This window comes from Trematomus bernacchii, unplaced genomic scaffold (genome assembly GCF_902827165.1).
Source record: "Trematomus bernacchii unplaced genomic scaffold, fTreBer1.1, whole genome shotgun sequence".
In the NCBI taxonomy this organism is placed as follows: domain Eukaryota; kingdom Metazoa; phylum Chordata; class Actinopteri; order Perciformes; family Nototheniidae; genus Trematomus; species Trematomus bernacchii.
In genome coordinates, this window is record NW_022987714.1 from 17942015 (window position 1) to 18058668 (window position 116654).

Here is a 116654-nt window from a genome sequence, read left to right on the forward strand (position 1 = left end):
AGCTGACCAATCAGAGCACAGTGGGCTCATAGGGAGTGGAGGGGGGGCAGGAGCTCCAACAAGCCGTTTAGGACAGAGAGTGAATACACATACTATACAGAGATGCTGTATGAGAAACCAATGTGATTTTGGAACATTGAACAATGTAAATCTATTCTAGTAGACCTCAACAATGGAATTATGATCAGTAGAAATGGCCATGACATGGGACCTTTAAAGGAGTAGTTTGGGATGTATACTTTTTTGCCCAGGAAATAGATAAGACAATTGAAAAAAAACTTTACCTATGCCACCTGACATGTATAGCCTTTTAGACACATCCTTGATGAAGCAAGGAGCAGCTGGGGATCAAACATTAGCTGAGTGAACTCACTGTTTACATGCACAATCATATCCCAGCTATTATCTGTTGAGTGGCATACCGCCTAAACCGGGTGTTTGCACATGTAAGATTACATTGTACCATGTTTTCTAGGCCCTGGCTAAGCCTTTATCCTGCGACAAGAGAAACCCTAATATCTTATTTGGTGTGGATAGAAACCTGGGCACTGTTGTATTTTACCTACGCTAGCAGCGTAGCCCTAGGGATGCCAATGTATAGCCACGTTATATCTCTCACAGGCTCCGCCCTCTACTGGACTCTATGGGTACTACCCCTTGATCATATCATGCAAGCATTCATCCACTGAGACTTCTATAAACGTAGCCGGCCCCCGGGGCGGGCCTACCTGAATGTGCGTGCATCTCACCGTATAAAAGGAGGCCTCCTGACTGTCATCCTTTTCTCTTCAGCGAGCAGGAGTGAACAACCTGAGCATAGACGAGAAAAAAAGAAAGAGAAAGAGCATGGAACCACTCCTCGAGCACCGGACTTGTCCGACATGCCCTGGCCTAATCGCGGGGGCTGATCTGCACCGCCTGTGTTTCCAGTGCCTGGGGCCGGACCACGCCGAGGACGGCCTAAGCCAGTCGCCGGCCTGCAACGCCTGCCGGATGATCCCTCGGCTAAGCCGCCAAAACATCCTAAATGTAATTTGTCCATCAACTTGGTTTATGACCAAATTATTGTAAAAATAAACATTCCCATTAGAGACAGCTCTATTTCCGGTTAGCAATTGCATTATTAGCACGTTAGCATGATAACAAACTACCCTAAGATTGCAAGCACAGTAAATATCTGCTTAATGTCAGCATGCTAGAATTGTCCACACCTTCATTGTTAAAATAAGCTTGTAGAAATTAGCACTCTCTTAGCTACAGTAGCTAGCATGGCTGGAGTTGTGTTGCTGTTGATCAATTTCTGCTATGCACAGTTGCATTGTCAACTGAAGTTATGGACTGGTCAGTAGAACAAAATATATGATAATTACTCAGAATGATAATCCATATACTGATATGGAAGTGATATTCTAAACTGCTGATTTCCTGGTGATCCAATCTACAAACCAATGGACTTTCTTTGCTTTCACTGTCTATTCCCATAATGGCAAAGTGCTATCATATTAATCTTAAGGCTGATAGCAAGGTTCTGAAAAACAAAGGCAAAAGGACACACAACATTTAACATTGATACACTTATGACCGGCGAAGCAATACCGCTCTACTTTGTAACATTACCTAAGTGAAGTGCCAGCCGTTATTGGGCTGTATGGCCAAACCTTTTATCTAATGCCATATAATATAATAATATGATACTTTATTGATCCTCGCCAGGAAAAACTGTTTAATCGTGCCATGGTTCACAAAGAGATCAGAGGTCAATGCAAGCTTTAGAGCAGCACCGGAAACCCTGCTAAATGTTTGACTATTGAGAAATGTCCTCCTTATGCAAAGGCTCTGCTCAACTAAACTGCTGGATGCTTTCGTTGGCAACCTTAAAGAGAAATGTCTGGACCCGTCATTTGACTCAGCATTTTTTTTGTGGCTGCCATTAAAATCTGGTTCTGTAAATTAAAGAAATTGTGCTCGCTCTTGATGGTAGCTTGGCTATTTTTAAGTCGTGGATTTTTTTTGGAGGGACGACTAGTGATGATTCTTTGCGACCAATCAGTAGACCGCAATTGCTTTTCTCCACGTTTTAGTATCGACTGCTTCTGCAACAGCTGTCTGTTACCGTTAGAACATGGGTAATGAGAGCAGTGAAAGTAAACCCAAACACTGAATTTGCAGACGTAAAACAATCAGCTACATACTCATAGTTTCGGTGAGTTTGTCACGACAATGTTCACTTTTCACATTACACATAGTCATTTCAACTTTATTTCATATAACAAATTGATAGTTGGGGCTTTAAAGCATTTTTATACATTATGTTTTTTGAACGGATTAAACCACTCAGACATATTGATTAGTGAGCTTTAGAGGTGCTGGTAGGTATATTAACCTAACCCTAACATTTGACAAAAATCCAGCTTTTCCAGTCTATACATTGATCTAAACTCAACTGTTTGTCCCAACCTCCACTTACTGTAAAGTTGTATTTATCTTCTTGCCAAACCTTTCCTGTCAGTGAAAGGTAAAGTGAGTCTTCTAACAGATCAACTTATAAATCAAAATCCCTATCCGTGAAGCAGCAATCTATCTATACTTTACTGTGGTGTCTTCAATCAGAGGAATGCAGCGCAGTGTCCCCATGTGACCCACGCACAGAGCGACAATGTAACAATAATGCAATAACAATAATGTAACAAGGTAATAACTAGAGCAGCTGAATTGTTCCCAGGGGGAGGGAATGCAGAGGAAATGATCAGGGTTTGAGCTCCCTCAGGATCTGTTGCAACTAACATGAGAGCATCTGAGAGGGCAATCATTACCGGATACTGTTACTCATGCCAAATGTTACACTGCGCTCAAGGCATTCAGTTGATACACGAGTATGTGACTATAGGTCTTTTCTGTCTTCACATACCAACATGTAGTGGTTTTAGAAGCTATTTGGAAGAGAAATGCTATATAATACATTGAGTCCTTTCTCAAAAACTCTGGATTGAAAATGTAATTAAAGTCAATACAATGTTCTCTCCTTGAAAATATGTTACAGTTCTCACTACAATAAAGGAACTCAAATTCATATGTTTGGGAACACGCACACACACAATCAGAAATTCACGAAAAAACAACATAGAATCGAAAATCTGAATCTGAGTGTCTTTGCAACGTGCCTGGGTCCTGCAGAGAATATCTCGATACCCCAGTGTAATAATGAGTACGTCAACCCAAACACATTTCCCCCACTTTCTTTCAAAAGCCATTGTGGAATGTGCAAGAAAGAAATTACCTTTTTTATCCTTTTAGTAACTCTACTATCCGTTTCGGTCAATGTTGGGGTCTGCTTCAATTCAGAAAGCTTTTACACAGCTTTTCAAACAGTCCATCTCAATTTAGTAAAAAGAAAATTGTTACGCAGGTCCACTTGTATTTCTGGGTAAGCAAAATTGGAACCAATCTGACCCCAATATTTGTTTTGTTGAAAAAGCATTCCTCTTTGCTTCCTTTGAGCGGCTGAAAAATGCACCTGCATTCAGGGACTGAGCGCTTTATTGAATAAAATGTGTTAAAACATAAATAGATACATGATAGAGAAAGTGTGGGCAGCTATCCACAAACAGTAACTGCAATTGTTGTTTGTTAAAGTAAAATTGCCTTGAAAGTAGAACGTAACACTTAAATACAGACAATATTCACTTTACTTGCAAGAAAAGAAATCCAACTTAAAAACGTAATAAAATATTTGTTTAAATGTGATGTATATAAAGGATTCACCTTGTGCTTTGCCATGCTTTAAGGCGCTTCCGCATTGTCTTATTTTTTGTTAGTGCTAAGACTTAGCATAGCGTCACCAGCTTTATCAACCACTTGCCAAATAAACCAGTTTCAAGCTTTTGAATGAACTGTTGTTAAATTAAAAAAAAACGTTCAGAGTCCATTTAGATTACAAATATGTGATTATTTTATTCAAATATCACATATTTGGGTATAAACAGCAATGTTTGGTGCTGTGAGAAGCTAATGGCTGTATGAGAGCGTCCGGTTGGCTTCAATCAAGCACAACAATGTTTTTATTATAACTCTCACTGGCAGAACGGTAGACACAGGTTCACTCTGCAAGTTAAACCATCGAGTATAAAATAATATTCTATTTTAAATTGCGAGAGCCACCAATTTGGCAATAGCTAGCTGGCTTGTTAAGTAGATAGCTAACTTTTGCTAGCTATCTTTTTAAGTAGATTGCCAACGTTCGCTAGAACACTAGTTCAGTAGGTAGCTAACGTATGCTAGCCAGCTTGTAAAATAGATAGCCGATGATTGCTATATTAATAGCACACAGACCGATTATTTGGATTTGGTCTCCATGTTAAGTTGATTTTATAAAAGCTATTGACATTTGCTTTAGTTTGTAGTCTGACGTCATGCTAATGTGCTTCTTTCCTCACAGTAGAGCCAACTACACCAAAAACACTAGAGTTATGAAAGGTGTCCTTACATTTTAAGCCATTTTCACATGTCATCCTGGTAGCCACTAACATATTATGGATGTGGTAGTTTAAAATCATTCCGTAGCAGTAAATGATCCTCAATACAATTCATTGTTTACAGCGCTGCTAGTGCGAAACCGGGAGAACCAACACATGTCCGAATCGGAACTGGGTAAAAAGGGAAGGGCAACATGAGATGAATAAAACCACAAAAAGAAAAGTGATTATAGAATGTTGACTTTAATCATACACAAGACAGAGATTGCCTACGGAGTAAAGCCTTTGTGTTTTACAGTGAGGACAACAGAGCTTTGGTCAAATATTTGAAATGTCACTCCACACATGCAAAATAAACCTGGAACGTTAAGACAACAGTGGAGCAATGCAGTGCATGCTGTGTTCCAACCCAGTCTCACGGCATTTCGTGTTATAGTCACGAAATTAATCTATTGATTCGTGTTCACCAACACGATTTCGCCATTTTTTTCGTGTCACACAGAACGATTTTAAAAGCAATGTAAATAATAACAAATTAGAAGGAAAAAGACATTTAAAAAAAATACAGATTTAAGTATTCTGACACAGAACGATTTTAGAAGCAATGTATTTATATTGGTAGTATGTTTCGTGCCTGCACCAAATAATAACAAATTAGAAGGAAAAAAAGATGACATAAAATACAGATTTCAGTATTCTGAGGCTCTGAGCCATTTCTTTTCCTCACTGACGGCAAAAAAACTCCGACATTATACAATTTAAAATAAAAGGGATAGGGTTAGGCTTAGGGTAAGATATTGAGTAAGAACATGTTTTTATGAACCACACAGCTTCTGGTCTTCCAAGACCCGACCGGACAAAAAGACGTGGTGCAGGCACGAAACATACTACCAATAGAAATACATTGCTTTTAAAATCGTTCTGTGTGACACGAAAAAAATGTGAAAATCGTGTTGGTGAACATGAATCAATATATTAAATTAATTTCGTGACTAATAACACGAAATGCCGTGAGACTGGGTTGTGTGTTCACATGTTTAAAATAAAAGGCACTTATTAATGACATAAACAAGAGCAGAGACGCAAACATGGATAAGTAAGACTAAACAGGTGTATCAAAATGTACAATAAATACAGTTAAACCTTTTCTTTTCTGAATTAAAAGATGCTTATCTTTAATCTCCCTTTCATGATATCAATGCAGGGGGACAACAATCCGTACAGAATTATTTATGACTTCAAAAATCTAAAATCTTATGTAGATGTCTGCGACTGTAAAGCATTGTCCAATTTACAATATAAAGTCATGCATTTTGTCTTTCAAGGATATATTTAAAAAATACAGATTTGTGTGGTAAATGATCGAACAAGGAATGTGATGTATGCTTTCAGATAAATGAAGATACAACCAAAAGAAGGAGAAACATGTGGTCCATAGAATAATGTTCCCACGCTTGGCTCAGTCCACGTTCCTGTACCTGGTGAAGAGGTTATAGAGGACGCGCAGTGTGGACTTAAGGTCGCAGTTCACTATATCTGGAGAAACAAAAAAGAGAGAAAGAATAAATTAATCATAAGTTCTATATAGACATACAGGGTGCGTACGGGTGCTGGAAATCCTTGAAAATGCTTGAAATTGTACGAGGTGTTTTCAAGGTTTGAAAAATGCTTGAATTTTGGGAATGGTGCTTGAATTTGGGATAAAGTGCTTGAAATTGTAAATGCTTTACTTCGCTTTTTAGATTAAAAGAAAATAAAGAAGTCTGAGCGCGCTTAATTGCTTCGCTTTTACATAAAACAGCTCCGCTCCGGCCTTCCCGCGCAATGCGCGTGACCGGCAAGTGTTTTTGTTTCGTGTGTGAGCTGGGCATTCTGATGAGAGTGATAGATGACAGTATGCCAGGAGGTTGCCGTTTCAACGAGCGTTGGCTAGCAGAAGACAAATACAAGCCATGGCTAAGACGAGGGTCAAGCGAAGCCCAAGAGTAGCCTCCTGCAAAGTGTGCAACAATAACGATGCGAGAGTCTGCGCTGACGAGCCACACACCACACGAAAGGTACGCTGTAGTAGAGCATTTTAGATTAGGCTAACGTTGCATGTAAAATACATGACACTTTTCTCTGTGCGCGGCAAAACAAGCTCGCCAAAATGGCTTCACTAGTCTGGCAGTATTTTAAGTGTCCGAAAAGGACAATAAAATAGCGGTATGCAACGTGTGTGAAGCAGAAATCCTGCAGCTCCACCCGCTGTGACGGACCGGTGAGAGGAGCAGAACACACATTAAGAGTTAGACCTAACACACTTAGCTATTTGATCTACCTCTGGAACAAGCTAGTTATAAATATATTTATTCTTCACTGTCGGGTCGCTCATTACTGGATCAGTGAGCTGCAGGAGATACTGACGGGCTGTCAGGAGAGAGAGAGAGGGGGAGAGAGGAAAAGAGCGATATCGGTATCGGCCGATACTGATTCCGGCGATCGGCTCCAAAATTGGCGATCGGAGCATCCCTAATAATTGTATATGATATGTTTTATAATGATTGATCATTAAAGTGTTCTCAAAGCTGGTAAAGGTGCAGCTAGTTTGAATGACTTTGTATACTACAGAGTAGCTTGTGAATTTACTCCAGGTGGAACTAAAGTCTGATTTAACACTTGGTTATATTTCACATCATTCATCCACATCTGTAAAGTAACTAAAGGTATTAAATACATGTAGTGGAGGAAAAGTACACCAGTTACCTCTGACTTGTGTTTACTGCCAACCTAAAAGTACCTCAAAAATAATAATCAATAATGTATTGAAAAGTTATTTGTCTGATTGTTTTATATTGGCTCAGCCAGGTTATATGGGATGCCCAGTCTACGTACAGATGGGTCTCATTTTGAAATATTAAACTTAGTTTTCTTTTCTAACATTTTTAATTTTTCATCCTCATGTAGAATGCTATTATGAAACACATTTGGTTGTTTATAGCATAAAGAACATCAGATTTAATGTGAGGTAGGGAAATAATCATTTGAGTATAAGTATGTGTATATAAATATGTAATTTACAACAGCTGTAAGATGCTTGAAAAGCTTGAAAATGCACCTTGAAAATGCTTGAAAAGTGCTTGAATTTGACTTTGGAAAAGGTGTAAGAACCCTGGACATATCTTGGAGCCATACTTACAGCTAAGGTTAAGATGAATACTAGGTAGATAAATGTATAATAACACATTTTCTTTATAATAACCAGTACATTTAATGGTAGCTATGTGATAAATGTTATGAACTGGTAACTTTCAATACATTTTTGTATTTAAAAACAAATATTTTATGTAAAGATATCTTTTTGGGCCTCTTGTGCTTTTATTATAGCGACAGGTTTGAACTGGGGAGATAAAGGGGATGACATGTGTATATGATCCCCAGATCAGAATCGAACCCAGGTCCTCCGCCGTGGGGACCGAGCCCCGGAACATGGGACCAACTCAACAAGGTGAGCTATCCCAAGGCCCAATTTCTTGAGTTTTTGTCAGATTGAGAGTTTTCACAAGTTTACATATTTAGTTTTGACTGAAGACCTGCGGTTGCTTATTGTTTTGATTGTATGTTGTCAACCCTGCTCAATAGTGGCTTATTCAAAGAATATTGGGACATTTATATGAATGAACATACATCCAGTGAGAATATAGAGATCCTCGCTGGGCCCCTCCTGTTTAGTTGGCTGAAATGAGATCAAGGCTGAATCGTCACGTCCCTTAGCACCACGTGTGGCAACCAGTTGCAAAGGTCTATATATCCACCATATTTGATGTGTATGGGGATTTCCTTCCCAGTTAGCATAATGTGAATGATTACAATCATATAACAAGGCCATGCAAAAGTTACGGCTCATTTTATTGTGAAAAACTAATACAGATTGTTGTTTTGATGTAATATGTAGTGAAGCGGCTGTAGTTACTGATTATACCTTTGTTACATTATATCACATGTCATTTAGCTTACACTTCCCTATCGCTGAGCCACAGCCGCCTGATGCAGTTTTTGACCGAACTGCCTTAAAATGAATGCAATATGTGTAGATGTTGTCTGCAGCCTAAAGTCTACTAAGCAGGTGATGCTGCAGGCTGCTCTCTGGGTTTTTCCAATGTATCAGATACAAGTTCAATCAACAGGTAACAGGAACATATCTTCTCAAATGAGAATTACAAACAAAAGTTTATATCCCCAATTAAATGTGCTTCCTACCCTCTGGTCGGGGTTTTGGTCTCTCCAGACCTCCGTCCTGCATCAGCTCAAAGGAGAAGGACACATTGTGGACCTGCAGGGAGAGAGAGGCTGTTAGGACAAACACGAACAATCACAGCTCCTCTCTGATAACAGAACATGGACACTGGTTGCTAAATCCCAAAATACACTGTGGGTCGATTCAATCGTGCTACCACAGCTTCCTGTGTGGGCAAACACAACACTGCCCTGTGCTGTAAGACCATAAGCCTTCAGCAGATGCACAAACAGTCACCCTCTTAATGGATACATGTGAGCAGAGTCAATCAAAAACCTCAAAACTCCAAGAGACTGATACAGTCGGTACACGCCAGGTTTTTAATGCCATTACAAGTGCAAGAGCATGCATGTACGGGCTGACCATGGATGTATAAAGTGAAGGGGCGCTGTTCATTCCTATGAAAGTCACTCAGGGGCGCATGCAGCCAAAATGACCTGACTCTTGAGTACATAAATACCCGTTTCTGGGCCCATTGGTTGGTGCAGTGATTACATATCTTTGTAGGCCAACCCAGAAGTTAGCGTCACAAGGGCTCCCTCGTCAAAAAGCAATGGGATTTTTCCATTGGACTTCGGAGCATTGCAGACAATTAACTCTGTGGTAAACACGTTTATAATACTGATGCGATTTGTTCAGGAGGATAATCTCCACATATTGACACCACTTTGTGATTTTTGAAGTGTGAATGGATTTGCCAGAAGTGAAAAGCAACTTTGAGGCTATAAACTAACTTTATCCTGGCCACACGATTGTGCACCACCACCGCTAAGCTAAGGGCGGGCTCGTGTTCAGCATGATGATTGTTTAGTAGTCTTAATTAGGTGCTTGTTAGCAACCGCTGTTTCATAACACACAGAAGCTTCAGACATTGACGAGCGGGGTAATTGCTGACGTATTTTATGGTGTAGAACAAAACGTGAAAATCTCTTAGGCCTGTTTAAAACACAGACCGTATTTAAGGCATCTAACCACAAACCCTTAAAAATGTTTTTGACTGAGGCGAGGGAAAGGGAAGTGGTTAAATGCTAATTAATGTTCTTGTTTAAGGACCTATTCCTGCAGCACTCAATAAAGTATATGCACACTTCTGATTTTCCTTAAGGCCTGTCTCTAATCTACTCATTTATGGCAGCGTCACAGCTGGTGTCTGCTCAGTCAGCATGTTACAACCTTAAGGCTCTAATGGTTTTGGCCTTCAAGTGTTTGTCTTGTGAAGTTTATTTACGTAAAAAAGTAACCAAGCGCTGGTATACAGACGTCTTTTTCCCAATATAACCCAATTGTAAAAAATATTTTTTGAGCGCAACAACGTCACAAGCGAGAACGGAAGTTGAAGTAACCACCATTTGCTGAAAAGCCTGGTCAACTTCCTTGGGGCTGATGTTTAATCAAAAGATGGAACCCACGTTTGTTTCGGATGATTCTTTTAAATATCAGGTGGAGTACAGTTCTGTGTAGGAAACCAGAAAAGATATTTGAGTCAATCTGAAAAATAAAAGAGCAAGGGAGAGGAAAAGCAATCAGAGGGAAGAGATGGGAAGAGTTAAAAGATGTTTTCCATTCTCAGCTCATTGTGTCTGTCTGTCTGTCTGTCTGTCTGTCTGTCTGTGTGTGTGTGCGTGCGTGTGCGTGTGTGTGCTTGTGTGTCACCCTGCTGAGATGTACTAAAAGCTTTTATTGTGTGGAAAGCGTGACCTTAGTCTTCCCTAATACAGTCAAAAAGAACAGAAGAGAATGAGCCTTACATAGAGATCTACTGAGCAGGAGTGCTTTCTTGATGCTTGTGCTACTTTTCACAGCCCACCCCTGGTGTATCATCGATATGCATATAGGCACACACACACATGTCACATACACACACACACACCCGCAGTAATAGAGCTGAGCCCCTACACCACTCCAGTGTTTCCCTGTGCAAAAGGAGATTACAGATGCTGTGGGGCTGGTGCCTGTGCTTCCGGGCCAGCAGGAGAGTGTGTGTGTGTGTGTGTGTGTGTGTGTGTGTGTGTGTGTGTGTGTGTGTGTGTGTGTGTGTGTGTGTGTGTGTGTGTGTGTGTGTGTGTGCTGTGTGTGTGTGTGTGTGTGTGTGTGTGTGTGTGTGTGTGTGTGTGTGTGTGTGTGTGTGTGTGTGTGTGTGTGTGTGTGTGTGTGTGTGTGTGTGTGTGTGTGTGTGTGTGTGTGAGCAGTTGTGTACAATGTAGCACTGATGCCCATTCTGCTCCGCAGCTTGGCAGGGGCCGCTGGCCAAGACCCAAACAAAAGGCTACTGTGGTGTCTCCTCAGATTGCCTGTTCAGAATACCGTAGTACTACAGAGGCCAATGGAGTGGGAGATGGCTCTGCACTGAATGGGCTCTGGGGTAAACGGATGGCATTTACCCGGCTATTGAGAGGAGAGTCCTGGCTCCCAGTGTTCAGGATCCTCACAAATCAAGTATTGATTCAAGAGTTTTTCTCAAACTATAGGTCACAACCAAACATGGGTCAGGATCATACAGACTATGGTCGGGATCTTTCTCCTAGCACTTTCGGGTTTCTTCGTCTCAAAGTCAATTGTTTTTTTAATAGCTTTTTTATTAGATGAATGAAATAAGGTATGTGGTTCACACAAGCTGAAAGACTGTCTTGTCTTTATGTATGACATAACATATGTCAGTAAAGACCACACTAGTGAATGTTTGAAGTCTATGTTTCATAAAAACAGCAGTTGCTAACAAGACAACAAGTGAAACTACCAAACGTCATCATGATGAACATTAGCCACCTTTAGCTTAGCGACGGTGACGTCATATGAGGATGATGTAGTTCGATTATAGCCTAACGTAAGATTTTCACTTCTGGCAATTCCATGTATGTGTAAAGTACTGTTAATATGTGGAGGTTATTATTATTTTTGGCCATTTTCCAAAATCCAATAAAAGAAATCCCATTGCTTCTTGTCCAGTGAGCCCTTGCAATGCCAACTCCATGTCAGCCTACAAAAAACATCATCACTACACTACTCTATAGATCTCAAATATTTAAGATTTTGTTAATTAATATGGCTCAGATAACAACAAGTACACATGCCTGCTTGTCCAAGACGCAGCATCAAAAAAGTTGCATTTGTACATATTGTGGAATTCTTGCTGTCTTATTACGTGATCCAGGCCCACTCTACAAAGGTCACAGCTGCTTTCTTATTTCATGGGTAGAGCAACAGATGTAACACAAAACTAATCAGAAAAGAAGAGAAAGATATGCATTGAGAAACGTTTGTTGGCCCTGAATTAAAAGCAGTGGATAACAGAATGATGGGATGACAAACGGCCAGCTTTGACCCAATCTGAACATCACGAAACATCACATACAACAATACTTAGGAAAAAGATATGGGTGAATAAGTAAATATAAAGACATTTTCACCCAAAATCTTGAGTTTCAAAGATGAATACCCCCTTCATTCAATCAAACAAGCATGAAATACCCTAGTACCAAGTATGTCCTTCTAAGTGCTGCACTGACCATATTTGGAATCAAGTGTACACGTTTGAACATTGTACGTTTATCTCGTTCCACTCCTCCTGCTCAACTTGTCTCTTTATAATATGGTTGAGGTCATGTGACACTTTTGAACGATCTCTGAGGGACAAAGAAAAAGAAATCACACTACACCTTTTGGTCAAAATTCTCTGGTGTTAGGAAAAAGTTGTAGAGCGGTACAAAGTATCCCTCCAGCAGCCCCATCAGCAGCACCAGGTACACACCGTCTGCAAACTGAGAGAGAAGGACAGGGATGTAACCTTGATAATGGACTAACAGCAATAATGACTTAAATAGGTGGCATTTTCCCAAGTTTCCACAAGACAACAATCTCAATTACTATGAAAAACATGTTGTGATGGACATGCTTTTCAAAATAATGGACTTTTGGAAAATTGGAATATGAAGTCAAGCATTGTGTCAGGTATTTGAAAAAGGTTTCCCTGCGTTTATATGCAGGTGTGTGACGTACCTGTGTGTCCAATTCAGACACCTCCAGGTTGAGCTTGTTGAGGTGTTTGTTCACAAAAGTGATCAATGTCTGAGAAAACACAAAGGAAGGTATGTCTCAGAAGTTTGCGACATTTCAGATAACACAGGTAATGAAAATGCAAAGATATGCGTACACAAACATAAATTGTAGACATGCATACATTTAAAAAAACGACTTGGCCTTTGGCAACCATACTGGAGGTCTTAACCACTGTGACAACTTCTATTTTTAAACTACACACTTAATGTCTGGACAGAAGTGAAAACGCAGACAGTGTTCAATTTGATTGTGATGAGTGTCAATTTGGACAGAAAATCATTTAATCACTGATATATTTATTCAACTGCATTTGGCTTGTAAGAAACTAAACAAACTGCATTTGGTCGAGAATCACAGTTATTACACGCAATTATATGACTCATCAATAAGAATCTGAATCTTAGGTCGCATTCACACCTAATAGTCCGTTTTCAGGTGCGCACCAGACCACAGTTTGTTACATTGTTTCATTTTTCAGAAGGTTCTGTTTGCGTTCACACGGGCAAAATTCAAACGGACTATAAACTTTAAACACAAGTCATGTGCACGGAAATGCTGTTCAACGCAAATCCCGGCAATTTCTACCGGAGCCTCCGCCGTGGAGCATCGGCAGGCCAGGTTATTTTCATGCTGTTGTTAATCTGGAGAGCATATCAACAGCAACGGCGCATAGGATTATATAATCAGACAACGTGCGATACAAAACATTATAATTTATAACACATATAATGAGAGACGTTCTGCAGTAAGGAGGGGGTTTCACCGACGACAGGTGGCTTTTATGTATAGTTTTTAGTTTGATAGTTGTTTTTACTTTACACGACACTGTTCAACACATCATTCTGCTTCACTCTTTCACTAAAGAAATGAAGACACCCGCGTTCTTGTGACACGTAAATACTACGCTTCCTATGTTTTGGTGCGGACTGCGTTCACACCAGCAATGAACCGCTCCAGAGTTCACTAGCAAGCCGTCCGAGACCACCTATTTTAGCGGACCAGAGTCCGGTTGTTTAGTTCACTTAAGAGGTCTCGGACTGTGTTCACACCGACCCAAACGAACCGCACCAAGCAGCTAAACGCACCAGGGTTCGATTCAACCGGACTATACAAGGCTGGTGTGAACGCACCTAAGACTTTCTTTGTGGATTCTAAAAGATTATCCACTGTTTTTACAGATATCTCTTTCCTAATGTAAATCAATGGGAAAAAGTATTTTTGGGCCGAATAAAGTCAATGCCATGGCAACTGACTTGGAACTTGTAGTATTATCATTTGGCCAGTAGAAAAGTTTCGTCAACAGCGGATGCTCTTCCTAGGAGACTAGCATAAAACCTGATTTTTATATTGATGTATTTGCCATTCCTCCATCAGACCGCCATAATGGCGACAAACATGGAAGCTCAACTCCAGATTGCCACTGCAAAGCCTCCGTACCTTTTTGACAACATTCAGCTTATCCGGAGCATGGTCAAACAGGGTGTCGAAAGCATCACGCTCTGTAAGAAAACAAACTAAATTAATTATTATCCCAGAAATGTGGATACTCCTGGAATAAACATTGTTCTATACACTGTTCTACATACCGTGCCTGCCAGAGAAAGCCCTGCGAGAAAGAGGAGAACATCAGAAAAAAGATTTAAAAAATAAATAAATCACAACACAATTCCGAGGCAGTATTTGCTCAATACTGGAATATCCATACAAGACAAAGGGAAATGAGGACTGTGCTTCCAGTTCAATCACAGAGGAATGTAGAGAATGAAGGGATTATGTCTCAGAAATGACAATACAATAATGTAACTAGGGTATCATAATTTGATTAACAATAAACACAGGTACACCTTGGGTATTCGTATAACCTGGGTATCATCACTGGGAGCTTAACAATGACACATACTGTAGCACAATGCAATAATCTCAACAATACAGTGTGGTATTGATACAATGAATGAAGACATGCAGGTTTTCTATGGGAATGGAGGGGCCTCTGTTATTACAATGTGAACACTGTGGAGGATGTTGTTTTTGGAAAGGGTCAGGTGGTTTTTGGAGAGGAGAGAACACCGCAGTGTGAGTGTCCCCGGGGAAGGGATATCGCGGTGGGCAGGCCAGCAAGAAAGAAATGACACGCACACGCACACACACACACACACACACACACACACACACACACACACACACACACACACACACACACACACACACACACACACACACACACACACACACACACACACACACACACACACACACACACACACACACACACACACACACACACACAACACACACACACACACACACACACACACACACACACACACACACACACACACACACACACACACACACACACACACACACACACACACACACACACACACACACACACACACACACACACACACACACACACACACACACACAGGGTGTAATCTGTGATGGCTAAGGCAGGCAGGTCTGGGCAATGGTCCTGGTGGTGTGGTAATAACCGTATTTCCTCTGTCACCAGTGTGTGTGTGATCATGCTTGTATCCATCTACCATGACAAATGTGTGTGTGTGTTGGTCTCCTGTTATCTCCCTCGTTGCTGCTGTCAGGCTGCAGGACATCCTCAAAGGGAGACAATGAGTGTGTGTGTGTGTGAGAGATGGTGTGTGTGTTTTAAATAGTCTAATTCTTCAGCTAAAGGTGCCATCACATATGTTGTTGAAATGTTGGTTGTATATTCATCATTGCACAGAATTTCTTGCCATATTCCATCTAAAGCAAAGTGTGCTCCAAAGTTTAGTTTGCAGAAAATAAGATGATCAAGGTCACAGTTTGGAATTCTATTCAGTATGTTCTCCATAGAAAAATACTCAAGTCTTTTTAAATGAGTCTCTAATGAGACTTTAAGTTACACAAGTTACACCCTGTGAGGTGTGAAATAAGTCAGCATCAGAGCGTACTCACTCTGTGTTGCCAGTGATCTCCTCTTGAATTTGTCTGGACTGAAGGATGCCCTCTCTTTTCTGGGAGACACGAAAGGAGGAGTGGTTATCAGAAATGTACTGGCACCTGAACTAAGAAAAATGCTGTATTGTCACACTCAAACAAGGTCCCACCCACCTGGACAACCACTACTTGAATGGAAACGTGGTCAGGCAGTCTGATTGGAGCTCTGAAGTGCTGAGACAGCGCCACCAGGAGGTGCAGGATGGCAACGATACTCTTAGCATGAACCGCTAACACCGGGCAAAGAAGAGCAACAGAATGACAGAGAAATATAAGTAATGGAGCAAATAACATGAATACATGGTGGTTCCATGCCGGTATGTATATTAAAGGTGGGGTAGGTAATTTTGGGGAAACCAGCTTGAGTGCGCGAGAATTTGAAAATACACAGCCGGAGCAAATCTGCCACTTCCTTACTGAGCCCCTCCTCCAACACACACGAACGCGCACATGACCAATGAGGGCACGAGATAAGTTTGTGCACAGATGGAAGGCTGACAGGCAGGTAGGCCATCCAGTTATTTTAGCCGGGCCGGCTAAAATGATTGGTCGTGCTTTTTACAGTATTACGGCTTCCACAGATGACATTTTTTAATGGATTTTCAAAGCACTTAAGATATTCATTGCTATCAGGATGTTAAGAGCATTCCATGGAATATAACAAAAAGTGTATCTCGAGCCGGTTTCTCAAACTTACCTACCCCACCTTTAAGTGTTATATAACTGGAAATGCTGTCTTGACTGCAATTAGTGCAATGGTGGGGGAATGAGTCCTAGGAATGAGTTAGATGGCAGGTGGGAGCTGGTCTGATGTGAACAATCGCTCACAAGATGTTAACGCTTTGTTCGAAGACATAATATACCCCACTGATGGATGTCTGAAGCTTCTATGTGTTTAAAATATGGCGGTTGCTAACGAATGGCTTAACTGGACTACTCAAATTAGCCGCCTTTAGCTTAGCAGGGGTTTTACTTCTGATGAATGCATTTATTCTTTAACCATTATAAAAGTGGTTATCATAGTATCATAAAAGTATCTTTGACACATTTCTTATTTTCTGCAATATCCCTAAATCCAATGGAAAAATCCCATTGCTTTTTACCAAGGGAGCGCTAGGGAGGATAACTCCTGTATCCTCATAAAAAAATAAAAACAGCACCAATCTACTGAGATGAGAACAACAGCAAATGTAGCCATGCATGTCAATTGAGCCTTCCAATTCTCCATTGATAACCCTTTTTTATCTGACACATAATAATAACTTCTATCACATCACCTTTTGATTCTGTCTTTAGCTTTAACATAAATATGATATGCGTATATAAGAGAAGGAAGGGGAAATGAATGTGGGCTAAAGAGTCATAAATACCTCAAATTGTTAAATAAGACAACAAATAGCCTATTAATAGCCCACCGTTAGGTTTTTACCTCTGGCATTTGTAATTATCATATACCTTTGTTTGCCACAGATATTACTTTATGCCAGGGGTGTCAAACTCAAGGCCCGGGGGCCAAATCCGGCCCGCGACTTCATTTAATGTGGCCCCACAAGAGCTCTGAAAGAATATAATACGTTTATTATACGGTTACATGCCGATTTACAGAAGCACGTTGCCCATTAACTACATGCCCCACAATGCATCTCAAATATGACTTCAAAATTTCACTTTTTTTTACATTTTCAATTTTTTCTCCAGAATTTGGCTTTTAAAAAATAATAATTTTGTGACATTCTCACTGAAGAGACTTCCAATGATTTACCCTAGACTTCTGCTTTCAGACGTAGTTAATTATGAAGTTATTACCCTATCCGATAATGATCCAATGCAGAGGCAATAATGTCATATAATACATACGTTTATATTAAATATTTACATATGTATTTTCATAGAGTCTTAAAGTTACAACCGGCCCTCTGAGTGCAACCAAAATGCTGATGTGGCCTGTGATGAAATTGAGTTTGACACCCCTGCTTTAGCCAATGGAAAATCCCATTGCTTTTTGTCGAGAGAATACTTCCAATGGCAATTCGCGGGTCGGCATATAACAATACATCATCACTGAACCACTCTATAGGGAGCCATGTTACCCACTTACTAATGCATTAAAAAATGTTCATAATCTGTTTCTTTTGTATTTCTTTGCAATAAAAGAGTCAATACCTTTCTGTATGAAATGGGTCGCCAAACAGCAACATATTTTCATTCTTCCAAATATTCTGAAAAGTTTTACGTGGCAAGGTCACATTCCTTCAACGGTAAATACAGACACAAGATGCCAAAAGCTGCCTTGAAGGGATATTAAAGAAAGTAAAATAAATACAGAAAAAAAGAAATTCTGCCTAAAGTCATCCATAAAGAGTACTCCAGCGAGAGACACTGAGCCACATGTCTTTAGTCAAGCGAACAAATAGGATTTACCTTTGGGTACACAATCAGGATCAATTAAGTGTCCAAATCACAGAAAGCAAGCTAAAAGCCTTCAAAAAGAAAACCTATTAGATCCTCTCTACATAAGAGGATCCAAATAAGACACATCAGGAGAGATGTTTTTCTACAGCTCCTGAATGAGGAACGAAAGAAAGGACAAACAAAAGTGAATTGATTAAAAAGAGAGCTCCTCAAATAAAAGGACTGCAAAATCAATGACATCGCGTGTTATTCACCGTGCTCTTTAGCATTCTTTTTAAGGTATCTCACACAAATAGCTTTCAAGGACAAAGTTGTACCAGAGGTGCCTTTAAAGAATGTCATATTATTTGGTTTGAAATAAAATTCATTTGATACGGCCTCTCTCTAGTGCAGTGCTCTCACAAAATCAATTCTGTAATCTCAAAGCTTTCTGTGTCTCCATCATGTCATCCATATTTCTACCTCGCTCATACAGTAATGCGCTCTTTAGCCACGTGGCCCACATCCATCCCCCCCCCCCTCTTATATATCTAATATACATTATTATTTACTAATCTGTGACAGATAAAAAGGGCCATTAAAAAGAACTATCTTAATATATTCTGCAGGCTTTTATAAAAAAAGACTCAGGTCACATGGAGAACACATCAGTATCTGTTATAAATAATCACAGATGCTACCATGATAAGAAAACAACATTTGGAAACATATGTTTTGCTTAATATTCCTCAATTTGCACGAGTACCTATATTTTATAAAAAAAATGATTGTACTTTTACCTCAGTACTTTTCTTTAAAGTACAGATGAATATTTTTACTTGATTTGTTCGGTACTCTACATGTCTTATGGCGCTTTTCTTACAGTTTAGTAACTGGGGTAGTTACTATAGTAACGCAGTGTAGGCGGGGTGATCGGCTGTTCGGCGGGCGGAGCAACACTGCGAAAAACTGCCGTGACGTCATCTTCAATGCGAACCACAAAACCAAAACATTAGCCGTTAGCTGTTAGCACTCAGAGCTCACAGCTCCTCATATCTGTTCAGAAACTAGACAAAAGTTAAACAAGTACAAACCACATCGTGTGTGGCATCGCGTGTGTCATCGCGAATACAGTCGCTGGTTTATTTATGTCTGTAGGCCGTTGTTGTGAGTGTGGACGATCGGAGCATATACTGCGTTAGCTTAGCCGATCTCCATTCAGAAAACACGCATTTTAAAAGGTTTTTCCCCTGCCGTCTGTCTGCAGACTTGTCAAAGCATTAATTCATGGTTTTTACTAACCGGTATCAGTATGTTGTTACTTCGGCATCATTTTGAAACGTGTATTACAATTAAATCACGGTCAAATATGTTCATGTTGTTGTAGTTGTAGCCCCCTTGCCAGCGATTCTCTCTGACCATTCAGCAGTCGAGGGTGTTTACGTCACTAGTTTAGCATATTCAGCCCGGTTGTTGGCCCGGTAAGAACCTCGATTTTGGAGGGCCAGAAAAAAGGTGAAAAAGTAGCCCGGAACTACCCCTAGTGGAAAAGCAAAGAAAAACGGGCCGGGTTTGGCCCGGCACGCTTAAACCGTGCTACGTGCTGCAGTGGAAAAGCGCCATTAGAGTCTGTTGGTTTTAGATGCAGTTATGTTTCACAACAGTCTTAAAGAAATCAAATGTGAGTAAGGGACAGATTTCAGCAGCTGCAATAATACAGGAGAAAAACGAAATGTTATTGAGAGACTCACTGCAGCAGAAACAGGAGTAGTGTAAAAGGTATTTAAACTGGATTAAGGTTGTGCAGTGCTACCCTTTTAAAACGGCACAGATTTTTCACTTAAAATTCAGGTTATTGCACATATTTTTAATAAGTTGTAATTTGTCCTATTCTTGTATTTTAAATATATATATTTATGTCTGTTGGAAAGATTTATTTGTATGTTTTTAAATTGTACATTTAAAAAGAAAATTGGCTTTATAATAGTTTTATATTTGATGTTTGCACCATTACACCAAAGCAAACTCCTTGCATGCGTAAGCCTACTTGACAATGAACCTAATTCGGATTCAGAATTGATGGGAAATATGTTAGGGCATGACTTTAAATTACAAAAAACTATTATAGATTTCAGCAATACAGTTGTATAGAAAGTAAAAAGGTCATATCCTTACAGTCCACATTCCAGCGGATGCTCCTGGTGGAGAGTTTGAGGGAGTCGTTGATGCGCTCCAACACCGTCTGCAGCTTCTGTTTCTGAGCGATCTCCGACTGGGTCACCTCGGCCACGTTCAGTTTCTCTCCTTCCAGCTTCTCTGAACAACGAGACAGACACAGAGAATTAAATACTAATCTGGTAATACTTAGAGATGTGATGTAAAGACAGTTCATTCAAAGGTACTTTTTAATGATTGCCACTTGCTACTGGGACATGTCTCCATGCTTTAATGTTCAAAAAGCTCTTTATTTCTCTCATACTGCCTGAGCTACAGCACCTCTTTTCACCCTCTGTCTGAAACCAGAGCCCAGTCTGCTCTGATTGGTTAGCTGACCGGCTCTGTTGTGATTGGTCAACCCTCAGAGATATTCCGGCCCTTAGCATATCACGTACAATGTGTTAGAGCGCTAGTCAATAGAAGCGCGAGTGTTATGTAGTGATGTCACTATCCTACTGAAGTAAACAAAGGAGTCCAATCGAAGCGTTTCAGACAAATGTAAACTAATACCTATATAACACCCTACACCTACAGGAATGGGAAATCCCCAAAGCATTATGGGTGAACTGCTCACCGAATAGTTTCTGCAGGACCTGCCCATCGTACAGATCTTCAGCCAGATCCTTCACAATGATCCTCTCCCCCACCAGAACATCGTTGATCCAGTCGATCAACACCTACAGGGGAGAATCAAATACTATTTACTCATAATTAGAACTTGTTAAATCTTTGAATGTCATTTTGCGAAATAAGGATTCATCACCAAGTAATTAATTCAGAATAAATACTTATAACCTTGTAAACTTAATTAAATGACATAACATTTCATTTAGCTAATGCTTTTAACCAAAGAGATTTCCAATGAATGTATTCAACCATGAAGAAACTAATTTAAAAAAGCATGAATCCTTTGAGTACATTAGGGTTCAATAAGCCAAACCACTCTAAATGCTTTGTACATTTGTATAATATTTGTTTTAATTATTATTATTGGCCAAGGTGCAGTGTAAACAGGTGGGATGTCTTTTCTTAAGTACGTTCAGATGAAACATGTTTTGCCCCTCATCTCAAACTGGCTGATTAAACACTGAATATCTGCAGAAGCCAAAACTCAAACCTCTTATTTCCTAGATAATAACTCAAGTCAATTCAAGTTGTTAAAATCAATGAAACAGAAGGTGAATCTTCGCCAATTGAATAGCTCTGCATTGCATTCGGAGAAAACTATTTCCAAGATGTTATTTAACAAAAATAACAAGCCGTAGAATTTCTCTGTGTTTTTGCAGCCATTGAGAGTAACCTTTATGAACTTGTAGTTGTCAGTACATCTTCAAGAGTCATTTTGATGATGTCATCTGCGTAGAGAATGCAAAAGAGAATCTCACACTGAGCTTTAATAATAACTAAATAAGGGAAATAACGAAAAACAGTCTTATACTGCGTGTTGCTGTTGTTTATAGTGTGTGGTTGTTTGCTGTGGGCTCTACACACTCACGTAGGAGCCCAGCAGATAGTTGATGGCGGCTGGACTCGTTGTGTTGTTGTGCAAAGCTTGGCGAGTAAAAACACATTATTTCTGATGTAGTGCTGTTAGTCCAGCTGCATGTCTATGAATTGCTGGTTTCAAGCCATTTCACAGATTTTTACTGGAATTTAAGTAGCAAATAGTGAGGATGTCTGTCCTACTGGGACTGTAGTATTGGCCCAATCCGAGGCCTTTGGTAGCCTAACAAAGGTTCCCCATAAGAATTTGCCAATTTGAATCTTGTGACTGTTCACTCAACCTCATGTCACGTACGATTGTTCCTCCAGCTGATGCCTGTTCCCCTGCACCAGCAGCCACCTCAGTTTGAATGTGGGGATTACATTCTAAATGACAATGTATCCAGGATAAATGGTGGTGTACTTCATGAGCTCCTGCAGTTTTGCGGTCATTCTTGGAGTTGGGGTCCACCATGGTGCGCACTTCATTCTCCTCTAATGGATTAAGACAGATTCAATGCAAGAAGAACATTATTATATTATAATATATTCCTTAGTGTGTTAGGGAGAAGAGCAACAGAACCTATAAGAAAAACAACATTTACCAGCTTAATACATTTTGCTTTCCCAAAAACACTGCAAATTGGTCTGCACTTGAGATGTTTCTTTCTTTTTACACCAGTGTATTTCATGGCATATAGAAGCTGAAGAAAGCAATTGCTGTGTACAAAATAGGACGTTGTCTCAAGCCGTGATGTACGGATACTACGGTTACTGTGGTGATGTATGAAAACAAGTACTACCACATTTTCAGTATTTTGTCTTAATTATCAATTCTTGGGACAGCGCTTGTACAAATATTGATGTAGTTAATAAGATCCTTTAACCAAAATCATTGGCCACCGTATTTGACTGATTTAGCAAAAGATTGTGAAATGTTATTCAGGTAGCAGCTCGGCTGAATGTAACAGGTAGTCTCGGTGTAGTTTACCCAGCATGGTGTCCTCGGGGTCCAGCTCATAGTGGGAGGGGCTGAGAGGAAGGTTGATGGCGTTTATCCCCTCCTCCTGAAGCTCGGACACTACGAGGGAAAGGTACGAATGTTATCATCACATCGGTCAAACACTGTAGTGTAGATACAATACTTTCCTATATTGTTTAGAAATGTCAATAAATAGCCAACAATTAAAAGGTAAAGACGACATTTTTCTACATTTTTCTTAACGTCAAAAGTTCCTGCAAAAATATAAAAAACTAACATAGGTAAACCGTGCCATAGCTCTGGATTATTACATATTATGTTAAATGTTATAATGGGTGCTGTTGTGAGTATTTTCTGCACAAGTACAGTACTTCAGGGATCAAAATAACATATTTTGTTTTATTCAATAGTTGATTCATAATTTTTGTATTTTAGAAGCAAAAAACGTTGAATGCGGCTTAGTGTTTTTGCTTGATGAATGACCCACAAGGATGATTTAAAATTAAAAAAGCGTGACATTCAAACAAAACAAGTAAATGAAGCAGGGTTACAAATGTATCCACCATCCATGAGCTACATGTTTAGCACAACTTAGCCTGAATCAGATAAGCAGAGACAAAGAGAGATAAGTTAACCTTGCTTGCAATGAGATATTTCTATAAAATGTTCCTTTGATTCCACTAACAACCATCAGCAGCCCCTCCGTGAAGAGCCTCTTGACGTGAGGCAGACAGACACTAGTGTTGCTTCCTGCTTCTCAGCGGGCTTTACAGAAGCCCAGCATGCCATTGTTCGCTGTGTGTCAGATACCTGAGGAGGCTCCATCGCTGCTGTTCTGAGTGTGTGTGTGTGTGTGTGTGTGTGTGTGTGTGTGAGAGAGACTGAAAGCATGGAGTGAACATCCTGTGAATTTCTGTGTTCACTGGAACAACATCCTCTCAATCAACACTATCCACAAGTGCCTACATGTGCAGTATGTCTGCATGAATACACTCACATATAACAGCGCCCGGGGTGTATGAGAATATTCCTATAGAGTGACACATGCCTCACTGTTCATTCTGTGGTGAGAGGGTCTTACATCATGCAACGTGTAAAACCACAATACTGAAGAGCTAAGAAATAAGTATGTTATGTCGACTGAAGTGCATGTAGATGTAACAGTTGATATTTCTTATAAACTTTGCTTCATTTTACTTTTGTATTGTTGTCTTTCTGTCTCTTTTTATCTTTTTTGATGGAGCATGTATGGCGTAGAACAGAGATACACTCATCAACAACAGTGGAAAGTGTGGGAATTGGTGGAAGCCAAACCAAGGGCTATTGCATTGGCTTCAACTTGGCCAAACCTTTCTTGGTGCAACATGGAGAAGTGAAAATGCTTTGTTTATTTTGTATTGTCCAAAGTGCTGTGTCTCACTTTGGTTAAATGGATTCCTTGCGTCCCTCACTTGCATCGTTTCCAAGACGCAAGGAAACCACGAGAAGCAGGGAAATGAGTTTTAAGAGCAATGGGACATTGTTTCCTCCGGAGCGTCACGTGAAGCGACGTCCGTTTGTGATGACGCTGCACAGCTGATCGTCTGACAGCAGCCAGATCAGTGCACGCGCTGCATCGTCCAATCAGTGAGCGATACACAGTAAGGGGGCGGGGCGAGTGTCTGAGGATTTCCCCGGAGGATGGTCTGGTAGTTCCTCGATTATCGCTCCTCCGTTATCGCTCCTCGGTCCTCTGGCACAAATAAGGCCACTGGGACGCTACTCAAGATGGCGCAGACAAATCAACTTCCGGTGATACCGGGACCGAGGAGCGAGGAAATGAAAAATAAGAGAAGTGAGACGCACCCACACTCTTGGAAACTATACCAGAATATAAAATGCTTTAAAATGGTCAGCTTAGTTATTAAGTTTCAAAGAAATTGGCGTACATTACCAACATGTTCCCCCCAATGTTGAATAGGTATTTACAGCTTAGATGTCAACTCATCTACACATTCCAGGAAATGATTGGTATTGGGTAACTAACCAAATAAGCTAATTCCTCACCATTCCTCATCATCAGGTAACACCCAAACAGAAGTTTGTCTCATTGTGTTTATTAAATCACTCCATCAATTTCTGTTCATTTGTAAAACAGCAGCATTTTGATGGAAGAATACACAAGTCGGTTATGAGACTCTATTTTCTCATGGATGGTTAACAGAAGACAGAAGAAAAATGTTGAACTATAGGTTGCTGTTTGATTAGGATTAATGCATGAAGGGGTTCTAATACAGTTCTACAGTTCGTGAGTGGCAATTAACAGACTCGTATGGAGGTAAAGCTGTGAAAAATAGCAACGTAGCAATTAGCACAGTCTGATAAAACTGTAATTATCACTTAGGCATACAAGTGTGATCACATTTATTTAGTATGGTGGGTAGTTTTACACACAGTAAGGAAGTGAAACCACTAAAGTATTGCAGCAGTTAACTTACTAACCAGCTGTGTTTCTATACTGGTATGTCATATGTCATATTATGTACAATAGCTATAGTGCAGTGTTGGTAATGGTAATCTTGAGTCTCAGGCTCATCCAACAATACGATATACTCAACATTAAAGTAAAAGACACAAAATAGTGCAATATTTCTTTTTTATTTAATTATATTTCATGTAAATATTTAGGTCATTTTTCTTACAATTGAATTGATTTGACTGTGACCATGCACCAAATACACCAAAGTAAATTGCTTGTATGTTTTAACCTAATTGACAGTAAATCTGTTTCTGAAAATATGAACATATCAAAATAGAAAATAAAATAAAACGTTAAATTAAAAAACAGTAAAACAAAAATACTCTATACTGTCATACTACTGTAATAATATTACTTTTGTCGGTAACGGAGTAGTGTAACGCGTTACTTTTATAATTCAGTAATCACACTACAGTTACTAACATTGCCCCGACACGCGTTACTTCGTTACTTTTATAAAATCAGTCATAATCACACTGACAGACAAGAGGGGTTTCCGCCGCAGGTTTATATGTACGTAATCTGCGCGACTAGCGCGTCCACATTTCCACGTGCAGTGCTGCATAAACATGGCAGAGTCAGCGATAACTTTCGAGGGGTGGAGGTATGCCCATTATTTTGAGTTCGTCCGAAGAATAGACAGGAATGTGACGGTGAGGTGCAAACTGTGTCCAGGCCAGAAGCTGTTATCCACTGCTGTAAACACCACGTCAAACCTCAACAAACACCTGCAAAGAACACATGCTAAGGTGAAGCTAATAGCTAAGGACCCCCCGAACCCAGAGTGAGGATGTTGTGAGTCGCCGCCGCCGATTCCGAAGCAGCACAAATTAGAATTTGGAGGACCGGTAACCAAAGCAGAGATGGACAGGCTTGTAGCATCCTTCATAGTAGAGGTAATGTTGCCCATTTGCACAGTGGAATCACCATCGCATCGTTCAGAGATATACTGCGCAAAATACAGATAGCAGGAGACAGAGGACAGCCATAGTCAGAGCTATCTGGATCAGTCTTATGCGACAATGGAAACTGAACTAAAGAGAACTTTTGAAACTTTAGCAGTCTGCGTGATCTGCCTGTAGGGAGGGGCGGGGCCGGCCCTGCGAGTAAAGTAACGAGTAAAGTAACGAGTTACTTTATGTAGAGAGTAACGAAGTAGTGTAATATATTACTTTTTTTTTAAAGTAATATGTAATATGTAATATATTGCTTTTTTTTAGTAACGACCCCATCTCTGGTCATACATATGTGGATATGAGGACTATAAACAGGGATACATGAGTAATATGAACATACATTATGTAAATGGTGGAACTTATTGCTTTTTTCCCCCGAGTGTTAAAAAACATTTGCTCAACATTCACTTCTATTAACACATTGTATATGTTCAGTGCAGATTTGATTTGTTGTTAGCACCCCGAATAGAAACGACAGGCGTCCTCACCGTACATCACTCCTCCCCCTCTGGGCCATTGTCATAAATTGACGGTATGCGCTAAGGTTAACAATGAAAAGCCAAAGCGATGGATGCGTCGTTCAGGAACATGCGATCTGCGTGATGCACACAGTTAAGATCAGAATGATGTCCTACCTGGAGGGCAGAGCGCTCCACAGCCCATGTCTGTCTTTCTTCGTCCCCCAGTTTCAAGCATCCTCTCCTGGCTAGCAGGACCAGCGCTCTCCCCTGCAGCTCATCCTCCACTAATGGAACACCTGATCCCGATATGATTTTATATATGCTCTATTATCACAGAGGAATGTGATTACATATTCCCTCTCCTGATTTATTTTCTCTTGGGATTACCCATTTGGTGTCCGCACATCCCTCGCTAATGCTCTCACACCTTCTGACCTTCTCATATCATCTCACCCCCCATCCTGTGGCTCTCTTTCTCTTCCTTTGCCTCCTTTTCCTTTTTTTTCTTTAACCCATCTTCTCTCCAGTCCCTCTCTCCCGCACGCAGCAGCGACAGCCATAAACGTCACAAGGACCTAAATGTAATAAATGAGCGAGCAGACCACGTTTTCCATCAGGTGGTGGAGCACATGGCAGGCGTCCTGCACTCAGTGTATATGTGTGTGTAGTGAACCCGAGCCAGCATGAATATAATGTGATTGCATGCATGTCCCGTAGACAAAGGCAACATAAAATGGGGCTCAGCTGTGCAACAGTATCCTGAATGACACAAAGTAATCATCCAATTGAAGGAGACCTTTCTCCTTTGATGATAAAACCTGGCCTTTAACAAACTATGCTCTGTGAAGTCTGCTGTATTTCAGAATCAACCCTGCATGGCTATAAACTGAACTGGGCATTTAAAAAGAGACTGTTGGGAGTATTTTTTATTTATAGCCGGTTAAAGTTTAATATAAAGGGAAGTCAGGGAACACTACCCCGCTCCTCCTCTCCCTTCAGTGACTAACTGTGGCGTGACGTCCAGAATCCACTTCAAAGCACAGGTATTGGCCTACCGTGCTGTGAATGGATCAGGCCCTTCCTACACCCAGGACATGGTTAAACCATAGCAGTATGTGCACTTCGCTCTGCATTGCCCAATTGGCTGCTACTTCCTGTCTGCAAGTGGGATCCAAGTAACCCTTACCAAAACACTGCTCGACCAAATTGGTGGACCTAGCTTTCTGTAGATATCAGAACAGCATAAAGTCTATATATCTTCCATAACCGAATGCAAACCCACCTGCACCTTGGCCATTAAACCTTACCCCTCCCCCCAAAAAATAGTACCTATAAGGTTAAGGCCATTTGAAACTAATGCACCAGCGCTTACAATGGTTTGGCTTATTAGAAGCGGATGTACCTGCAGGTTTCTTGATGTTCCAAGTTTGTATCTTCATGGTTTATTGCAATTAAAGAGTGGCAGAGTGATGACGTCTTTTGGTCCCTTGTCAAGAAGCAATGGGATTTATCCATTCGACTTCAGAATAATGCAGAAAATAAGCTCCGTGGCAAACATGTTTCTGATACTTGAGACATTTTCTTCAGCAGGATATTAACACTACTGTTGTATATAAAATTGTATATAAAAGTTATCATGAGGAACCAAATCCTGGTCGCGTGGATGTGCTCCACCTCTAAGCTAAAGGCTGAATTGTCTTTTCGGCGTGATTGTGTCTAATAGTCTTATTTAGTCGCTACTTTATGATTTTGAAGTGTAAATGGCTTTAGTTAGTCTATAAACAAACTACATTGCAGTAAAAATACTTTTACATGATTCACAACTGCTAAGCTAAAGGTGGCCAAGTGTTTGGCGTGATAACGTGTAGTACTCTCATTTACTCGCTTGAAGGCAACCACTGTATTATAACACATACGAGGTTCAGACAATCACAAGGTGAACATTTTGTTGTAGAATAAAAATGTAAAAATCTCTTAAACTTTTGTTAACCACATACCTTATTTCAGGGATCTAACCACACGCACAAAAAGCATTGACTTTAAGATGAGGGAACCTAGATTGGTAAAATGCTAATTCATTTCCGAGTTTTTGACTTATTCTTGAATCAGTCTATAGTAAGTCACTTTGGAATGTAATGTAAAAGGACGTTTCCATGATCAAGACTGTAAATCCCTGTGTGCTCCAAAGCAGCTGTTCTGTATCTGACCCTGACCTCTGACCCTACTGTGGGAATAAACCTTACATCCATGAGAAAAAACATAGACAGTATCGGAACAACAATTGTGTTTCCACTGTGTAATCTTGAGCTATGTATTCTCAAAACTTAAATCCATACATTTCAAAACATAACATAGATGTGCATAGCTGATAAAAGTAAAGTCTGGCACATTCTTTGGTATGCGAGGTTAAGAAGATAAAAAGAGTCACAACCAGTGACAATACAGATTTCTTGTGGAGCCATCAAAGTGACTCATCTTCAGATAGAGAAGTGTATTGCTTGCCCTGTTTGGGACAGAATGACTGTGCTTCAGAATGGATGGTGGCTTACAAAGTTACAAAGTTTAACCTCTGAATTAAACCTTCCGATTGTCAGACATCAGATTGGTCTCCAGCTCCTTCCCTCTCCAGTACTTTCCCCATTGACTTCCCATTACACATAGTAGGCCTATGTGTGAAAGCGGGGGGAATGTTGAAGGAGCCCTCTGCTTCTGTGTGTTTACTCTGCCTCATTCCTCACGTATTACATTAGGCTAGTGGATTCAATTCCTTACATGGCTACACACAGCCCGCGGCCATGAAAACACAAACTTTAACCACACGCTGTAGTTAACGGTGTTTCTTTTGAATGCGTTTAGGCTACGTTTAATGCCTGGTTACAACTATACATTAGCGCTAAACGTGTTAGCTATCTAAGATGTGTGTTTGTAGACTATTATTGTTAACTTGTGGGGACTGTTTCTACACTTTTAAGACTAATGTCGGATATTAGTTAACATATTGGACTCTATCCATGGACTTAACTCAGATATTTATTCTTGACTTCACGTTATTTAGCTTACGTTAACGGTTTACCTTCTTTCGCCTTTTTCCTTCTTGCCAAAGTTCCTCCAAGTTTGCCCAGAAAAGAGTCATCTTTCTTTCTGGAGGACGGGGATTTGGGCGTCGGAGACTTCGGAGAGGACGGGGACTTCTGAGGCGAAGAAGCCATCGTCTTCACGATGGTTTAATCCGGGACAGGTAACACAAAGTTATCCGAGTTGGTGTGGGAGTAAAAGTTGTTTGGAAGTCAAGGAAAAAAAAAAAAATCACCGTCCACTCCCTAAAGCGGAAACGGAATTCCACATATTTTCTCCCGAAGTTGGCTGGAGAGTGTGGCCCCTCCTCTGCGGAGGAGGACCGGTGAGAGGCCTCCTGCTGCTGGCTGTTGGCCAGGGGGAGCGGGAGCTCCGCTGCTCCTCTCCGGAAAAGAGGCTCAGCGGCCGGCCGAGGGGTGTCAGGACTGGAGCAACGTAAGGGACCCAGAAGGTGGAAGTAAAGATAATGTTACACCACAAAAGGCTGTGCTTTGCAGTATATTGCTAAAGGGTATGCCTACTAGACATAGACGACTTGAAACAATTGGTAATTGGCACTATAATTCAGCTCATAGTGGCACATTACACAACACACAAAGACTTTAAACTAATATGCATATTCATCTGATATTAATATATAGTAAATAGCCTACACCTTTTTTACCCTTTACGATTTTTAACCCTGTGTTAGTAGTGGACATGTTGGCTAGGGTTATTGTAGAGTATTCGCATTTGGTCTCTGTTGTCCTTCTGCAGACACCGTACCGGTGGTAGGGATCTACAGGCGTGGTTCGTGTATTGTGATGATAACAGCCATGTGGATATAATGTTGCTCCGTCACTAATAGGTTATTAAACCAAGTTCTATGATAAACATGACTCGTTTATAAGAACATCAAACATGGTGTCAGAAGTCAAGTCTCCGGAGTTTTTTTTTTCGGCTGATTTTTCACGTCTAGGTGACGTTTGCGAGGACAACTAAGCCTGCTCCACGACGCATGCAGCTAAGCTAACATGGCGGATGGATTCCGGAGACCCGACCCACTCGTCTTTGACGGTAACATCGCAGAGAACTGGCGAATATTCGAACAGGAATATGACATTTTCATCGCGGCGGCACACTATGACAAGCCAGCACGCACACGAGCATACATTCTCCTCAATATAGCGGGACCAAGTGGGCACAAGTAAGAAGGAAATTACATACCTAGGATCTATTCTTGAGGCAAACTTCTCCTGTGACAAAATGGCATCCAATTAGTGATGTGTCGGTCGCGAACGAGCCGATTCTTTTGAACGGCTCTTTGGTACGAACGAGGGGAACCGAGTCGTACTTGGTGAGAGCCGTTCTTCTTATCGTTCAATCAAAGTTGGTCCGCACTCACTGCCTGCCAAAATTCACTCGCCTTTTAAAAAGCTTGATTTTGTTCCCCAAACGTATTCTGTGAAGACCCGCCCCTACTCTGATTTGTAGGTTTCAGCACGAGGAGTTAGGTGGGGTGGGTTTTAACGGAATACGCGAGAGAGAGAAGTCATAACAAGTGGTACTGGACAGATAGACGACGTGTTTTTCGGATGTAAAATGAGCCAAACGCGAAAACGCAGCAGCATTTGGATGCACTTCAACCAAAACCCAGGCAGTGATAAAGCGCACCATTTGTAAAGGCAAAATATCCTTTAAAGCAGGGTCAACAAATAATCTCCATCGCCACTTAAAAACACACTACTAATATTAAGAGTTGCGTGAATTTCATTCAAGGCAAGGCAACTTTATTTACTTAACACATGCAGAGGGTAAATTCAAAGTACATTCACTGACATGAATGACATGGATATGGCGCCACCTTGTGTCATGTTTACAATGCAGATTATTGACATTAGGTCTGGCAATGCAGTCAATCATTATCCTGGTGATTATTTCGCAGATAAACCTAGTAACCCCGCCCCCTTTTTAAAAAAACGGCTCTTTTGAACGGCTCTTTTGAACGGCTCTTTGAAAGGAACGGAGCCATAAGATCCGGCTCCCTTCAAAGAGCCATAATTCCCATCACTAATGCCCATGGCCTTAGAGGAGATACCGGTGTCGGGGTGCACCTGCTTCATCACTTTGTACACGTAGATGGCGTAGCTCTCCTTCCTGGACTTTCTCCTCTTCTTGCCGGTCTTGCTGGCGGTCTTAGCGACGGCTTTCTTGGAGCCCTTCTTGGCCGCTTTCACGGGGGGTGCGTCTGCAGGCATTAGTGATGTGTCGGTCGCGAACGAGCCGATTCTTTTGAACGGCTCTTTGGTACGAACGAGGGGAACCGAGTCGTACTTGGTGAGAGCCGTTCTTTTTATCGTTCAATCGTTGGTCCGCACTCACTGCCTGTCAAAATCCACTCGCCTTTTAAAAAGCTTGATTTTGTTCCCTAAACGTATTCTGTGAAGACCCGCCCCTACTCTGATTGGTAGGTTTCAGCACGAGGAGTGAGATGGGGTGGGTCTTAACGGAATACACGCGAGAGAGAAGCCAAGCCATAACAAGTGGTGGTATAGGACAGATAGACGTCCCACGTGTTTTGCGGATAGATAATGAGCCAAACGCGAAAACGCAGCAGCATTTGGATGCACTTTAAACAAAATCCAGGCAGTGATAAAGCGGAGTGCACCATTTGTAAAGGAAAAATATCATTTAAAGCAGGGTCAACCAATAATCTTCATCGCCACTTAAAAACACAGCATCCGACGGTGCAAGTGGCCGAGCTGAGACAACAAGGTTCCAATAATAATGACGGAGACGGCGCCAGTGCTTCTGCTGAAACCCCGACCACATCAAGTCAGTCATCATCTGAAACTACCAATAGGCCTACATTAGTGCCTGGCCAGGCACCAAGCTCTCATAGAACCACTGGCACAATACCTAAAACAAAACAGACTCATCTCCACAGTTATGTAGCACCTGTCATAACCCCAATGAGACAAGGTAAGATAGATGAAGAGCTTGTTAAAATGATTGCAACTGACTTCCAGCCATTCAGTATTGTGGAAGACAAAGGATTCAAGCGATACAGCAATGCTCTCAACCCTTCCTACAGTCTTCCATCAAGGAAGACAGTATCCCAGACAATTGCAAACATGTATCAGAGAGAAGCAGCATCACTGAAGGAAAAGGTGTCTAAACTGTCAGCAGTTTGCTTAACCGTAGACTGTTGGACATCAAGGGCTACAACCTCATTTATGGCAGTAACATGCCACTTCATTGAAGATTTCAAGATGTCCTCCTGCCTATTGGACTGTTTTGAATTTAGTGAACGGCACACAGCAGACAATCTGGCCAAAAAGCTTCTCAATGTTGCAAAAGATTGGAAAGTGGAAGGTAAAGTGGTTTGCTGCGTAACTGACAATGCTGCTAACATTACAAAGGCTATACAAATAGCAAAATGGACCCACCTTCCATGCATGGCACATACTATCAATTTGATTGCCAGAGATTCCCTCAAAGGCCTAAAACCCATTCTGGATAAAGTGAAAGAGGTGGTGGAATACTTTCACAGGAGCACAGTGGGTGCAGAAAAACTGAAGGCCACTCAAAACCAAATGGGGATGGCAGAGCTACGACTCAAACAGGACTGCATCACAAGATGGAACTCTACATATGACATGTTGAAGAGTTTTCTGAAATCCAAGGATGCCATTATCTCCACCCTGGCCATCACAAATGCATCAGTCAGCCCTCTATCCCAAGAAGAATGGAGCATACTGCAGGAGGTGTGCACTATCCTGGAGCCCTTTCAAGAAGTCACTGTTGAGATCAGTGCAGAAAGGTGTGTTATTAGTTAGAGTTGGTCAGCTGAAGCTTTCTATAGCATGCATGCAAAAATACCAGATAACAAATTATGAATGTTTGAGACTATTTTATTTGTATTATATAAATGATATAGATACCAGTGTATATAGTATAGTGTGTCATTGTTGGTAACACTTAACACATAATTGTCTCAATATTCCTTGTTTTTTTCTCACTAGCTACGTGACCGCCTCAATGGTAATATTGCTGGCAAAGGGACTGCAGAAAGTCACAGTCAGCCGCCAGGGAAGTGCAACAACACAACAAGCATCAGATTTGGGGAACTCGCTATGTGCAAACATGGCAAGTAGATTCCTCAGAATGGAATATAACCACACCCTTGGAGATGCTACGGCACTTGACCCAAGATTCAAAAAGGTGGCATTCGGGGATGCCAGAGCTGCAGATGAGGCTTTCCAGAGAATAGCAACTGCAGCAGGAAGAGTCACTCTCAGCAGCAGCGAACCCAGCCAGCAACCAGATCAACAGGAAGGAGCAGGCAGTGCTGCAGAAGGATCAGTTGTTTGGAGGTATTTCCATGACCGTGTCGCTGGTGCAGTGTCAACAAGGAATCCCACAGCAGATGCCATCATGGAGGTGCGGTCTTACCTAGAGGAGCCTCTTCTTCCAAAATCCTCAGATCCTCTTAAGTGGTGGGAAAGTCGAGCCACCTTATACCCCAGGCTCACCAAGCTCATGGCTGAAAGGCTTTGCATTGTGGCAACGTCAGTTCCGTCAGAGAGAATATTCTCGAAGACTGGACAAATAGTATCAGAGAGGAGAAATCGCCTTAAGCCCTCAAAAGTGAGGGAACTTGTTTTCCTTAATGCAAATTTGCCATAGATGATGGCATAATGCATGCTCAAGCAGCAAGCAGGCCATAGGCCAGGAGCAGCTCATCTCCTGTTTTTGACAAAGCAGCTCACAGATTTTTCTCTATTTTATTTTACTCTGTTTTTATAATACTTTAAATATTGTTCAGAAGTAGTTTTCCTATTTATTCCTAAATGTTTTTGGTGTTGTTCGATTTGCAATAAAATATGTTTTGCACAAAAGTTTATTGTAAATTGTATATTGCCAATAAAAAGTGTTCTAATATTAAGAGTTGCGTGAATTTCATTCAAGGCAAGGCAACTTTATTTACTTAACACATACAGAGGGTAAATTCAAAGTAATACATTCACTGACATGAATGACATGGATATGGCGCCACCTTGTGTCGTGTTTACAATGCAGATTATTGACATTAGGTCTGGCAAATGGCAATACAGTCAATCATTATCCTGGTGATTATTTCGCAGATAAATCTAGTAACCCTGCCCCCTTTAACAAAACGGCTCTTTAGAACGGCTCTTTTGAACGGCTCTTTGAAAGGAACGGAGCCATAAGATCCGGCTCCCTTCAAAGAGCCATAAATCCCATCACTACATCCAATGTAATAAAAAAAGTCAATCAAAGAACTAGATTCCTATACCGGATCTCCTCTCTGGTAAACAAAAACACCCTGAAAACTCTGGCAGGAGCACTCATTCAAGGGTACTATGACTATGCTTGCACGTCATGGTACCATAGCACCTCCAAGGCGCTAAAAATAAAACTTCAAACATCGCAAAATAAACTGGTCAGACTACTGCTTGACCTTTCATCTAGAACCCACCTCACCTCTGCCCACTTTGACAACCTAGGATGGCTTAGAGTAGACGACAGAGTACAGCTACTTGCAATGGGCCTGGTCTACAAGATCCACTACACCTCTATGGTACCCATGTACATGTCAAAATTCTTCCCAAAGGTCAAGGAATACCATGATCATAACACCAGAGGGAGCTCCACAAATCATGTAAAACCCAGATTTGGCACAAAAAAAGGGGAATACACGTTTCGCAATTATGCCACATCAAGGTGGAACGCTCTTCCCACAACTGTAAAGGAAAGTAAAACTATACTTACCTTCAAAACCTCTCTTAAAGAGCACCTTCGGGGGAAAGCATTGCAAAACTGGCCCCGGTAATGGTACAAATCTCAACCTGTCGTACAATGGACAGCTTCCCCCCCCCCATCTATGTATATACTCGCATTTTAGACTCTGTTACTAACTGTATATCTGTAGACTTGGTATGTCTTAAATGTCCGGTTAGGATGTATTAGAACGAAATCTAAAATGAAAATTGTAAATAAGCCATCTGTATGTAAAAAACCACCTGTATGTAAATTGTAAATAAGCCATCTGTATGTCAAATATGTCTTATATGTCTTAAATGATATGATGAATTGGAAATGGGGGACCCTGATGTAAACAAGACGAAAGTCTTTCTCTGGTCTGCATCCCCTTAACAATTGTATGTTTTGAGCTGTACTGTACTGTACCCAATATACAAGCTGTTAATAAACTTTTCAATCAATCAATCAATCAACCAGAGGCCATCGAGCGCGAGAGGTCTTTCGTCTATGCGGCTGAAGTGAGGGGTCCTGGCGTGGATGCGCCCATCATCACTCATGCTGAGTCTAAAGAAGACCCGGAGTGTCTGAAAAGAAAATATAGGGAGATGTGCAACCCTCAAACAAATGTCACTATGGAAAGACACAAGTTCAATACAAGGAATCAAAATGTTAGTGAGCCAATTGAATCGTATGTCAGTGCTTTAAGGATCAAGGCAAAGAGCTGCACATTTGGGAATCTCTATGAAGAACTAATCAGAGATAGACTGGTCTGTGGTATCAGTAATGACAACTTAAGGAAAGTGCTCCTGAGAGACTGTGATTTAACACTAATCAAAGCTGTTAACATATGTCAGATCCATGAGATGACTGAAGAGCACAATAAAACGCTAGCTATGCCACAGCACTCTGCCACAAACGTGGATTCAGTTCAGACTTACCAGAGAGGAACACGAAAATACGACAACAAAAGGAAACCTCAGGCAGATACACATGGATTTAGCTGTATTTCCAACTGCTACAACTGTGGAGGTAGTCATGCAGCAAAGAGGGACAACTGTCCAGCTAATGGTCAACAGTGTCATACCTGCAAAAAGTGGAATCATTTCAAAAAGTGTTGCAAGTCCATACAACAAACATATAACAAGCAAGGGCCCAGGAGGATAGTTCATCAACTAGAACCTGATCAAGCTGATACAACTACAGATGAAACATTCTATGTTGACGGCGTAACACTGCAAGTAAGTGTTGATGCAACTGATGCACAGATAAAAAAAAATGATGAGGCTTTTGTCACTGTGCACATTAATGACAATATAGTTGAGATGAAAGTAGACACTGGTGCGAAGTGCAATGTTCTGTCAAAAATATCACTCAATGTGATAAAAGGAGATGAACAAATACAGACGTGTTTTAAATCCACTAATCTTGTTGCATATGGTGGAAGCAAAATCAAAACTGCGGGCGTAGTCAGACTGCAGTGCCACCTAGTGGGAAAAGTCCACACACTACCATTCTACATTGTAGAAGAGGATGTCCTGCCACTGCTTGGGCTACGAGCGTGCAGACAGATGGGACTAGTTTCATTCAGTGAAGCAGTTCATCAATTAAGCCCCACTGATGATGATTTTTCAGTTGAGATCCAAACAGAATACAGCGATCTCTTCTCTGATGAGCTTGGAAAGCTACCTGTGACGTACTCCATGACTCTCGACCCGGATATAAAACCAGTCGTTCGTCCTGCACATCGCATACCTTTGGCTATGAAAGACAGAGTCAAAGCTGAACTCGACAAGATGCAGGAACTGGGCGTCATTATTCCTGTCTCAGAGCCCACTGATTGGGTGTCCTCTATGGTAGCCACTAACAAAAAGGACAAACAAGAAATCAGGATATGCATTAATCCAAGAGACTTGAACACTGCTCTGAAAAGACCACACCATCCTATGCGTACTGTGGAAGAAGTCGCTACACACATGTCAAAAGCAACTATGTTTTCTGTATTGGATGCAAAGAGATCCTTTTGGCAGGTTCCACTCGACCATAAGTCTTCCATGTTAACCACTTTCAGCTCCCCTTTTGGTCGTTACAGATTTCTAAGAATGCCATTTGGAATCAATTCTGCCAGCGAGGTGTTCCAGCGCTCCATGGAACAGATCTTCGCTGGATACCCCTGTGAAATCATCGTTGATGATATCATTATTGCAGGTAAAGATGTTGCAGAGCACGACGCCAACCTGAGAAAAGTGCTTAACAGGGTCAGGGAGGTTAATTTAAGGCTTAACCCCCTCAAGTGCAAGTTCAGGCTAAGCCAAGTCGGCTATGTCGGCCATGTTTTCACCAGTGAAGGACTCAAAGCAGATCCTTCCAAAACAAGTGCTATTAGTGAGATGCCAGTGCCAGCAGACGTCCCAGCCTTACAAAGATTTCTGGGGATGGTCAACTACCTTGGAAAGTTCATACCAAACTTCAGCCAGCTGTCAGCTCCACTACGGCAGCTCACACATAAAGACACAGAATGGACATGGCATGAACAGCAGCAGAAAGCTTTTGAAGATTTAAAGAAACGCATGTCTTGCCCACCGGTGTTGCTATACTATGATGTTGACAAGCCAGTGACACTTACCTGTGATGCTTCACAGTACGGACTCGGTGCAGCGTGTTTGCAGGAAGGAAAACCCGTAGCGTATGCTTCGCGTACGCTAACTGAAACGGAAACCAGATATGCTCAAATCGAAAAAGAGCTGTTGGCAGTGGTCTTTGCATGTTCAAAATTCAATGACTATATCTATGGTAAACCAGTCACTATTGAAACAGACCACCAGCCCCTCGTCACCATACTAAAAAAGCCCATACACACAGCACCTGCAAGACTACAAAGAATGATGCTACGACTACAAAAGTACGACATCACTCTTGTGTACAAATGCGGAAAGCAAATGTTCCTGGCTGACACTTTGTCGCGAGCTCCCCGCAGCTCCACAGTTCAGCAAGCTGAAGAAGAGGACAACTTCGACGTAATGACTGTTAACTACATATCTTCTTCTCGCTTAGAAGAGTTAGAGAGGCACACCGCTGAAGACATGACTCTGCAAACACTCAGCACCACTGTCAGACACGGGTGGCCCGCTAAACAGCATAATCTTCCACATGCCATTAGACCGTATTTTCCTTTCAGAGACGAACTGATTGTTGAAAATGGAGTCATAATGAAGGGTCACAAAGCAGTTATTCCTCTGTCACTACAGAAAGAATACATCAGCATCATGCACAGAGGACATCCTGGTGAAGAAGCTACAAAGCGGAGAGCACGTGGCATTGTTTTCTGGCCAAATATGACAGACAACATTCACACAGAAATACAGCCATGCTCTGTATGTAACAGCACAAAACCACACCAGCAGAAAGAACCACTCCATCTGCATCCAGTTCCAGACCTGCCGTGGTCAACTGTAGCAACTGACATCTTTGAGTGGCACAATCAGCAATACTTAGTGCTAGTGGACTCATACTCAGGCTGGTATGAGATAGACATGCTTCGTGATATCACTGCAGCAACAGTCATTGCAAAGCTGAAAAGACATTTCTCAGTTCATGGAGCACCTCACACACTCATGTCAGACAATGGAAGGCAGTTTACTAGCCAGCGCTTTAAAGACTTTGCCTCACAGTGGGACTTCACTCATATTACCAGCAGCCCTGAGTATCCCCAGTCCAACGGGCTAGCTGAACGGGCTGTGCGCAGTGCGAAGCAGCTCATGGAGAAATCTCATAGAGATGGAACTGATGTTTTTCTTAACCTATTAAACATCAGGAATGTACCACGTGACACAAAATTAGGATCTCCTGCACAGAGACTGATGTCGAGACAAACACGTACAACACTCCCAGTCTCGGTGAAGCTGCTTGAGCCAGATATGCGTCACCCACAAGAGGTAAAAGCCCAGCTTCTAAACAAGAGGTTGTATCAAAAACAGTGCTATGATAAGTCAAGCCGACCACTACAACCTTTGATGGAAGGACAGGTTGTTAGGATGCAGACCCCACAAGGTTACAACAGGACTGGAATGATTCAAGAGATCTGCAAGGAACCCCGGTCGTACGTCGTCCACTCAGAGGGGAAGCTGTACAGAAGGAATCGTAGGCACATTCTGCCTGTAGATGAGCCGGTCCCGTCACGCACCTCTACAAGTGACACCGATCATCAAGACACAGGACTTGAGTTTACAGATTGTGACACACACACACAGGAATCACTGAACAGTGAACACATGAGGGCTGATGTTCCCACAGCTAAACTGCTGTCAGACACTCCCGAGAGTGTCTACAGGACACGCTCAGGCCGTGCTATCAAGCCTAATCCCAAATACAGAGACTGAAGCTTTGTCATGTATGCACAAACATACCACTCTGAGAACAGTGACTCTAAACTGTTAGTTCACACAGTAATGCCATATTGAGACTTAAAGTTTTGTTTCACAGTGCAAATGTACTCTATTTTAGTAATCTACTTTGTTACTGTAGTAATTACCGAGTTAATTGCTACACTCATTCTTTGAGATTGTGTAGTGTTCATCAGTTACTAAATGCACACATAGTTTGATAATGTGTACATTCGCAGCATTTTGTATGTTCTGTCATATGTGTTCAGTATAACAGTTTTGTTCATTACTGTAGGAAGAGCTAAAGAAAGGGGATGTAGAGTATTCGCATTTGGTCTCTGTTGTCCTTCTGCAGACACCGTACCGGTGGTAGGGATCTACAGGCGTGGTTCGTGTATTGTGATGATAACAGCCATGTGGATATAATGTTGCTCCGTCACTAATAGGTTATTAAACCAAGTTCTATGATAAACATGACTCGTTTATAAGAACATCAAACAGTTATAAAATAAACCCCTTTTAAATTAAATGTTATTTAGTATTTACACATTCCAAAAAACCCTATTTTCTTTTTGTTTGAAAAAAAAAAAAAGTCTCAGAGATGCATGCCTGAAAATATTATAATAAATATGCTATAGTACAAAAATGAAGAACCACCAAAACGTTTTGTAGGTTAGCCAACAGGGGAAAATTCATTTAAGAAGTGATTGTGTTAGCACTTCACAATATAACACTGAATGTAAATGACGTAACAAAGTTGCCTTAATTAAAAAGAATAACACATTTCATAGTTAAATTCAATAAATAAATACTTTATTTCATGTAATTATAATCGTTAAAATATGGCAAGATTTAATAGTTTTTTATGCGTAAGTGTTTGTTGTTTGTTGTGCCTAGGAACTTATGTTTATTCATGCACTGGTACTGTAACTGCATGTTTTGTTGATGCACTGGACAACTCAACGTGGGTTGATGTCTTTTTTTGAAGCTCTGCTGCAGTCCGTGACAAAGTTATCATCGTGACAAAGTTATCATCGTGACAAAGTTATTCAGAAAAGGAACTTTAAAGATTAATCTCCTTTCACGACAAGCGGCCAACGAGTTCTCACGGCGTAACGGAAGAGGGGAGGCTACACGATTAAAACTCCAAGAAATAAAAGCCCGTTTTAAAGAACCGACCTGTGTCTGTGTCGTGAAGAGAGATACACTGAAGTTATTGAATATTCCTATATTCTCTACTTGGTGTTGCACTTTGTAGACGCTCCCTTCACGTGTCTCTTGACACACCTGCTAATAGGGTGCTTATCTTACAATTGTATATTTAGCAATAAAAAAGTACCCAGATTTTTTAATTCAGATTTATTTAAGATTTGTCTCCAATTTAAAGTATTAAAGCAGCATAAAACAACACATTTACAATAATAACATTTAAAGCTCGGGGACCAAAAGAGAATTGTGGATCCTTGTTCTTGGATAAAAATCATGTAAACATATAATTCATCTTCATCAGCCAATACACTTGGTGAAACCCAGCGAAACAAAGCATCACAGTTCAACTTACAGTTATTAGCCACTAGCTACAGCGTAAATTCACTCTGAATTAAAAATAACTTCAGTGAGGTCACAGAAAGAGGTTTGATATCACTGAGTGGGATGTAATTAGTTGTGCAACATGCATGAACAATTCAATTGGTGAATACAGTTTTCTGCCGGTGATTACATTGTTTAATTATCTGGCAACCTGTGTCACAATGAAGTAAAATGGGACGTTTTTTGCCACATGGCAGAGGTACATCTTACCAACTAGCTACAAATATGTGGCAGCGAAGATTCTATTTCTCCTGTATTTAACGATGTATGGGTATATATCATAGACTGCATAAGAAGTCAATACCATTTAATTTAACAGTGTTCCAGCACAAAGGGAAAAATACCAATATTAAAACACACACAGGAGGGTTTACACCGGTTTACACACACACATAGCTACAAAGTGACAACAGTGAATTACATAAAGCACATTTGAAAACAAACCATACTGTGCAAAAACAATAATACTTGAGGGAAAGTGTTGAGTCCTTCCATGTGCTATCCAGTGAGGCTACCCAGTTTTCCATTAAAAACACATCTGTCAACAGTTCCACGCTTAAGGCAAGCAACCACAAAGAGCAGTTGTTGATTGGGCAGTCAGTTTGGTTTCTGAGGTTTGAGCAAATGTTACAAAGGCAGTCATTTGTTAGTAGTGGTTAAACATATTGTACATCCAGTTGCAGTGCTGTGTAGGCCTGGGGCCATGACAGATTACACTCCAGAGACTGGAGGTTAAATCATCTCAATGGCAGAGATGTCATTAGCCCTTATTGCTGTGAAGGGAGTCTTTAGTTGAGTTCCATTTCCATTCTCATATCAGCACAAAATGAGACTAGATGAAGCCTCTCTGTCCTTTTTAGAGTGGTGAAACACCTAGACACAAACTAGTATGCTTAATTTTCACTGTATGTAGTGCCTTACAGTACTTTTCTTCTCAACATTCAACCTTCAGGCCAGCTTCTCGGGCCCCCAGCTGTCCTCCACCTGGGCCCAGTGGAACTCGTGGCCCTTGGACAGCACCAGGCTCTCCAGGTCCCGGTCCTCTGCCATCTCCTTCAGCCTCTGCTCCTCCAGTAAAGACACCAACATGTCTCGTTTCTCCACCGTCCTCATGATATCTGCCAGGATCTCCTGCTCCCTCTGTAGCTCAGAGGCACTCTTTTCTGTATCTGGAGTGAGGTGGAAGAGAAAAGAGCAAGAAGTTGATGCACCGTTTTCTGATAATTGGATTGTGTTTGTATCTTTTGTATTCAGCGATATAGAGTGGTGCAGGAATGAGTACTAATCCCAGAAATCAGTTATTATTTGAGCATTTCCGGGTTCCCTCGTCTCAAAGCCAATGGTTTTTGAAGCTGTTTTTGGTCAGATGTCTGAAATAAGATCTGTGGTTAATACAAGCGTGAGGAATTTTTTTACGTTCTAAAATACATCAGTAAACACCCCGACTTGTGAATGTTTGAAGCTTAGCGATGTTAACTAAGCTACGCTTCAAAAACCATAAAAGTGGTGTGTATATGTGGACATTACACTGCTGAACAATACAGGCAAGTAACATAAAAGTTTGTTTGCCACAGATGTTATTTTCTGGAATATTCCAAAATCCAATAGAAAATCCCATTGCTTTTTGACGAAAGAGCCCCTGCAATGCTAACTTCCGGGTCTGTGGGTTTGGTTTTGAATGTTTTATGCAGATGAAAATACTAGTTCATCCTGACCTTCAATTGCCATCCTGTGCCGTAGATCTTGCTGCATTCGGCTTTGTGAGTCCACCAGTTCAAGCTCCTGAGCACTAAGAGAGAGAGGATACAATCGAGTGACCTCTACTGGTGAGAAATAGGAATTGCGACAATATTCTACACAATTGATGTTGTTCTTTACAAGTTGTTAATCCTCGCGGGATCTGATGCGGTCACTTACAAGATCATGAGTTCAGACTCGTAGCGGGCTAATCTGTTCTTCTCTAGAACCAGTTGGAACCAGGACTGATAGAGCTGGGCCTCGTCGCTCTCACTAACCTCAGGGGATTCTGGGAGGGGGAGAGGGAGGAAGAAGAGAGGAGGGAAGAAGAGAGGGAGGAAAAAGAGAGGGAAGAAACAAACGGGGAGGAGTCAAAGATGAAGAAAGTAGAGGGGAAGGAAGGAGAGGGAGAAAGCAAGGAGAGGGATAGATGTGGATAAATGTAGAGAAAGATGAAACATGTCAGAATTTCACATTCAATACAACAAAACATTCTTAAATCCACACACACACACACACACACACACACACACACACACACACACACACACACACACACACACACACACACACACACACACACACACACACACACACACACACACACACACACACACACACACACACACCACACACACACACACACACACACACACACACACACACACACACACACACACACACACACACACACACACACACACACACACACAGCATCAAAATGACAAAACCTAAATTGCTATTTACCAGAACACAAACAAAGCCCTGCAGTGTAGAAAGATGAAGCAACAGTGACATCTCACTATACAGACGTCTAACGTTAGGGGGGTAAGCAGGCAAGGCTTTTTCTGAATGGTTTAATAAATATGGCCGCTGCAATTAAAAATGAAGAGGCCTTCACAGTGGAATACCATTGAGTGATGTTATTCAAAGTAGCTTTGTCTTGTTCAGGCTCTAAGACTTTAATGCGTGAATATTGTTCGTACCTGTTTCTCCTCTTATGATCTTTTCTATAGACACTCCTCTCTCCTCCAGATCCCTCTGTTTCTCTGCAACCTCCTCCAGCTGTCTCTGGATGGTCTGAGCAAAGAAGAAACTGGTTTTACGATCAAAGGAAATTATTATTTGTCCAGGTTTTGAGATATCTTTATTGGACTTTCTGCATCCAATACTATAACGCAGCGTCCACACGGCGGCATTGGGTTGAAGCTTGCCGGTGGGCGTGTCTGAAACTCGACCAACAACCAATCACATGAATCTCCCGCCCCGGACACACAAGCACGCGGTTTGATTGGCTAGAGCTTGTACAGGCATATGATTTGATTGGCTGATGCTTCCGTCGAAGCTTCAAAAGTTGAGAAAAGTTTGCGAGCAAAGCGAAGCGACGGAACCACAATGCAGTGGGCAGAGCGTGACGTCACCCCATTCAAAGTTAATGGGCAGAAGCGTTGAAGCTTCAACGCACGCCGCCGTGTGGACGGGCCGTAACATGTAAGGGAAAGGAATTGTGATGCAAAGACAATTATGGACCATTTTTTTAAATGAGTGATTCAAAAAGAAAAGGTTTTGGAACCTGAGCCCTGTGGAGCCTCTTCAGCTGCTCCCTTTTGGCCTGCTGGGCCACCGTCTTCTCCTGCTTCCTCCTCTGTCTCTCGGGACACCGCTGGGACAGGAAGTACACAGCATTTCAGAAAATGTACACACTTGCAAAAACAGTTTTTGTAACGACTCCCTGAATTGTGTTGTCTTTCAATACATAGAAAAGATCCGAACAAACCTTCTGATTGGATGTCAGGTTTTCATCTTCGTCATCACTGGAGGAAGGCTCATCAAGATTCTGTTGGCTGGAGGCTACATTCAAACCAAATAAATAAAACGTTTGAGAATAGCCGAGTACATTACAATTTTTGGGTTTGAACAAAAAGGTTAGTTAACTAATACGTTCCAATATGTCCACTATTTACACTTGTGAGAAACTAGTGAGCTTCAAAAGCTCCACTAGTCAAAGTAGTAATAGCCTAAATGCTGACTAGTTACACACAATGCTACAAGCAAAGAAAAGGAGCATGAATTAAGGGTTACTATTGGCTCCAGTGAAAATAAAGAATACCCACTAATCAGGACTCCGATAGTTGCCATTATCCCGCCTGCTTCGTTAGCTTGATCGCGTTAGCTAACATGTTAGCATGAAAAACTGCTACCAGATTTTAATGCAACTGGTTTACCTAATTAGCATTTTGGCTAACTCCTAATATAAAGGATATTCATAGAATGCTCAAACTGCTGATAATTAAGAAGTTAAGGAGGCAGTTACATTTACATTCATCAGGCATGAATCCAATGTTGATCAAAGTCTGCTAATGAATGTACTATACCAACTTTATAAAGTGTTACCATTTCATCGCAATGGCGAGTGTAAGTGACCAAAATATCTATTCATTCAGGTTTAACTAACCATGTGCTAAAAACATCTGGTACCTCTGTCCTCACCTTTGTTCCTGAGGTTGGTGAGGATGGTCTTGATCTCCTGGTCCCGCCCCTCGCTCTCTGACTCCTCCCTCTTCCTCAGCCTTAGAGATGAGAACAGGTTGAGCCTCTTGCCGGGCAGTGAGGCCATGTCGTCAGAGAACACCCCTCCAGAGTCTCTGCGGCCCTTCAGAGACACCTGCTGCAGCAGAGAGGGCAGGTCTCGCCCGGCCCCCCAGGGATTGGCCCCCACAGACCCTACCCGAGCTTGGTGCTTGCTGGTTTTCTCCTCTGTAGAGGGCTCCGGAGCCACGGTGCTGAAGAGGGAGCTGAAGCTCAACGCTCCCTCTGAAAAGGCCCTCTGTTTGCGGGGGCCGTCGTCACATTTGGTCCTCCTGGTCAGAATCAGAAAAAAGTTTAGTGCAAGTAGGTAACGCTAAGACATTTGCTTTGTCATACATAAACACAATAAGAGGAATTTAGCTAATAAAAAAAAATACAAATGCAGAACTTTTTAAGAACTATTATACATTTGAAAAACTAGAAGAAATGTACATTTTCAAAAAAATAAGTACATTAAAAATATGATTTAGAGATACAGTATTTGCAAAGTTTATAGTACAGTGTCTATCGGGGCAGTAAGTACATATTATACAGTACATTTAATTTGAATTGAATGCAGACATTTATAGCAAAAGGGTCTTTAGTATGTTAAAACTATTTTTTCTGAGTAGTTTGGACTGATGAAAATAGACATTGCAAGCAGTAAGAGACAGGGAGACATGCAAGCAAAGTGATGATGTGAAAGACAATTCATCAGGATGTAGTACAACACAACTGTGGTGCTACAAGAATCTGAATGCACAGTGGACGACTTATTTATGATACGACAGTGGATGTTATTGGAGTGCGTCTGCTGTGGGGAAACTACAGTTTTCTGTAAATGTACTACTAAAATCAATCAAGACACTTTTCTCCAGTCGCTCTTATGGTGTTGTTTCATGTGGACTTTTTAAACGTGGACAGTGCAAAATAAACCACTTTATTACCAAGGTCCAGACAGAAACCAGTTCAAGAGGAAATACAGAGAAATTATTTTCTCGAGGTACAGGGATGGGGAGGGTGTTTGACTGTATGTATCTATGTATGTGTATATGTATATGTGTGTGTATGTATATGTGTATATATATATGTGTATATGTATATATGGCAATCAACAAGTAAAGCAGATTAATAATAATAATTACAATAATAATTAATGATAATTATTTATAGATTATAAATAAATAATTTAGGGACAAGGGGGTGAGAAGTTATACTTCTTCTCACTCCTTTTCGAACACTAGATGTGAGACTGTTTATGTTGCTAATGCTGTTTATGTTGCTAATGCTGTAATTGTCACTTTGTTTTGTTTTCTCTGGCATGACATTTTTAGTTTTGTAAATTATTTATTTTACTTGTTCGAAATAAAATGTATCAATCAATCAAGGTTGGAAATCAAATTTGATAAACTCCCTGTCGACACGTCATTATTAACATGAATCCCAATTTCAATGATTATATGATTATTTTAATAAATACATATTTGTTAGGCCTACACATCTACTACTCTGCGTATTGCCATTCAAACATGTTGAGTTAAAGCAGGGGTAGGCAAGTAAGTTTGGACTTGGGACAATATTTTTCTGAGCCACTAGATGGCGGGCCAGAACATAATCAATTAATTTAAGTGATTGATTTTGCATGCCGAAAGTAAGAGGGCCAGCGCCCCTGTTACCCGGTTCAGAAAAAACTCTAATAAATCACAGCAGATTTTGCTTTGCAACTTATTTAATATATTATAACCTAAATTAATCAGTAACAGTATTTTACTCAAACTCAATTTATTTAATAGTTAAATAACTACTTTAATTGACCTGGTTCCCCACAACCACACATTGTATACATATATTCTTAAACATGTGCATGTATATGTGACCCGCTCTATCGAAATCAGTCGGAAGTCGCAACGGCTCATTTAAAAATAAACGTGGATTTGTGTAAAAGTGTAGTTTTTCGGGGTTCGGGGTTTTTTGTTTGATTTTAAATAAACAAAGTCTTGGCTTTCAGAATATGAAACTTTTATTTCCAAAATCAAACGATAAATACATCTTTGAAGCTTGTAAAGGGAAGATGACAGCTCTCCCTCGCCACTCTGCTCTTCCGCAGCGCAGCTCCCCCTCCCTCCCACTAAGTTATGAATGTAAGGCGTATAGTAATCATAGATAACACGGCAGGGTCCGTGAGAGTTTGTTTTCATCTGATTTCAAATAAACAAAGTCTTGGCTTTCAGAATATTAAACTTGTTTCGGCAAATTCAGATGATAAATACAACTTTGAAGCTTGTAACGGCCTCCATGATCAAGCGGCTTCTCCGATTTTGTTGTCAATGTTTTGACTGAACTTTGTTACTGGTCACATAAGTAAACATTACGTTTGAATGATTTAGTGAGCTGGTGTTATCTTTTTCAAACCACACACCGCATGTTGGCTATTTCAGCACCACGCACTGTCCACCTACTTATTGATCCACTATCAGCGTCAGTGCACCCCGCTGCCAGATTGTGCCTGTGCTGTGTGTCATTCACTCTCAACATGGATAAAAGTACAATAAGCATTCTTCAGGTGTAGGTAGATTCTCTATTCGGGCATTTTAGCCTATATGTGCGACTGTCGGTCCCATATTGTAAAAAAAAAAAAATGTAATTAAAATTAAAAAAAAAGTATTCTCAAAATTCCGGGCCAAATATTATTGCTGGCCCGCGGGACGCCTGTTGCCGACCCATGAGTTAAAGAATAGCTTAAGGAACACCTATCACCGTAAACACTGTGAACTGTTGACTTTATTTGATCAATTTACAGGAATAAGTGTAAAGTTCTTCTTTGGTTTAAACATATTGTTGAAAGTTCAAAACCAGTTCGCAAGTTACAGCTTGTATGGGAAATTCCTAACTAGCCCAGTAAGCTACAAGATCCAACGTTTGATGGTCACGATCGGTTATTTCTGAAAAACAGGAATTGTAGGACAGTTTTATCTCCTTTCCTTCAGTAAAGGATGGTCCAGTGTATCGTATGCTTAAGGTGATTATAAAGGTAGTATTGAAGTTCCTTTCCTATCATCTCTAGAGAATTTGAAAATCTCTTACTTAGGCTGCCAGTGAGGGACTTTGGGTCATTCCACACTTAAACAGAAAGACTATTGGACCCAGTGCTGCTGCTGCTGAGAGGACTCTGGCACATAGGGCGCCATCTGTAGCAGCTTCATAATGGAGCTTAAAGTCAACGATGAATAAAGTAGTTGATACGAACATGGTGACTGCAGTGTTGGTCCTGCTGGAGGGGTGGGTCACACTAAATCTCCTCCTGAAGGCGTTGGCTATGAGCTGGAAGGTGGAGGGGGGGGCGGAGGGTTGGCTCGGGGGTGTTTCCTCATCCTGGCCCGAGTCCGGCTGGAGCTTATCTGCCTCTGCTGGTACCTGATAACACATCAGAAGGCAGGAACAATGTGGAACTAACTGCTCTTATCTCACGCACATCTCTTATTACTCAGTTTAAACATATCATATTTACTCACAGCGGTGGATTGTAAGCAAGCACATTTACTCAGGTATCATACTTCAGTGCACATGAGGTACTTCCTCTTTACTTCACTACATCTTACAGCTCGAGGTACTAATAACTCGACAAATAATAAATGTATATATATATATATAAATAACATAATGTTTTGTTATAAATTAAACCAGCTAAAGATTTATAAAACAACAGCTGGACAATTAGACAATGTATCAATCATTGAGTAAAACAAATATTTTCATCTTTACATATTTTATTTATATAAAATAATTGTTAGGGTTTTATTTTTAATTCATTTTAAATTCCACTACATTGTGTACTTATATCATCAACATTCATGTATATAGTAATGTTAATGTTAAATGTTAATTGTGTATTCCATACAGATACTATATGGATATATTTACTTTTTTTGTTTTCTGCGACAAAAAAATCCCAGATTTGGATCAATAAACTATATATACGTTTCTTTCATTCTATTTATTGATTATTGTCGATATTATTTATATTTTTTGTGATGAAATTACAATCATGGGTGCCTATTATGATCTGGCCGGGGACGACAGCTGGACATTAGCCATGTTGGCTAAAGCTGCCCCATTTACTGTTTTGTGTGACAGTTGACCAATGGGGGCTGTCCACGACACTATAAACACTAAACTAAGTAACATGTTGAAATGTTGAATCTAAGGTATTCAAGCCCTCACTTGCTCAGTCAAAATAAAATAATACAAAAAAAGACGACGAGTCTCTGATCTCATCTCCTTTCTGTTTCTGGACTGATGTTATACTGGAAGAAGTGTGAGAGATTACAATGATGTGCAGTATTAGTCCTCTGTATAAACCCTCATATGGCAGCCTTAATACCTCCACCTGTTGTTTGTGTTGGTTGTTGGTGTTTGTGTTGACCCCCGTCTCCTCTGGAGCGGCCTGAATGTCCCAGCTCAGCAGCTTCTCTTTCTCAGACCGAGACAGCACCAAGCGTTTCTTCGGGGCAGACGGGCTGCAGACTGCAGGATCTTTCTCAGGCGCGCACTCTTCACTCTTCTCACTCTCGTCTGAGGCATTCTGGGTAACGGCTGGAGTCTTTGAAGTGGCGTCAGAGTTCTGAGAGAACAGGAATATTATGGTGAGTGCACAAAAGCTCTATTTGCTCACACCGGGTTAAAACATATCTATAAAATGTTAATGAATTACACACACATTAATACCGACTATAACAACAGGTGATGTAATAACACTGCTATGTGAAGTAAACACTCTTTTCATAACTGTGAGGGAGGCTGTGGCTCAGATCTGTGGATCAGGGGAGCACTGGTTCCATCCCCACTGCAGTCAGCATGTCGTTGGGCAAGACACTTCACTTGCCCACAGTATTGAGTGTATGTTGCACTTTGGGTAAAAGCGTCTAACAAGTGACATGTAAGGATAATTACTAGCAGCTACTTAACTACTTCAGACTGTTACACCACAAAATTAGACATTGCGTTCACTCTAGTTCTACGTTCTCAGTGAATCTTGCACTCTGCCTCTCTGTAACTTACAGTGTGTTTTCCCGCTGAAGTGATCTCCTCAAAGTCAGAGTCGGCTTCAGGGACGCTCTCCGGGCCGCCTCTGTCCTGAGTCCAGCCCCTCTGGAAGTGCTTGGTGAAGATCAGAGGGAGGGCTGCGGGGGGGGCAGAGAGTTAGTCAGCTGTTTGAGAGGGATGGAAGCTGAACACACTTGTGTAATTCACAGGATATAGGAAGGGCTGGCTCAGGCTTTTCTCTAAAAAATGTAAAGCATGCCATCAAACGTATGCCTTTTTCAAAGTAGATAGTTTTTATAGTATTAATATTATTTTATATCGAAGAATAACACCATTACATATCATATAATTTAGACACCAGTCGGGTGAGATGTAACAATAGCCTTTTAATCGAGGGCAACAAAAGAATAAAATACGTGATGCAAGGAAACTTAATAGAGGCATTCAGATTTAAAATGTTGGAGCTGTTTTGTTTCTATGACAATTGATCCATACACCTGTTCAATTTGAACAAATTAAATCAAATGTAAAGAGTAAAGTTAATGGAAACAAACAAAATACTTTCGGCCATGACTGCTGTCAATAACAATGCTGACCTCTAGTGGTGTACTGCTGTATTACAGTGGTGTTCTCAGGACTCCCCACTGACAGGTGTTTAACAAAGCATGCTTTTATTGATATGTTTTCACCATCCGTAAACACACAAAGTACGACATTCCTCTTATTTTCTGTGGCAGTTTTTATGAAGTATGGCTAAGGTGATTAGACAAATGAATATACGCTAACAATTATTTAAACCTGATTTTGGCCAAGGCGTTGCATGCTAAAGGAATCCCAAAGATGAAATCTCACAGAACCAAATGTCTGCCCAGCTTTTAGCTATCAGAAGACAGAGAGCATACAAATGCTTCAGTTCTCAATCAAACCTACAGTTTGAGCAGAATAATAAACAGACAAAATAAGAAATGGAGGTACTCACTTGCTTTGATTTTCCGTTTCCATCGATTATTCTGCTTGGTGTTACTGTGATCTGCAGACATGGAAGACAATTAAATACAAAGTTAGAACAGGAGAAAATGAACTTGGCATGAACTCACATGGCAGCTAGTCATTATATAATAATGGAGCCAATACACACAATTCCACAAAAACTCAAACAGCTCTGCATTCATACACAAGATGTCAGTATATGCTTCTAACATGCAAAGAATAAAGAAAAAAAAATGCAGCATTTGAGGTTTAATTGTTTCATCATGTTGTTGCACTTCTGTTACAGTGGGAAGAGATTAGACAGCAACACTTCCATTTACCCAGTTTTAAAGAGCACTTGTTATGCTCATTTTCAGGTTCATATTTGGATGCTTTTCCTACTGTGACATGTCTCCATGCTTTCATGTTCAAAAAGCTCTTTTATTTTTCTCATACTGCCTGTGCTGCAGTACCTCTTTTCACCCTCTGTCTGAAACCAGAGCCCAGTCTGCTCTGATTGGTTAGCTGCCGGCTCTGTTGTGATTGGTCAACAGCTTATGGCGCATTTCCACTGCAGGGCCTCGCACAGCTTAGTACGGTATAGTGAGGCCTTGGTAGGCCAGGCTCACTTTATGCTGCGTTTCCATTACAGTTTAGGAACTGGGGTAGTAACTATAGTAACGCAGTGTAGGCGGAGCCGTGACGTCATCTTCAATGCGAAACACAAAACCAACATCAGCCGTTAGCACTCAGAGCTCACAGCTCCTCATATCTGTTCAGAAACTAGACAAAAGTTAAACAAGTACACACCACAGACTGCCTGTGTCATGGCGAATACAGTCGCTGGTTTATTTATGTCTGTATAGACCGTTGTTGTGAGTGTGGACGGTCGGAGCATATACTGCGTTAGCTTAGCCGATCTCCATTTAGAAAACACGCATTTTAAAAGGTTTTTCGCCTGCCGTCTGTCTGCAGACTTGTCAAAGCATTAATTCATGGTTTTTACTAACCGGTATCAGTATGTTGTTACTTCGGCATCATTTAGAAACGTGTATTACAATTAAATCACGGTCAAATATGTTCATTTTGTTGTAGTTGCCAGCGATTCTCTCACTAGTTTAGCATACTCAGCCCGACTCAGCCTGGTTGTTGGCCCGGAAAGAACCTCGATTTTGGAGAACCAGAAAAACTGTGAAAAAGTACCCGTTAGCCGGAACTACGCCTAGTGGAAACGCAACCAAAAACGGGCCGGGCACGGCACGCTTAAACCGCGCTGCAGTGGAAATGCGCCATTAGAGATGTCCCGCCTCTTATGCTATCAGGTACAATGTGTTGGAGCTCTAGCCAATAGAAGCACCAGTGTTACATAATAATGTCATTATGTTACTGAAGTAAACAAAGGAGTCGAATGGAGGCGTTTCAGGCAGGAGGGGGGGGGGGGGGAGTGTGTGATAGAGAAACTCTCTCTGGAGGGAACACAGGGATTTTAGCCTTTGCAGACCATTTACATGCACAAAAACCTATACACACACTACAGGAAAGGGAACTGAAAATGTACATAAATCGTGTTTATTTAAATTATGCAGCTAACATTTTGAGGCTATTTTGCATAGGTTGTATTGCCTTGTGAAAAAGCATTTAACTTTTTTAGTTTTTTAGAATGAGGTTAGAGGACTTTTTAAAGAGATTTTTAGTATTTAAAAAAAAAACTGTCTATTTTCAGATTATCTCTATAAACTCTATGACCAGTCAGAAGACTGATACAACTACTGATACAAGCACTTGGCAATGCAGCGCATTAAAAGCTAACGCTATGGAGTTAGCATTGCAGGAATGTGTGTGTGACAGACTTCTGAGCCCAGGGAAGCTCTGCTACTGACACACAATAACAAACATCCAGCTAAGTGTGGGAGGAAACCGACCGGATTCCTCCCACACATCAGCAGGGGGGGGGGGCCTCCAACAAAAACACACACACTTAATAAGCATGGCCGCCAGTTAAAGTTCAGACGGTTTAAGATCCTCTCGGAATATCACGTTTTCAATAACAGGAGCTGAAAACCCTTGAAAAGTGAAAACTTAGAGAGACAGAGGATAACTTTCCCTCAAACAGAAACACTAAGAGCTTTCAAAGAGAGCACACAGTACTGTAGGAGCCACACTGACCTTTGGTACCATCTTGGTTCTGACCGCTGGCCCCTGTAGGATCTGGTGCTGCAGCTTTGGCCAGGCAGGAATCATCCAGAGCTTCCACATCCATCTTGGTTTCTTCAGGAACTATTTTCTCACCTTCATCAACCTTCATCCGCTCTGAATGCAAGCTCAACGCCCCACCTGAAAATAAAAACAGAATGTGGACATTTAGTCTTATCTAGCGTTGAGTTAATGTTAGGCTAATGTGAACATGTTCTAGCATGTAGCTCATTTCATGCATTATGTCCACTGGAATTCTAATTCAGAACATTACTACACTCATGGTCAATTATATTATCTAAAGAAATCAGTGGACATGTCAAAGAATGGTTACCAGGTACCAAACTAAGGCCCCGGCCCCACGAGGACGAAACGGGTTGTATCTGCATAGTTTCTCTTGTGTATAGCCCTTTCATTTACACAAGGCCGTAACAAAACGATAGGAACGGACCCCGCAAACGATAACGGGTCCCAAGGTGGATATATCTGCAAACGGAACGCTCTGGGGGGTCTAACGGCTCCGTGTAATCGCCTCTATACAATCATTTTCTGATAACGATGAAATAGCCCCGCCTCCCTCTCCCCACGTCTCCTGCTCAGATTTAAACTTTAACGGACATGTTGACCGGCGAAAAAAAATGTTAACGGAAACTCTGCCGCATGGTCCCCTCGTCCCTTGGAAGAGGCGGAGAGGTGGGTGTTTTTCATCTGCTGGTGGACTGGTTAGTCCACCAGCAGATGAAAAACACCGGTGGACTCCACACGCCGTCCACCGCGGAGAATAAACAGAAGGGCAACCATAGCAACAATGCTCCGGGGGCGGGGTCTTCTTCGTGCTTTTGGTGTATTTTGTGGCGTCAGCAGCGCCACTTACAGGCCTGGCATATGTACTACAGCGTTTCCAGCAGTCTCGTGTGAACGGACACGTTAAATGAATCGAATGCGTGTGAACGGAATACTTTTTTGAAAACGCATACGCAGCATAAACGCAAACGTCCTCGTAGGGCCGGGGCCTAATATATTTGTGTTAGCCAGCAAGCATATTTAGGATATGCTCTCCTATACTGTAGAACAAGTCAAAGGAATGTATAGTTTCTGCTTCTAAACGTTGCACATGCATGAGAGAAATGTTAAATATTCATTGACATTCGCAACACAAGCACTGGTAAAATACATGACATGTTTATGACAGTACTCACAGAGTAATGAAGTCAACATTGTACAGAATGTTTCCAATGGTGATTCCACTTGGTCACAGCAAAGAAATGAACATATCTTGATACATTTGTATGCAGTGTACCTATCAGTCAGTAGATAACCAGACCTCCTTTCACTTCTACCCATTGATGTTCTCACTTACGGCTCAATGTCAGGAGATTCTTAGAATGTACCAAATGAAAGATAGATACCAAACTCAGAAGGAAAGGACAGAGCAGACCCAGTAGCAGAACCCATGAGGAAGACCACAGGAGGAACAAGTGATTCACTTTGATTCTGTTCAGGTATTGGAGATTGTAGTACATTACTTTACATTAGAGGTTATTATAATATCGCTATAAAACAAAGCAACTTAGATATACTTCAATACTATTGACATTTCTACAGGAGAAATGTGTGCTTCAGTTTCTAGCCAAATGACTCCAAGACGGCAGGTCTTGGATTTGAACCGGCGGTCTTCTGATTGGTAGATCGGCACATTAACCCTCTGAGCTATTCGAAAAACTCAAATGAGCTCAACATCATTTATTTACAGTAAAGATTTGATGATATTTCCATGTTACTTTATATGTATTGTTTTCTTTCAAAGGCCAGCTGAGTATGTGTGGGCTGTTTAACCCCTCTGAATTTGCTGCAGGTGTTATTGAGCTTTTCCTCAGATTTCAGAGTGCATATGTTATTTGCGAAGTTAACAACAGCTGTGATTGTGACCGTGATTTGTGCGGGTGATGTTAAGTCAACGTAGCAGGTGGAAGAAGGATTTTTGATGAAGTTGTTAATTTTGTTGTTAAAAAAGTATGGAGATATTTAGAATTTGACCACTTAATAATGAGATAACCTCGAATGGCAACTGTTCTGTGTAAGCTTTGGTTTCTTGGAATGATTCAAATATTGGCAACAAACCACGAAGCAAATCGTTATGTAATCAAATTGATTTATTTTTAAAATATATTTACAGCTTTTAAATACCATAAATTAAGCAATTTTACAGTTTTTCTCAATGTGGAAAACAATACAAGGCTTGCAGGCTGCGTCAAGGCTTTTATAAAACATAAACATTCAGAATAAAGCCGATGAAATATCTGGCAGTGTGCAAAACGCTGCAAAGTCTAGGAGGAGCAGGAGAGGGATCTGAAGAGGGGCTCTGGGGGGGGGAGGCCTCCTTCTGAAACAAAGCGAACCACAGACAGACCACAGATGGGGACACATGTGTTACTGTCGAAGGGCCTGACAAGAGGTGAGGCCTGATCATGCTGATGAGACGGCAGAGGGAGAAATGAATTCAGTGGCATTCAAATGGATGTTTGGTGTTAGGGAGGTTAGGGAGGAACACAGCACTACAGGACGTTAGTGGGGTTAGGTGTTATTATGCAAACTAACAGAAAGCCTACGGGGTCAGACAAACCAGAAAATATGCCAGCTGTGAATCAATGAATCATCAACATAACATTTGAGCTACCTCTAGATTTATTTCCGGCGATGTTGACTCTGCTTGTTATGTGTGTTTTATGGAATTGAATGGCAAGCTATAACTTCCCCAAGTTGTTGTAAGGCTTTAAAGCATACGCCTAGCTAAAGCTATATATATATATCTCTCTTCCTTATTGTCAGCATATCCACTGAACAGACCAAACAAACAACTATGAATCAATCCTACCAAGAGGTTTGTTGGTAGCCAAAGCCTGATATAACCTCATCCTCGGTGCCATACAGATCTATTGTTTACCGGAAATGTGCGTGAACATTGCAGTTAGGACCAGAAAGGAGTTTGGCAACATTCCAAAACAAATCTGGGAAGGACTTTTGGTTGCCCTTAAGTTCTGGTAAACCACCAAACGAATCAGAAAAGGAGAACAGGGCTTGACTCTGGCTGTTTTCAGGGACCTCAAACTTGTGGTTCTGTCTCTTTACAAACTAGGAAAGCTGCACGTGTGTGTAAAGCTGTCAGGATAGAAGTTCTCTGCTGGAAAATAGTGGATTGATCACTCCATGTCACTGTCCAAAGCGGAGGGAGTTCAAGGAAATCGTCTTGTTTGGAAGTGAGGGTATAATGGCACGTGAGATGGAGATGTTTCCAGTGATGCAGGAGCTGTACCAGACTGCTGTGGTGAAGATCGAGCTCAACCGGAAGGTAAAGCTCTCGATGTACAAGTCTATCTACGTTCTGACCCTATGGTCATGAGATAGGATCACTTTTTGCCTTGAGGTTCCCCCGGAAGAGCTGGGAAATGTTGCTGGGGAACGTGATGTCTGGAATACCCTGTTTAGCTTGCTGCCCCCCAAAAAACATCCCTGAAAGGCGGTTGAATTTGGATTGAATTGTATCTTCAGAAGGAGCAAGATTTCCACAGGAACAGTACAGCTTAAAGTATATAACGGTAATACTTTGATACTTTGAAAATGACAATTGTTATTTAACCAATATGGAATTCTAGTAAATATGTTGCAACGCTAGACATAACACCAACTAACGCATACAATACTTGGGATTGGTATGTGATTGATTCATCTGGGTTAAGCGGAGGGGGCGGAGCTATGAGGTAGCCAATGCAAAAGCAGCATGACAAGTTAATAGGACTAAAGCCTGCCAATTATCACCTTTCCATCAGCCAATCAGAGGGTGCAGCATTGGAAACTTGAAACAGACTGAACAAAATGAAGTGAGAAGAATGAATTTGGAAAAAATGAAAGTGGAAAGTGGAAGATGGAAAGAAAATACTTAGTGCATAGATTTCCAACGAACCTATTGTTGGCAAAAAAGTTATTACAATAACACAATCCAAATGTGAGATAGCCCAAAAACTGCATCCACAGTGCATTTTAAGAATTGACCTTATTAAATCCTGCAAAATGAAACCATACAATCACAACCAAATACGTTGGCATGGTCTACAATATACAGTAAAAGATGGAACAAAAAACATTGAATATGACAAAAAAAAGCTATACTAATTGCAAATATTATTACTCAGTCATGTCTATACATTTTGATGGACTCTTTCCTCAATGACGAAAAAAGGTTTCTAGATATGGCTCATTGTTTTTTGGCTTGTCCAGATTTTCAACAAGAAATGACCTGATTTTATCAAAAAGGCACATATCTGTCTCAACTGAAGTTTAAAATGATTTAACAACCTAAAACAAGCAAAATGTTTTGGTTTCCTGTTTCAAAAAGTTCCATAGTGAACATATATATACATCATTCAATATGATCCCTGTAATACACTTTCCTATCATATGATTTACACCCAACTCTAATCATTTGCTTGATATGTTTTCTTCTTTTATGAAAACCATAACCAATGAGCCTTATTTTTTTTGAAAGGGAAATCTTTCAGTTAAGTAAAAAAAAAACGAAATACTACCAACCACAAACAAAATCATTTCAATAACACAAATATTTCCTGAAATTATATTTAAAAATAATAATAATACTGTTTTGGCATTTCCAGTTCACATCTCTGTGGTGCAAAGTTAATATGCAGCCGGCAATATGCAGTGAGAGTAACATTAAAACCCTGTAGATTACTCCAAAACACTTTCACGGTTAGAGCCAGAGGGCGTGTTCCAGGTCACTCTCCTCACTGGATCATGTGATTAAAGAGGGACTTCACAAACACCAGCTGTGAACATTTAATTAGTAGCACCTTAAGGATCCTTCAGTCTGAGTATCCTGGAACACGCCCCTGTGGTCAGAGATGCATTCAGCGGTGCACACAAAATGTGAGCTCATAACCAACAGTCAGATATTCTCAAGGGCAGCAGCACTTCAGTCATGCATCACCCCTGAAGTCTGCTCAGCAAGTACATTTGAATACGAAAATACAAATTAAAGTTAGCGTACCTATATAAAATGTGCCTAAAGATGGGTTTTTATTGTGTTGTCCATCGTACATTAAGGCACAATTCACACTTGGCACTTATTACAATCAGCAGAAACTGATCAAGTCAAGCACTTTTACAGCAACCTCTTAAAGTTGATCCATAAAACACTTCTGGTCTTTACGATCACCAATTAACCTTGAATTTAGTAAATACATGTATTATTTTGTTTCAATATTATAACTCAATTTTCGGCAGTACAAACATTCATCCATTAGATCCATTTGGGTTTTCCTTTTTGGTCAACTGGCCCAAACAAGACTCATGTGACCCCCCTTTCTATGCGAGTGGGTGTCAGATGAGGTCCTGCGGGGCCAGAGGGGGCTCCTGGTAGATCTGCCCCAGCACCTGGTGCATCATGCAGAGCAGAGGACAGCCCAGGCCCAGCAGCTCACACAGGAACAGGTAGTCCTGAGAGTGGCTCCTAACGTGGGAGCCCACCGCTGTGACAGACTCACACACAGCCTCCAACAGTCGCCGGGGCAACACACACACAGCCCGGCTAGCATGCCGCGGCCAGCTCAGGCCTCGCCTTAGCAAGGAAACCAGGGTACCTGGGGGGTGCATCTGCACGCTGTCCGTCGCCGAGTAGCTCCCGCCGTCCATCGACAAGGGGGGGACGTGGCTTTGGTCCTCCTACAGGGGGAAAGCACAGAAGGTTAATGATAAATGACATTGTTGGGCTTGAAAGAGCCAAGCAAAGTCACTTATTGTTAGCTTGCATACTTATTTGTATTCGTCTGACACCTTATAGATGTGCAACTACAAAGTGGATTAGGAATGAGTCCTAAAACCCGGAAATTAGTAAGCATTATACCTCTTCCGGCTCCCACGTCTCAACGTTTTTTTAAGTGTTTTTGCTAAGATGCCCAAAACAGGAAAAACGTTATGTACTTTCATGTCTGACTATTCGGTGGTGCAGGAATGAGTCCTACACCCGGAAATTAGTTAGCATTTTAGCACTTGCAACGTCTCAAAGTGAAACTTTTTTTTAAGGTATTTTTGATTAGCAGCCTGAGATATGATCTGAGGTTTATACAACCTTAAGAGTTTTTCAGTTTTTTTGTATGACATAAAAGAGGAAGCTTCTATGTGACATAAATACGATGGTTGCTAAAAGTGGCTGAATTAGACTACGAAACGTCATCATGCTGAACATTAGCCGCCTTTAGCTTAGCGGTGGTTACATGAGGTCATGCGACCATGATGAAGTTAAACTCCCAAAAGATTAGAAATTGCCTATGGACAAATGTGCAACTGAGAAGCAGCATGCCATCTAATCATGTAGCATGTTAACTACAGCTAGTAAGCAAAGGCCTCTCTTGTATATTATCACTGCAGTGTTACTCACAATTCTCCTTCTGAACCTCCGCATGTGATCGCTGGACTGACGCTGGGCATAATGCATCTTGCAGTAGAACTTCCCTGTAAAAGAAGCACACAAATTACAAATCCACACAACTTCAGTATGATAAAAACAATTACGACAACATACGCCAGTAAATACCCCTTCTCGCGAACGCCGCGCAGCTAATGTTCGCGCCGAACATTAGCTGCCTTTAGCTTAGCATGGTGACGTAAAGTCAAGCGAACGTAATGTAGACTATATATAACGATACGTTAGCCATCTGGTGATAGCATTTATGCTTCAACTATCATAAAAGTGGTGTTAATATGTGGGGATCTCCCTGCTAAAACTAACTTGTTGATCATTAGTGTTTGTTTGATGCAGAGCTTATTCTGTGCTAATCCCAAAGCTAATGGGAAAAAAACTACTGTTTTTGTTGAGGGAGCCTTTGTAATGCTACCTTCTTGGTCTTTGGGATAGTTGAGAAAAGTTGGTGCATTGCCAGTCAAATTCTCTTTATGAGAAAATACGTTTCCTTAATTTGTATTGATTCATGTAAACCTCTGAAAAACTTAAAACAAGAGTATTGTATTTTTCCTAACAGTAGAGATCAAGTACAAGAATAAAAACATAAGAAAGCTTTCTAGTTTTTTATTGGCCAACGTGATTAAGCTATACCTTAAGAACAACAGTGACCTACCTAAGAGTGGTGTAAAAGCTTAGGTACATAGTCAGTGTTAGTGTAACGTACCGTCCTCTGAGTCGTAGATGTACCCCCCCAGACGGAGAGTGCTGTTGCAGACGTCACAGCGGAAACACTCTCGATGGAAGAAGTATCCTTCAGCGCTCAGCCTCTCCATCACGTACACACGCTTGGTGCAGAAGTGGCAGACGTCGCTGCCGCCGAGCCCGGGAGCGAAGTCCTTACGGAGCACACACTGAGAGGAAGACCACAGCAAGGTTAGAGAGGGGGGGGACATGCTGCATCAAGACACGTTTTTGATGGTTGTTGATAAGTTCCAAGCTATTTCTGCAAAAAAGTACACGAGAATTAGTTAGTCACATGGTCCAGCGGTGTGAAAGTTAATTATTAAAAGCAGTTGCACCCATCATAGAATGTAAAATCAGTGAGGGGTTACAAGGAACTCAATCTTTTAAGTCTATTCTCTATGAATAGGTGGTGCAAGGAAGAAAAAAAAGGTAGTGTTCGAAGTTGAATTATAACAATGGAAAGCAGCTGTGACACAAAGCAATACATAAAGGTTATTTCAAGCAGTTGTGATTATTTGCTTTTTTGTCAATAATAAAATAAGAATCGTTAGTACCCCCTGTGAAACCGGCAACCCAAGATTAAACAAAGCAGATTTAGCGTGTTATTTCGCCCTTTACAGGGGCTGGCAGGCAGTTTTTTTTCATCGTACAAGCTAAGCTAGCTAGTTCCCGTTGTTTCAAGTGTTTATGCTAAGCTAAGCTAACGTGTGGCTTCATATTTACCACATAGATGTGAGTAGTATCAATCTTCTCATCTCACTCTAGGCAAGAAATTTAAAAAAGTATTTACATGGAGATAAGCATCGGCTCCTGGCCAGCGCGTCTTGTTTGAATGACACGAGTAAACACAACTGCAAGCTGCGGTGAACCTCGAGCGACTAGAGCGATACGAATATTCGCATCGCGTCGAATGTGAACGCAGCATAAGGCATTTCAAACCCTTTCAAGTTATCAATATCCTGTCATCACAAGATTCCAACACAAGAGTCGACTATTTGAAACTAAAATAAATAGAATTGCGACTTGAGTTCCACTCTACCATCAGCAGTGGTCCTGAGATATCGCATTCACGAGAACTGCAAAAATGTGAGGTCTGAGTAACCATTGCCAACCCACATATCAACCACTTCATTCATGAGTCCAAATGGAAGTGTGTAACAAATTGTAGGAAATTCCTTCAATGCTTTCCTGAGATGTTGGGTGACTGACAATGGGAAAGACTGTCGAACTGAAAAACCCCAAAACATCATGGCATGGTTATAGAAGGCGTGGAGGCGTACAAATCAAACAAACGTGAACTCTGGGTTAGATTTCTCTCTGCAACACCCACATGCATCTTACCGGCGCTGCATTGGGCCTGTGGTCTGTCTCATACATGACGGCCAGTTTCTGAGCCTTAGCATCAATTATTGACGATACCTTTCCAACTGTACGCTAGCGGGAACGTCAGGGAAACACAGGAGCAGGAGAGGAAGGAAGGGGGAGAGAAGAAGGAGTTGGAAACCACAGACAGGAGTTAGAAAGAAGACAGATGAAAGAGCCGGAAATGTATCTGAATGAATGGTACTGCCGTATAGAGTAGTACCTCTTTCATGTAACGAGGAGCTCCTGTCGGACAACTCTCAGAGCGAACAATTGACTTTTGAATTTGATTAGGTTTCTCCATAGTGTTGCTGCCATTGCACTAAATAGAGACATGAATAAAACATCAGTTGTGCAATTACATGCATATATCATATGAAAGCTGTGTGCCAATAATATGTTATCATCTTTGAGTTCCTACTATACCCTCATGAATTCTCAATCTAACACCACCCTCTCCTTCCTGCTTTCACCTTCATATGTTTATAGCACATACACTTGTACTGTCATTTAAGATTCTGTTTAACTTAATATAATTCTATTTTACATAGATTTCTCTTCCTTTTTGCCTTGTACAATTTGTATTGGTTTTATGTCTTTCATATTTTCTATGCTTTAGCTATGTTGCATATGACAATAAAGCCTTAGAATCCTGAGAATTCCCGAGGCAGGATATTGAAAAATATGCGAGGTCAAAGACTAATGAATCCTAGACTGATATTAATTAACCACATGGCCTAATTAAAGGTGGGGTGGGTAAGTTTGAGAAACCGGCTCGAGATACACTTTTTGTTATATTCCATAGAATGCTCTTAACATCCCGATAGCAATGAATATCTTCAGTGCTTTGACAAAAAATCCATAAAAAAATATCATCTGTGGAAGCCGTAATACTGTAAAAAGCACGACCAATCATTTTAGCCGGCCCGGCTAAAATAACTGGATGGCCTACCTGCCTGTCAGCCTTCCATCTGTGCACAAACTTATCTCGTGCCCTCATTGGTCATGTGCGCGTTCGTGTGTGTTGGAGGAGGGGCTCTGTAAGGAAGTGGCAGATTTTTTCCGGCTGTGTATTTTCAAATTCGAGCGCACTCTAGCTGGTTTCTCCAAAATTACCTACCCCACCTTTAACTATATTCTAGCAATGTTACATACCAGAGTTTTAATTAGATTTGACATCCGAGTAATAGATGTTTGGAGCTTTGGTCAGACTACGGCTTATTTTCTGGTGTAAACAAAAATGGCACCCCCCCCCCCCCCCCCATAACTGCTGTATATTTCCAACAGGTTACTGTTGTTTAAAGGAATTCTATTGTTCCTCAGTGCAAGCTCGAAAACATTGTATGCAAACCGCAAATGAATGGTCCTGAGCTCTAAAGAAAAGTGTATTTTTCAGTTTAGCTTTAAATGCTACTGTTGGGCAGCTGTCATCTGAATGATAGATTTCATGTCATAAAATGAACCTACTTTGTCTCAAAAGCTTGGAAAAGAAGACAACATGAACTATTCATTGTCCTTATTGTGTTTCTATGTCATTAAGTAATCGATTAATTTTGCCATAGACCAAGAGGTCTTTGAGAAATTGAGCATAAGATCTGCAGTTTTTCAGTGCTGGATGTTGATCTGCATGAGAAAGGGTTACCTTGATGTGATTGTTTTTGTCTAATTTCGTATCATCATGAGCACTTTTGCAGCTCTTCTTCTGCTCAGTTTTCAGATTTTTCCAAGAACTTTGACTTTTTCCCTCATAGTTTTCGTTGTGCGGTAAAGAAGCATGGTGGAGAGAGGAGCTGCTGTGTCCATTTTCACAGTAAGTTTCAGAGCAAGAGGAAGAAAGGGCATCAGAGGTTTTGTTGTTGCATGAGGAGGAATCGACAACAGGAGAAGAGATTTGCTCAGAATCGGTGTGAGAGGAGGGAGAGGAGGAGAAGCCGGTCTGAGCGGTGGGTTCAGGGACCGGGTGGACCACAGGGTACACCGGGGGGCTCTGAGATACAGAGGAGGGAGGAGGAGGAGATAGGGACAAGGAACGACAGGAAGAGGTAGGTAACTCCACCTACAGAATAAGAGTCAGACATTAACACAGAGTAACAGAAACTTGATGACATGAAATAAAAGCGAAGAGAATTCCACGAATTATCATGAAATATTCTCTTGGCCTAAATAAAAGACGTGCAATCCACAACCTGAGATTTAGAAATGGGAGGAATAGGAGGAGAAGCAGGAGGAGGAGGAGGAGGTTTGTTGGAGCCAGGAAACATGGAGGCGAGGAGGTCCGCTCTCTCCTTTATATTCCTCCCTCTACACTCTCTAGCAGGCAGACCCTGGGCTGTCCTCTGCACAGACAGCAGGGGTGGTGACAACCAGGAGAGAACATACATGAGTGATTCAATACAAATATATTTGGTAAAGGTTGCATATTTGACCAGTGTTGGAACTATTCAGATCCTTTACTTAAGTAAAAGTACTAATAAAACACTGTTAAAAGTAAGTAAAATACCAATGTACGTTTAAATGTGTAATAGTGACTAAAGCTGGAAATAAATGTATTAAAGTCAAAAAGAAAATTGCTATTATACTTAAGATCCCAAGTTAGTAAGTTAAATGTTTTTGAAACCTCTGTGTTTTTATGCAAAAATCTATATGTGTAAGATTGATGTAGTAAAGTAAAACCTTACTATAGAAGAATAAAGTACAATTATCTCAAAGTTGTATTTAGGTGCAGTACTGTATTTTACTGTTCCTAAAGTCACCTGCTGCATCTCCTCCTGTGAGCTCTCAGAGGAGAGATGGATATCAGAAGCAGAGAAGCGACCGGGGTTCAGGTCAGGAGAGAAGCGACCTCTGGAGTAATGTTCAATAGGGCTGGGGGAGCGGGAAGGACCTAATGGGATCCTGGTAGAGTATGTGGGCGAAGGGGAGCGACTGGAGGAGAGAGGGTGAGGAGATCTGGGAGAATAGAGGGGAGGGTTCTGTGGAGCCACAGCGCTGGGATTCTCCAGGAGGCGGAGGTAGACGGAGGGCTGGAAACAGGAAGGAGAGGCGAGGAGGAAGGAAAGAAGAGAGGATGGGTTTACAATACTAATACAAAGATTACACATTCACTCTGGGTGTTTCTCAATCGCGAGTACGCTTGCTTGGTAGCACATGTCTGCCGAGCATCTTGCTTCAGAAGCGAGGCAAGAATACTTCCTGCCATTCAGAAAACAAAGAGTGGAACACGCTAGCAAGTGTGCAGGTGTGCGTCATATGAGAGGCCCCGCCTTACATCTTCCGCCACAGATTTGGGGAAATTGGTCCGTGCGCAAAGCATTGTGGGGATTTTAAGACCATGTGCAGCCTCGATATTTCTCCAAACGGAGTACGCCGGGCTCGGTAGATTTCCAAGTATGCTGGAGATTGGAACAGTACTTCGGCGGCACTCGATGACGTAGTATGCTTGAAATAGTGGCTCTGAAGCAGCTTTACTCGCAATTGAGAAACACCCTGTATGTGTTACTCATTACAATAGTAATGTTAAAATGAAACCCTGAGCAACAAATGTACGGTGGCCAACAAGTGCAAACACAGTACAGGTGCAAACGCGTTACAACGGCTCAATAAATGTGCTGCAAAAGGTGCAAATAACACAAATGTGCCAACACAAATGAATGTTCCCCGAACGTGTGCTCCGGTCCCAGCTGTGTGCGTCACTTTTTAGTGTCCCCGTTTCCCTTGTGTTTTGAGCTTCTTGCAGCATTTTGTATTTGCAGCGTTTTTCTTATGCAGCGCTTTCAGTAAATGCTGCGCATGTGTTGTCAAGTTGGTGAAGATGTTTCTTCATTTGCATGTGTTTTGGCACATTTGTGTTTCTATATTAGTTTTTGAAGTTGCAGCGCATTTTTCCAAATGGAGTAGATTTGGACCCTAAGCGTTTGCAACCGTCGGCCACCATACGAATGGCTGTTAAGTATGATGGAAGGTCTTTATGGAGCATTGACTGGAAACAAAGGGTGTGTTTGTATTATCCAATCTGACGCTCTACAGAAGCGTTCCATTTTTACATGAATAAATAAAAAACCGGTTTGTTTAAATACATGAGATAAATACTTCCCTATAGATATCTGTTCATCAGTGAAGATGCTAATATAAGAAATAATCATGATGAGACATGATAGCCTGTTGCCTCTTACAATAGGCCAATGAAAATAAATTAGAATGTGGAGGCTATAGCTAAGATTAGGAGTAAGAGCAAATGTAAGCTAGTTGCAGCTAAACATTTTATTTAATAATATGGCAACAAAATTATAATGATTAATGAATTAATTAATGTTTATATTTAAAGATAGGAATAAGCTCACGCATAAGTAGCATAACCCATAAAATCACATTCACACAGAGAGCTGAGAGGTCTCAGAGGGAGGCGTACCTGCCACTTGGGGCGAGGGGGAGGCAGAGGAGGAGGAAGGGGGACATTTTTGGGTTTTGCAAAACGGGGGTTTTCCCTCTCATCCATGTCCTCATCTTCCTCTCCTTCACTATCATTGTCCTCTGAGTGAGGAGGTGGGCTGACGGAAGGAGAAAGAGGAGGAGAAGAGGAGGGGTCGGATGGGTCCTCGTCAGACTGATGCAAGGAGGAGAGGAAAGGAAAAAGGAGACAGGAAAGGAAGGTCAAGGGAAGGAAACAGTCTTGAGATTTAGTTAAGTTTGAAATTGCAAATACATACATTGGGCCAGAGAATGCCAACCAGAGTTGAAAGGGGGGAAATAGAGGGGATGACATTGCCTGGAACTTTCCACAGGCTCAGGAGTCAAACCCTGGTACTTGGCAGTGGACTCGGCAAATGGGTCGCCAGCGCTAACACTGAGCTATCTGGCCCGGGGACACTGTAGGCTTACTATTTATTAGCAACACCTTACAGATGCCTGAAGACCCAGCTTCGCTTTTCAATGATGAAAACCAGCATGGCTGTTTGTCATGTTCACCAGGAAAGATTGTAAAACTTAGACAAGAAGAAACTGTGTAAAATGTGTTAAAGTTTCTGATGCACTTTTAGAATCAGACGGCTGAGGGATTTTCTTTATAGCTTTTAAAGAAGCTTTTACATAACTTTTTGTTTTAACAAGTAGTGCCTTGCCTGTGCCCCGCTGCTGCAAAGCGGCACAGTGATGTTTGCTTCTCTATTTTCGATGCAAAGTTTTCTAATATTACATTTGTCACATTTCAAAATTGCAGCACTTGGGTCCCCAGATACTGTATAGGCCCACCAAGAGAGATTGTACATGTTCTCTTGTGTATATATAAAACTCTCTCAAAGAGTTATCATTTGTTACATTCCTTGGTGTACTCTATTTTTCAGAACATTTTAAACAAATTGTACTTTCAAAAAGTGGTGGGGTATATCCACAGTGTCCACAGCTTAAATGTCGCTTATCATAATCCATTGAACAACATTTTGAACAGAAAACAATGGATACAGTGGCTGTAGTTGGGATGTAGAGACTGCATTAGTGTGCAGGTGACCATATTAATAAAAGATAAAACCAAAAATGAATAAATGTAGTATTGGGAGACATAGTTATCTTATGATGATTAATTATCATGTATTAAAACTATTAAAGGTGGGGTATGTAATTCACTTCAGAATCACTTTTTGTTATATTCCATGGAATGCTCTTAACATCCCGATAGCAATGAATATATTAAGTGCTTTGACAATAAATACATTAAAAAAATATCATCTGTAGAAGCCGTGGCGCTGTAAAAAGCACGACCAATCATCTGAGCCGGCCCGGCTAAAATAACTGGATGGCCTACCTGCCTGTCAGCCTTCCATCTGTGCACAATCTTATCTCGTGCCCTCATTGGTCATGTGCGCGTTCGTGTGTGTTGGAGGAGGGGCTCTGTGAGGAAGTCTGAAGGAAGAGGCAGATTTTCTCCGGTTGTGTACTTTCAAATTCTAGCGCACTCGAGCTGGTTTCTCCAAAATTACATACCCCACCTTTAATAGACTCATTTAATTTCAAAAACAGGAATACAACAAATAATAGTTTTACATGTCAACATTAGGTATTAATTTTCTTATATTCAAATACTTTCTTTGCTTCCATACTAAAGCCAGTCAGCCTAATTGTCTAACCCTGAAACACATCAATAAGTCCAAAGTAAGTCCCAGGGGTGCAAACACACGTATGGTGAAAAAAGAGAGAACTATTCGAAGCAGAAATGGTCTGGTATGACATCTTCGCACAAGGTCTCAGTAGTGTTTTGAAGTGAGAAGTTGTCTGTCAGTTCGTGAGTCGGACCCCCCCCCAAAACGAAAACTCTTCGGTTCTCCACGAATTACACAAGTCACCCAGATCAGCGTTGAAAAAGCGGGAGGCGCCGAAAAGCGACTAATTTGCATGCATGAAGTCCTGATGCGCCTTTTATTCAAACTGTGCTCCTCTCACCTTGCTGCGGCTCTTTGTGGAGGAGTTCTCTTGGAACTTGGCCTGCAGCTGCGTTGCCATGGAGCGCACCTTGTTCTCCCGCAGCTCCCCCTTCTCACCTGCAGGGGGCGCACTGTGGACAGACAGCTGCAGCCAGGGCAGGGTCACAGAGGGGAATAGAGAGAACAGTAGGAAGTGAGATCAATTTGAAATGCATTTGAAGCCCATCTCAACATGTTATCTATCTGTTGTTGGAACTACCTCTGTGAGGTAGTGGTTTCCCTTTCGCTGTCTCTTGTTGACAGAATCTTCTTCCAGTTTCTTATCATCCTGTGACAGAAAATACAGATTCATGAATAGATGAAACGTTCATTACCAACCATGCTTTGATCTCTATATTACCTTCAGCTAATCTGATCATAAGTGATTGAATAGTGTATGGAGTGGCGCAGGTATAAGTCATAAAACAGGAAATCAGTTCGCATTTTAGCACTTCCAGGTTTCCTCGTCTTAATGTCATTTGGTTAGATGCCTGACAAAAGTCTGTGGTTAACACAAGCTGAAGAGATATCACTTTGTGTTCTACGACAAACATTAGCCACCTTTAGATTAGCTGTGGTGATGTGAAGTCATGCGACCGTGATGTAGTTCATCTCTATATGGTATGAACATGGACATTATGCTAACTTCACTTTGGCGTTTGCATTTGCAATTATAAAATTGGTGTGAATGTGGAGAATATCCTCGACAAACTTGAGTTGGAAGAATGCTCAGATCATGTACTTCATTCAAAGTAGAAGTATCAGAGACTAGGAATACTCTGTTACAGTAAAAGTCCTGCATTCAAAATGTTACACAAGTCAAAGTAGAAAAGTATAACCATCAAAATATACTACAAGTACCAAACGTAAAAGTACTCATAAATATTATGTTTTGATTATAATGATTGATCATTAAAGTGTTATCAAAGCTGGTAAAGGTGCAGCTAGTTTGAATGACTTTGTATACTAAAGTCTGATCTAAGAGTTGATTATATCGAGTCGGCCTATTGCTGCACGACTCTATTGTTAAAGAATGAGAAGATTCCATGAAGAAGGTTGGGAGGGATCGGCTCAGTAATTCTGCATGAGAGCATGAAATGAGCAACACAGAGAGAAGAGCGTTGAAGATGTGACAGTTATCTTTACCCTGGGCGTCCTCTTCTTGGACTGAGGCAGGTTCAGCACTCTGTGGTTGGGTGTAGCTGGATTCTCCCCATTATCATCTGGTTCTCTTGAACCTGGAATACAAACACAGTCATATTAGGTTTACATAAAGCTCAGAACAAATTCTTCAAATGCTTTAACCTAACATACTACTGAAACATACATACATTTCAAATGAAAGCATCTTGAGACAGGTTTCTAATCAAACAATGAGGATGTTTAGAAAAAGGGGTTGGACACATTTAATATACAATTTAGAAATAAAGCAACTTGTACAACTTGTAACATGTTTAGGTACAAGGTACATTTGTATGGTTTGCTTATCCTCACATTCCAAGATCGGTTATTTTAGTGCATTGACTTACTGTAGTATTTTCAGTTTATGCTACTTTACTTGATTAAGATTTTGAACAGAGTATTTTTTACTAAGTATTACTGTTACTATGTAAACTTTCTGAGTAATAACAACTTGAATTGATATAGCACCTTTCATTAACCCAAGGTCGCTTGTACTTGTACTTCTTCACATACGTTTCTTCCTCACCAGTGTATGTGAAACAGTACATCTTGATTTAAATCTAGGGCTCTGACCAGATGCTGAGAGGTATTTATATTTATTCTGAGCTGAAAGGAAGGGTTTCCTTTTCGGATGCTGAACATTTTTCACATATTACAATTTGTTATTTGAAGAAGTTACAAAACAACATCTGATGTTGATCTACTCATAAGCTATCTTTGCATAGAAGAATCAAACTGTTTTATATACAGTAGTTGATGACACAGCTCCTAGTAGTTGTATCAACAAATCTCCCCAGGATTGTCTAATTTTATTAAAACAAAGAAGCTTTCAGAATAACTTCAAGGATGCAATGATGACATGACATACAGGAGCTATATAATGGGAGGGGGGGGTATATCCTCAAACCTTTAATACAAAATCATTAGTATTGAAAACAAAACCCACCGATGTAACTTTTCATAACAACTTATGATACCAAGGTCATTTGAGTAGAATTCCCACCAAATGGTCTCTAAAAAAGCTCCACTGGAGATAAATGATTTCCCCAGCCCTTCAGAGTGTGGACTACTGTGTGGTGACAGCAGTGTAGGTGACAGAGGTCCACAGGACATTACCATTCAAGCATTTGAAATTGAATGTGGTGTGACTGGAGCTGAGGGCCTCCAGACTTCTGCAGAGTGACGGCTTCCACAGACATAGCTCACATACCAGCCGTGTCTCTGGCAGGGACCGACCTGACCGCGGTTGTATAACGTGCAACACTAGCTCACACACTGGAGAAAATAGTCCCTGAGCCTCAGTTAAGTGAAAAACTACCGGATCTGTACTTTAACAGAATGTACTGAACACTGACTGTGACCCCAGTTAGCTTCTTTACATGTTCTTAGTTACAGTACATTACATGTCATTTAGCTAAAGCTGTTATCAGATGCAACTTACATTTACTTTAAAGAAGACATAATATATATAAATGCTCATGTTCAGGTTCATATCAGTATGTAGTGTCTCTACTGGGACATGTCTCCATGCTTTAATGTTCAAAAAGCTCTTTATTTTTCTCATACTGCCTGTGCTGCAGCACCTCTTTTCACCCTCTGTCTGAAACCAGAGCCCAGTCTGCTCTGATTGGTTAGCTGGCCGGCTCTGTTGTGATTGGTCAACCACTTAGAGATGTCCCGCTACTTATCATATCATGTACAATGTGTTGGACAATAGACATGCAAGTATTTCATAGTGATGTCACTATGTTAAGGAAGTGAATAAGGAGGCCAATGGAGGTGTTTCAAGCAGGGGGGGGGGGGGGGGGGGGGGGGGGGTTGTAGCCTTTGCAGACCATTGACATGCATAAAAACCTATATGACACACTACAGGAAAGGGAAAACCCCAGAAGCATAATACAGCCTATAATACCGTATACTACATGCGGGAGAAATGTGGGGTTAAGTATTTTGCCCATTGATACTTCGATATTTCGATTATTGGGGATCGCACCACTGACCAATTGGTAGAAACCCATTTACACCCCTGTGCCACAGCCAGTATGGGCAGTATCATGTGATTTATAATCATATTTGGAGTAATATTTCACCCTCTCTGTTAGGGAATAAAGGTTGAGGACATTCTGTATTCAGTCATTTTTGGTAGGGTATAGTGTTACGCACTTTATTGGGTGGTTAGTTAAAAATGTAACTGTGCACTGCATAACTCCCCTGGGTGTCACCCCACCCACTTGTTCTGCATGGCTGGATTCCACTTTCATACAGTAAAGTGGATTTATAAACTAGCCATTTCCTTTAAGTCCTACTGGGGCTGAATACTGCTGTAAATTACATACACCTAAAAGAAATCGTCTAAAACAAAGTATAGATCAAATCCTTCAAGAGAGTATGGATGAAAGTTTGTCTCAATATTATTTGTGTGAACCCATCAACAATGAGTGTGTAAATATGTAATCTGTAAATGTAAAACACCTTCAAAAAATATTTGGAAATTCCAAAAATATTTTGCACATATAAAACAGATCTGCAAATATACCACAAATAAAAAACATGAAAGTACATCAAATTGAAAATCTACTTCAATCACTCGGCCATTTTCGGATAGCAGGTGATGGCCTGCTGATGGACTGGTTTCACTATTTCAAAGTAAAAGTATTCAGTGTAGTTACTGAGTTTTTTTCTTTTAAATAACCAGCCGCTCATAGCTGCAATCTTTATCTTACTATGTAAATGTGACATAGTGAGTACTAGTGTGTGTTTATTGGTTCTAACACACACTTTCGTATCTATTTCAGTTTGAGTTGGCCTTTTGATTCAGATGCTGTACCTAGCCTCAAGGTATTTAGCCCCCGTAAGATATGAAGGGACAACACCCTCAAATATTTTCCTTAATGTAAGAGCTAGCTAAGTAAATCAACCCGGTTTTGTTTCTGTGACAGGAGCAGGAATGAGACTGACCGTTGTTGTTTTCTTGGGAGTTCCTGAAGGCCTCGTAGAACTTGGAGAGGTAGAGAACCATCAACAGCTTGTCAGGTTCAGACGCAGCCATCTCCTTTCCCCTCGCCACCGGCTGGATGCCAAACTCTCGCTCAGCCACGTCAAACGCCAGCTGGTTGTTCCCTGCCATGTCCTCCTCGTTAAGAGAGTCAAAGTCACTGACAAGAACAAAAGTGAGTGATGGTTAGTGTTCAGGTTTTTATTCTTTCTTCAATCATCCTCCATATTCCTGGCACTGGCAGAGGAGAAAGATGGTGAAGTGACACATGAGGAAAAGATCAAAACGAGAGGGGAAGTTGCTTTAACTGATTTTGATGATGTCAGTGATGAAAAATGATAAAGCAATCTCATGCAAAGACAATATTAAAGCTAAGGTTGGTACAGTGGGAGTAACCAACAAGACGTTTATGATAACGTGAACAGTGAAACCACTTTTAGCGAGTAGCGTTCTTAAGGAAACGAAAATAAGTTAGTGGCACAATTATTAGCAAACATACACAAAAATAGGAAGGATAAAAAAAGAGGGGACTACTTAATGACTAAATTAGACAGAAGAAATGTATTTTTCTATAGGTTAGAGACACTCATGCCTCTGTGAGGCTTTACTAGCTAATATTTCTAATAATATGCGATTGATTTTATTAGATTGTGTGGATTTTTTTTTTTCTCAGTTATCTCTTCCAAAATAAATCCTTATCTTAATAAGATTTCCTGAGAAAATAAAGCTTAACTGATCAACTCCTGTTTCTAAACTGCGAGATGACCACACCTTACTTCAGTAGAAAGATTTTTGTTCTCATGCTTACTAATATTACTAAGCTGTTTAGTTCAGAAAGAGCCAGTCTGGACAGGTGGCTCTTCACAGGCAACCACAAAAAACCCTCTAAGACCTGATTAACCGCTAAGATTTACGTGCGTTTCATTTTGCCTGTGTGTGTTCTTACATGAGCTCAGGCCTCTGGCGGTGTATGAGAGCACACACGGCCAGGCCGTTCCTCCAGGAAGACGTGAGATCGGTGATGTTTACTCCTCTGTAGCCCTGAGTCTGCTTCTGACACCAGGTCAGCAGCCGGCCAGGACGCACCTCGGACTCTGCATGACACAATGAAACCAACAATAGTGTCAGAAACGTCCTGTCAAGCTGGTTGACAGTGAGTTTCCCTTACACATACAGCAGTAATTCCATCATTCCGCATTTGTACCTTTGGGTTCCACTTGAGCCTTGTGACTCACAGATTTTGATCAACTCCCATGCTCCAAGCAGAGTAACTTGGCAGAAAATTCACAAACAGAGCAGACATTCAGGTCAGGGCTCTAACTGGCCTACTTAAAGGATCTGCAGCAATTGCTTTGATGTGCTTGGAAATGCATAACTGTAACGTCATGGCGGGATTTCTTAGTTGATCTGTGACGTTAAGGAATGGAAATGTGTTTCATGGTTGAATTAACCTTATGGTTTTTCTTAAGACTGTAATTTGCAGTGCTGTTTCGTGTTTTATTAAAGGGGGTTTCTCATATAAAGCCCCCCATTGATTCAAATGGGATGGATTAAATATTAGAAACATCTTTGTATATTGCGAGACAAAAAGTACCACAAACTGCTGCCTCCAAAATGAGTTGATATACACCCCCTTACACACTATAAACACAAACATTATATCCTCAATATATCTGCAAAAAACTGCCAATCCTCCATTGCCACAGTCCTTCATGGTGTCCCCCAGGGTTTAGTACTCGGTCCCCTCATTATGCTTTACAATCTTCCCCTAGGACAAAATATCCTCCAACATGGTATATGTTTCCACTGTTATGCCGATGATACTCTATTTTATCTCTCCAAGTGTGATCTTTAATCAAGGATGCAACAGAACTTTCTCAAGCTTATAAGCTTATCAGTTTTAAGCTAAGTGTATCAAATAGTCTTTTAGTTCAATGCTTTGGTTACACGGTCTCACAACATCTTGAAAACCTCACTGTTTTCAAGAAACAGCAATATGCATGTTTTTCCTGTGTATACGATCAGATATACCCACTGTACACTACTTGACCAGAATTAAACGGGAAACACTATGAAGCGACCAAGCAGCCATAGCGGCTGGAGACATAAACGGAGCTAAAAGTAGAGCAAATATTGGACTTCCATTCATCAGGCAGCCAGAAACACAACTTTAAGCCTTACATCAGTAATGGGTGATTTAACTACACAATGACTTGTACCTCTTAGGGAGAAACCTCCATCATTGGAAAAAAACCTATATTAGGCCCACAATCTAACCCAAGGAGGTACACCGCGAGTTTGGGTATATTGTTATAGTGTCTAAACAGTGGTACTACAACTTCTGTGTCAGTCATGTGATGCCAATGGGTCCACAAATACTTTTTCCCATTGACTTACATTGGAAAGAGACATCTGTAAATCAGTGTATCATTTGTTTTAATGTAAATAAAAAACTGTACTTAACCGAAAACTGTAAACAGTCATTATTTACATTTACATCTAGTTGTTGTTAAATGTGATGAAAGCCGTCAACAGATTTATTTTCCCTCTCCATTCATTTGACTGAGCCGAGACCAGATGTCACGTAGTGCTTGGGAGGCGGGGCTTAAGGGAAATGCAAGTGGAGTTGCTCTTTTGGCCCTATGAATGCAATGGATTGCCGGAAGACCCAGGGAAGATCTGTATTTTGTTTTTGAGAGTCAGGCCATTTTGGCTTCATGCATCACTGAGCAACTTTCATAGGAATATATGTAAATGGTCCCCCCCCTTAAATGCTGTGTACAGTTCATTTTATACATCTGTTGTCTAACCCTGCTGGTGCAGAGTAGAGCAGGTCAGCACATGTCTGTTGGATGCGGGGTATTGGACCCTCATGTGAATGTAATGTTATCCGGATGTATTCTGTGACAAAGTGTATTAGCCTGTGACAGAGATAAGGCTGAAGCTTGCCCTCAGTGAGGGCTTGTTAGGCATTCACTAAGATCGCAAAACATTTTTTTCGAATAAGCTTTCAGGAATTCACTGGGGTTTGTTAAAATACAGAATGTTAAAATAGCACAGCCTTTGTTAAAGCTATCATGCGTCGTTGACCTGCTGAGTCAGTGTAAAGTAATCTCTCATGTAGTTTTAATGGGGCTGCATGTCAGTGGTGGCTCATGGGAGGATCAGATTACTGTAACAGCATGACAGGGAGCTTTAGAGTAGAATACAGTCCCATGAGAGCGGTTAGGAGCAATCCTCACTGTCACTACTTTGTCTTATAATATTGATTCATCGACAGTGTGTAATCATAGCAGAATCAACTAATATAATACTTTCCCTATAATGACTTTATATAGTCTTCATTTCAAAATACTTTCTGATTCTCTATTCTGACACATTTTACTGTCTTAAGAAATACTATTTCCACATTTTTGTATTCCTCAACCATATATTATTTCACTCATTTTCCTGCAGCATGAGACTCAATGCGTCAGTCATCTATCAAGAGTTTGTGGTTAGGGTTTTGTGAAAATAGACAGATATTTTGCATCTCACCTCTTTTGGACAAGTTCGCTGATCTACGTGTGGGTCCTCTTTCCATGCGACATGAGTCTTGTTGGCCATCAATGAACAGGTGACGCACCTGAAAGAACCAAATAGGGGCGATAGAGAGAAAGATAGGAAAAGATAGAAAATGTTGGAAACACAATAACAGAGACACTTGTAAAAGCAAACAGAAGGATTTATAGGATTTGCAGTTGACCCAAATCTCACAGGAAAGGTGGGAACACTTTGCTATATAGTTGATCAAAAATATTAAGTACTAGCTGTTGATCACAATGCAGAATGTGTAGAAGAATCAGTTAAAAAACCATGTCTGAGCTTGCTGCTTTAAATCACAGTAGCATATCTCAGTCATTGTTGAGTTTATTTTAGGTATGTGCCACTTTAAAAACATACGAGTAACATCCCAGATCTAGCATGCACAATGATAGAAAATTGTTCTTTATCAATCAAATAAGATTAAAGATTTTAAACCAATATTATTTTTTTAAAGGAAGATCCACGTTTCTTCATTTTTTGTTTTCCTTTTATATCTGTCTTTAATCAAATGCAAGCATTATGTGCAAAGGCATCAGCACTTTCTATACTTATATACTGTGAAGAAGACACCTTCATCACAGTTGGCATAGGGGCATGGTAAAAGGCACACTGAGGGAAACACATTAATAACTTTGCTGGAGATTGATCAAATAAAACCCAAAGTCATTATTTGTTCAAGACAGCTTTATTTGAAGTCATACATAACAATGCTGTGCCAAAGTAACCTGCTTACCCTCTCCTTCAAGGTTGTGAAGTCCAAACAGAGCAACAGAAAACTGCAGCCTTAAGTAGAGGCTCAATCAGTGGAAACACCTGTGCTCAATTGGAGCATACCATGTAGTGCATGGGCACGGGTGACAATTTTCTTCCAAGTGTATTGTTTAAGGCTTCTGTGGTCAGAAATGTAGAATATTTTGACCTATTTGATTTATTATGTTTAATTAGTTTGAACTACATTTTGAATATGTTTGTAGATAAGAATAACAGTAATTAAGGGTATAAATAGTTGATTGTCCTATGGGGAGGGGCTTAACATATATAAACACAAGTGTTTTGAGGTGAGTCTGACTGTGGCTGTAGAGCAGAGAGGTACCAGTTATATTTCTTCGACCTGTGCATATATATTGAGGTTTGTTTTCTTTCTGTAGATCCTTGTTACTTTGTGTTCTTTCAGCATTTTGGCTGTTAATAAAAGCACCTAAGGATACCGTTTTTGTGACTCTAGCCATCTTATTTAATTCCTAGTTTTTTCATCGACCCTTTTTGTAACATATACGATACAAATAAAGTGTGAGTGTATATAAAGTGTAGGACTGACCTGGTGAGGGCGCACACAGCTGGAGTTAAGGTTGGGGTAGCGGGTGGCAGGGTCAATGGCGTACTGTTCAAAGTTTTTACTGATGTTCTCTGTGGTGGTCTGAGGCAGCAGACGGTAGATACTCTCCCTGAGAACAATATATACCCGTCACATACTGCAGAACATACTGCGACAATATGTATAAAGAAAGCAAACACTGAGGCCAACCAAACACCACAAAAAGTTGCTTTTAAAACTGTCAACAATGACCTTTAAAGTAAAACCTACATCACTGGTACATTAACCAAACATATCCAGACTGCTTTATTTGACTACCGACACCCACAATTAAATTAAATTACCATGATTGACGGTGACATTAAAGTAAAAAATGGTGACCCATCTTGAAACATGAGTCCCTTTGTTTTGCTGTGTAATAACATTCATATACACCTAATGTACACCTGGGCATCATAGATAGTCCCCCTGCCCGCACATAACACATTCCAATTCAACCCCTGTGTCACAATCTGTCCGTTTCCTGTTTTACTTTGAAAAGTCTTCACCCCTTGTGTGATGTCTGTTTTTACTTCCTGTCTCTGTGTTTTCCCTCCTGTTTGATTACCTGATTCTGTTCACCTCCTGCCCTGCCCAGCTGTGTCTTGTCCTTTGATTAGTTCTGCATGTGTTTAAGTTCTGGTTTTCTGTTGGTGTTTGTAAGATCCAAATAAAGGTTTGAATCCTTGATTGTTGTTTGTCGACTGTGAAAGTCCTGTCAGTTTTGCCTTACCCTGCCCTGACCCGCACTTAAAAGGTATTTTTCCTTTAATCCTTCGTCCTGCATTTGGGTCCACCTTGCTCTGCCTCCACATGACACCCTGACAAGTGACAACTGCAGGAAGTTAATCTTAAGCCCACACACCTCTCAGCCAGGATCTCCAGGGGACTCCTGCCCTGTGCCCAGCCCCTCACCATCCAGGCACAGTCGAAGGCTGCCAGGAAGCCCCGAGCACAGCCTGTTCCCATCGGCCAGAAGGGCTGAAAGCAGAGAACATGACGTCAGCAGAAGCCAGAGTATCAAACATGACAACAACAGTCGCTGCGCCTCGTACCTCCAGCAGACTGTCTCCCACCAGAGAGACCAGCAGCTGGTGTCCGTGTTTCTTTCTGATCAAGGCGGCATTTTCCGAGGCGTACATGCTGGTGAAGTCAAACATGGCAACATCCTGCTGCCCGTAGTGGTTGATGGCGAAGTCAAGGGATGGAAGCTGGTAGTTTGTGCCAAAGTCTGCTGCTTCACGGGCGTAGGAGAGCAACGCTTCCTGGTTGACATTGTTGGGACTCAGCAGTCGCTCCGTTTCTGTGTAGTCCTGTATTTAGACAAATCATTCAATTAATCAATTTAATATTGCAAATACATATCCAAATATCACAACATTCTACTTTGCCTCAATGAGCTTTTCATTCCGCACAGCATCCAGAATGAGTCCAAATCAATGACAATCTGGCTCCATGTCTACTGGATGTGCAAATATTATATATAAACGCTATAATAACGCTTTTGCGAAAATTCCTTTTAACGGAGCACATTTTATTAACAGGCGATTCCCGCCGCATTTTCTGCGTATCTTGGCCTGCCCCATATGTCGACAAATGTTAACAAATGTTTAGGTAAGTTCACTATAAAGGTTACGTTTCAAAATGTTCATGGTGCCTCTCCACACTTCACTGGCCTGATTTACCGTTATGAAAAGATGTGTAGTTAAGATTTAAATGAAGGCATACATTTAAGATGGGTGTGATCTAAAATAAGGGTGCAGAAAGTTTGGAAGGGACCTTTGTCCACCCTTTGAAACATCCTTGAAACAATTTGGGGATGTCTTAAGTGTGATCTCATCGCAAGGTGGTCTATCGTTTTGACTTTGTGAGATTCATTATTATCCAAAAACAGAAAATGTCTTGAGAACCAGCATGCCAGGCTGGACAGAGACAAGGTTGGTATTTTTCATGAAATGTAATGAAAAATTGGACATGACAAAATGACAAAACTAAAGCAGGTAGTTTGTTGAAGGGTTGAGCTATACGTGTCTGTAGCTTTGGCCACATGTGTTCATGCTGCCGTACAGCTGACACAGCGAGATATCACTCTGCACTAACTTGTAATGTAATTGAGATGCAGGCGTGTGTGTGTGTGTGTGTGTTCCCATACACAAAAGGTGAGAGCAAGTTTCTAATTAGAGCCTGTTTCATTATAATCCACTGTGCAGGCCGCACTGCCAAAACTGCCCTGGTAAACACTCTCATTCCTGTCAACCCCCAAAAAAGCCTCTAGGTTTTAAATATAGGATTTCTGTGTGTTTCTGGCTTCTAAGTGTGTGTTTCAGGCTCTATTATTATTTTCGTCAGAGTTGCCAATATGTATCATTAGATGTGCTCTCATGTGACTCTGGACTGGTAACTCCTTGTTTGGTTTTATCATTATCTCGGTCAGGAGATCCTGTATTGAGAAAGAATGTGCATGTGTGTGCATCTCAGAGAGGCGGTTCAGAGTCATTTAGAAGATGTTGCTTATAGTAATGCCCTTTGCTAGGGGTGCATAAATAATCCAATTGCTATTGCGATGATCAATTTAGATTCCCGCATTGATGTGAAAATAAACAACTGCTGTATTATCATTTAAAATGCGTCTCCTAAAATATCAGCAAACCACAGGGGGCGATGAAGACCGAAATAAATCCAAAATGTAAGCACTTTTAAATTATTCCAAAATTACAATCTACTACTGCTTCATCTCATTTGTGTAAATCACATCTACACCTATTAATAAATACACTATGTTGGTAACTAGGGATGCTCCGATCGCCAATTTTGGGGCCGATCGCCGGAATCAGTATCAGCCGATACCGATCGCCGATCCGATCGAGTGGGCGGGGCCTATAGGGATCTTCCATTTAAAGTGATGTTTAAAACTCAGTTAATGGGGCTCATTCACTGGCGCTTCCACAAACAACAACCAACATAATTATTACATTCAAATGAAGTACATTATTCAAGTTTACATTAACTTGGGATAATAACACGGGAGAAATGAGCGGAAGCGCTCTCTTTTCCTCTCTCCCCTGACAGCCCGTCAGTATCGTCTCATGCAGCTCACTGATCCAGTAATGAGTGACCCGACGGTGAAGAATAAACATATTTTTAACTAGTTTAGCTTGTTCCAGAGGTAGATAAAATAGCTAAGTGTCTAACTCTTAATGTGTGTTCTGCTCCGCTCACCGGTCCGTCACAGCGGGCGGAGCTGCAGGATTTCTGCTTCACACACGTTGCATACCGCTATTTTACTGTCTTTTTTGGACACCTTAAAATACTGCCAGACTGGTGAAGCCATTTTGGCGAGCTTGTTTTGCCACGCAAAGAGAAAAGTGTCATGTGTTTTACGTCATGTGATCGGCTCTCCCGATCGGCATTTCTTTTTTTTCACCCCTTTCCCTCAAACTATTTTAGGGGAGTGCATTGACGTGGACACGTTGTGCCTCTCTACCTACACTTTTTACTTTCTATCCCTTTGGGGAGTGCATTGACGTAGACACGTTGTGCCTCTTCACTTTTGTCCCTCTTCACTTGTGTCCCTGTCCCCTTCTCATCATTTCCACCCTATTCTAAGGGGAAGCATTTACGCAATGTGGTGCCTTTTCATTTCAGGTTCTCACTTTGTATTTCTTCACCCCTTTCCCTCAAACTATTTTAGGAGAGTGCATTTACATAGACATGCTGTGCCTCTCTTCCTCTGTTTCTTACTTCTCTCTTCCTACCCCTGTCTCTCAGACCTATCCTAAGGGAGCAGACACGTTCTGCCTCTCTATCTCAGAGGGTCAAAGATTCATAAGGCCAGGGATTCCTTTGAGCGATATGCGCCGGCCCGTGCCTTAAGCCTTGGACTTCTACACAACTGCTCGGGTCTTGATAGATTGAGTGGGGAAGTTCAGGAGAACAAGAGAGTGAATATCGGCCGATCGATTTGAGCATCCCTAGTGGTAACTCACATTTATGATGACCCCTTTGTCCAGCAGACTCTGCTTTTTGGCCGTCATGACAAAGTAGTGGGTGTGGTCTCTGTAGTAAACGATGTTCTCCAGGTCAATACCTGAAACAGGAGCAGACAAACAAACACTACTTAGAAGGCTGTAAAAAGTCTTAACAGTGGGAGAGGCAAACAGACAGGCCAGCATTGTATACAACTCAAACAGAGTAAATTGGTTGCTGGTAGACATTTTCTTTCACCTGTCTCCTCCCTGAGTTCCAGAAAGAACTTCTGGTTGAAGATGAAGGCCACACCACTGATCTCCTCCACTTTGGCCTCTGCTGTGGTGTTCCTGTTGACAAAGTTAGCCGTGATGGCGATGGCCAACTTCCCTCGAAACTCTTTGCGACCAAAACCTGCCGAGAGGGGAAGAAAAAAAGAACCATGAAGAGGAAAAACTGTGACCAGACCATAGCAAAACCACACGCAGATGAATAGGCTAGTCCAAACTAATTACAACCATGGATCCTTAACACCAAACCTAACCCTGATTTGATCCTTACGCTAATGCATCACATTTACCACACACTCTTGTGTCACTTCACCACTTTTAAACTAAAAATAACAAATACTGCTGTGATGCAACATAAGTTTGTCATACAAAGGTGGGTCCAGAACAAATCTAGGCTGCGGTCAAACTGACAAGAAAAGTAGGTCTTATGTCTTTTCCCAACCACTCTTCCTAACCCCTAGATTCCACCGGGTCCGGCTGCGCTGCGGCGTTCACAGCGATGGCGGCCACTCTAGTCAATGGGTGCTATTCCACCAGACGCGCCGCATTACGGCTAGAAGCGTCCCAGAAGCGTCTCGGCGCTGGGCTCCGCAAAAAATAGGCAGCTGGTCTATTTTCGACGCGACGCGAGGCGTTGCATAGCGCCGGGCAGGAAGTGGACCGGTCAGAGCATCCAGTCAATCCCCAAAATAAAACACATTTTGCAGACCCTATCCCTCCGTAGTCTTTCAAGTAGGAGGAGAAATGCCAGCGTTCTCCTCCGGTTTACAGGCACTGTGTAAATGATATATATAAAATAATTATGATGATGAATGCATTTTTTTACCACTAAAATACAGCAACACATCTTTGATTCATGTCGTTTATAACTGGACTATTACAATTCTTATTAACTTTGTCTGTACAAAGTAAGTAGCCTGTCCAGGAAATATGCCCAAATCAACAAAAACTGCGAGCCGGCACGCAAGACGCTCGGCTTCTGAAACGCGCCCGGTTGGGTATGACGCTGTTCGGAGGTCGGAACAAAACCGTGGCACAGACGGACCCGGTGGAATCCCGGGGTAAGCCTCAGTAACAACGACATTGGGTTAAGGACATAAGTGAAGAATAAGGGGCCCTCTATATTTTCTGCCCACTTATGTTTACAGAACTAAAGATATCTCTTGGCTGTGATTGGTTGTTCCTCGTCACATGACAAACGTGCGCTGCTCCGTTCCAAAATGTCCAAATTTGTCATCAGGATTTAGGAAAAGACAACGGCATTGCTAAAAGAATCCAACTACGAAAACTAACATTTTCCGTAGATGGACAAACCCTGCGTTTGTCGTCATGACCGGTTGTTTCCATGAAGGGACACCATTTTGTCACTTTATGTGTTGCCGCAAGGACTTGTGGGACAGCATTATTTCCTTTCCTTTTGCAAAGGATGCTTGGGTGTATCCTATGCTAAAGGAGATAACAAATTAAGCATTAAAGCTCCTTTCCTATGATCTAGAGAATTCCAACAGCTCTAATCATGGCTGCCACTTCATCAATCGATCGCCATAAATAAACCCAACTCCTGTTGTGAGTTATTTCCCTCTTGCTCACCGTCTAATGTGTTTTTGCGTCCGTCAGCACCAATCACTACATCAAAATCAAATTCTGAAACAGGATGGCTGGAGGGCCGGACTTCTGCTCGCCAACCAGGACCTGAGGAGGAATACAGCAAAGCAAATGGATTATACAGTATACATACACATACACGTTATCTAAAGAGAGTGCGAGTAAATATCTTGTATCTAAAGGAGAGGCAGATGACAGGAGGCTGGGGCAAAGGTCTTACTGGAGGACAGTTATAATACCTACTAGGAACTCAATAGGGTTTCTTGTGGTGGGATGTTTTTTTTCTAACCACATGAGGTTTTGTGGTCATTTCTTAACTGCCGTATAGCAGCTACAGTGTGTTGCTTATTCTTCTCGGTAGACCACTGGGTATGATTGTGTTCATGTGTTTATGACTGGAGCTTTAAATAATGAAAAAAGTCCCCATACCCCATATTTAGGACACTCAAAATACCACAAAAATGTAGCTACCAGCAGACTCTATCAATAGACTTTTTTTCCATAGTATGCTATAAACGCTGCCAGTGCAAATGCCTCCTCTCTAGGAAACCTTGTGATCACTTTAGCATATGTATTGCTTTCCATATATAGCATGGGTGATATGCAGGAGAGTCCCTGTGTCACTGCCACTCGTGACCCTTTCACATACCGATAACCACACACACTCACATACCGATAAACACACACACACACACACACACACACACACACACACACACACACACACACACACAGACACACACAGACTCACCGTCCTCAGTCTGCTCTGCTGGTGGCTCCACAAGCTTGACAAACTCAACGTTGACATGGATTTCCACTCCCAGAATCAGACTCACTTTGAGGAGCATCAGCTGGAGCTGGCGGATACCTGCGGTGGAAACACATCAATACACACATGCTGATATTGTATAACCAAAAAGCCCCCAACTCAAGGCTAGCGCTAACTGTAGGTGCACACATACAAATATGCATTTTAGCCTTTGCAAACCATTTACCTGCACAAAAACCTATACAACACACAAGGAGATGGGAAAACCCCAAAAAACATCATCGGACCCTTTGATTTTTGGGCCGGGCCTAATTTCTATGAATTCTATGTATTAGACTTTTGTATATTCTTTCAATTACAAATGTTTCTGGAAATCTTATGTGATCGTTCTAATTAAGCATATGTGTATACGACGCCTAAAAATGTAATCTGCCTCTCAGCAAAAAAGTAGATTTATAGCTCTTCAACTGGAGTTCATGGGATATTTTATCTCAATAAGTGGTGGTAAAATGTCTTTGTGTGCTGATGGGGTCTAAGGACAGAGGGGGGTGTTTGCTGTACACTGTAAAGCCATCGGAGACAAATGTTTAATTTGTAATATTGGGGATATATTAATGAAATATGATTGATTGATGGTAACTGGGCAGCAGCAGGGCAAAGGTCTGCTGCGGTTGGCTTCCTCCAGTCCTACTGAAATACTTCACCACATGCCACAGGTCCTACCTACTGTAATCTCATCACAAAGCTTTAAATAAACCAGTTTGAGCCGAGCGGTTACATATAACAGGAACGCTTATAGCTCTGAGCAGCTTTAAACACAGGACGTGGTCCCCTTAATGACCTAGATAATATAGTAAGTTCATTTAATGTAATGAACATTGCAGAATGGCTTTAGAAATGTCAAAATATGGTTATCCATGTTATCTACTTCTGTACTGTAAATAGTCAAACTCTTCTTCAGGAGATGTGTGCACTCAATTTCCCTTATTCTAACATGTTTCTGAATACTCTTTATATCCTAACCAGGTTCAGTAATTAAAGTAATTTTGTTCAGTATTGAAGTTTAAAATGGTTGTCTATAATCTGTACCTTAGGTAACATGTTATTGGAGGCTTGATATTAGAAGCAGTGAATTTTACAGTGACACTGACAAAGATGAATAAAAGAAGTAAGAATCACATTTTATGAAAACGGTTACCCTATCCGATACAGGATATACTTAAAAAGGATAACCTGAAACAGTTTAACGGATTAATGTATGATGATCAGTCATACTAAATGTGTATATGATTATTCATTTATTAAACAGCACGATATTATCCTCCTTATTAAGCCTGCATGAAGTGCATGAGATTGGTGCATTAACCTTTAAAATACTACATTTAGTTTGAATTTTTTCTGTAGTTATTCCAGTAACTTTTCATTTTGCAATACATCTTGCAGTAAAAAGCAATATTGCAACTTTTGAAGTATTTATTTAAAAGTGAAAGTGCAATACAAATATTAACGATGATCATTTTTGCCCAAACTGTGCAAGGTAATGTGGATTTAGTGAGTAGACATGTAGTGGATTTTCCATTTTATTTATCAAAAGTGAAGTTTAAAAAAAGTTTGGATATTTGAAAATGTATGTGTATATTATATCATATGTCTATCACCTCGCGGGTGACACAGGGGGCCCCCACATAACAAGTCTCTTTCAACCCATACCAGCTGTAGAATCATTAAGATTCAAACAATATATTTCTATGTGGCAGATTATTAGTTGTTTATATTCAGTGACTGCCACGAGCCGATAACCAGAGGAGCTTATCTTTCAGCAAGTTATTAATAAATGACACAGTTACATAAGCTGGAGAGGAAGACAGTACAATGGAAACGTCCCACTCGGCAGATAGAGACTGAAGAAACTAAGCTGCTGTTAAACATCTGCTCACAGGTAAACAATAGGCAAATACCAGCTCTGCCATGCAATGATGTCCAATATGGAAAGCATCATTTAGGCACTTTTCTGTGGCCATTTTTGGTATTAAGTATTTTGCATATAATCATTTGCATGTTAAAAAATAAAGAAAAATAGTTTTATAGTCCCCAAACTAACTTTTAAGGAAATAAGAGTGATTCATTCATGTAATTATGATTATTTGAAGTTGCATTGAAGGAAAGTGTCACCTAAATAAATGTTATTAGGTTTTCCAGATGATTTAATTATATACAAATGATATTTCTTGCTTCCATTCCTTAGATTATGTTTCATAAAAAAATCGATTAAGAGCTTCTACTGTCACACAAAATCTCTTGTCAGTATGTCAAGTTCTAAAAAAAGAGTTCATATTTCCTGGAAATTGTTTTACTTAAAGGTCCCATGTCATGCTTTTCTGGTTATTACCCGTCCCCTTGTGTGTTATGTAGCTTTTTCTGCATGTAAATCGTCTGCAAAGTCACAAACCCTCAAAGTACACCCTGTAGCGAGTACAACTCTAACACAGAAAAGACCTGTCTATGCTGCCCCAGAACGCCTCGTTGGACATTTCTCTTTTTCTTCCTGGGTACAGTGACGTGCCCATACCCAAATGGACCCATTGGTGAAACTGTGGCGCGCTTACACTGCAGGTGTGCCGCGTTTGGGGGTGCGGGGAGGGGCGGGTGCTAGTGGAGCCTCGCAGGTGGGGGTGCTGCAGCCCCCTCAGCACCCCCCCCTTCCCGCGTCCATTCGCGATGTCTCGCTGTCTCGCAGACCCCACGCAGCAACCAGGAAACGACACCAGTAACCCAGCTCACACTGTCCGCTCCTCACAGCAGCGAGCCGCGCAACGTCCTGCCAACACGGCACCCAGACCCCACGCAGCATTCTCATCTGTTTGTCATTACTGGTGTCATTTTCTGGTTGCTAACAAACGCCATTGTAACACATAAACACTGATGTTCCGCTGTAACGGTGGTGGACTCATCAGAACAGAGTGGGCGAGCTGACCAATCAGAGCACACAGAGATGCTGTATGAGAAACCAATGTGAGTTTGGAAAATTGCACAATATAAATCTATTTTAGTAGACCTCAACAATGGAATTATGATCAGTAGAAATGGCCATGACATGGGCCCTTTAAACTATTTGTCCTAACAAAAAGAAATCACTAAATCCCAAGGAAAGTATCAGTAAAAAAATAAGAAGTTTGAAAGTTAACCTGTAGTGAGCTTTTCCACTGTGCTGTCAGTGCTTCATGAGGGATGGATGAATAAAGAACTAGAGTTCAGAGAAAGAGACACTCACTGATGTGGTCGATGGCGCCGGCGCAGAACTTCCCGTAGAACTTCTTGGCTCCGAGGCCCCTGAGGTCGTGGATGGTGTAGGGCCAGAGGTGGAGCACGTTGTTCCTGGAGAAGGTGTCCCTCTTCTCGATCACCACCACCTTACAGCCCAGCAGGGCCAGCTCGATGGCCGTCCGTAACCCACAGGGGCCGCTGCCGATGACCAGGCACTGAAGGAAGAAGGGAGGAGGTCAGGTGGGGGGGATGTAAGGACAAGAGGGTAGGGATGTTTCAGTCTGACATGATCTGAACTGCTAATATGAAGCGATAAAATGGAATACCAACCTTTGCATTACCCTTTAATAGTCTTAAGGATTTTTATTAAAGAGGCCCTATTATGCTTCTTTCAGAGTTCATATTTGTATGTTGTGTCTCTACTGGGACATGTCTCCATGCTTTAATGTTCAAAAAGCTCTTTATTGTTCTCATACTGCCTGTGCTGCAGCACCTCTTTTCACCCTCTGTCTGAAACCAGAGCCCAGTCTGCTCTGATTGGTTAGCTGGCCAGCAACCGTTTGGAGATTTCCCGCCCCTTACCAAATCAAGTACAATGTGTTGGAGCGCTAGCCAATAGAAACGGGAGTGTAATAAAGTGATGTCACTATGTTACGAAAGTAAACAAAGGAGTCCAATACAGGAAAAATAAACCCCAAAAGCATATTAGGGCCTCTTTAAGATTATGTTTTGGGCCACCCATTAAAAATTGATCAAATGATGTGTAATGTGAAAGGTGTCACTGTTGTGACAAACTCACAGAGAAGCTCACAGTTTCTTCAGGTGTACAGACCATAACTACAATGATATAGTTCACTCTCACCACTCTCACGGTTTCCAGTATCAGCAAACAGCTGTTTTTACTGTAAGAGCTCTAAACTGTACTCAACTGTACACTACCTAGTTGGCAGATAGTGGTGATAATTGTTATCTCTGCAAGAAGTGAGTTACTAATTATCAGCTTAATCTGCAGCTACCCTCTTCCTTTACAGAGCTCAAAGCTTTGTTTTTCCACTGTTTTAGGAAAAAAATCCAACTTCTCTGCACCAAATAGCAGACAGACACACTCATGGCGCTTTTCCACTGCAGGGCCTCGCTCGGCTTAGTACGGTATGGCTAGGCCTTGTTAAGCCTTGTTAGGCCATGCTCACTTTATGCTGCGTTTCCATTACAGTTTAGGAACTGGGGTAGTAACTATAGTAACGCAGTGTAGGCGACCACAAAACCAACATCAGCCGTTAGCTGTTAGCACTCAGAGCTCACAGCTCCTCATATCTGTTCAGAAACTAGACAAAAGTTAAACAAGTACAAACCACAGACTGCCTGTGTCATGGCGAATACAGTCGCTGGTTTATTTATGTCTGTATAGGCCGTTGTTGTGAGTGTGGACGGAGCATATACTGCGTTAGCTTAGCCGATCTCCATCCAGACAACACGCATTTTAAAAGGTTTTTCGCCTGCCGTCTGTCTGCAGACTTGACAAAGCATTAATTCATGGTTTTTACTAACCGGTATCAGTATGTTGTTACTTCGGCATCATTTTGAAACGTGTATTACAATTAAATCACGGTCAAATATGTTCATTTTGCTGTAGTTGCCAGCGATTCTCTTACTAGTTTATCATACTCAGCCCGACTCAGCCTGGTTGTTGGCCCGGAAAGAACCTCGATTTTGGAGAGCCAGAAAAACTGTGAAAAAGTACCCGCTAGCCGGAACTACGCCTAGTGGAAACGCAACCAAAAACGGGCCGGGCACAGCACGCTTAAACCGCGCTGTAGTGGAAATGCGCCATTAGGCTCAGACTGTCTGTTGAACATGATGGAACATTTAGAAGATAAAGCCAGATATATCTTCTTCAGGAGTTAGAGATGGACTTTCAAATCTAAAACAGAACATGGACCCAGCTACAGGGTTACCATCTTTCTCCAAATAGCAGTTTGTGCCTCAAAAATGTCTGGGATAAATACTGAGCTGTTATTTTTGGCCCACCCTCAGCCCAACCCATGTCTGTTAATCTCCCCTCTGCGGGTCCCTGGCCTCTTTCCCCTCCGGATGCCTTATCTTTTCCTTCTGATACGAAGGCATTTCAACCGCGAAACATGCTACTGAGACATACATGGTCTGACAACAAGAAAGGGCAGCACATCAAACACAAAATATAAGATCTATATGAAATAAAACAAGTATCTGAACTTAGTCTTTAGGCCTCTGCGAAAAGTCATCTACTTCCATTTAACTATCATCTGGTGACCACTTTATAAAGTTTCACCTATTATTAGTTAAAATTACTTTCGATTTACTCAAGTTATATGTCTGATATTAGCCTCTCTTTGGGCCAATTTGTTGCATATAGTAACAGAAAGGATCTAATGACATAATCTATTTAGCTGACAATCCAGACTTGCACAGATTGTAATTCAGTGTATAAACAAAAAATAAATTCCTATGTTTTTTTTTAGGTAAAGATTTTAAAGTTGGTAAAAATGTATGTTCTTTTCAACAGAACACAGAAAAGAGAGAAAGAATATCAAAAGTTAGAAAACATACAGTTGTGAATGAATGTATCCATGGGCAAGGTTTACTAGCCTTGTGCCGTGCAAAGCTCTCAACACGTGCTTTTCCTCTTTGGCCTCACTGAAGGTGTTCTTCCTCAAACCAACATTGTGTCTTGCAGAGAACTAAACACACAACTAAACTAAACACAAAATAATTGATGCTGTTGACTAGGGAGAAACTTCTCTTTTTTGGGTAGATAGTAACACAATCTGTCTGGCTTGAAGCTCAGTTTCACTTTCCTGTCCGTAGTTTCAGATGTCACTGAACTATTTGGTCAGTGGGTCATTTTCACAGCACAGTACAGAGAAAGCTAACATGACTGAATAGCATTAAGCAGTTAGCTCCCCCGCTACAATAGAGAGTAGTCAATTCTGTATGTCACCATGCATCTTTAAGCACTTATTTCCTGAATATGCACCAATTCATTTCACTGTGCAACTTTCTTTTGTAATCACGCCCAGGGAGCAACTTGCAAAATCAGAGGGGGTGGGAGCATTTTGATGCAAAGCTGGACAAAAAGGCTAGGACTATTCTATAGATTACCCTTATTGTTGCCCCTTGTTTGGACCACACCCATCTTTAACTACACCTGTTGAGTGTCTTGGGTGTATCTTGTACAGTTGTGACGCAATCCCAGTAACAACATCTGCCCACTGACAGACGGACGCACAAAAAGACGGACAGAGTACCAGGTTTTTCGGAGATTACGAAGTGAGGAAAGCTTCATAGCCCCGCACTTTACGCCCGTGGCCACATTGTGCTGCTGTGATTCAAGCTGTGATATAGTGTGATTCTATTACCTATCTGTCAGTCTATTTAGCAGTCACAAATCTGTACAGATGTTTTTTGAGATCAAAATAAAGGCTGAGTTCAAAGACGGTTTTGGTTCAAGCAATGAGGGTGAAGGGGTCATCGGTCACTTACTGTAACACCCTAGCCCAATTTGGCAAATGAGTTTGAAGATGGGTGTGATCTGAGCAACTTCCACTGTGGTACAGCTTATCAACTTGCATCATACTGACGGTAATATGAGAGGCATTCCCTTTATTTGGTCTGACTAGAAGTTGGAGAAACAAAGCCATATCAAAGTAGAGAGGACCAGAAAACCTCCAACTATACCAAAATGTTGCAAAAATGCCTTTTACTTTGTCAGACTGTCATTAAATCATTCATGTATTTATGTGTCATCACGGAAGAAATATTGGTGCTTGGGCATGACTCAAACAGGCCTCAAATCATCTGCTAGTCTACAAAGATACTGAACCAAACTAGTTTCCTGTGCCTGTTAGTAGCCTCAAACTCAGCACACGTTGGTGTCTCTTACCCTGGTGTCCTGGCAGGCTTTGTTCTGGTTGTAGACCTTGTGCTGAGCCCTTTTGTCCAGTTTGGTCCACAGTGCCTTGACCTTCCAGGAGCTGACGGCAGCTTTCAGTGAGCTGAAGAAGGTGCTGTAGTCCAGAGGATCCAGATCCATCTGCCTGCAGAGGATGCTGAAGGCCTGCAGGGTCCCCTTACAGGTGGACGTCTGCACGAAGTTCTCAAAGAGCATGCTGGCCTGCGCTGTGCGCTCATCCTCCGTCTCACCCATCTGATCCGATGGACAAATCTCTCTCTTCCTGCTTTGTTTTTCTGTTCACTCCTTCCTCACAGTCAGTTCTGGACTCTCATGACGATGTATCATGCTTAGCCAGATCTAAAAGAAAAAGAAATAACATGTTGAGACACAAGAGACTGGAAATACACACTTCTTTGAGCAAACACCCCTGAAAAGGACTAGCCAACAACAACCCTGCAGCGTTCTAACGTTTATTATTAACGCTGCACACAATTTTTTCTCTACAACAAAATAAATGTTCCCTCCAGCTCCACTGAATGTCTGACATTATTATGAAAGAGAGATTGTTATGGCAAGAGAGCACGATTGAATGGGTTTATTGCAAAGCTCAAACACTGCAGTAATACAGACAGTCCCATCATATGCAAACAGAAACTTGTTGAGGCTCGAGATGCAGAAAAAAACAACTTATATATATATATATCAGATGTAGATACAGCAGACTCCATTCTTTGTTCTTACTGCCAGACTCACAGCACATGAGGGAGTTTATCAGGAGAAGACGACATTTCCCGGCTCCTTTGGTGATCCTATCTCATTTGAAAGACGAACGACATGTAATGAGGGTTTTGAAGTTTAGAGCGGAAATACCTTCACTTTCTGTACGTCTTCCAATGAGAGTTAAAGACACACACTTCCCCGCCAACTGAGCAAAACCGCTTCAAGTGTTGAAGCCAAAGAAGGCTGAATCCTTAGAACTGAAAATATGTCCTTTTAAGTTGCAAATTGCTAGCAAAACGTTTTTTTTTTTACCAAACCAGCTTGATTTGGACTTCACCTCTATCCATCTGATCAATGTATAAGTCCAATGAGCACATGTTTCCTAGGGAAATTAAATCTTCTCCGGTCTGAATATAAGGCTTAAGAGTGCTTGAGAGAGTCCAATGGATTCATTCTCTTTCCAAAACTCTCCACAACAACAGACTCAAGTTATTTGAAGCTGATGCCAGGCACTTGTTGAATAACATCTCAGTAACAGATACAGATTGCTGGAAGCCTGACAGCATTATCCTCACTATTACAGCCATGGGTCGGAAGGAATGAGGGTGGTTAAAGATACGGTTTCTCACACACACACACAGATAGGGGTCTGCACGTACACCAACCTAAATGCACGGACGCATGTCCCAAGAAACTCACATTTCAAATGACTCCCTTTAAGTCCTTGAGTGTCTCAAAGGGGGTCTCAGATATCTGCTACCCTACAGTTTGGCAGCAGGCAGCAGCCTCTCAATTACAAGTGCCCCCTGCAGACCTGCACATCAACTCCCTCAGACCTTTCATGGTATTTATTGCCCTGCCTAGAAAACGTTTACATAATTCCTTGTTCTGAATAATGGAACTTAGTTTCATCTGAAATGGAACTAACTGGAGCACTAAGCTGATCATGTCTGTTTGGGTCAGTCAATGTGTTTCAGCATTGAGCATAACCATATACTCAGGACTGCCTCTGCAAAAGAGCCCAAGACAAACCTCATCCTTTTTGAGGATTTACACAGGTTTGGAAGAAGTACTCAGATCCTTTTCTTAAGTAAAAGTACAAATACTATGGTCCTAAAATACTCCACTACAAGTTAAAGTCTTGATTTCAAAAGTATTAACTTAAAGTACAAAAAGTACTCATTCTGCACAATGGCCAAGTTATATAAAAGTACAGAAGTATTATCAGCTAAATATACTTAAAGAATCAAAACGTAAAAGCACTTGTTGTGCAGACTCCTCACAGTATCATATTGTTATGTTTATTATATTAGTGTTGTAGTTTGTCAAAGGGGAGCCAATTTAGATATGTTAAATACTGTATAGATGAGTTGTACAGTACTGCTTTATACCATATCCGCTTGTGTGTTTTTATTTACAAAGTAACTGTGAGAGTTAAATAAATGAAGTGGAGTAAAAAGTACAATATTTGCTTTTGAGTAGAAGTATAAAGTTGCCTTAAATGGGAGTTTTCAAGAGAAGTACACATTTATCAAAATAGTACTTAAAGGTAGGGTAGGTACGAATGGAGAAACCAGCTCGAGTGCGCTAGAATTTGAAAGTACACAACCGGAAAAAATCTGCCCCTTCCTTCAGACTTCCTTACAGAGCCCCTCCTCCAACACACATGAACGTGCACATGACCAATGAGGGCACGAGATAAGTTTGTGCACAGATGGAAGGCTGATAGGCAGGTAGGCCATCCAGTTATTTTAGCCGGGCCGGCTCAGATGATTGGTCGTGCTTTTTACAGTACTACGGCTTCCACAGATGAATTTCTTTTTTATGTATTTATTGTCAAAGCATTTAATGTATTCATTGCTATCGGGATGTTAAGAGCATTCCATGGAATATAACAAAAAGTGTTTCTGAAGTGAATTACCTACCCCACCTTTAAGTACAATAATTGAGTACATGATGGGTTGATATCCCAGTTCTTTGACATATCCAGATCAACCCGCCAGGGATGCATCCTCAGTCCACTTTTATTTACGATCTTCCTTGAACCGTTGGCTGCAATGATTAGAGAGGATTCAAGAATAAAAGGAGTTGCTGGAGGTGGCAGGGAGCATAAGCTTTTTCTTTACGCGGATGACATGTTATTACTGAGTCAGGATCCGACACACTCCATCAAAGCATTTTGAGAAGTTATGGAAGTATATTCTAAAGTGTCTGGTTACTGTATTAATTGGCACAAATCAGAGGCCATGCCAGTTTCTCAAACCTGCTCTCAGAATCTGCTATCCACCTTCAATTTGAAATGGTTTCTAAATGGCATGAAGTATCTAGGGATAGAACTAAATTCGGATATAAGAGTAACTATGAATACTAATATGGAAAAACTCCTGAACAAATGTATAGTTAATTTGGACAAATGGAGTAAGTTACGCAGCTATGGGGGAAGGTGAACACGATTAAGATGATAGTTGCCCCGCAGATAAATTACATAACTGGAATGATACATGCATTGTAATGCAATGATGTATGCATTCCACAACAATTACTACTTAGATATAACAAAATGGTAAAGCATTTTCTCTGGGATGGGAGAAAACCTAGAATGAATAAATAAGGACAAATTATGTCAGCCAAAAAATAGAGGAGGATTATCATTGCCCAATATAAAGTATTATAGTATTTCTTTTGAAATGTCAACGCTTGTGAAACATTGGAAGGGTTTAAATACTGATCTGGACTGGGTCCTGATTGAGCAGGAACTAACCTCCCCTTTTAAACCGATTGAAGCTCCCGCACAGGTGACAACCAACAAGGAAGATAATCGTAGGGCTGTGCAATTAATCGTTTTTTAAAATCGCAATTACGATTTTGGCCTGCCACAATTACAAAAACAACATAATCGAAAAAAACGATTATTTTGCTTTGCTAGGTTGTGACAGTGCACTGCAACATATTTCATCTAATTTATTTTATAGTCTAATTTATTTATCATATTTATATACGTTTAGTAGCTTGTTGAAGTGCGCTCCAAAATATTTGTTGATCTTTTTTTTTTTATTGGTATTTATTTTGATATTATTTATTTAAATGTAAATATAAATGTATCATTTATTTTATTTATTGGTTTTTCAGTTGAATTATACGTTCAGGGTAATCAACAGTTAAACAGATACTGTTCAAATTATTATTTTAATTTGTTTTAAAGTTCAATAAATTGACGTTTTCAAAGTCAATGAATAATCGTATTTAATAATCGTGATATCAATTATTGACCAAAATAATCGTGATTATGATTTTTGCCATAATCGTACAGCCCTAAGATAATGTGATGAATCCTATTCTGCTACACTCAAAAGCAGTTTGGCGAGAAGTACATAAAAAAATGTAAAATTTCCCACAATACTGAAAGATATGCACCCTTCTGGCACAATCCTAAAAAAAAAAAATTGATAATCAACCCATTTACTGGGCACAGTGGCTTAAAAAAGGTATCAGGATATTGGATGATTTATTTGAAGCGAACATTTTTATTTCTTATGACAGACTGAAGGAAAAGTTTAATTTGGAGGGACGAGGCCACTTTTGGAAATATTTACAGATTAGACATTGTATGGGGGGGGAGGAGTTTCATTAATAGGGATGAGAATACAATAGAGTGTTACCTACAACTGCCAACAATGCTTCAAAGAGCATCTAGGTGGTACGGGATGTGTCCCTGGATAAATGACAATGGCTGTGGTAATCTCAAACGTGTATGGGAATAGGACCTGTCACTTACAATTGACGAAAAAACATGGGAGGAAATGATATCTAACTCTGAAAAATACATAAGGGAAGCTAGAGGCAAATTCATTCAGTATAAAATAATTCAAAGATATTATTATACTCCGTCAAGACTACACAGAATAGGCCTGATTAAGGATGATTTATGTTGGAAATGTGGGGAAGAACGTGGCACGTATATTATGCATGCATTTTGGGAATGTTCGAAGGTTTGTCCCTTGTAGAGGAGTGTTCTGGACTTTATGGGAAAATGGTTGAAATGTGATATTCCCACTTCGCCAAGACTTTAGCCTCATCTCAATACCCCTCCTCGACTCCTCCTTTCCCTCACTCGCGTCCCTTCCTTGCGTCTTAGCTCCGCCTCCGTAAGATGTGAGCGAGAGACACGAGGAGGAGACGCGAGGACAGAGGAGTCCTCAGGTATTAAATGGGATGTCCTCGTTCACTCAAACGTCACTCTTAAACGACGTCTGTTAATGATGACATGTGCACAGCTGTATCCCCTCTCATCGGGCTCAACTGAATAACCTTTAGAACCGGCCCATTTGTTGTTAAATATTTATTTAAATTAATGAATCTTTCTCTTTTTAGTCAAGGAATTCAATGTATGATGGTTGGTCCTGCTTTTGTGTTCCGTTTTGGTGTAAAAGGTAGCCTACATTTAAATACAAATATAATTATAATAATGTGAAAGCCTTTACTCTGAAAATGTGTCCTGTAGATCCCCACATTCACCACAAACCCACATTCAGGACTGTGAATTTTAAATAATTTAACTCCTGAATATCTTAACACAAAACAATACAAATAATTGTTATTTATCAAGATCTAGCCATTCATGAAATAGCTTTCTTAATAGCTATGTTTTAGTGACGTTCAAGATCATTAAACATGACTTAAATTGTTAGTGTAACCTTAAGAAATGAATTGCACATAATAATTCCCACGGAGCTGTGAGCACTTAGACATTTATGTGACGCTTTTCCACTCATTCTTCCAGTTCTCCGTTTTCCTCTGTTGAAATCGACCAGCTGTGAAGGTGGGGGCGGGGCTTTTATACGCAAGTAGTGAAAACACTTCCGCGTAGTCTGCTCTCGTGTATCCTCCCTTTCGTCTCCTCCCGCACCCCTCCTCCCTCACCCCTCCTCGACTCCTCCGTTTGCATTTCAGCTATTGGGACGTCCTTCAAAATGGCGTGTCTTGATCGATTTCCGGGTCAAGTCCCGGAGGAGGGGAAGAGAGGAGTCGAGGAGGGGTATTGGGATGAGGCTTTTGTCTCCTTGGAGACAGGACGGTGACCCCGCATCTGAATAAATGTGCATTTAGAGTGTTAAAGACTGGCCTAATAACGTGTGCGCGGATAATTTTAAGATGTTGGAAGGATCCCCAAACTCCTACACTGAATATGTGGAGGGTTCAAATGATGGAGACTGCTGCATGTGAAAAGATGCTGGGAAGGTTGAATGTTCAAAGTGGCATGGCTAATGAACAATGGGATAGTTTCAGTCGATACATGTCTGGGGAAGGTGGAACCAGTGTGAAGACACTAATAAGTGGATGTGGGACACTACCATGCACTAATGTGCGCTGCTATGACTGGATGTTTTACTTTGATGTATGGATACTTGTCAATGCCTGTTTTTACCTGCCTCTTTTTATGTTTTTTTATTTTATTATTTCTTTGGCACTGTTTGTTTTTTCTCTGAGTCTGTATATGATGTTGGATGTTTGTGCTTAAAATCCAATACAAAAAATTGAATTACAAAAAAAAAGAAAATTGAGTACATGTACTTAGTTACTTTCCACCACTGGTTATCCATATCCCCAAAGCACAGTGACCCATAACATTAAGGCCCAATTCCAAGCCAACCCCTACACTCTTCTACTCTGTGATGAAGTGAACCCCATCTGCATTAACAAAACGCTGCAAGAAGTTCAAAACACAATGGAAACGGGGACATTACAAATCGATGCACACAGCTGGGACTGGAGCGCTTGTTGAGGTTCCGGGATATAAAGTTAGCCAACTGTCTCTGTTAAGGCCGCTACACACCAAACTGACACCAAAGAACATTTTAAAATGACCATCTTGAACAGCAACAACATTAAAATACTTCTAGGCAGATTGTGGACAGTAACAAAGTACATTTACTTAAGTACTGTACTGCTCCACTCCCATTCAGGCAAATAGTGTTTCGCTAAGCTGAACAGCCAATCAGAGTGATTTCTTTTTCCGACGGCCTTTTACCGACAGCCTCCCGATTCAACATGTCGATTCGGTGGCGGAAGGTGTCCGCACGGCCGAAAAGACACGACGGTGCGGGACACATCAATCTGAGTAGGGCGACAAGACGCTCATCGACGGTGTGTACGGCCTTTAGAGAGTTTCCTAAAAAGGTACGTTTGTAACAAATTAACGATCTGCTCTAAGCTAGCTAGCTAACATTTGTGTTTCTTCATCTGCATTTGTTTTTGCACATTTGTGTTTTTATTACATTGTTTTTTAAAGTGTAGTACGATTCTCCTAATACATATGTTGTAACTTTTTGTAAACATGGTAGCAAATCAACATCTCTCGTACACAATAAACAATAATTATAATGTCAAATGGTAAATGGACTGCATTTAAATTGTGCTTTTCCAGTCCTTTAGTTACGTCAAAGCGCTATTATAATAATAAAAGGTATTTTGATTCTGATTCTGGTTCTGATTACATATACATTCAGCATTCTCCCATTCATTCAGAGGCAGAGGGTGCCACACAAGGTGCCCCCTGCCACACACCGTTGGCCATCAGAAGCAGTCATCAATGTTGATGACAGCCCCCCCCCCCCCCCTGTCATCAACATGTAGACTGCAGGGGCTGTGGATTGAACCCATGAACCCACAACCTTTCAATTCAAAGACAACAATCTAGCTTCTGAGTCAAAAGGCCCAGCTTATAGAAATGGACCTAACCGCGTCAATAAGCAGATTGCATCTGTTTCAGTTAACCAATATGTTTTGCTAGTGAAGTATAGACATTCACTCAGGATTGCCTCAGCAAATTAGCCCCTGAATACCTCTTCTAGATCATCTATCCATATCTCTAAAGCATAGGGAAGCATAACTCAAAATAAGCATGAAACAAGGAAGTTCATGGAATTTGTTTGGAAAGAACATCCTGCTATCAGCTCAGAGAGAACAACCGCCCTACTTTTGCCCCGAGGACCAGACATGATGTACGGCAACCCCCTCTGACCGGTCAGGTCCAGAATAAAACTGCAGTGTGTGCACTTATATCGCACAGAGCTTTGGAAGCTGTAATGTGTGCGTTCTTGGACTCTTTGCACAGGAAGTGGTTAACTTGGAATTTCTTTCCAAATGATAGTGTTTTGGGGTGTGGGTGTCTGTGTGTGGGAGGTTTGGAGGATGCATCTCTAGGCAGGTTTTCAGCCAAGTTTTAAATCAGGACACATGGAATTGTTTCTATCATCACACCACAAACATCAATACACATACATAATGCACCTATAATTGACGGTCACTTTTTTCTATCTGGAATCATTTGATTAATAATGTGTCACAGAGTTTAATCATTGAGTTATCCTTTTAAATAGCTAGGTGATTAGTCAGCTTTATTTTCTGTTACAAGTTTGGTATCGAACAATTATATATAAACAGGATAATCAAAATGTTACAAAAAAATTTGATCGTTTCTTCTACGGTCCTTTTTTCTGTAGAGGAAGTAAAGAAAACGTAACTGGGGATTTATTTGTTGTTTGAAGTGCAATATATGACTCAGCAGCTTTAAGACATATACAAAGTTTTATATTCCTCTGCTCTAATGCATTATTTTTGCCGTAAAGTGGGCAGGGACCGTATTTTGTCCGGAAGTGACGTTAGCTCCCTCATACTATTCTTTTCCTAGAAAAACCCCTGACTTTCTTTAGTAGTTGTGAACCCTTAGCCTTCATCCATAGCCTGATGATTAGTGCGTCAAAGCCTGTAATTATACAATAAGTGACCTTACGGTGCACTATACATAGAGGCCCATTTCTGACACTCAGGCATGCCCATTAACATCATATAACGTATTTCTGAACACTTAATAGACGACTTCTTGTGGAGTCAGCTATTTCGATTTCAAGTGTCCATTAATGAGGTGTACCCAGCAATACAAGAACCTTTCAAACGTAAAGAATATTCTTATATGTATGTAAAGTAAACTGTCCTCTTAGATGTTAAGGTCAGGTGTATTTATCAAGGGACATGCCAAACCATTCAGGGCTCGACAGTAACGGTTGCCAGGTTGCCATTGGCAATCATTCAGAAAAAATGTCAACCACTTCTTGGCCTTTGGTTGCCATCAGTGGCAACCACTTTTTAACATGAAGAAATAAGGACAGCAAACAGCTAAATGTGCACCCCAAAATAGATAAATGTTAATTATTTGTTGTATTAAGAGTGATATTTCATTATTGTTGTGACCAGTCGGAACCTGATACTTAACCTCTTAAGCCCGGCGATCCCCCCATTGGACCCCTCCCACTTTTTTTTTTTTAGATAATGTCTCAGGGCTTCTTAAATTTATGAAACTATTAATGTGTAGCACTCTCATAATAATAATAATCTCAGCTAACTGAAGATATGAACCATTTTTAGCTAAAAGAAACACAACAGTAATACCAAGCCTTAGAATTAGCATTTTGCGAAAAAATGCTAACTAATGCTAACGGAGTTTTGCACAGCACTCACTCTCAAAATGCCCTTATTACTTATCGTAACTGCACAAACAAGATATCCGATTAAAGCTGAGACTCCACATATTCCATACATGTAGTGTCATCACTGTACGACCCCGAATTTGCGGAGCTTTCAGCCAGAAAAGAGAAAGTAAACAACATCCGGTTTCAAAAATATTACAATAATTACATCTTACCTTTTTTGATTTGTGATCAAAAGTTGTGTTCAACGGAATAAAAACGCCGCTCAAGGTTAATCCAATGTGTCTGTGGCACGTAGAATTTTTTACTGATAATACATCATCATATTTATGGCAATAAACTGGGTATAAAGTTTTGCAGTCAAGGCTTGTACTTTCAGATGTGCTTCCTTTGTTTCTCTATTACCTCCGCAATGGTAATGTTTACGTAGATTTTGGAACTGCCCATCGGATTCTATTGGATCTAATGGTTAAGAAAAAGGTGTAAATCACTCAAATCGACCAATGGGTTCCATAGATATGGTCCTGCGTAAAGTATAAATTGTGAATGCCAGCGGCACACACATTACGCAGCAGACTCTACGCAGTGTTTACTACGTAAAGAAGAGGAATTGCAGCAGGACCCAGAGCGCACAGAGCGGACAGCAGATAACGGAGCAGACTACAAGATTGGCGTTTAGGACTTTTGCTATACTTGCTCTATACTTGTAATAATGGCTTGCAGGAAAGAGATGCTTACGACTTTACAGGCAATGGAAATGGTGACTAATGCTGACAGCGATGCAGACATGTTACCTGTTGATTCTGAGTCAGACGACGAGGACCTCTTGCAGCCAGAACGGAACCCGGAGCGTTGTGACTCTGATGATGAAATTCCACCACGGGAAAGGTATGTAATCTCTCTGTTTTTATCTATTACTTAGTTATTTGGTGTACGATTATTCATATAGTTAATAAATAATAATACAGCGCTATAATAAAACTATTATTTTCTGCCTTGCTCATGAGAGTAACAGCTGGCGAAATTACAGCCTCGCCTACTGATTTTAATTTAACCATATATCGATCGTCGATTTCAAATGTGTGCTCTAAAATGGTGTTTATAAATGACTATTATCATTATTATAAGCAAGACAATAAATGGCAAAAATATGTAGAAAATAAACGTATTTAGTTGGAGTTTAGTTCTGTGGGAACATCATTTTTAGGAGACAGGGTTGGCATGTTTACTGCCAAGGAAACAGGAATTACAGGAATTAATCTAATCTCTTGGTTTTTCCACATTTCTTTTCAAAGTGATGTAGATGAGAATGAAATGGCTCTATAGTCACTAGATGTGTTGCCTTCACACATTCAAAATGGCATGTTTACTGCCAAGGAAACAGGAATTACAGGAATTAATCTAATCTCTTTGTTTTTCCACATTTCTTTTCATAGTGATGGAGATGAGGATGAAATGGCTTCACCACTGCCTACTTTCACCCAGCCCACACCTGCCACACCTGCCTCACCATCACATTCCTCCAGAAAGAGATCTGCACCAGTATTGGCCACTCAGCCTGCATCCAAAGAAGAACTCGGGTGGCACAACAGAGAGGAGAATGACCAAACACCAGAGCCACTGAATTTCACACCAGCCAGTGTCCCAGGCCCAGCGCTCGACCCCACTGTAGCATGGGAAGTGAAGTGAAGTGACCATGTGCTCCACAGTGCACGAGGCCTTCAGCGGTCAGACGGTCCAGCGGAAAGTGAAACAGGCTGGTGTGTGGCAGACTAAGACTGTTCCCGTTCCTGACGCTGTGTTGGACTACAACAGAAGCATGGGCGGCGTGGATGTGTCTGACGCTTTGATCGGGTACTACAGCGTTCTCCACAAAACTATGAAATGGTACAAGACTTTTTTTTACCATTTTGTGGACATTGCAGTGGTGAACAGCTTCATTCTCCACAAGGAGCTGCACAAGATGACGAGTGACCCCAGCAGGACAAAGCCACACACCCAGAAGACTTTCAGGGAGCAGCTTGCTGCAGAAATGTTGGAATTTGGAACACCTCCACCTTATTTTTCTAAATCTCTCTAAAAAGGTCAAATTTATCTTGTTTTGCATCAATCTTGATACAGGGTACTTATTATATTTTGTACTTTGGATTCCTAAAGCTTTTAGTCTACTAACCCATCATCCAAGGGTGGTTTTCACTATCTGTAATGGGTTTGTTTTAGGCGGAGATAGAATTTACATGTTTTTACTATGTTCCATATGAATTTATTTTTAAAATAAAAACATCTATATTGATTTCTGACACTACTTCATCCAACTCACAGATGTAACCTTGCTTTGAGAAAAAAGATTATTAATTTCCCCCTTTTAGAAGTGAAGATATAGTCTTTGTTGTGTAAGTGGCATTTTCGAGCCTGAAAGCTGAAAAACAGGCTCAGGGCTTAACAGGTTAAGTTGCACGTGCATTGGTGTGATTACAGAGCCAGAAAGCGATGCACGTTTACTCGCGTGCGCGGTGCGCCGTGTGTTTGTTTTACAAAAAATGGCGAAGCAAATTAAGTTGTTTGACTGGGAGGCGAAATATATATGTTTTCCATTCACTTCCGGTAAAAGTTCCTTCAAAATAAGAGTCCCGATCTTATTACTACCAAAATAAAAGTGCAAAACGAAACTTTACCATAGGAAAATATTGGCATACAAATATAATCACTTCTATAAAAAGGTAACACATTTTAACTATAGTTAGACATATTAAAGGTAATTTACAGCATTCATAATTAATATCTAATTCTTAACTGTGAATGGTTTTCATTTATTTAACATTAGAAATGTATTAGTCTGGCCAATCCAAGACTTCAATGCTGAAGGGCCAATGGATCTATGGTGGGGGTCAGCACAAAGGTCAAGAAAACCCACATTTGAAAGGGAGACAACGGATGACGAAACTAGTGACTTGCTCAATTCATTTGTGGATCTGTGAAGAACATGACAACAGCTGCACTACTGGTATTTTGTATACCAGCAATTGAGGGTGGACAAGTTTACTACCACTTTAGTTTCAAATAATTGTGTTAATAACTTATTGTAAAGCATTTGAACATTCTTTTGTGTCACATTTTCATTATTAAGTTGATGTATAACTGTATAGTATCTTAATTATTTAAAATATAAGGTGACTAAAAATGGCAACCGTATTTTCAGTTTTGGCAACCAAAAGCTGATGCCTGGTTGCCAGCCTGGCAACCACTTTTAAAAGTTAGCGTTGAGCCCTGCCATTGATACAGAAATTGGAAGCAACTGGATACACAGAGTCCGAAAAAAATAAAAACACATAAAACAAACACAAAGAAGAAGAAGAATAGGAAGGAACGTTTATGTAGTATTTAACTTGTCCTGGCATGAAGGCTGAAGGCAGTAAAAAAAACTGCAAGGTTGGCTCTTTAAAAAAAAAAAAAAAAAAATCACAGATTAACAACACTAAAGCTGATTAACAGATTGTACCTTGTTTGTTAAATCCTCCTGCTTTAAGGATTTATGCTAAGCTAGGTCCAAACGCCTGAAATTGAACTCCTAGTAAAGCAAATGTTGCGTTCACACCAAAAAGATCTGGAACTAGAACCTAGTTTATTCACCCCCAGAAAGTCCCTGCTAGAGAGCAGGGACTTTCCTGGGGAGAAAAAGGTTCCAATTTCTGATTGGCTGGGCGAATTGCAAACCACGCCCCGTAAAACTCTGAAAAGTTTTGTGAAGCCGCCATTTTATTTGCTCACATTAGCATTATTAGCATTAGCATTAGCCCAGCGCACCAACGGAGAGAGACTAACTTATGGCAACACAAACGAAAAAATGGGAGCGGTGGAGTGATGAGGAGGTGTTGGCGCTTCTGGCGATTTACACAGAAGGCTTCTACTGAAGCCAGTTGGACTGGCCCAGTCCCCAACTCCGGGGGACTCCGGGACTTCGGGTGGCAGTATACGCCGTGAAGTTGTTTGCGGCCTGCCAGTAAACCCAAAGCAGAAGAAGAAGTGACGTCAGCGGCTTCATTTGCGTAATCCTCCATCAGGGACTTATTCCGGTGTGAACGCGATCTACTAGGACAGTTCCGGGACTAAAGAGTTTGGCGGGACTAAGTACTGGGAACTAAGTACGGCTAAGTACTTGGTGTGAAAGCGGCTATTATCGGTTCCCTGACCACTCTGCTGCAAGTGTTGCTTGTGCCACACAGTTTGTATTTATTTATGTTTTTTTGCTGCTTTTCTTTGGTTTTTTATTACATTAGCCTCAACCTATTATCCTTCGTTTCATGTCTTGTGTCATGACCGGTCGTTGTCATACCATTGGTGAACAGCACATTTTTGGGAAGAGTTTGTAATATGAACACACGAGGAAACCGATTACTGTAGATAGCTTGATAAAAGATAGATGTTGGGTTCTTCATGACAACCCTCAGAGATAGATAAAGTGTTCAAAGTATTTTTTATTAATCATAAAAAAACATTCACATAAAATAAAAAAATCTAAAAAGGCCCTCTTGGTGACAATATTTTAGTTTGATGGTTCCCTTACAACAAAACAGAACTGTGTGTGCGTGTGCGTGTGCGTGTGCGTGTGCGTGTGCGTGTGTGTGTGTGTGTAATGTCTGAAAGGGGGATCAAAGCTGAGTCAACAAGTTCCTGCCCAGACAAATACAGAGTGAGAAAGACAAGAGAGACAGAAATTGTGTAGACATCGCTCTATTAGGCCCCAGCTCCACGGGAACCCATACGGCAAAACGCATCGGAGTAACGCAAATGCAACCGCAAAAAACCTTCCGCCCACACGCAATATACACCGGATTGTGTCAAGCTCCACGAGACGGCTCCATTTACATCCAACCGCTGGAAAAGCTGCAGTACATATGCCGAACCTGTACGTGGCGCTGTAACTTCCTCCACAAAAGCAGCAACTTCCTCCACAAAAGCAGCGAAGAAGAATGGTTGTCATGGCTGCACTTCTGTTTATTCTCCGCGGTGGGGGCGGAGGGAACCGCGCAGAGTTTTTCGCCGGTCAATGTGTGTTAAAGTTTAAATCTTCATGCTTCCTCATGCAGCAGCTGATCCAGTAAGTAAACCCGACAGTAAAAATAAACATATTTATAACTAGTTTAGGTAGTTTGAGAGGTAATTAAAATAGCTAAGGGTGGTGATCTGATTTGAAGTGTGTGTTTTGCTCCCGCTGCTTCACAGCCGGAGGAGCTGCGTGTCTCCGTCCTGTCAGATTAGACTTCACTCGCGTTTATGTTCATATCGAGATCAGAGTTCCCGTTAGAATATTTTTTCGCCGGTCAAAATGTCCGTTAAAGTTGAAATCTTCCGGACAAAAGTAGAAAAGTGCCGGTCAAAGGTCTTCTTTGTTATTTATTGAGCTTTAAAACAAATTGATATGATTCGATATTAAACAAACTAATTATAGTAGATTAACTACATTATTCAAAAGTGTACAGTAATTTACAATAACACGGGAATAAAAAACGGAGTGCTCTCTCCCTCTCCTGACAGCCCGCCAATATCATGCAGCTCGCGGATCAGTAAGGACCCGACAGTAAAACTAAACATATCTATAACTAGTTTAGGTAGTTTGAGAGGTAATTAAAATAGCTACGTGTGATATTCTAACCTGAAGTGTGTGTTTTGTTCCGCTCGCCGCTGCAGGTGATCATGCAGAGCTGCATGTCGACTCGTCAGCAGCAGCTGGTCTCTCCCGTCAGATTAGACTTCACTCGCATTTATGTCCATATCGATCAGATCTAGCTAGTTCTAGCCATATACTGTATATATAAAGGTTCTAGCTAATGATATGACTACCTGCTTATTAAAAGACACCTAAACAATAAGCGTCGCTATGCAACCGGGTGAGGCCACGCAGCAGCATTATGCATTTTTTACATGCCCACCGGAACCCCGAGCCATTACCAACAGATCAACGCACAATCAAACCATACAGGACATCTCTTTCTCCACATTAAGTGTTAGACATTAGAATTGACTATTCTTGTCTGTCACATAAGTGGCGCAACTGAAGCGGTATTGCGCTAAAGGGGAAATTATTTTGACCGGACATTTTGACCGGAGAGATTTAGATTTGCCGGTCTTCAGCATATTTTACCGGTCATAGTCCGGTAATTACCGGCTAACGGGAACTCTGATCGAGATAAAGATAAATAATCTGAATTCAGTGTGCAGTGTACTTTTGCGGGGGTGAGCAGCAGAGGTGGGGAGAGGCGGGGCTATGAAACGGATGACTGTATAGGCGACCCCACGGCCCCGTTGGACCCCCCAGAGCGCTCCGTTCCCAGATCTATCCACCTTTGGACCCGTTGTCGTTTGCGGGGTCTGTTTCTACGTTTCTGTTACGGCGTCGTCGAGCTTAAAGGGCTATACGCATGAGAAATATGCGGATTCAACCCGTTTTCGTCCCCGTGGAGCCTAGGCCTTAATGTCAGGATATTATAAATTGTGCACCTTTGAGATGGCGTTTAGAACTCATTTAGTTAGCAATCGCAATTCTTAACAATTTTGTTGTTTATGTTAACCACAAACCTTGGTTCAGGGACTTAAACCTGTTCATGCATTCTGAAGTAGAGCTCTCGAAATCAAGCAGGCAATGTGATCTTCATAATTAATAGACTTTTCTTAATCATGTTTACTTTTGGTAAAATTTGGGGCATAGTGTGTTAAGAAACACCATTGACTTCAAGACGAGGGAGCCTGGAAGATATAAAAATGCTAACTCATTGCCGGCTTTAGTACTCATCCCTGCAGGAAATGCAAAAAAGTGCTCTGAATTCTGACGTTTCTTTACAACAAAAGTTATGTTGATACCCAGATTTGCGCATGTTATGTGCATCTCATTCCTCAAGTCAATATTTTAAATCCTATATAGTTTTCAACCATGTTTGATAGCTGGTTATCTCCTATTCTACTGATGTGTCATTTTACCGGAAAGTAAAAATATGTTTTTCTGCCATGTTTTCTACAATAATAAAAGGTAACAAATAAAATTTGGTCAGACATGACATATTTCAGGGTAACAACTATACAGGACAACAGCTGAGAGATGTCTGCCATGTGCCAGTTCATCAGCCACACTACACAGTTTATCAGCCACACTATCATACAGTCAGTCTGATAACGCCTGCAGACTTAAGGGGACAGCTGAGTTTTATAACTTTTATGAGTTCTAAGGTCACTGAACCAGACTAACACACAAGAGCTTTCACTGTCTTACTGCATATAGTTATCATTGGAAATGTCTGATCTTTGCCAAAGTACAAAGGGGTGAAGAAGACAGCATGAAAGTCTGACAAATGTGCAGCTTTTGTCCTTTTGAGTCAAAAATCAGATTACAGGAAGAACGAAGGAGGAAAAGGGAAGACATATTTGCATCTCTTGTCTGGTTCATCAGGAAGTAAAATAAACAGACCAAACTCAAAAGGCATGAAAATTACTTTGGACTCACAGGAAAAGTTAATTCATGGCATCTCATGCTAGCTAAACTACCGTTACACAAAAGTCAACACACATTCACATTTACATAGTGTGTTGATTAGCTAGCTTACTATGACAAGGTGCATCTTGTTTGTTTATTCTAAACTAAAATGGGTTGACCATTAATTGTTACTATAACTTTATATTACTATGTATATATGGGTGTTAGAACAGAGCTAAGCTAGCCCTTTTTTATGCTGATAAAAGCTAATAGCTTTGTGGATTTCTTCATATTCACCATTTGCAAATGGCAAAATCTTACAAAGCCAGGCATGTTCTTTTGTACACAATAGATTCTCTCTCGTGACACTTGCCAAAACACATTAAAGGGTTGACTTCAAATGAAACCAAACATGAAACTGTCCAAGACCAAACCCAGACTATGGTGCTGATTGGGCAAAATCGTGTATCTTGAAAAAGTCCAAAGGTACAAAAAGCAATCGAAACTGTCTTTCTTGCCTTCACAATCGTGAATCATAGAGCTCATGGTGGGTTTCTGAAGTTAATATAGATTATGAGGCATCAGGTCATTTTGTATTTGATATACTACTCTCTTTTACAATCAAATCCAGCAAACATAAACCAGGACATTTACAAACCCGACCAAAACAAAATCAAGTAGAACATTCAGTACAACCCAATTATTGACTATTTCCTTTTGTCCACAGGATCATGTTTTTTTTTTATTAAACATTTAACCAAATAATAATCTCTCCTTGGTCTCTTGAAGTTGAGGAATCAAACACAACAATACCACTGATGCATTGGTGCCAATATGAAACAAGACTAACTGGGTTCAGAATACACATATAAACACAACTCTGTTTGTACATACCATGGGTTGAAAAGTGATTAATTCTCCAAGACCACTGATGCTGTTTTAACAGCAGTTTCACTAACTCATTCAACAGTTATATAAAAAGACAACAGGCCTGTAGCATACAGCTAGCAGAATGTCTGAGTTAGGGTAAAATAATCCTTTTAATAATTTACCACACTTGCTCTGTTTTATTAATCAAGTCTTACTAAGGGCAAAGTTTGGATTCTTACCATTGGTACAAAGGTTGTACCAAAGCATAGGGGAGTGTCTACACGTGGTAAAAACCAATAAGACCGTACAATAGGATCGTCTTGATTTTTGGGGAGGGTCTAAACTAGGGCTGCACGATATATCGTGTCGTGACGATAATCGCGTTATGCGCATGCGCGATATTGACATCCCATGTGGCGTTTTTTAAATGTAAAAAAAAAAAATGTAGGACGTGCGATATTAAGTAGGCAAATGAACTAAAACACGTCATGTTACAATTATTTTGCTGCTTGCTACAAAAGGAAAACTTGCGCGGCTCTCATGTCAGGGGTACTTGAGTGAGTGACATGCAGGCTCTGCATGCACAGCAAACCACCAATCACAACCATTCTTGATCAGATCACAGCAGGATAACCGAGCTAGCTCAGCTTGTTGCTCTGATAACTTAAGATCCAGAAGTCCGTGACTAAAATCCTTCATCCTTAAAGTTCAGGAAAGGATGGTTTGCGGACAAAAAAAACGGTCTTTTCTTCAATTCCTGTATTTTTTCATATCGCAATATATATCGCAGGGGAAGAAAATATTGCAATGTCAGTTTTTTCCAATATCGTGCAGCCCTAGTCTAAACATGTGGTACACACCAATAAGATGGTAGAAAAGCATCGTCTTGACTCCTATCTTTGTTACAAGTGTTGTACCAAAGCATGGGGGAATGGTTTAACACCAATGAGATGGTAAAATGAAAGGTTTATAAGCAAGGCCCTAACTGGCATAGCTGACATCAGTAGCATCACAACTTTTTGTAATGATAGGATTGTTTTGTATTGATAGGGAACAACATAAATTGTACTAAAAGTAGCTGAAAACTGAATAGTGAGCTACATTTGCTCACTGGCCTCCTGTCATTTGTGCCCCTAAAGCTCCTCTCCTGACACCACCTACCTCTACTTGAAGAACAGACACCAATGGCAGCCTATAAAGCCACAGCCATCATTTACCCTTTTGCTTTATTAAAGCCATCAAAGCCAGAAGCCATCAAACAAAACTAAGCCATGAATTTATTTTGCCCAGGAGAAGCCTAAAGTCACACAACAGCAATCCGACAGACTGGTGAGGAGGACACCAAGACACATAAAAGCTATCGTTGTAAATTAGGGATATTGAACCAACTATTGATGTCTGAACATGAAGGTTGTGAAATTCTTCAATTTTTATTATGAGAAGTCTGAAACCACTGAACCTTTTTTGTGATTTTGATCAAAACTGTTTCTGCAAATAAATGATCTAAAAGACAATATTTTTATTTTAAATATGGGACGAATGTTTAAAAAATAAAGGTTAAATGTTAAATGTACACAACCACATACCTATAAAAAGTAAACCACATAGATACTTTGCAAAATGTTGCAGTGGTCTTCGATTTATTTCCAGTGCTGTACATCAGGGCAAATTAAGAGATGTACAGTATATTAGTTCATAGATTTAAATGAGCTTCAACGTTCAAACTGGTTAATTAAACCTCCCTAAATGTTAGCTGTTAGCAGAGTTACTTAGCCAAGCAGGACTGTGCTGCCCACCAGCTGCTAAGGGCTAACAGTAACTAATTTACCCCCTGCCGATTTCAACACAGATTTGTTGTTAGATTAAATCCACAGTGTTATTAAGGGGCACCGCAAACCCTAGGAATTAACTTAACCTAGGGAATCAGGTTTCACAGTATAGTCCTCTAGTCAACAATATGAAACCACTAGTCGATATTGTGTCAAAAACGTTGACGACTAAAATGTTCCCCTGGTTTCAGAACAGTTGGGGTTTAGGGTGGTTATCTGCCGATACCGATTTTTCCCGATCCGATCTTTATGCAATGCATTAAGAGAAAAAATAGGAAAAAAGCATTCAAGTTGTCCCTTAAGGTTATTTTTTTATTTAAATGACAGTACCCAACTACCCATTCTATCCAACATGGATAGCTTCTTTTTTTCACAGCAGCATTGGATCAGTTCAGTTGTGCAGCATGTTGTAAATTAAACTGGGAGTCGATCCACTGTGCAGTGAAGCTAAGGAGTGACATTGGACACACAGAAGAACTCCATATGTCTGTGGTAAATCCGAAAGCAGGCACGTCTGTTAACAGGGCTTGCAGGTGGCCACGAAGCTTGTTGTAAAGGGCAGTACTAGTACAGTACAGTTCAAGTAAAGATTATTTCAGTTCATCCAAATGCTGCACCTTAATGTTTATTTTATTATATTTTGTATTTATTTGAGTGAATACATTATTCACAGTTTAATAATAATTTAAAAAAATATATATATATATTTTATGTGTTGTGATCATTTTTTCTGCTGTACCGAAAACGTACCGAACCGTGACCTAAACACCGAGGTATGTACCGAACTGAAATGTTTGTGAACTGTTACACCCCTAATATTTACAAGGATGATAATATATATGTTTTTCTTATGTTTTTATTTGTATTCATTCTTACTTTAACTTGTTCTCTTTATATAAATGTGAATTCTATTTGTATTAATCTTTTATTTATTTCATCTAAAATTGAACAACTGTCACAAAATCCAATTTCCCTTGGGATAAATAAAGTATACTTAACCTGACTATCATAAATATGGTATGAATCATGGATGAAGAAATAATGAATTGCTTTACATCATTTAAGAGTTCTGTATTCCCAAACATTCTGTTGAAGACTAGAATCTACGTAACTTTCCATATGGGACCAGTTTGAATCTTCCTACGAATCCAATTCTCAACCAAACGTTTGGAAATGCTGTGACGTGGTGGAGCTTAACCTCTCCTCTGACAGCAGTCCACTGGGCAGCCAGTGACGCTGACACTCGGCTCCCTGGTGTATTTCTGTCCTGCTGCTTCTTCCCCGGGGTGTGTATGCTGTGACACCCCCTTATACGACAACCCCTCATTCCAGGAAGTGACAGCTTGTGCTTCGGCTTGTTTTTTTCCCCCACATGCATCGTGGTACAGAGAAATACAAATCACCAAAACTAAGAGTCAAAGATTTCCTCCTTAAGGGTTGTTTACACAGTACTATGTGAAGACCAAAGCATACAAGTAACAAATGTTCTATACAAGTCTCTATCAAAGCCAGACAAATAAAAAATAAGTTGAATAACAAACTGTTTCACGACTCAAACACGAACTAAGAGGCCAGGGAATTACAGAAACTCATTACTGTATTAAGAGTCAAACAAAAACTTAAAATAACAAATGTCTAATGATTAGAAACATTGCAGCCTTGGCCTTAAGATGTAACATACCCATTAGCTCGTTGAACCTCACCACTCCCTTCATTTCCAAAGGTTCAATCACAAAGCCTTTCCTATGTAAACTTTAAGGAAACATAAGGGACCAGCTGATGGAGAACAGGTTTAAAAAAACAACATAAATAGACTTTTCTTTAGGCTGGGATAAAGGAAAGCTTTCGTGTTTTTTTTATTGTGTAATAAGAACGAGCAAAAAAAAATACAAATAGTTTATCTAAACAACGGTCCGGGACAACTGCCTGTTCTAATGAGAGGAGGCTTCTCTCCTGACTGGATTTCACATCTCTCAGGTTGTGAAGCCACCTGCTCCTCGCAGTAATCCACTGGAAGATGAGAGGAGGGAGACAATATGAGTTCACACGTTCTACTGTGGAACTCCAGAGGGAAAACGCACTGCATGCAGTACTGTCCCCCAAAGTCAGAGGGCTAATGTGCCTTCACACTGAATAAGATACTTTTCCGCAACTTCATTTCATTTTTGACGTGCTTCATGGATAACGGAAAACAACAGAATAAGTTACCATAGCTTTGCAGATGATACACAAATGTAACCATTTCACCAGGGGGATATGGTCCAATTCAAGCAAGTAAGAGTAAGTTGAAGCATTGAACAAATCAATGATTGAATGTGTCAGAATTTTTTCAATGAAACAAAGATAAAACTGAGGTAATCATTTTTGGAGCCAAGAAGTCAGCACTGAGCTTCAATCGGCAACGTTCAAAACAACAGAAAAGGCCAGAAATCTAAATATAGTCACAGACTCAGATCTAATCTTAAACATGGAGAACTAAACCTTGAGAAGCAGAGTTCAGATCAACTGGGTTTGTAAAAGTGTTTCGCATCTTGTTAATTTGTTTTTGTTAATGTTAAATCGTTTTTTCTTTGGAAATAGTGTTTTGCTAATGTACTGTAATTTTGTTTTATAAAATGTAAATTTGTTTTATAAAATGTAAATTTGTCTCAAGCTTTGTTAAAAGTGTTTCACACTTTGTAATTGTCGATTGCACCTCTCAGCCACCGTGGTTTCATCTCTTTGCTTTTTAATGACTGTTTTTAATGTCATTTTATAATGTGTTTAGGTTGCACTATATATCAATCATGTCTTTCATTAATGTAAAGCACTTTGAATTGCCTTGTGTTGAAAGGTGCTATATTAATAAACTTGCCTCCTTTCTGTCTTGGTGCAGCTTGTTTACTCAGGCAACTAGTTTCCATTGTGGGAGGAAGTCATTAGCAATCCTTCTCCTTTAAACCCTTTGTGGGTGCAGGTCAAATGTACCTTTAACATAATTTGACGCTTCCTTGTTGTCTATAGTAGCCTATATGCAGGGGTGCACATAACTGGTACGCAGGTACGCATGCGCGGCAACAATCTGAAATGCGTACCGTCACTTGTGTCACAAAGCGCATTTGCGTACCGACGTACTTGTGAAGCTTTCCAGAAGGCGGTTAGATCACCGGACGACAGAGTCGGTCTCCGCGTGCACAGACAGGGCTGCTGTTAACGTCGGTCTGTACAGCAGCCCTGCGCTAAAACAGCTGATCACAACGTTCACACGCTCTGCGGTCACGAAGCTCTGTACTCTGTACTTGACAATCGCGAAGCGCTGTACTCCACTACCATTATTATGTTTTTACAATAATTGCATAGTTTTATTTATTTAAAGTCTACAATATTATTATGAAGTCAGTAGTCCATACAATTTCAATCGGAAAAGTTTAATCAAATAACTAAATACACACTGTTACTTTTCTTGTATTTCTCGTCATTTTAATGTGTTTCTGTTGGTTTCTATGTTTTTTTTGTAAAGAACTTTTAATTGCCTTGTGTTGAAATTTGCTATACAAAGAAATTTAACTTTTCTTGCCTTTAGTTTTATTTTTTGAAAAAAACTGCAACCGATTTTTTGTATCTGACTGACAGTCTAGTATTAGAGCTGCAGTCCACTGTATCAACAACCTTTCATTACATTTATGCCAGTCATTTGCAGCAGGTGCATTTCTGTTGATTTTGTAATTTTCGTTTCAAACTAAAATGATTTTGTAATGTCACCTGAACCTTAGCTTGGGGCCTGTCTGCACACGTCACCTGTTGCACCTCCACCATATATAAAGTTACAGGCAGGAATAACCCCACAGCTCTTCATTTCCAGCTCCAAACACGCACAGAAAAGTAGACCATGTTCCAGGCAGTGAGAGCTGAATGTCAGATATCAACCATTAAACATTCCTTATGAGCGCTCAGTCGTCTTAACTCAGAGAGATAAAGTGTAACTTACTGTGGAGACTCCAAGAAACTGCACACCTATCCACAATATGTCGCGAGTGTCCTCACATGTCGACACAAACTGAACGTCTGCCCGGTTCTCCTCAGCGACCTGCTCCTCACATGATAGCCGCGGTGAGCTGTCCGCCCCCCGTGAAGATTAGCGTCAAGTCCCCGCGAAGGACCGGGAGAGCACTTCCGGTTTAGTTTTCAAAAATCATTAATAAATGTTCTTCTTCGTGAGTTTTCTTCACATTTCTTTACATTCACTACCGTTAAGTGGTTTATTGCTGACAACATACAACAAGTAGAGTGTTTTTAAAGAAAAATAGAGTGTTTTAAAAAAAAAAAAAGAGCATTTAAAGAGGTCTACAAACCGATGCATATCACTTTAAACCGATACATTTTGGTTGATCACAAAGTCACATCCTAACATTTTACAAAATTAAGTCAATTTTGAGATTTCCAGTCATTTTTTGAAAGTGAAGTTGTTTCTTGAACGTGAATTGAGGTCCTCTTTTGGAAAATAAAGTCATTGTTTCTAAAAGTTTAAGCCATTTTTCAAAACATTGAAAAAAAAGAAGTTGTAATTCTTTTTAAAGTGCTCTTTAAACCGTAAATACGTTTACGGTTAGTTTATTTATATAGCACATGTTTAGACAGAAAGGCAATTCATAGTGCTTTACATCAACATCAATGTTCACACAATAGTTACAGCTATAAGTAGCTGGTGAACATAACTGGAAACGTCTTGGAATGCTAAAGCATGAAACATGGGATTTCTTCACATACAGTACAATAAATAAATAATAACACGTTCAGCTTTTCAGAAGGAGATTTTAAAGAGGTTTCTAAACTGACTCAAATAAATAACACTATAAATGTAGTTTTGGTTGATTGAAAAGACACACAATAACATTTAATCCTGCAGGGAAGCCAAGTTAAAGGGGACCTATCATGCAAAATGCACTTTTGTACGTCTTTTATACAGTACATGAATATGTGTCCCCGGTGTTCCAGGGAACTCACCAAGTGTCAGAAAACACAACCCTCTCTATTTTCCTCCATACCCAAATCTCTAAAAAAGGGGCTGCAACGGATCTGATACAGACTGATCCAGATTCGAACACTGTCCTGACGTCAGGACAGTGGCGCTACGGCTATTGGGCCAACTCCACCAATCAGGAGGAGACAACCACGGCCATTGCCGTTCGAAAGCGCTGGA

The 116654-nt window shown here is 40.8% G+C and overlaps 3 protein-coding genes across 8 annotated transcripts; 1 reads left to right on the forward strand and 2 right to left on the reverse strand.

Moving 5' to 3' along the window:
- Positions 1 to 5423: 5423 nt before the first annotated feature.
- parvaa (parvin, alpha a) lies at positions 5424 to 30286 on the reverse strand. Its single transcript, XM_034141951.1, has 13 exons — positions 29885 to 30286; positions 22886 to 22975; positions 22319 to 22389; positions 20987 to 21089; positions 20371 to 20511; positions 15919 to 16034; positions 15763 to 15821; positions 14391 to 14410; positions 14242 to 14303; positions 12745 to 12813; positions 12405 to 12506; positions 8712 to 8784; positions 5424 to 6008 (listed from the first exon to the last, which is right to left on the reverse strand). Exons 1-13 carry the CDS (start codon positions 30018 to 30020, stop codon positions 5932 to 5934), a joined length of 1119 nt encoding a protein of 372 aa, XP_033997842.1. The 5' UTR covers positions 30021 to 30286; the 3' UTR covers positions 5424 to 5931.
- Positions 30287 to 32406: 2120 nt separating this feature from the next.
- LOC117491308 (zinc finger BED domain-containing protein 1-like) lies at positions 32407 to 34754 on the forward strand. The gene is made up of 2 exons (XM_034141215.1): positions 32407 to 33688; positions 33891 to 34754. The coding sequence occupies exons 1-2, from the start codon at positions 32457 to 32459 to the stop codon at positions 34552 to 34554; spliced, it is 1896 nt and encodes a 631-aa protein (XP_033997106.1). The 5' UTR covers positions 32407 to 32456; the 3' UTR covers positions 34555 to 34754.
- A 6620-nt stretch (positions 34755 to 41374) lies between these two features.
- mical2b (microtubule associated monooxygenase, calponin and LIM domain containing 2b) lies at positions 41375 to 115565 on the reverse strand. Of its 6 annotated transcripts, XM_034141313.1 has the most exons (37): positions 115443 to 115565; positions 92094 to 92462; positions 88182 to 88389; positions 84893 to 85009; positions 84127 to 84228; positions 82505 to 82660; positions 82267 to 82367; positions 79336 to 79593; positions 79146 to 79261; positions 78245 to 78371; positions 76879 to 76966; positions 74288 to 74435; positions 73305 to 73501; positions 70311 to 70402; positions 69385 to 69453; positions 69145 to 69270; positions 67121 to 67315; positions 65466 to 65735; positions 64899 to 65048; positions 64355 to 64768; positions 62936 to 63034; positions 62692 to 62784; positions 61331 to 61517; positions 60583 to 60656; positions 59786 to 59867; positions 54105 to 54272; positions 51949 to 51999; positions 50985 to 51106; positions 50308 to 50547; positions 49174 to 49340; positions 45849 to 46219; positions 45136 to 45209; positions 44932 to 45021; positions 44345 to 44438; positions 43539 to 43647; positions 43337 to 43410; positions 41375 to 42790 (listed from the first exon to the last, which is right to left on the reverse strand). In XM_034141313.1, the coding sequence occupies exons 2-37, from the start codon at positions 92355 to 92357 to the stop codon at positions 42570 to 42572; spliced, it is 5514 nt and encodes a 1837-aa protein (XP_033997204.1). In that variant the 5' UTR covers positions 92358 to 92462; positions 115443 to 115565; the 3' UTR covers positions 41375 to 42569. The 6 variants fall into 6 exon arrangements, with proteins under 6 accessions (XP_033997204.1, XP_033997205.1, XP_033997206.1 ...); XM_034141314.1 differs by lacking the exon at positions 62692 to 62784; XM_034141315.1 differs by lacking the exons at positions 62692 to 62784; positions 62936 to 63034.
- Positions 115566 to 116654: the final 1089 nt, after the last annotated feature.

What these genes read in the sequence shown, in the direction of transcription:
- mical2b (XM_034141313.1), bottom strand. Translation starts at nt 92,357, where the DNA reads ATGGGTGAGACGGAGGATGAGCGCACAGCGCAGGCCAGCATGCTCTTT. An exon ending in ACAAAAACAATCACATCAAG is followed by an intron (nt 63,035 to 64,354) that starts GTAACCCTTTCT and finishes GTCTCTATTTAG; the next exon opens with TGCAATGGCAGCAACACTAT. An exon ending in GCACAGGATGGCAATTGAAG is followed by an intron (nt 42,791 to 43,336) that starts GTCAGGATGAAC and finishes ACCTCACTCCAG; the next exon opens with ATACAGAAAAGAGTGCCTCT.
- parvaa (XM_034141951.1), bottom strand. Translation starts at nt 30,020, where the DNA reads ATGGCTTCTTCGCCTCAGAAGTCCCCGTCCTCTCCGAAGTCTCCGACG. An exon ending in GGTCCTGCAGAAACTATTCG is followed by an intron (nt 20,512 to 20,986) that starts GTGAGCAGTTCA and finishes CTCGTTGTTCAG; the next exon opens with AGAAGCTGGAAGGAGAGAAA. An exon ending in GGCTTTCTCTGGCAGGCACG is followed by an intron (nt 14,304 to 14,390) that starts GTATGTAGAACA and finishes GTTTTCTTACAG; the next exon opens with AGCGTGATGCTTTCGACACC.
- LOC117491308 (XM_034141215.1), top strand. Translation starts at nt 32,457, where the DNA reads ATGAGCCAAACGCGAAAACGCAGCAGCATTTGGATGCACTTTAAACAA. An exon ending in GTTGAGATCAGTGCAGAAAG is followed by an intron (nt 33,689 to 33,890) that starts GTGTGTTATTAG and finishes TTTTCTCACTAG; the next exon opens with CTACGTGACCGCCTCAATGG.